This window comes from Hypanus sabinus, chromosome 9, assembly GCF_030144855.1.
Source record: "Hypanus sabinus isolate sHypSab1 chromosome 9, sHypSab1.hap1, whole genome shotgun sequence".
Taxonomy (NCBI): domain Eukaryota; kingdom Metazoa; phylum Chordata; class Chondrichthyes; order Myliobatiformes; family Dasyatidae; genus Hypanus; species Hypanus sabinus.
The window spans coordinates 39508325-39652503 of NC_082714.1; the positions used below are offsets into that span (position 1 = coordinate 39508325).

The window sequence follows — 144179 nt, forward strand, 5'->3', positions numbered from 1 at the left end:
AAGGACATGTTTGGCACAGCTTCATTTCTATGTTTCTAAATCCTTAAATCCGGTAAGTTCATTAAAGTACAAAGGTATAATTTGTTTTACATGTTAGTACCTGACATGTGAAGGAAAACCAGGATAACCCAAAATGGTCAGAAACTTGACAGCCCAAAGGGTCCTCCCCTCAGTTCATGACCTTCATCTTCATCCATGTCTTCATCTTGTGTACACAACAATGCTCTGCACTAAGGCTAACACTAGGTCGATGGTTTGTTAATAAACAGAAGGATTTTCACTCTTTATTCAGAATGTTCTTGCACATGTACTTCTAGCTGACTTAGTCCCAAGGTCTGGTCTTATGAAACTAGTGGACATATGTATTGTTTTTAGTCACTAACATTAATCACACTCGGTCTTACAGTTCTTTGACTTACCCCACCTCCTCCAGGTTTGGCTGCTTTGAACCTTTCCCCCCTTGTGACATTTTCCCAGCCTCCTGAATTTAATAAATCAGCAGCAAATGCCTTGGGCAGTTGTGTCACAGGAATAACAGTGTGATGTCAGGCTGCTGAATTCTAAAATGCTTTCAGTTTCTGACTTTTTTTCCTTGTCTGAATTTTTCTTCTCTTGTATTGTGTCCTCAGAGGGAGTTCTCTGTTCTTCTCGAGTTAGGACTCTGCAGCGAATTTGAATTCAAAATGCCAGGCAAAGGAGATTGTGGAGATGACGTTGATCCCATGCCTTTCCTGGCTCCTAGTGAAAAGGAGAAGCTGGAATTCATGAAGAAGCCCTATGACATCAAGAAGTCCTGCTGGGTGAAGGATGAAAAGGAAGGTTTTCTTGAAGGAGAGATCCAGTCTGAGAAAGATGACCAAGTAACTGTAAAAACCATCAAGAATACGGTAAGTGGAAATTATAATATTATTTGTACTTAAGGAGACAAACAACTATCTCTCATAATGTTTTACAACATTTATGCTTCTTTCACTTTGTTTTCTTCAACTGCAGTTGTAAATGGACGTAGTTCATAATATGCAAGTTTGATCATCAGTGGCAACTGTAAATGCCATGAATTATCTTTCTAAATAATTTAGCTTATTAGAGCCAATGTAGAAATCAGAGTAAATGTTTGGGAAAATTTCCATTCTAATTTAAACATGCTCCTTAATCTTCATTCAACTGGCCATATACAGGGATACAAATAATCCACAAAATTAATGGACGACTCAACCCTGAAGACTGATGAATGAAAGGCAACTGTGTGGGAGTATTTTAATGTATAAAGGTACTTTAAGCATGAAGAGAGCACTTGAGGGGCTGAAGTACCAATTACTAAAGAAAGTATTCTGGACAGATACGAGAAGTCATTCCTTTTTACGCTGTATTTAATGGGAGGAATGGTTTCTTGGAAGTGTGATGGAAGCAAAATCCCAGGAATTATCAGATGATAGATGGGTCCTTTGGTGGGAGAAGGTTTAAAGAAAACAAGGGTTCCCCTGGAAGGGCCAAACAAGTTATTTCTGATCTTATCTTTTGGGATCATTACAATGAGTATCAGGTGCCACGTGTATCTGCATACACTAGAACCATTTCAAAAAATGACTTGCAGCCAAAGAGAAGCCTGCTGATATCTTTCATTATTCCTGGAATTAGCTTAAATCAATCTATATCACTGTTTCTGCATAATCTTATCTAATCCATATCATGAAGCAAAGTGAGGTTAACATAACAACAGTCAGGAATAAATTGGGGACGATAAATAAAACTAAATTTAAGAACTTTTCTCAGTTATTTGAGCCTGGGATAATGTACATTATTAATGCCCTAAACCATGTTATAAATGATCTCAGCAATTCATGGCCAGCTTAGTTCTTTGGAATAGTTTGAACTAAAAGCTGTATAAACATATTTTATCCAGTAGACATTCTGTGTGGGTTAATTATTTGTGTGAGGAAGTTTGACTTTGTTACATCTTTGATTTGTGAATAAAATTAGGTGACATGTTTAATTCTAATCCTTTTCTGAAAGTTCAAGGTTTTAATTAAATTTATTTCTAAACTATATACTGCTCTGATATTCATGTTCTTACAGGCATCTACAGAGCAAAGAAATACAATAGAATCAGTGAAAAAACTACGCACAAAGACTGACAAGCCACAATATTAAACACCAATAGAATAGTCCGAAAGTTACTAGAAATTGACAAATGGGCATGCTTGGCTATGCCTGTGTCTCAGATTTTACCAACTTGAGCTGAGAAAAAAATACTGAGAACATAAGTTGCAGAGCCCTTGAAAGTGAGTCCATACGTTGTGTTCAGTGTTGAGCTGAGTGAAGTTATCCATGCTGATGGTTGAAGGATAATAACTGTTCCTGAACCTGGTGGTGTTGGGCCAGAAGGAAGGCCAGTGTTCAAAGTTAGTTTCAAACAATGAAAGTGGTTTTTTTTAATATACAGTGAATAAAACAGTGAATATACAGTGAATAATTGTGTACAGTTCTGGTCACCGAATTATAGGAAAGTTATCAATAAATTAGAGAGAGTGCAGAGACGATTTACTAGGATGTTCCCTGGGTTTCAGCACTTAAGTTACAGAGAAAGGTTGAACAAGTTAGGTCTCTATTCATTGGAGCCTAGAAGGTTGAGGGGGGATTTGATTGAGGTATTTAAAATTTTGAGAGGGATAGATAGAGTTGACGTGAATAGGCTGTTTCCATTGAGAGTAGGGGAGATTCAAATGAGAGGACATGATTTGAGAATTAGGGGGCAGAAGTTTAAGGGGAACACGAGGGGGTATTTCTTTTCTCAAGAGTGATAGCTGTGTGGAATGAGCTTCCTATAGAAGTAGTAGAGGCCAGTTCAGTTGTGTCATTTAAGGTAAAATTGGATAGGTATATGGACAGGAAAGGAGTGGAGGGTTATGGGCTGAGTGCGGGTAGGTGGGACTAGGTGAGATTAAGAGTTCGGCACGGACTAGGAGGGCCAAGATGGCCTGTTTCCTTGCTGTGATTGTTATATGGTTATATTGTTATATGGTTAAAACTGTGGCCAGGAATATAGTAAGATGTGTTGATCAATTAACATTTCAAAAATGTGCCTGGAAGCGAAATGCTCAAGCATCTTTCTGTGTTCAGGGAGTTCGCTTCTGATGCCGTCTGTAAGGAGTTTGTATGTCCTCCTTGTGAATATGTGCGTTTGCTCTGGGTATTCTGGTTTCCTATCACATTCCATAGACGTACAGCTTAGAAGGTTAATTAGGTCAGATAGGAGGGTTGCTGGATGGTGCACCTCGCTGGACTGGAAGGATCTGTTCCAAGCTTTATCTCTACATAAAAAACAAAATTAAATTAAATGATGTTAGTCTTGTGACCATCAAAATTTATATATTCACAATAATCCAAAAGAATGCAAGTTGCAGATACTGTAAAACAAAAACAAAAATTAAAGGAGACATTCAACGAGTCAGGTGGAGTCTGTGAAGAAGGAGATAATGTTTCAGGTTGATGGCTTTTCATTAAAAACAGCTCTGTGTTCATGAGCAGTTCACCTTTACTGTCATTACTCTCACAAAGTGAGGTACGATGGTTTAAGTAATTTTTGTTTGATTATACTCTTCTAAAGAAATATAATAAAGTAATAAGTTTAATGTGCATTAAAAAAATTTCATTTGCATTTCAGACTGTGACTCTAAAGAAAGAATTTGTTCAGCAAATGAATCCACCCAAGTTTTGTCAAGCTACAGACATGGCCAACCTGACCTTTTTAAATGAGGCCAGCGTTCTTGTGAATCTGCGTGATCGCTATGTCAACATGCGAATCTATGTAAGTCTCAGAGTAATCTTCATCGGTACCTCTTTAACTGTATATCTTCATGAGAGTGCTCTGTGAAGGGGCATTGATCTGAACATGCAGTAAGAGAAAAGATAGTTATGAATGAAAGAGGACAAAAAGGCAGATTGACAAACAAGCACATGGATAGATTAATGGATCTGGGCCCAAACAATAAATAGCTTAGATTTTGTTTTTGACAATGCTGGTCCCAATTTAGTTGTAATTTTGGTTGCAAATTGTAATCACATCACAGCTTATTATACATCTAAGAAGTTGAATAGATGGTTGGAACAATTAATATTTCTGCAACATTATGTTAATATGTCTACAGACAAATTGAGTCACCTGTGTATATACTATGAGCCAAGCACAGGAAGCTTTCCTGAACATCAGGAAGAACCTACCTATCATCACCACCAGTGATATGTCAAAGGCCCTTTCAATCACTTGCAGGTACATTAAAAACTGAATTGGAGGCCATGTCATTTTATCCAGCTGTGTTGAAGAAATGCACAGAAAATATTATGAATTTTTGGATACCCTAATTATTCTCTCAAAATATGGGAGCCTCAGGTTTGGTGCGAATGGCCCTCTGGCATGAGCAGTAGAAAGAGGAGAGAGCCTAAGGGGCACTTCTTCTCTTCAGCAGGTTGGAAGAGAAAAGACGTAAGGACTCTGGCTAGGAGGGACTAATCTCAAAGAATATTTCATGAGCAAGAAACACCCACCTGTTGCAGTAGCAATATTACAGTTTCAAAGGACATATTCTCAATCAATGGAGATATGTCACATGCTAAACTGACAGCACCAGAGTCTCTAGCAAGCCTGGACCATATACTACCTTGAGATTCACTTTTTTGCAGGTTACCTTACAGTTTACTTCCAATTTCCAACCCACCATTGCATTCAGTATTGTATAGACATTCTCTATCCAAGGAGAATGTAATTTATTTCCTTCTTAAACAAAGTGTCAAAGGCAGACAAATAGACTTGTCTATTTTCAGCTCTGTCCACATTGCCTTATAAGAACATAAGAACACTGATCTTAAATGATGTGAAGGATTAATCCTGATAGATTTGCTGCCTTGCATCTCCAACAACCTAATCTCTGATGCTGTTTGAGTGGAGTTTCCATATTCCTGTGACCAAGAGGGTTCCCCTCCTGCATTCCTGGATATGCTGCTTATCGGGTTAGTTGGTTACTGTACATCACTCCTTACACAGGTAGCTGATGGGAGAATCAATGGGGTGTTAATGGACATTTGTGACAGAACAGATTACAAGGAAGTTAGATGGAGAATAAGATTGGTCTGAGAGCTAGTATAGGCTTGATGGGCTTGATATCCTCCTAGATGATAATAAGTTATAAAAATTCCATTAGAGGTTGGAGGCAATGCCGAAGCCAAGATTGCTGAGGATTGAAGAAGGACAAAAGCAATCAAGCCTGAAAAGTAATGGCAGTTGGCTAGAATTTAAGAAATGATGCCTTTAAGCTTGTTGCAAATCTTTAGTTCCTAACCATGATACCAAACCTGTAAAAGAGTAGTGACATGAAAACTTATCATTTGTCTTTGCTCTGGAACGAGCAAAGATCTTAATTCCAGCTGAACGTTGAGTGAAAGGAAAAGAAGCAACAGAGTTGTCAGTCATATTTCAGAGGACAGTACTCAATTGGTGAATAAGAAGATTGTAGATTTAGTTCTCAATGCAGAGATACAGACTGAGTACAAATCTTTGGCTAGTTTGTGGAGTAGTATAGTGGGAGCAGATTGTTGTCGAAGATGATGGGTTTCTGATGTGATTACTTCAAAGAAAACCAAAAATGTTCCTAGTCACTATTATCCATCAGGTGCTACTTCTGGTGCCCAATTATGGACTGAAATATAGAAAATAAATTTCTAAGGTGAAGAGTTGAGCAGTTGAACACTCTCCTGAGCAGTGTCTAAGTCTTTCACAATTTCTCTCACTTTATCTCTCTTCCCTTTTCCCAGCATGTCTCTCCCTTTTACCTCATCTCACAAAGGTTTTGGGAACTCAACACTTGGTTAATTTCCACTAAATATTCTACCCTTGACAATGAAGAGTTTCTAGGTCATCAAAGGTTCTATACAAGTTGAAGTTTCTGTTCTGACAATATAGTAAGCACATGCCTTCAGGTCAGTTGTGCATCTTTACTAAACAGATTGTTAAACACCAATAAAAATAAAGATGCATAACTGTTTCATTAAATGGTGACATATTCTCATCTCGTTACAGGTTGTGTTTTATCTTTGCAGACATATTCTGGGTTGTTCTGTGTAACAGTGAACCCCTACAAGTGGCTGCCCATTTATGGTGCCAGAGTGGCTAATATGTACAAGGGCAAGAAGCGCAGTGAGATGCCTCCTCATCTTTTCTCAATCTCAGACAACGCCTATCATGACATGCTCATGGGTAAGAAACTGAGAGAGCAAACACAGCACCTTGAAGATTCTGTTTTAAATATTCATGCATTTTGCCTTAAACCTTGAATCATCTCGAGTGAATATTTTTGTGTGTGTCTAGTTTAATAAACCAAGTTTAATATTTTTTATGGAAAGGACTGGCAAACTTTTGACAGAAGCTGTATTTATAGCAGGAATTGGAGGAAGTACAGATCTTATGCAGGATGTACAGCAAACCATCCGTTTACTCAGCAAACGAACTCTGTTTAAATAACAGAGGACAGCAAACAGGCCTCCTAGTCCAGTTAGTAAAATCCTTTGCCCGATGAATGAAACAAACCTTCCTTTAAAACTATCAGAGCTTTTTTGATTAAAAACTGGTTCATTTCTAGCTAATTGTGCTAAGTTGAGAAGAATCAACTGCAAATGTTCTGGATCAAATCAGTCTAGCTACTTCCAACAATGTAATGTCCAGGTCTGGTTTACAGCCATATCATTTCACTTCTGGCTGGCAAAAGAGGTATCATATTTCATTCTGCATACAGGTTAGAATAAATAGGAAATACATTTAGTTCCAAATGGAAGCAGAGCATTCTGGGTAATATGTATTGCTGACTTCAGGCTGTGGTCTGGGAGCAGTTATACCAAACTATTGTCACAATTACTCTTTCTTAACTTGAACCTCTCTGCTGATGCTGCTCTGTATATCTCCTGAGCAGTGTCTAAGTCTTTCACAGTTTCTCTCACTTTATCTCTCTTCCCTTTTCCCAGCATGTCTCTCCCTTTTACCTCATCTCACAAAGGTTTTGGGAACCCAACACTTGGTTAATCTCCACTAAATATTCTACCCTCTCTGGTTGCAAAGAAGGGATAAGACCACTTTAAATATGCACAACTATATATATGTACCTATTCACATGCATATATCCATTCACAATTACACAGAGGTTTATTGAAAAATAAGTGGCATCATTTCAATAATTACTTCTGAAGGCATAAATAATAAAAACACTGCCAAATAATAAAAACTAGCCTACTATAACTTTTATTTTACATTTTGTCTCTTTAAGTACCGGTAAGTGTATGTAAGCTATTCTGTGGAGATTCACTTGTAAAACACTGAGTAAGGAAAGTACTAGATTTTTGCTATGCAGTCAGCAGTAATACAGACAATTTGGGAAAGTTGTCTTACTACTTGAGGCAAACAAACTTATAAACTGTGATAGAAATAGACAAAGAAATATCAACACCCTTGAACCTGTAGATACCAGTGAATTTTGACCTGTGGAAGAACCTGCAATCATTTTACAGCCTACACTTCATGAGTCATTTGAGAATGCTACTCAAGTAATGCCAATATAATAAACAGGCAAAGACGTCATTACTGATTTGATACTGTAATCTTTACTCTTTGTCAATTAACTAATATAATTGACTGAGACTGATACGGTGCCAGTTACTAACTGGTCTGCTTGCCTTTTATTATTGCAGAGCGTGAAAACCAGTCAATGCTCATCACGTAAGTACCTATTTACATAAATCTGTTCTTGGTTTTTAAAACAATATTGTCCCCTACAAATATAGCCCAACAAAGACCCTATAAAATGGTATGCAAAAATACAGGCAGGAATAAGATTGTATGAATCCATGAACAATCTAGGGAGATATTTTTTCATTGTTTATGCATATGGGAGACAATGGCAAGACCCTGTTTGTTGATTTGCCCTTGGAAGCAATGTAGTTCTTCTGGTAAAACAGGCCTGCAGTTCTAATGCATGCACAGAGATATGAAGTCAGCAGATCATAGTTCCTCAAAAATACTGAGAAGAAATCATGGTCACTTAGAGGAGTATGTTCTCTAAATATGGCTGTAATAAAGGGGCTTATCTAACCCTATTTGTTTTTAACTGATTTGCCCTTGGAAAGCAAATCAACATTTCATGGTGGCACAAACACAATAAAAAATATACATACTTTTAAAACCCTTTTTAGAAGCTGACGAACTCCTTGAATTAATTACATTCATCCTCTCAGTTATCCAGAAAGAAGGGATCACACACTCAAAGAAAAATAGTCTGAGAAGATCAACTTGGTTTGCATATCTTGAGCATAAACTTATTAATATCTAGACAATTGACTTGGCAGTTGAAAATCACAGAGAAAACTGCAAATTTTGGAAAGATGAAGTTGAAGCAGAAAATGCTGAAAGCAATCAGCAGGGAAAGCTGAGTTAGCAATTGACGATGAAACTCAAGTTACAAAATGGGTAACAGGTGCTGTTTGGTCAGATGCAAAGGCCTGTTGTTAAACTCACTAGAGATGTTATCCTCGGCAATTAATAATCCATAGTCAGATATCATGTCAGTTTGATCCTTTGACAATTGTGCTGAATGTCAGTGGGTTTGCTTCCTGGAGTAGCACTTCCACTGGTGTGTTCTTGTTAGCTATTGCTAAGGTAGTCTGACATGTCTATCTCAACGTTTCCTATTTTTCATGTCTCCTTTGTTCTTTCCATCTGTACTTTCTTCACAACAGTTACTTGCACAGTACTTAATGTGTACCTAGTATAAGCAGGCAGGGTTGTATTACTATTCCAGCACTGTATGTACATCTGGATGTGCGTATGTTTTGATTAAGAATATTGGGAAATGTAATGTGGTTGCCACGGTAGTGTAGTGATTAGCACAACGCTGTTACAGCTGGGGGCGCTTCAGAGTTCAGAGTTCAATTCCAGTGTGTCTGTCAGGAGTCTGTATGTCCTCCCTGTGGGCTGTGTGTTTTCCTCAGGTTCTCCAGTTTCCTCCTGCAGCCCAAAGACGTACCGCCTAGGTTAATTGGTCATTTGTAAATTGTCCCGTGATACATTTAGGGTGAATTCGGTTTCTCAGGAGTTGCTGGGGCGGTGTGGACCGAAGGGCCAGCAGGGCCCCCTTCATGATATATCATTAGGAAAATAAATAATGAGCCATTAGGAAAGATAGATATAGTTTTTTCAAATTATCATCAGACATTGGTATTACTGCAGCTGGCAGACTTGTCAGCTGGAGCCACAGTGCCACCAGTGGTAGTAAGACTGAACAGCAGGTAGTATGTTACTTGGAAAATGTGAAATGAATGGATGTTATTATTCTGCTGCATTGTTACCAAATGTTACAAAATCACAGCAGATTCATCTATTTCACAGAACATGCATCTTAGAATGTCTGCCATCAGTTACCTCAATAATCCATGGCCTTTGATAGCAACCAAACTAATTTCAAAATGTGGTATAGGTATGTATCAAATGTAGTGAAGATGTCGCCACATTTTGTCATTATCAATTGTTGCAGAATGCTATAGATGGAAATTGAAAGAGGAAATTCCTGTTGTTTTTGTGAGTTTAACATTAAACAGATCATAGAGCTTTACAAACTTCAATGTTGCAAGGGAACAATGTAAAAGTGAAAAGAGTATTTTCAATTTAAACTGAAAAATCAATAATCTAAAATGATTTTTTTTCATACTTAGCGGAGAATCTGGTGCTGGAAAGACTGAAAATACCAAGAAGGTTATTCAGTATTTTGCTAATATCGGGGGCAGTAAGTCGGCTGGTGGTGATACAAAGGTAAGTCTGGAACTTGAGCAAAGTGTGAAATGATACCCTTTGTTAGGAAAGGGACAATATTAACTAATCGTTTTGATATTAAAGGAGGTGCAGGAAAAGGGGCCACTGGTCTACAAATTCATAATCTTTGAATGGGCTGGGACAATGAGTTAGCTGTTCAGGATAATTCAGCATCATTAGAAATACAGATCACAAAACCAAGGAAGTTTTAGTAAATTGGCGCTGGAGTTGTTATATTCACTTCTGTATATACTTTCAGGACTTTTGGCAGGATGCAGAGGAGAGTAACATCAGGGATAAGGCAGACTGCAGAAGTTGGATCGTTCTCAGAGCTGTCGCAGATAAAAGGAGATTTGTTAAAATTATTCAAAATCAGCAAAGGGCTTTGATGACCAGATAAGAAGATGTACCTAATGGCGGTAGCAGAAGATATCAATTTAGGCAGAAACATAAAAGAATTAGAGGTGACATAAGGAAACAAACACTGCATTTCCAGAAAAAGTTGTTCGGATCTGAAATACAAAAGTTAAAATACTAGTTGCTGCGGGTTAAATAGTGACTCCCAGGGATGTGTGAAATGGGTAGGAGAGTGGACCAGTTGAACAGCTTGAAAGAGAGATGGGGAGCGGGGAATGAGATTTATCAGGGTCATAATATACTTTCATTATGTGCCAGACAGAAGCAGAAGAATACCCTTTCACTTTTAGAGTTGTATTTCTTGTAGGAAACAATGACTACTGCTCTAATATCCACAAGAAATTTATGATCTTCAGAATATAGTTCATCACAGTGTGATGTATCCATTTAGGACTCATATTTTATGTTATTGTTTCAATTTTGTATTCTCAATATATAGTTCTCCAGTAGATGGTCAGATGCGCCTGAGAATGCAATTGTATTAATCCTTATTATTTATTTACTCTTAACTTGATTAACCTCCCAGACGATGGAATAATGTTCAGATTCTCTTAAGCTGGACTAAAAAGGCTAATAAAATAATAGCATCTGTGTTCCTTAACCTTAGTTTTAATTTATTCAGATTTATTTATCATGTGTACCGAAACACACAGTAAAATGCGTTGTTTGCATGAACAAGGATGTGCTGGGGCAGCCCACAAATATGTCCACACATTCTGGTGTCAACATAGCATGTTAACAATGTTCAGCAAATAACATAAGCAACAGCAACAATAATAACAAGATAAAACAGGACATCATGATACAACAAAGCAAGCCCCTTCCCACTCCTCCTCCCACCAGAATACACTGTATGGAAATTTACTACAGTTACGTTTAATATTTTTTGAAAACCCAACTGAGATATTGACCAGGCTTTGTGAATCTTCTGATACTTATAACAACCAAACTAATTATGGACCTTTGCAGGTTTTATTGATGCTCATTCAGGGAAAGAAACAGCAAAAATTACTCAATATGAAGGTGAATGCATCATAAATCAAATCTAAATTTGGTAATAAATATATCACTTTTAATGATACAAAAGCAATAGTGTATTGTGTAGATTACCAACCCAGTGATTGCAGAAGTCTGGTTTAAAAAAAACTAGAGCATACAAGTTTAAAACCATCACAGTGATGAGACAACCTGATATCATTTTTAAAAATCTAAATTAAATTATGTCGACAGCATAAATGAATATAAATCTATCAGATTGCCATACGAAGAGGAAGTGTGTGAAAAGGCCTTGGCCGTAGCTGCTCCATGCAAACCTTTGCAAACCACACAATTCTATCAAACCACATTCAGGAAGGACCACCATGTCACACCTTGTAAAAGGATGAAAATCTTAGACCAAGCCAAAACTATAATTTTATATAACTGGTATCGTACAGAGAGGTTTTAAAATTCAAACATTGCAAAACAAATTTGGAACTATTAATCACTATTGCCAAAATGGTTTTAAACATATTTTTAATTCTGTTGCTCTTGGAGTGAGTTTGTTGTTAATGTTTCATTGAAAAATGCTTTATGCAGAAAAAATGTGTTGAACTATTACCAGACATTTCAGTTTGTTTTTCATATTTATTTTGAAAGGGCTCCCTGGAAGATCAAATCATCCAGGCCAACCCTGTACTGGAAGCATTTGGCAATGCCAAAACCACCAGGAACAACAACTCCTCGCGCTTTGTAAGTCTTTGCTTGTTCCTTCCTTTTGCTAATTTCCATTTGCATTGCTTCTCACCAATATCGCTGGTAAATTAGGCTAGATAAGCTGCCCCTTAAAGTAGTCTTTGAACTTTATAAAGCTCGTTGAAAGACCGAATGAGGTGAATCTGTCCTGTTGGCAAGAGAGTTGATGAGCAGGGGACACAGACTTGAGATTAAAGGCAGTAAAGTCAAAGGAGGGCTAAGAACCTGAACACAAACAAGAGAAAATCTGCAGATACTGGAAATCCAAGAAACACACACAAACTGCTGGAGGAGCTCAGCAGGCCATGCAGCATCTATGGAAAGAGTGCAGTTGACATTTCTGGCTGGAACCCTGAGTTCCTCTAGCATTTTGTATGTGTTGCTGAGAACCTGAAAACTGAATTTCACTGATTGAAAGGGTAAGTGGTGCTGATTCAATATTAACCATCAAAAGGTAATAGAGTAAAAACTTAAAGGGGGTAAATGCAGGTTTTGTGGAAAGAGTAGGAGATTGGGACACGAACTGCACACAGAAAGATGAGCTGCTTGGCTTCATCTCTTCAGAGAGAGTACAGAGAAGATTTACTAGAATGGTACCTGAGTTTCAGCACCTAAGTTACAGAGAAAGGTCGAACAAGTTAGGTCTTTATTCTTTGGAGCGTAGAAGGTTGAGGGGGACTTGATAGAGGTATTTAAAATTATGAGGGGGATAGATAGAATTGACGTGTATAGGCTTTTTCCATTGAGATTCAAACAAGAGGACACGAGTTGTGAGTTAGGGGGCAGAAGTTTAGGGGTAACAAGAGGGGGAATTTCTTTACTCAGAGAGTGGTAGCTGTGTGGAACGAGCTTCCAGTAGAAGTGGTAGAGTCAGGTTTGATATTTAAAGTAATTTGTCATTTAAAGTAAAATTGGATAGGTATATGGACAGGAAAGGAATGGAGGGTTATGGGCTGAGTGCAGGTCGGTGGGATGAGGTGAGAGTAAGTGTTTGGCACAGTCTAGAAGGGCCGAGATGGCCTGTTTCTGTGCTGTAATTGTTTTATGGTTCATCTGGGCTGGAGGAATTAGTGATTCCTGCTTTGCCTTTTTTAAAATGATGGGATGGATCACAGGTTACTCTCTGGTGCCAAATGGGAATCAGATATTGCAGGATAAAGTAGAAATATTCATCTACCTCTAAGCAAGGATCTTTGACTTAATCAAGAAACAGATGATGCTGTAGGTCAGACTGGAGCTGTGGAGATTGACAAATAAAATGCATGATCATCAAAACTAGGGAAAATTAGAGTTTTAAGTTCCAGAAATCTATAAGAGGGGATATGGTGTTACTTCTTGCATGTGTGCGCCGGGTGTTTGAGTATGTATGTGTGTACAGTATATGCACATGAACAGGCGGGCAAGCAAGCATGTGCTATGCACACATACATTAATGAATGAAGTTAACAGTAAGTTGAAATTAAATGCAATCTAATTTCATTTTTTCATTCTCTCAAGGGAAAATTCATTCGGATTCACTTTGGTCCATCTGGCAAACTTTCTGGTGCTGATATTGAGAGTTGTAAGCATCTGTATTTATTTTGTTGTTATTTATTTAATAAGTTTAAACTTTAGCTGGTGCTGATATATTCATGGGTTATCATATGAGGAATGTTTGATGGCTCTGGGTCTGTACTTGCTGGAATTCAGAAGGATGAGGGGGGATCTCATTGAAACCTTTCGAATGTTGACAGGCCTAGACAGGGTAGATGTGGTAAGGATGTTTCCTATGGTGGGAGAGTTGAGGGCACGGCCTCAGGATAGAAGGGCACCCTTTTAAATCAGAGATGCGGAGAAATTTCTTAGGCCAAAGGGTGGTGAATTTGTGGCCACATGCAGCAGTGGAGGCCAGGTTGTTGGGTGCATTTAAGGCAGAGGTTGATCGGTTCTTGATTGGACATGGCATCAAAGGTTACGGGGAGAAGGCTGGGAACTGGGGTTGAGGAGGAGATAAACAAAATGATCAGCTGTGATTGAATGGTGCAGCAGACTAGATGGGCCAAATTCTACTCCTATGTCTTATGGTCTTATGACTTATATCCACCAGATGACATATTCAGAAGTTTAATTCACATACGTGCAACATATTTGTTTATTCAGATTTGCTTGAAAAATCCCGTGTGATCTCGCAACAAGCAGCTGAGAGAGGCTATCACATCTTCTATCAGATCCTCTCTGGAAAGATGCCAGCCTTACTGGGTGAGCATTTGATGAATTGCCAGCATAATTTATTCCCAAGTCTCAACTCAGGACAGGAATAAGCCATTCAGTCAATTTAGACTCCCTGTGTAGCTGTCAAATCTGAAACATGGTGCTCAGACACTACTAAATTCCTTAGTGACCAGGCCTTCCAGGTTTATTGTCATTTCACATCTCTAATTTATTGTAAAATTTATTTATTAGTCAGGAGTCATAATTAAAGATGCAGGTTAGCTCTTGTTTGTCACTATATAACAGAGACCTTCTTTTATTTGTCTCCGTTCAAGTGGACTAAAGCTTCCTTGGTGTCAATTGGTATGCACTAAGTTAACTGAATATATTCACATTTCTTTGATTCAATTCATCAGATCCACATCTTCATTGAGTTCTTAAAGCAAAGAAATCCTCAGAATGGCTTACATCTATATAAAGATTCACAATAAAATATTGGAATAAAAATTGGATGGGCGAGGTGAAGTATTGGACTGTGGCAGTACAGCTGCTCCCATTTAACATTATCCCAAGAACAATGGACCCATCTACACCTGGTTACCAATCCTCCCCAGACTTGTCTCTTAGCCATGTAGCTCTTAACTGCTCTATAGCAGTATCACTGCAGCCTCTCTCCAAGGTCAAGTGGGTCATAAATGGCAATTAGGTATGAGGCAGCACAAACTGTGGCCTTGCACATAGAAAGCCCAGGTGGCTTTAGAATAGGCCCTTTTTCCCCACAATGTATGTACAAACTAATCCTCTGTGCCTGCGCACGGTCTAAATCCCTTCATTCACTGCCTGTTCATGTGCCTGTTTAAATGTGTCTTAAATGTCGACATTATATCTGCCTCCACCACTTCCCCTAGCAATGCATTTCAGGTACCTACCACACTCCGTGTAAATAAAAAAAAACTTGCCTTGCAAATTTCCTTAAAACTTTCCTCTTCTCAACTAGGTGCCCTCCGGTATTTGAATAAATATTTCTGATACCTGTTTCCAAATGTCTCTGGGGAAAAATATTTTAAAACCACCAGAAAGACATTTATTTAAAATGAATTAAGCCATATTCTTTTAAATAAAAGCCTTACTTCAGTCTACTGGTTGTTAGTGAGGATGTATGTGAAAATATTATTCATCTTAGAAGTTAATAATACAAAAGAGCTACCCTGCCCAATGCCTTTATGAACGTCTCTGTTAATTCTAAAATTGTCACATAGAGATGTATGGTGTCTGCTACTGGTGTACCTAGCAACAAGTGTATACTTTGCCTTTAAATTAGCAAGGAATGTAGATAAACATTGGATCGTTTTGAACAGTGAAATTCTGAAAATCTTCTTTTCAACACTAAATAATTTTGTAAGTTACCCTTCATACTTCATTCCTTCACTGCCATGTGAAGTCAAAGTGATTTCTCTCCTTTAGTTTAGTTACTTATAGGAATCATAAATTTAATATCTCTCTAAACCCATACTCTGTTAATTCTCTGAATCTGTTCTCTGTAATGTTATTCTCGTGAAATCATTTTCCAAATGTCTTTTCATGAGTTGAAATCCTTCATTGGTGTTAATGTACTGAGCTGTGCAGAAAGCACACTTGTACCTTGGCTCCTGCAAATACTTTACCTTATTTACCTTTGGAGGCACACTGGCAGAAACCCGGGAAAGAAATATGTCTGGGAATGAAAATATAATGATTATTTGAAAGTAATCCACACCTCGATAAGCATAATTTACATGATTCATATGGCATAAAAAAAATCTTGAAAAGCTCCTTGAGCAGAATAATGCACGCATTGAACTGCCCCCAGGTGAGTCCACAGATTTACTGTATATCCTGGATATGCTGACCGGCAGATCGGGGATGTCAGTCACTCTGCTGTGTAGGGCTCCATCTGGAGTCCAACTGCGGAATTCAGCCGTACTGTTTTGCCCACTATATCCCAATGTAACACTGAAGTCTCACTTATTTCAATGGAGATTCTCAGCCGGGAGAAAAATAGTAAGAACTTTATTTAATAATTTTAAATAACTTATTAAACTATCTGCAGTAATTTCAAAAAATTTCAGTATCTATGAAAATCAGCAACCTTTTTAAAAAAAAAAGTTGCGAAGCTTTCATAGTCTTAACGGGAGATAAAGCATGACACTCCACCTTTGACCCCGGACAAAGGCTGCTGCAATATTCTGGAGGTGGGTCTTCGCTTGACCACCACCGGAGGTACTTTCACTGCCAAGACTCTATTTCATCCTGTTGAATGATCTATTAGATATTAGAGGTCAATTGGATCAGCAGCTGGACCTGGTGGGTGTAAGACAGCTGGTGGTGAGTCCAGACAAGAAGCTGACTCCGTGTCAGTTCACCCCAAGCCTGTTGTTGGTATATTATACCAGTGCAAATACAATTGAAATCACATGGAATAAACTGTCTTCATCCAAAGCAGCACATCTCCATCATTGTGATCAGAGAGCTAAAGGTCAGATTTTAAAGATTAGATTCTGAACGATGAGATAATCATAAAAGACGTTTGAAATGAATGAGGTAACATACGTAGAGAAAGAGAAGGTGGAAAGATTTTATCTGTTTATTTTGTGTGCACGATCTGGAAAGTCTGTTAATTCTCTGTATCATGTAGCCCATTCGTTAGCATACTAATACATGGGATTGCCAGAGATGGTAAATGTATTTTATAATGCCTCCTACAACACAAAAATGCTAATGACCAGATTAAAACAAACTGAATTTGGATCCTTTTCTTTCTACAATTGCCTCATGACTTTTCCATCTGGAAAATTTTGTATGTACACATGAAGGATATAGTTAATGCTATATTAACTATATAGCAGTTGAATATATATTCAACTTTAAATGCACTGGCCTAGAAGCTCTATCATGTAGTGCAAATTTTGTGCACTACTTGATCGAATTTAATCAAAAACCAATTTGTGTGACAGTTTGGTGATTAAAAAAGCTGACATTACCATCAGATGCCTCTAAAACAATCTTACAAGGCAGGTCGATCAATATCAAATGCATTACACTTACTTTGAGAAGGTTTGACCTTTGGGCTGGGGAAGCCTAATCAGTACACAAATAGGATAACTGTACGTATACACAGTCATCACAAGCCACTCAGGATCATTGCCCTCATTGAACACCAAAAAATCCACAGACAATAGATTTCAGGCATACAGTGTAAAAATTCCAGTCAAAGATATATATGTAACAGAAATACTTAGTCCAAGTTTTTCTGGAGGACACGAGCAATGGCAAGGATGGTGTTTATTCATTTTCATAGATGCTGCCTGACTTGCTGAGTTCCTCCGGCATTTTAAGTGTGTTGCAAAGGATACTGAGCTTGAGACAATTAAGACAATAAGCTGTGCTCTCAAACATTGACACATACTGTAAGAGTCCAAAGTGAGTGATTTAGTTGGGATGGAAAGAGAAGCGTGAAGCTGAACCTTTTCTCAGATGGCACTTCCATCAAAAGGAACCAAGTGCTCAGTCTGACTTCATTTTCAGAAGCAAATCATATTTGTTCGCAAACAGTTTGATAAAGCTTATTCACTGCTCTCATCTGGAAGTGGATAGTTGCTTTTTAGAGTTAGTGGAGAGATTAGGGAGAGTGCAATAATGCAAAACTTATTTATTTATTGAGATACAGCACGGAGTATGCCCTCCCAGCCCTTTGAGCCACATCACCCAGCAGTTCCCTAATTTAACCCAAGCCTAATCACTGGCCAATTTACAATGATCAATTAACCTACCAACTGGTACACCTTTGGACTGTGGGAGGGAACCGGAGTACCCCGAGGAAACCCACGCAGTCATGGGAGAACATACAAACTCCTTCCAGGCAGCGGTGAGAATTGAACCCAGGTCGCCACTACTGTAAAGTTCTGTGCTAACCACTACTCTGCCATACCTCTCCAACTTGTAGATCTCTGAAATGGAATCGACCAAAGGAAACACTTCCCTCTCACCAGGTCCCAGATGGACCCAGGGCAAAAACTGGGCCAGATAAAGTTCATCTGCAGATGGTGACTACCTTTCCAATGCTTGTGATACAGATTTTTGAGAAACATCCACTGAGTGAAAGTCAATCCCTAACACAAAGAACCATTTGACACAACTGTCATTTCTGATGTGATTTGTTGCAGTTTACTTTAATATTTCCATTATCTCTGAGAGAAAAATATGTGTGATACTGAGTCAAGCCCTGCAATTTTCCTTTTTAAGTAAAATCCTATTCCCTTCGGAAAGTTGTGATTAATTCTGCTGCATTATAAGCAATAATTTACCAAATGAAATAATTTCTCTTTATCTCACTCTGAGATTTTCTTGTTGCCAGTCATCTTAAATCTGTGTCCTCTCAATTACCAGCCACTTTTATACAGTACTTTCCCAGTACAAGCAGTATTTTTGTCCTTTTTGACAACATTAAGAAAGTTTAGAGTTTTGCAACATCTCTACGAATTCTCTGTTTAGTGTTCTCTGCTATGAAGTAAGTGATGCAATAGTTCTACTTCCTCTATAAAAATAAAACTATACCAATACAGGAAAATTCTTTACATTCTTTCTGAAGTTTCAACATCCTTTAAAAAATTAGATGTGGTGCTCTGAATGAGGTCTGACCATTTGTTTGTAAAGTTTGGGCTTAATTCGTGGAGAAGGCTGGCATTGCTTTCTCCGCCTCAGTCCTGACTGTGACCACAGGAAGGCTGGCTGCCCTCACCATCCTTGTTTAGGTAATATACTGTGAGTGATACTTTTGCCTTTGAAGTGTAAACTTGCAGATTCAAGTCCCAAACCAAAGCCTTTAGCAAAATATATTAGCTTGGAACTCCGGTGCAGCAATAAGAAATTGTTTCTATGAGCATTAAGCTAAGAGCTGGACTGTCCTCGAAGGTTTATGAAAGGTCATATAACAGTTCTTTCAATTAGATCAGGTGAATTATCCTCATATCAGGCTAATATTTTCAATCAACGACCATTACTTAAATAGATGATCTGGTTATTATCACATTGCTGCTTTTGGGAAATTGCTACACATAAATTGCCTGTTATGTTACTGACATCATAAAACTGAATACATTGCAAAAGTAGTTCATTATCTTAAAAGATGAGAACTGCTTTAGGGTATTATAAGGCTGTGAAAGACACTGTGTTAATGCAGCTTTTTCCTCATTCGTTTAACATTATCATAGAGCAATCCTCATAGCAAAGAATTAGAAGCAATTTTAATAACAAAGAATGACTGAATCTATTGGCTGTTTTTCTAAACAGATTCACTGTTGTTGACTGCTGATCCTAACCAATATTTCTGGGTGTGTCAGGGGGTTGTAAGTGTGGATAACATGGATGATGGCGAAGAGCTGGGTCTCACTGATGTGAGTATTTTAAGGTTAAGCTGGTAATGTATTGTAATTATGTGAATTGACAACATATCTTCACGGAAAGAGTTGTTATTAGTTGAAAAATATGCTAAAAATCATGTAACATTCATCTAAGGGGTATAAACAATTTGAACTAATTTGGATTTCAAAAGCAACAAGAAATGCTTTCCCCCATTTCTACCCATGTTATCGGTACCAATGTGCACCATGACCTCAGGCTGCATTCCCCCCACCCCCACCCCGAGAATATTCTGCAGCCGCTCTGGGATATCCTTGACTCTAGCACCTGGGAGGCAATGCACCACCCTGCCATCTCTTTTGCTGCTACTGAATTTCCTGCCATCCCCCTAACTATTGAGTCTCATAGCACTATCACTCCACCTGACTTCACCCTTCCCTGCTGAGGTTCAAAGCTGGCGACAGTGCCAATGGCCTGGGCGCTGCTGCTGTGCCCTGATGAGGCATTCCTACCCCGCCCCCAGTGATCTCCAAAGCTATATAATTGTTGTCGAGGAGAATGGTCGCAGGGGAACCCTCCGCTAACTGCTTACTCCTCTTGGTGCTCACTCACCTGCTATCCAAAGCCTGCACTCTGCGTGTGACTACGTCAAGAAAAATCTCATGTGTGAGGTTTTCAGCCTCCCCAGTGGTCCTGACTATGTCCAGCTCCAGCTCCTTGACCATGTAAGTCAGGAGCTGAGGTCAGATGCATTCCTGTATATGTAGTATTCGGGGAGACCATTGGGTATCCTGCAATCCCACATTTTACAGGGGGAGCATCCAGCTTCCTCCAACTACCATCTTGCCTATAAATAAATAAATACATACCACATACACACACACACTTTATTACCAACTTTAGCATCATTTAACATTGAAAATAAATGAATTTCCAGAGGAATGCATTCATTTCAGGAAACTAAATTGGTACTTCCTCATGACAAATGGAAGAGTAAAAGAAAACATGGCCGAACTTTGAAAGAAGGTGAAAACAATCAGGCCATACACCATTTTATCACCCTCTCTACTTCTGTTGCTACTTTCAAGGAGCTATGGACTTGCACCACAGGATGCCTCTGTACATCAATGCTCTTAAGTCTGGTCATTTACTCTTGCATGTTACCTCCATAACTCCCATTAAGTCAATGTTTTTTTCCGTATGTAAATTAATCTGTGTCTAAGAATCTTCTCCTATAATTTCCCTACTGCTGATGTAAAGGTCACAAGAATAGATTATAACCATATAACAATCACAGCACGGAAACAGGCCATCTTGGCCCTCCTAGTCCGTGCCGAACTCTTAATCTCACCTAGTCCCACCTACTTGCACTCAGCCCATAACCCTCCACTCCTTTCCTGTCCATATACCTATCCAATTTTACCTTAAATGACACAACTGAACTGGCCTCTACTACTTCTACAGGAAGCTCATTCCACGCAGCTATCACTCTCTGAATAAAGAAATACCCCCTCGTGTTTCCCTTAAACATTTGCCCCCAACTCTCAAATCATGTCCTCTTGTTTGAATCTCCCCTACTCTCAATGGAAACAGCCTATTCACGTCAACTCTATCTATCCCTCTCAAAATTTTAAATACCTCGATCAAATCCCCCCTCAACCTTCTACGCTCCAATGAATAGAGACCTAACTTGTTCAACCTTTCTCTGTAACTTACGTGCTGAAACCCAGGTAACATCCTAGTAAATCGTCTCTGCACTCTCTCTAATTTATCGATATCTTTTCTATAATTCTGTGACCAGAACTGTACACAATATTCCAAATTTGGCCTTACCAATGCCTTGTACAATTTTAACATTACATCCCAACTTCTGTACTCAATGCTCTGATTTATAAAGGCCAGTGTTCCAAAAGCCTTCTTCACCACCCTATCTACATGAGACTCTACCTTCAGGGAACTATGCACTGTTATTCCTAGATCTCTCTGTTCCACTGCATTCCTCAATGCCCTACCATTTACCCTGTATGTTCAATTTGGATTATTCCTGCCAAAATGTAGAACATCACACTTCTCAGCATTAAACTCCATCTGCCAACGTTCAGCCCATTCTTCTAACCGGCATAAATCTCCCTGCAAGCTTTGAAAACCCACCTCATTATCCACAACACCTCCTACCTTAGTATCATCGGCATACTTACTAATCCAATTTACCACCCATCATCCAGATCATTTATGTATATTACAAACAACATTGGGCCCAAAACAGATCCCTGAGGCTCCCCGCTAGTCACCGGCCTCCATCCCGATAAACAATTATCCACCACTACTCTCTGGCATCTCCCATCTAGCCACTGTTGAATCCATTTTATTACTCCAGCATTAATGCCTAACGACTGAACCTTCTTAACTAACCTTCCATGTGGAACTTTGTCAAAGGCCTTGCTGAAGTCCATATAGACTACATCCACTGCCTTACCCTCATCAACATTCCTCATAACTTCTTCAAAAAAATTCAATAAGGTTTGTCAAACATGACCTTCCACGCACAAATCCATGCTGGCTACTCCTAATCAGATCCTGTCTATCCAGATAATTATAAATACTATCTCTAAGAATACTTTCCATTAATTTACCCACCACTGATGTCAAACTGACAGGTCTATAATTGCTAGGCTTACTTCTAGAACCCTTTTTAAACAATGGAACCACATGAGCAATACGCCAATCCTCCGGCACAATCCCCGCTTCTAATGACATCTGAAAGATCTCCATCAGAGCTCCTGCTATCTCTACACAAACTTCCCTCAAGGTCCTGGGGAATATCCTGTCAGGACCTGGAGATTTATCCACTTTTAAATTTCTTAAAAGTGCCAGTACTTCCACCTCTTTAATTGTCATAGGTTCCATAACTTCCTTACTTGTTTCCCACACTTTACACAATTCAATATCCTTCTCCTTAGTGAATACTGAAGAGAAGAAATCGTTCAAAATCTCTCCCATCTCCCTCGTCTCCACACATAGCTGACCACCCTGATTCTCTAAGGGACCAATTTTATCCCTCACTATCCTCTTGCTTTTAATATAACTGTAGAAACCTTTGGGATTTATTTTCACCTTATTTGTCAAACCAACCTCATATCTTCTTTTAGCTTTTCTGATCTCTTTCTTAAGATTCCTTTTACATTCTTTATATTATTCGAGCAATTCCTTTACTCCATGCTGCCTATATCTATTGTAGACATCCCTCTTTTTCTGAACCAAGTTTCTAATATCCCTTGAAAACCATGGTGCTTTCAAACCTTTAACCTTTCCTTTCAACCTAACAGGAACATAAAGATTCTGTACCCTCATAATTTCACCCTTAAATGACCTCCATTTCTCTATTACATCCTTCCCATAAAACAACTTGACCCAATCCACTCTCTCTAAATCCCTTCGCTTCTCTTCAAAGTTAGCCTTTCTCCAATCAAAAATCTCAACTCTAGGTCCAGTTTTGTCCTTCTCCATAATTATATTGAAGCTAATGCTATTGTGATCGCTGGACCCGAAGTGCTCCCCAACACATACATCTGTCAGCTGACCTATCACATTCCCTAACAGGAGATCCAACACTGCCCCATCTCTAGTCGGTACTTCTATGTATTGTTGCAAAAAACTACCCTGCACACATTTCACAAACTCTAAACCATCCTGCCCTTTTACAGAATGAGCTTCCCAATCTACGTGTGGAAAATTAAAATCTCCCACAATCACCACCTTGTGTTTACTACAAATATCTGCTATCTCCTTACACATTTGCTCTTCCAACTCATGCTCCCCATTAGGTGGCCTATAATACACTCCTATCAGTGTTACTACACCTTTCCCATTCCTCAATTCCACCCAAATAGCCTCCCTAGAGGAGCTCTCTAATCTATCCTCCCAAAGCACCGCCATAAGATTTTCTCGGACAACCAATGCAACACCTCCTCCTCTGGCCCCTCCTACTCTATCACACCTGAAGCAACTAAATCTAGGAATATTTAGTTGCCAATCACACCCTTCCTGCAACCATGTTTCACTAATAGCTACAACATCATAATTCCAGGTATCAATCCACGCTTTAAGCTCATCCACCTTTCTTACAATGCTCCTAGCATTAAAATAGATACATTTAAGCTACTCTCCACCTCCTCCTCTCTTTTCAACCCTAACAATGCATTCAAATTTATTATCTTTTTCTTTCTTCTCCCCTACATCTTCGGGCTGAGCGCATCCCTTCTCCATCACCTGCCTTTCCTCCCTCACACACTGTCTATTTACTTGCTCTACTGGTGAACTAACCTCCTCTCCCATAGTTTCCTCAAATTGATTCCCCCCCCCCATCTTACTAGTTTAAAGTCTGCCCTGTAGCCCTAGCAAACCTCCCCGCTAGGATATTGGTCCCCCCAGGATTCAAGTGTAACCCGTCCTTCTTGAACAGGTCACGCCTGCCCCAGAAGAGGTCCCAATGATCCAGAAACTTGAATCCCTGTCCCCTGCTCCAATCCCACAGCCACGCATTCATCCTCCACCTAATTCCATTCCTACTCTCACTGTTGCGTGGCACAGGCAGTAATCCCGAGATTACTACCTTTGCGGACCTTCTTCTTAACTGCCTTCCTAACTCCCTATACTCTTGTTTCAGGACCTCTTCCCCTTTCCTACCTATGTCATTGGTACCTACCCTGTTAAACAAAAAGACAACATTTGCTATTCCTCAGTTTTCTTGGGCCTTGCTTGTATCTAAATATGATACAAAGATCTTAATAAAGACCCTTGCAATCTCCTTCCTTGCTTCCCTCAGGATTGCCCTTGAATATCAACTTAACCCTCCATGATTTCACATCACCCAAGTCCTTCTCCTTGGTGAATGCCAATATGAAGTATTCTTTAAAGACCTCACCCAGGTGTTCTGATCCACACATAAATTCCCTCCTTTGTTTTTGAATGAAACTACTCTTTCCCCAACTCCCTTCTTGTTCATAATATTGTGTATAAAGTGCCTTGGGATTTTCCTTAATCCAACTTGGTAAGGAACTTTCATGGCTACTTTTCACTCTTTTCATTTCTTCTTTAAGTTCCTTCAAGCTTTTTATTCCTCAAGGACCTCCTTCTGATATGTTACACCCATCATTAATATCAGAAAAATGAACACTACTGAAGATCAATGTTTATGACTAAATTTTCCATCGTGCCAATGATGACAGAGGTAGATGCGAAATGACAATGGGGTCTCTTGCAATGCCCAATTGCAATTTTCCTTTAACCGGGAAACTCATTGGCTGGTCCTGGGTCGCAATGACTTGTTTCTGTTAATGCCAGCAAATAAGAGACTGCATGGTCTACCAAGTGATTTTTTTTTAATCCAGCACATGTGTCTTTATCAATCAGGGATAATATTTTTTAAACTGTTCGTTTTCTTTCTAATCACTTTTATCTTAAAGTGGGCACTCAATACTGGCTGTAAAAGCCATGTGGTATTCAGAAGCATTGTCTTTTTAGGGCTTCCAAAAATTTGCACCACCTTTTTGAGGTTCCTGCCCATTTACTAATTGTTCTGATTCAGTGGAGGAATTATCATTCCATAGTGAGTGTCTTCTTTTTAGTAGTAGGGAGTCCTGCAACAGAGAGGATGAGAGAGCAAACTGGGCCAGAGTGGTGTGCTGTAATTAAGAATCCTGTGCTCAAATCTAGTTTAATTTGCCATAACTTATTTTGGATAATCACTCTGAAATAGTCTAATACCCAATAGTATTGGAGACCAGAACTGCAGTTTTAAAGCTTTTTCCTTTTCAGACTAAAATTAAACTAGTAATAACAAAAGATATGATGTAAACTCCAGTGACTGTTCGATCACCAGGTTGCCTTTGATGTACTTGGCTTCAATGCTGAAGAGAAACTGAACATCTACAAGCTGACAGGGGCCATTATGCACTTTGGTAACATGAAGTTCAAGCAAAAACCAAGAGATGAACAAGCAGAAGTGGACACTCCAGAAGGTAACTGGCCTTTCAACTGCATTTATTGAGATAAGCATCAAGTAGAAAAAAATGAGGCAACTTATTGCAAAAAACTTAATAGAGATTACCAGAAGAATCCAAACAGCACACCTGTCTGCCACCTTTGACAGATGGTGATGCTGGGGGCAGACAGGGGCTGTCATAGGCTCCAGGCTCCAGAGCAGTGGTGGTTCTGGCTCCAAAATACTCCTCTATTACTTTACTCAGGGCCTGGCTGCCACTTGGAATCTTGGCCCTCAGTTCCAGGGAGATCGGGAAATTAGTTTTCTGAATCCTGAGAACACAAGTTCAAGGAAAAAAGTAACGCAGGCCCACTAAAGAAAATCTGCACCCTCCAGTCCACGGTGCATTGCCACTGAGCAGGAGTTGAAAATCTTGAGGGTATTAGGAGCAAGGAATGTGCAAAAAATAATGTCAATTTTCAAAAACACATCATCCTTTGCCATTGTGAGAATGAAGTTTTAGTCCTTGTTTCTATTTCTTGTTGAGCCTGTGATCATTGCAAATGTTATTACAGAATGGTTCAGAAAGCCACTTCATGTGTCATTCAAGCTGTATTGAGCTTTAATAACAAATAAATTTAAAAGTGGAAATATAAATTGTTGGTGTTTCACTGTACAAAGCTATATTGCTTGTGTCAGAGAAGCAGAAAATTCAGCACATCAGGCGACTTCACTCACTTCCGTCTCTCCTGTATCCAGTGGCAGACAAAGTTGCGCACTTGATGTCTCTCAATTCGGGTGAGCTACAGAAGGGCATCACCAGGCCAAGAGTGAAGGTTGGCAATGAGTTTGTGCAGAAAGGCCAGAACATGGACCAGGTAACCATTAGCACACATCTTCATTTTCATTTGGGTATTTGATTCCTTTCCTTTGAAACAATCTGCTCACCAAAAAAATACCCCTGACATTATTAACAGGAGCAACCCATCTAAATTTAGTTTATTTAATTGGCAGCTTTTCTTCTTCAAAGGTTTGAATTTCTGTTGGGTAGAATTTATGGACAATAATGGGTCCCCAGTCCCTCACTAAGAACCTTCTTTGACTGTCAGTGCAGAGAATGTACTTGACCATAGCAGATAAACCTGAGCTATCCTCACTCTTGGTCTCTTCAGAGATCATATCATAGTCATTGACAGTTGGAGCTATCACTGGTTTTCAGTCCTAAATCCAAAAGTAGTGAGTCCCATAGAATCATTTTTGTTGTAATCAGGTACCTCAGAACTATCTAGAAATTGACTCTGGGAGCTTTTGGTATACAGCATTCATTTGGTTAAAGACCTAAAGGTTTAAAAAATCTGAACCTAAAAATCTAAAGACCTCTCCAAATGGGGCACTGAAAAATCACACAGCCTTTACAAGAGTATTTCTGGTCATGCAAAAGAACTGAAATGCACTTTTCATGGGGATTCTGAATGCCATTGACCCAAAAGATGGAAGGCAAGGTGACTTGACTTTGATACACAGACCTGGAGATTTTGCTGCATTTTCAAACCCACAGACGCTCAGGTAAACTTTAGAACATTGTTACCATGCAATTGACATCAGTTAAAACTTAAAAATCCACTAGTTTATATAAACTCAACTGAATTTTCAACTCCTCCCCTATATCTCACCTGCTGGATACGGTTGGAGTTATGCATAGACCTGAGTAGTTGAAATGGGGAGGGTGGGTGAAGGGGATTAGTTCCTTTCCTTTCCTGGGCTGATCTGGCCAAGTGGAAGTATAAATGTAGATGGCCAAAAGTACCCACACTGTACTGTTATTACTACCTCTAAATTTGTAATTGAACTTGATTTAATGTTGCTGTGTCCTAGTCTGCCAACTAAGTTTAAGAACTTAATGGTGGTATATCATTCACCACTGACCATCATAACCCCTCCCACCCTAATCTTATTTTCCAACAAGACCTAGAAAAGTCCTAAAAAGGTAAATTTATACATTTTCTTGTGGAGTAGGCAGAGCTGAATTCTAAACCCTTGACTAAAATTTATTGTTAGACTTCCCTTTTCCTGAGACTACTCTGACAGGACTTCTGTGGTGGTGTTCTGCTGGTTTTCATTTTCAGGCATAAGTATAATATTTGGGTTGATATAAATCAGGTCATGGAACTAAATAGAAGACCGCCACTGACCAATCATGCTATACGTTAAAATTGAAGTTGGTCCTAAACAGCAAGAATAGACCTCCTTGAAGTAATGGCATAGTTTGTCTGAAGTCTATGAGAGAGTGCCTTTGATGAATGTGATTTTATTTGTGTTCTCTTTCAGTGCTACAATGCAGTTGGTGCATTAGCAAAGGCTGTTTATGACAAAATGTTCAAGTGGATGGTTGTGAGAATCAACAAGACCTTAGATACCAAGTTACAGCGTCAGTACTTCATAGGAGTGCTGGATATTGCTGGCTTTGAGATTTTTGAGGTAGAGTATTACAATGCAACCAACTTGCAATGCTGGTCACCAAGAAGGAAACAATATTCCATTGACATTGATGATCATTAAAGTAGGTTACTCAAGATCCAATGTTATAAATGAGGTGAATCTTTAACTTGATATAGGAGTATGTTGGGCAATTTGTTACAGCGTACAGTCTGTCTAGGGTCAAAGGACCCTTAGTGTCTTTACACACAACAGAATAAATGGGAGGCAGGACAATTGGCTTTTCAAAGCTGTTTCAGCATGCAGTAGAATCATGGCTGATTGTCTACCTCAACAACTTCTTTTCCCTCTATTCCCTTAATTTTAATTCTTTTGATATTTAGACATCAAGGGTTGTTGTGCTGAATATTTTTCACAATAGGGCATCCACTGTCCTCAGGAGATAGGGTATTCCAAAGTCTATCAGCCTTCTGAGTAAAGAAATGAACCACTGATATGCGACTGGTTCCTAGTTCTGGTCTTTCCTTTCAGAGAAAAGAGCACCCCAGAATCCACATGTAAAATTCCTTAAGAATTTAATGTACTTTGCTGTTTCATTAATATCATCTTTTTTTGTGGGGGGGGGGGAAGTATTTTGGATGCCAGTGATTTGTAACTGTGCATAGAATCTACCTGCAGCCTCATGGGTGAAAAAGTAAATTTGAAAATGACTCTCAGAGGATAGGAGAATGACAAGTACAAGATTAGCTGAATAGACTGGAAGAAACTGTCAATGGTTCCATTTAATATCAGAGGATGTATATCGTGTACATTCTGAAAATCTTACTCTCTGCTGACATCTGCAAACTTTAATTTCTAAATAAATATGTCCATGCTATTCCAGATGTAACAGAAGTTAGAATTGCTAATTAATCTTTTCAGATTGAAAGGAAGCCTTCTTATTTTCCACTGTTCTTATCCTTTCACAGTTCAACAGCTTTGAGCAACTCTGCATCAACTTCACCAATGAGAAACTGCAGCAGTTTTTCAATCACCACATGTTTGTCCTGGAACAGGAAGAATATAAGAAAGAAGGGATTGTTTGGGAGTTTATTGACTTTGGCATGGACCTCCAGGCTTGCATTGAGCTTCTGGAAAAGGTAATTGCATCAAACAAATCATAAAAATCATTACTGCATCAGAAAAATTATCATAAAGGAAAATAGCAAGGATGCTGTGAACAAAGAACATAAGTTTAAAGAGTAGAGAAATTCAATTTAACATTGAGGAATTCCACCTGGGAAACAAGTAATGCAGGGATCAGAATGCTGAACCCCAATACAGACAATGCCCTTATAATGGGATAGAGGGAGGAGCTGCGTTCCTACAGAATGATCCACGTCTTGGTTTTCTATAACACACTTTATATCATATAATTTCTGTAAGAAAAAAAGTTTATTTCCTATTTCAAACGTTTGCGTGGAGATTGGTGAAATAGTTTGGTGTGTTTCTATTACCAAAAGGGGATAACCTGTGGTTTGCTTGTATGCACCTGATTTTCATTTTACTCTTGTTTGAAAATTTTACAGGTAAAACCAGTTTATTGCTATTAAGTAAAACTTGGGGGGTTTGGATGTTCTGCCTGTGACTGTGCTTCCTGATTCCTTTCACATCCCAAAGACATGCAGGTGGAAGATTAATTGATCACTATAAATTGGTCCTCGTGCCTAGGTAATTGGTAAAATCTGGCAGGAGTTAGTAGGAATATGGAAGAATAAAATGTGTGGAGTGTAGGATTTGTGTTAATGGATGCTTTGTGGTTAGTACAGACTTGATAGGCTCAAGGGCCCCTTCCATGCTGGATGATTGTGACAAACCTCTTGAACTAACAATAAGTTTTGGTCCTGGAGAAGACCTTCCCACATCACTAATGCATTTTACACTTCCCAAATCTCAGGCTAGCCATCCTGTTAGCTATTTTGATAGGATTACTAAATGGGTATGAAACATGAGTTTTAATACACTTGCCAAACCCATTAATGACATGAATGAGAAAATACAAGTTTTTCCACTTTGATTAAATTCTTACCTTACTTTTGAATAATTATTTGATATACATTGTAGTTTATTATAGTGAAAATTCTTCTGTTTGTTTCCAGCCTATGGGCATCTTCTCCATCCTGGAAGAACAATGTGTGTTTCCTAAAGCCACAGATGCAACATTTAAGGCTGCCCTCTATGACAATCATTTGGGCAAGTCCAGTAATTTCTTGAAACCTAAAGGTGGTAAAGGCAAAGCAGAAGCCACCTTTGAGCTTGTCCACTATGCTGGCACAGTGAGTATTACAACATAACAGCCTCTGAAATTACACAGTTTTAAAAGTAAGACTTGATAGATGTTGTGAATGGATGGGAAGTGCATGAGGAGTGTGTACCTGTGCTTATATTAGTAACCTCAAGAATGTTGACAGCAAATCAACACGGAGGATAAATGTCGAAGAAAACAGAATGGAGTCTCGATTTTGTACACCGATTTGTCAGCAGCTTGTTTCATGCTGTTGTTGTCTCGGCACCTCTTCAAATCTACCTAAAATTGAACAAATGGCAATTCATGGCAGAGGCAAAAACAATTCTGGCACATACTTGGTTTAGATAAAGCCAGAAGTTTCAGTCAGCTTGTAAATTCTCATTAAAAGAGCTGGCTGCTCACAGGCTGACACAAGATAACTTTGATGACATCCCATGTGTGTTAACACATTAGTTCTGCAAATTCTCGATCAGAAGTCTGCATCACACCAGGATTGTTTCCTTGGGTCTCATAAAGAACCCTTGGATTTCCCCTTGTCCTGGATCTCTGCCAGAAACTTTATGGAATATTGAGGTCTACTCCACTTAGGGCCAACTGGAATGTTTTGATGGATTCATGTGGGCAAATAACAAAATTCTTATATTAGAAGCCCAGGGTTAAAATTTCCTGTGTAGTTGGATGGTTTGCCATCTGACATAGTCACTACCTATAGAACTCATCCCCCAACTAGTGTCTCGACTATACTTGTGTATATTTATACATTATACTCAAATAAGTCACGTATTCAAAACATGTTGTGAAATCCTCATATTGGCATATCTATCAGTATCATGTCTGAGAAATTCCTTTCTATTGGAGTAAAATAAGCACTCTGAATTGAAGCTATGTGTAATTGTAACTCTAACTTACCAAAACTCCAGCAGCATTCAAGTTTCTCATAACAATAATCTGATTCTGCCAAAGGGTCTTGGCCCAAAATGTCGACTGTTTACTCTTCTCCATAAATGCTGCCTGGCCTGCTGAGTTCCTCCAGCATTTTGTGCGTGTTGCTTTCGATTTCCAGCATCTGAAGACTTTCTCTTGTTAGTGATTGGACAATGCTCTTCCTCCTCTTTAGGTTGGTTACAACACTCAAGGTTGGCTGGAGAAGAATAAAGATCCCTTGAATGAAACTGTGGTTGGCCTTTTCCAGAAAGCAGGCCAGACCCTGTTGCCCATTCTATTTAAAGAAGAAGAAGCACCAGGTATGTTGGTGACCCAGAGAGTAACATTTATATATATTGAGAGTAGTTTAGAAGAAAGATAAATGCATTTATTTTTGCTTTTTTTTGTCCAACTAGATAAATAAGTGTGATTTTGATGAACTGTAGATTAAGAATCTGTAAGGTATGTTTTTTGTATACTGTGGCCACTGTTAGACCTTATTTCCATTGTCTGCTACAATATTTTAGGTAGGATGTTACAGCCTAGAAAGGCGAGAACTGTACTATTTTACCACGAGCTTAGGTAACCAAGAAACGAGCACATATGATATGGACAGGACTGAAGCACCCCAGGTTCCTGACATGTCATCCATGCATGAATGTGCAGGCTTCTGAACCTATGATTGGTTTAAAAGTGTGAGAAATGTTACTTGAGTGCAACTATTTTGTCTCATTTCAGCTGGTGGAAAGAAACAGAAGAAAGGCTCTTCTTTCCAGACTGTTTCTGCATTTTACAGGGTAAGATTTTGGCGCAGATTTCCCAGCAAGAACAAATGGTACATTCTCTAGTTTTGTAGTTGCTTGATTGGTTTGAGCTTATTCCATTTTGCTCTTTGCTCCGCACTTCCTAATATTCTTTTGTTCAATAAATTCCTTTCACATTTCTGGGCACGGTAAGGCAATCATGGCTTTAGGTCCGTTCTTTACCTGCATCATCCCATCATCTTTTTGTGCCTGGTGTTACTTCCCTTCAGCTTAGCCATTTTAAATGTGCCTTCTTTCGACACTACAGGAACAGCTGAACAAGCTGATGACCACACTGCGTAGCACAGCTCCCCATTTTGTGCGGTGTATTGTACCAAATGAATACAAACAGTCAGGTGAGTCGGGATCTATGTACAACCTTAATAATTAGTACAAAAATAAATGCTTTTCTGTTTTGACCAGCTATTAAACTTAAAAAAGGAATTGATATGGATTAGGATTAATTTATTAGACATAAACCATTGAAATTGGTCGTTGGCTCACTTATAACAGATCATGAATAAAAGTGCACTGAAGTAAAACAAACCATTTATCTGAAGTAGTCCTTATTGGAGTTAATGATTACAACAAAGCTGCCACATTTGTTTTCATCTGCTGCTCAGTAGAGCCTTCTTTACCCCCTCATTGGTTCATCTTGTGTCTCTTTTAATGCATCCTTACTCTTCAGCCTTTAATTGTCCCTTGTTTCTCATTCTCATAACAATCGAGGAAATTAAAAATACTTTCATTGCAATGAATAAATCAAGATTAGTCATTTAATTGATTTTTTTTTAAAAAGCTGCAGATACTGGATAATGTAAGCAAAAGAAGGAAATGCTAGAAAACTCATAAGGTCAAACAGCATGTGTTGGGAAGAGAAAAAGTCAATGTTTCGGGGCGGAAACTCATCTTCAGAACTGAAGACCAGACAAAAGAAGTCATTAATCTGCAGGGTGGGTGGGGGAGTGGGTTGTTTCTGACAGGTCAAAATTGACGTGATGCTGGGGATAATATGTAAACAGTGTTTGTCTTGTGTGCATAATGTGAATAGGAACAGTTAGAGATTGATAAAGACAAAATAAGTAAATGAACACATTGTGCAACTGCCACACTCTTTTGTCTATGTTCTCACTTTCTACGTAACAGCTTCCATTCACTCATGTCTCCTAACCTAATTTAGAAGATATACCCCGGTTAACCATTTTTTATCATCACTACCCACCCCCCAACCTCCTTTTCTCTTGTTTCTAGTTCTGACAAAGGGATTCCAACCTGAAACATTGATTCTCTTTCTCTTTCTGCAGATGCTGCCTGATCTACTTACCAATGGCAACATCTTTTGCTTTAGCGGTTTCATTATTACTGCTCACTTTAGAACTCCAGGGAATAAAAATGAATGGAAAATAATGACCAGATTGGGTTTTGAAAGCTGCAGTAGCTAATGAGGTCCAGACAACAATACTGAGATTTGGATCAACATCAATTGAAATCTGCTAATAAATGGTTTTGAATTCTCCTGCAGGTGTATGTGATGCAGGCCTGGTTCTTCACCAGCTGGCATGTAACGGTGTACTGGAGGGAATCCGTATCTGTAGGAAAGGTTTCCCCAACAGGCTGCAGTATGCTGAGTTTAAACAGAGGCAAGACTCACCTCTACCTGCTCTTAATACTTTGCACTGTCTGATTGAAGGCTCTTAATTGCATTAAAATAATCAAAACAGTCTATCAAAGACACTTGGAAAAAAGGAACATGAATCTCTGGAGAGATTTGAAAAAAAAGCTTCAGTGCATTCCAGGCGTGATGGGCAGTCAGGGTTTAGTGCAAATTAAGGTATGGACAGTGAGTGACGTCATATGCGGAGAATAAAAGTGGAATGCTGGCCAGAGAAGCAGCCGAGCTGCTGAGTATGGAAGTAACAGAGGCAAAGGTGAGGGTTTCAGCCGCAAATGGACTGATTAAGGTGACATTACAGAGATGGCATTTGCCAGTCTCAGAGAAGACATAAGGGAAGATACTCAACTCAAAATCAGTTGAGGCCGTCACATTGTCGGCAGTCTGGGGCAGCTCAGCCAACAATGAAATGAAGGACGGGTGGATAGTTAAGGAGAGGACTGAATGGTTTCTTAAATCTGTCTCACTGTTTCATTTAAATAAGAAAAAGCAGAATAACCAAGTTATAAAGCTTCAATCATTAAGCTGATGTATAATATGCACAAATTAACTTTATTTATTACTTTTGTTTAGATACCATATCTTAAACCCCAACGTCATCCCCAAGGGATTTGTTGATAATAAGAAAGCATCAGAATTGGTCCTTGGTTCAATTGGCCTAACCAATGATGAATACAAAATTGGCCACACAAAGGTAATATATCATTAAGCTGAATTAAAAATTCCCTTAATACTAAATTTATATAGATGTTGCTATAATTGTGAAGTTTCAACAGTTTGGTTCATTTAATAGGTATGACTGGTGGCTATTGCTACTTTGCATTTTTATGTAATATTCCACCAATAGTTTAACTATTTTTTTTCCTGAGGTCCATTGCCAAACTTGAGAGATCTATATTTACTTCATATCCTCAATTGTAATGTTGTTTAATTGCTTATTAGTTCAAATCTTCATTTTTGTATCTGGAAAATTGCATCTCTGTACTTTAAGGAATGCTTTTCATTCATAATTTACAGCTTGGCACACACAGGTTTCCCAGACGTTGGTTTAGGCAGAATGAAGGGTTTAATCAGGTTGATGTATCTGATTTCTTAGTAATGGTTGGACTGTCTCTTGCTATCCTTGAAACTAAGTACTTTTTTTCTATGTTGAAAAGAGAGTTGCTTCAGTTTACATCACTTTCATGTGCTTCATAGGTGTTTTTCCGTGCTGGTGTTCTGGCTAAGCTTGAGGATTTCCGTGATGAGCGACTGGCAAAGATTCTAACAATGATTCAGTCTCGTTCACGTGGCATGCTGATGCGAATCGAGTTCAAAAAGATGCTGGAAAGAAGGCAAGTCTTCACATTCAACAGTACGGTTCATTATGGACATCCTACAGTAATGAATTACGTATAGCTTTGAAGGAATGTATCTAATGATCGTGCATAGGAAAATAAGAATTGTGAATGAAATAAAACTAAGGTCCATCTGGTTAGTCTCCTACCAGTCACGTAACATAAGGACAATAAAATTGTTGATCAATCACAGCAATAACTTCTATCACTTACTCTAAAGTAACAATATAACAATAAAAAATATGAATTGCAGCTCCAAAATCAACTTACTTTTCTCAACTTTATTTACTGTTGCTTCTTTGTATGTATTTCAGACTTATTTTACTCCAATAGCATTCATAATATATGCATATTTATGCTGTATAATAATAATACATGGTTTAGTCTCAAAATTCTTGTCTAGTTTTCTGGGAGCTAATCACATGAAGACATAACTTTTGTCTGTCCTTTAAATGCATGCTTCACCCTTCCAAAACTAAGGATCAGGAATATTTGCATAATTTCTATGGGAACTTGACTGATTGACAGATAAGAAATCATATAATAATAATGTACATTAAAAAAAGGAATGAGATACTGATATTAATAAAGAACAGATCTGAGAAGCCATGCTTCTGTTATTCCCATATCCTTGCAAATTACTGAGAATATTTTATCTAAACTGTTTCCAGAATGGCTCTGATAGTTATTCAACGAAATATCCGCAAATTTCTACAATTACGCTTCTGGGGCTGGTGGAAGCTGTACACTAAGGTAATTATTAAATAGGCATGTTGTCTATGTCAATTTTCAAGAAAATTACAAGTATCGTATGATTGTGTTTTTGTTAGTTTCATCATTCTGTACGGCAAGTGAATTATGATGGCCAGGTGAACGCCCTCTGATTCCTCATGTTTAATTCCAGATCTAGCTAAGTTGATTTCATTTGGGGAGGACACAGAAACACGGCCAATGACTTAGCTGTTTTAGGTTAGGAAAGAGAAAATTGACCAGGTTACTCCTCCCAGGCATTCACCGATCATTGGTGGAATAGATCAGTGGCCATGCGTAAGAGTGGGATAAAATGATTTCTGATGCCTTCTGCAATGAATTATCTTGCCAATACTCCATGACAAGATTTACATTTTCATAATTATACAGTTAAAGTTCTCTGCTGGAGTTCTGATGAAAGGTCGTCAACTGGAAATGTTGAACAAGAGAAAATCTGCAGATGCTGGAAATCTGAGCAATGCCTGGCCTGTTCCTCCAGCATTTTGCGTCAACTGGAAACGTTAGCTCTGTTTCTTCTATCCATTAATGTTGTCTGACTTGCTGAATATCCATAGCAATTTCTGTTTTATTCCAATTTGTAGTCATCAGGTTCTTAGAAAAAAGTTTTTATAATTGCTGGTTATAATTTACCACCAATCATTACTTGTAGGTTAAGCCTCTGTTGAACGTGGCTCGCCAAGAGGATGAGATGAAACAGAAAGAGGAAGAGCTAAGAGCTGCAATGGAAAAGACCAATGATCTACTTAACCGTATTAAGGAACTCGAGGAGAAGACGGCAACTCTCTCACAGGAAAAGAATGACCTCTTATTGCAAGTCCAGGCTGTAAGTTATCAAAAATAAGTCAGAACATGATCCTATTGATATGGCAACCACAGAATTACACAGTGACTAATTAGTCTATTCTACCTTAGCATCTTGTAGTCATTTATGTCATGACAGTTTTATTTTGATTAAATGATTTAACTAAGTTGAGACACTTTTGGTAATGAGTCAACTTCAACACTAAGAGAAGTTTCAGCCGAGGTTTCTTGCTGTATTGCAGATGTTCTCAAATGACGTTTCCACTAAGCCCCATTTCAGAAATTCGTTTTTTTTCTTCTCTCAACTGTCCCCACCTCGGTATCTACTCATTTCTTATAAATTATATTTTCTATACAACTTCTTTTCTTTAATCTTCCTTGTCATTTAAGCATGCCTCCCCTACACATAATTGAAAGCCTAAATTCAGAAACTGGAGTGGAGCTTAAACTCACAACACACCAGATGTATAGGGTGAAGTGCCAGGGTTTCAGCCAAGGATTACTGAGACAGTCATCCACACCCACGTGCATTTATGTTTTATTTACATAGAAGGGGAAAATAATGGAATTGTGATCAAATAATACATATCCCTTTAATTTATAAAGTCCTAATTGTGGTCAGGTATTCCATTTCAGAGTTCCACTGGGATTAATAAATTCAAGTTGATGATATTTATAGCATTTGGTGTAAATGAATACAGACATTTACTATTTTTCAATGAACACTTTAGCATAGGCCCCTGTTATAAGTCTAGGTTTTTAATTTTTGTTATATGGTCAAGGAGATTTTTTAAATCCAGCAGCTATGATTTGCAATCCAATCCCTGACAAGTTGTGGAAGCTCCTTTAAAAAGGATGGCACAAGAACTGTTAATACAATGCTTTTCCTAGTGCTGAATTCATCTGTGATGTTATCACTTGGCTTCGTATGCTCATACTGTAATCTGCTGACAATCACTTCTCCTTTCTTCTTCCACAGGAGCAAGAAAATATATCTGATCTTGAGGAACGTCTCACTCTACTGATGAAGACAAAAATGGAGAATGAAAATCTGATCTCAGATATGAAGGAACGCCTAGAGGAGGAAGAGAACTCAAGTTCACACCTCTCTTCTCAGAAAAGGAAACTGGAGACCGAATTGTCTGATCTGAAACTGGATCTCGAGGGCCTGGAAACAACTCTTGTAAAAACTGAGAAAGAGAAGCAGGTAATGCAGATGTAATTTATGTATCAGGATCTTTCCCCTGTTACACATTGCCAGATGGCACAATGCAGTTGCATTTGTCACCTGATGCCATTTTAAATGCCCTTCTTCTTACAAGTCTGTCAGATGCCTTTTGTTTGCACCCAGACATCATGGTGTTCAGTGTGTCCCTGAAGTATGAAGCTTATGGAACATAGTGGCAGGCTCTTCTGTGTCAGTCAGCTCCTCCTCCCAGATACCCTGGATTGAGACAAGTGCAAATCCAATCAAGACCAGTAAAATGTAGAAGTCCAACAGAAGCAAATTCCCTGGCTTTCTCCAAGATTCCATTTTAGTTATATTCCCAAAACTGAGCAGTAACACAAAGGAGTTTGATATATAATTTTACAGGAGTTCCCTTTTATCCTGTCTAAGGGCAGACTTAAGACAGTTAAAAAAAAATATTTCTGTTTCATTAGTAATCACAGACTTACGCACACTAACTGAAAGCATCCTTAGTTATGACCATACTCCGGGCAAATGGGAATTTAGAAGTGTAGCACAGACACCTTGGCCTCTTTATTTCGTACCTCCAGTATCTAATAAAGTGGCCACTGAGTGTATGTTAGTAATCTTCTGTTGTTGCCCATTCGCTTCAAGGTTTGACATGCTGTGCTTTCAGAGATGTTTTTCTGCACACTGATGTAATGTGTGTTATTTGAGTTGCAACTGCTTTCTTGTCAGCTTGAACCAGTCTGGCCATACTCCTCTGGCCTTTCATATGAACAACACACATTTGCCAACAGAGCTGCCACTCGCTGGATGTTTTTGTTTTTCACACCATTCTCTGTAAACCTAGAGACTGTTATGCATGAAAATTCCAGGAGATCAGCAGTTCCTGAGATACTCAAACCATCTTACTACAACAGTCATTCCATGGTCAAAGTCACTTGGATCACATTTCTTCCCCATCCTGATGTTTGGTCGGAACAAGAACTGAACCTCTTGACCATGTCTGCATGCTTTTATGCATTGAGTTGTTGCCAGATGATTTGCTGATTAGAAAATAGTATTAATGAGGGAGATGTACAGGTGTACTTAATAAAGTGGCTGCTGAATGTATCTTGCATCTTAATAAATTCAAACTGTCCACCAGCCTTTCATGCCACACCAATAAAATTGCACAGCTTCAACCATCATTGCTTGCACAACGTGCACAAGTGGATCTGCTTATATTTAATACAACTCAGTTTAATCATGCCCTTTAATAATTATCTGTATGTTACGTCCACCAGGCTCTGGACAGCAAGGTCCGCTCCCTCACAAGTGACCTCAATCAGCGAGATGATGCAATTGCTAAACTTCAAAAGGACAAGCGAGCCTTGGATGAACTTCATCAGGTTGGTATGATCCTCAAAGCCACTAAACTGTCAATAATATTAGTGATGATCAGATTGTTTCCTGTCATTGTTGATCAAAATGCAGGGAGTTAACCCCAAAAAGTTTGTATTAAATTAATGGACATTGTTCTACAGTGATGACAGTATAGATGTGAGATGAAAGACGCAGTTGCCATTCCCTTCAATAAGCTGTTTCTGTAACATAATAATAATAAACTCAGTGATTCTACCAGTATCTAGATGACATTTTAAGAATGCTGGATAAGGAATTAGCTGTTAAACCTCTTCCATTATATTATTTAATTAGACTATGTCTCACCAAAGCCTCAATTTCATTGACTAGCCTTAGTTGTTCACCACCAGACACCTTTGTATAAATTTGTAAGTGCTTCTTTAAATCAATGAAATCTCGCAGACATATAACAATGTAATCATGTTCTATATTTTCAGAAAACACTAGATGATCTTCAATCTGAGGAAGATAAAGTCAATCATCTCACCAAAACCAACGGAAAGCTCAACTCCCAGATTCAAGAGGTGATCTGTTATGGAATATTCCAACAATATCTACCCAAGACATGAGGGTCTTATCTTTTCGCTTGTCCTGGTCAAATGACTGAATCCAGTGATCTGTACAGTTTATATGTGTTTTTAGATCAATATGAATGTGTATCAAATTATGGGCAGTAAGAAATATTAATGTTACATTTTGGGAATTATGCAATATTATCATCGTGATCAAGTAAATTTCTCAATTTTCAGCAAGGCAAATCATAAATATAATTCCATATTTTTGAGCTGGATTTCTAAAAGTCAATGATGCATGTCTTGGGGTTGATTATGTCTGGGCAGGGTGATTCAATTTCATGAAAGATATAATATTTGAGGATTGTGAAGACTTGATTAATGAACTGATAACTGTAAACAGGAGCCAAGTCTTCTTGGTACTCTGAGGGATGTCAACAACAGGCCAACAACTTTGACTCATTAATTGGAATCTGGGTATTCCACTGAGAGATGAAATTATTTCCAGTCAACACAAATAACAGTACAAGTCCAAATCCTGGAGAGATGTTGTCTTGACGAGCAGGAAAAAATGTGGAGCTTAGCAAGTGAAGCACATCCACTGATGCTGAATTTCTATGTGCCCAAGCTTGGGTACAAGCCAGTTGGCTAAAACCCTCCCAAAAGCTTGGATTTTGGATTCCCCATGATGCAATGATGATGTATCATTCTTTCTTAAACAATGGGTAAAGTGGGTTTCATTGCTGGCAAGCAATTGTGGTCTAATGCTTGGCACTTGTTAAAATATATAATAGCTGGAAGATAACTGGAGCCAAGAGAAGAAGATAAGGACTGAGGTAGAGAAAGCTCGAAGAAAGGCTGAGGGAGATTTGAAGATGACAATTGAGAACCTGAATGAAATGGAAAGAGTAAAGCTTGATCTGGAAGAGATTCTCAAAAAGTATGTGTCTTCTTTTACTCTATTTAAAGTAGCATAGAATGCAAGTTGTTAATGAGTTTAAGTATTCAATATACATAGCAAGTGCTAATAATTTTGAAATGACAAATTAGGAAAAAATACTCATCAGCCTCATTCTGAATGAAGAATGATAACTCAATTATTTACTGCTATGCAAGGAACACTTTTTACCAGGGAAATTACATTATATGAACATTTTACATACCTTATTCATCAATCCTTCCATAATATTTGCTCAATGTCATTTCAAGACCTTAGTTCTTATAAATAATCCACAGATTTTACCTCGGGCATGGTTCTTGAGATGTAATGCCCATTAATAATGCAAAACTCACAACAGAAAAATACCAAGATATCACCCAGAAGTGTACCAGCCTGTTGTGATGCCCTTTAAATTCATAATCTCTAACATTCCTTAGTGCTTTTAAATTTTACATTTTATTTGATATATTTGGTTTTTAGTGAAACTTTTTAACAAGATCTTTATTCCCTATTTTTCACTCTGCTGTGTTTAATGTGAGGCTACTGTGCAATAAAATAAACTTATGCACCACAGGATCAACTTTTGATGCAATCTCCAAGTGTCAAATGTGATCCAGTCACTAGCACTCTCATCTCTGGGTCAGTAGATTAAAAACTTCAAGTCTGACCACAGAAAATGAAGTTCAAAATTTTACTTTGTCACTTAGTGCATTAAAGAGGGAGTGCAGCATTGTCAGAGATACCTTTACTTCCAAATATATTAAATTAAGCTACTGCCTGTTCTTTCACATCAGCATAAAATTTTCCTGAGATAATCTTTTTACTTCGAATCATGGAAGATTACTTTATGCAAATTGGCTCTCACATTTCCTAGACTATAGTCATGATGACATTTTGTGAGCAGGTCTCTTTCAGGATATCTCTAGCTGCTGTAAAAACAGACCTGGCAGGCATTATACAATTGCAGATATTTCATTCTTGACTCAAGTAATTCAAATTGTTCCAAATATACAATTAGAAAACCATGGGACTCAATTATATTTCAGCTATTCCACTCAAGTTGTTTTCCACTTTATGTCAGGTTGATCATTTAACCATATAATGATGGATAACCTCATAAATATCTACTTTTGCTATACCTTACAGATACAATGGAATAAATATTTCACTTGGTATGAGTTGGTTTATGACTAGAATTACAAACCAGTATAGCAAAAACATCCTTGTCTAAAAAAAATAACCAAAAATACATTAAGATTGAAATGGTTATAAGTATTTATTAACCTACCTCGTGGGTTTCCTGCAGGTGCTCTGGTTTCCTCCCACGTTCCAAAGACGTATTGGTTAGTACGTTAATTGGTCATTGTAAATTGTCCTGCGATTAGTCTAGTGTTAAATAGCTGGGTTGCTGGGCTGGAAGGGCTTGGTCCATGCTATATCTCTAAATTAAAACATTTTTAAAATTATTGCAGTCTATAGGCAGAGTAGATTATCATTCCCAAATTAGTGCAATGTGACCTAAAAGCCCTGTCATTAAGTATAACAATCATGGAAAGCAAATCACTAATTCCACAGAATGCTGCTTGTTAACTTAATGGATCTGTGTGGACTCAAATGAGTCATTTGGTTTCCATTGAAGGGCCTCATTCAGTCTTTCACCTGAACTGCTGCCATTAAGTCATCACCAGTGATATCTGCTGCAAACTTAACCTCCTTTTGATTTTCAAAGGAAAGACCTCGAGATCAATTCATTGAACTCCAAGTGGGAAGATGAACAGTCTCTGAACACCACATTACACAGGAAGCTTAAAGAGCATCAGGTATGAAGAGGACTAAACCCAAAAATGCACTCAAAGCATGCTCTATTTATGGCAATAACCATCTGAAAGAAACTTCAGAACAAACTGAAACAGTGTAACACAAATAAATTGGCTAATGACACAAATTTGGAATGAGAGAAGGTTATGAGTAGAAGGTGAATATGCCAATACTGTATTCGGTAGGATGCTGACGATATACTTTCCCAATATCTCCCTGCATTGATTTAAAATTATTAAAATTATTCCATGCTTCGAATATTATGCTTAGAATGCTTAATGTGATTTAAAAAACTTAAAAGCATAGCAATCGTTTGAGACACACGGAAGTATAATCGAAATTGCAGGTATATTTTGAATTGTCTTTAACTTACAATTTCTGGAGAAGTAGTCAAAAATACCCCACAGCTCTATTCAGCCTTCCTGTTATTTACATCCTTAATATAAAACATGAATCTGAAGACTAAGATCTGACCATTGTAATAATTCTGAAGCTTATTTAATTAATCGGAATGACTTGTTTAGATATTTAAAAGTGAAAGTAAGAGATTAATTCAAGTGTTTATGTTTCCAGTCTCGAATTGAAGAATTGGAAGAGGAACTTGAGGGAGAGCGGGCCATGAGGGCCAAGGTAAAACAACGTCAATTGTTAATACATGCAAAACATCTCATAATGTAACTAACCAGCTGGTTAAATTTATGGTAAAATTTAATTAAGCATTAACATCCTTGTCAAGGTATATCTAAAAGTGTGTTTCCCCATTATTTATACGTATGAGATTCTTACTTGTTCAGCCAGATACTAGCCACAGCTAAAATCGTGAAGTACCAAGTGGAAACTTAAGTCATGGTGTTAAGGGGAAAAGAGCCATACCTTGGTGCGAAGGTCTAAACTGTGAAGTCAAGCCCTTTATTGGTGAGGAAAGAACTTGCACCATCTGAGTGATGCTGGAGAAAGAGACTCAAAGTAAACTCCGTATGAGATGGAGTTTGAGAAGGTGGAAAATGTGTGAGGATGCTATTAGAATCAGATTTGACATATCACATGAAAGTAGTTATTTTGCAGCAGCAGTGCAGTGTAACAACATAAACATCTATAAATTACAGAAGTAAATAAGTAAAGCAAAAATTAAGGAATAACAGAGTAGTGTTCATGGATTCATGCACCATTTAGAAATCTAATGGCAGAGGAGAAGAAGCTGTTTCTGAATTGTACAGTGTAGATCTTCAGGCTCCTGTACCTCCTTCCTGATGGTAGTAATGAGAACAGGGCATGTCCCAGATAGTGAGTGTCCTTAATGATGGAAGCTGTCTTCTTAATGACACCGCCTCTTGAAGATGTATCAATGGAGGGGAGGCTTGTGCCCATGATGGAGCTGGCTGAGTTTACAACCCTCTGCAACCTCTTGTGATCCTGTGCATTGGAGCCTCTGTACCAAGCTGTTCATTATTGGAGATGTAGTGCTACTGAGTGGCCTCAGCATCATCTTTCTGACCACTACTGTCTTCTCCATGAGGTTAGGAGACCCCCTTTCTTAGGTAGCAAAGATTATAGAGCATATATTTGCTCTGAGTATTGTTAGAGAGAGATTGCTAGTATTAACTGTTTGGGGTAGAGTAGATTGAATAAGATTTAAAGTTAATATTCTTGTAAATTTGTTATGATATTTGAAGATAATTTGACCTGTCATTTGATGCCATTGAATTTGATACTCTTGCAGTACTACATTTAGACCCTTGGACTTGGCTTATGGATTTGATCCCCATGGCTAACTGTTTCCACTATGATCACAGGCTGTTCTGATCCCATTTTGATGTAGGATATCCCTTTTTCCTTTCACTTCCTCCACAAAGCTCTACAGAGCAAGGTCCAAAGATCTTGGAACCTGGCATCCCATGTTGTGTTATTCTTCATAATTGTTCAGATTCACAAATAGAACAATTCCCAATAACAGTCCAGCCATTGTGCACCCGCCCTGTAAGAAAAGCAGGCAAACCATCTGATTCTCCTTCCCACCCTCCCCCCACCCTCTTTATCGGCCCCTGCCCCCTCCTTCTTCAGTCCTGACGAAGGGTCTCGGCCCGAAATGTTGACTGCTCGTTTCCACAGATGCTGCCCGACCTGCTGAGTTCCTCCAGCTTGTTTGTACATGTTGATTAAACCATCTGGTTAACTGTTTTTAGTATCAGTAGGATACTGAAGTTTATGGCCTGGACTCATCACTGATCTTGCCAACATTATGCATTTAGATTATCTGCATCCAGACAGGTGATGTTCCTTACGAGGCCAATCCTGGAGCTAATTGATGTCATCCTGCACAGAGCCAAGACTTCGTGAGATATCATTGCACACCTTAATCACTCTGATAATTGTGACTATGACTTCAAGACCCAAAGCTCCATAATTCCTTTCTCATACCTCTCCACTTCTGCACATCTGTAAATCACATCTTAAAATCTTCTTCGGTGTCCTTGGCAACAATTTGTGTCTGATAACACTTGGGACAATTTTACTGTTTTTGTTCTGAGTGATTATATTTGTTTCCCAATGAGTAAGGCTTATACCTGCAATCCATACAGGTTGAGAAGCAGCGAGCTGAATACTCCCGTGAATTGGAGGAACTCAGTGACAGACTGGAAGAAGCTGGTGGTGCCACAGTATCTCAGGTAATTTAAGGGGCTTGTGGATGAATTTAAATCTGAGCAGGTTACAAAGGTGCATGTTATCAACTCATCTGCATTTGTGCATATCTTTGATTGGAGCAGAGGAACAGGTGGTTGCACATCTGCTTCACCCCTTCCTCACCTTTACGTTGAAAATGAACTAAAACAAAGTCAGTACGCTAACATTTACTAACTACTTACTGTCAGTTTGTTTAACACCATGAAAATGGTGACCTTCATGAGTCAGTTCATCTCCTTGCTTCTGTGTTCAAATGGTTCATTTATTATCAAAGTATACAACTCTAAAATTCTTCATCTCCAGATGGCCATGAAAAGAAAGGCATCAGATTCATTAATCTCCAAACCCCATCTCCCCGCACAAAAAAATGAACAAAAACGGAGCAGAAACATCAACCCCTAAATACCTCCTCCTACACAAAACACCGAACAAAAAAGAAACAGGCATATCAACCCCCAACTACCTCCTCTCACACAACAATGAATAAAAAAGGAACAGGCACGTCAACCCCAACATGTGTTTGTATGTTGAAGAGCAGGTGTAGCCTAACTCATCTGCACAGAATTCCTCAGATAGATTAGTTTTTAAAAACATTTTAATGTTATTACTTTAAAGTGTTTTGAGGTAATTAGTTTACTTCTTTAACTCTGAAAATTATTTTAATAATTTTGAACTGATTTTGAATTCCTCTGGTCATTGAAATAATTTAAAAGCAGAAAAAAAGGCTAACAGATTGGCACATTCATGGAACTTAAGCACCCACCGCTTCATGCCTGGTGGCCAATTAAGACACCTCTGGACGCAGCAATGTGATCTGACATTCATTTGGCTTGTTGGGCCAAGGGGAGTGTGCGTGTGTGTGAATAAATGCAAAGTGCATGTGCAAGGAGCAGACTGTGTATTCTGAACACAATTCGCATTGTAATTGGAAATGTATCTGTAAGGGTAGTGGAAGCAATTAAGTGTTAACTTTCAGAAGGGAGTTCAGTATATACTTTAAATGGAAATATTATTGATTATGGTGAAAGAGCAACAGAGTGGAACAAATTGGATAGTTATTTTAAAGTTAAAGCACATGAAGAATGGGTCAAGTGGCCTCATTCTGTGCAGTATGATTGTATGTGAGTACATTTTCTTTCAATTAATATCTATATTAATTGACATTCACATATTATGCCTTATTACATAGACCTTTTAAAAATTAAATTTACCTGATACCTTAAAGCATTGGTAAGTACAAGCGTCAGGCAGATAAGGGAAAGTTAGCAAGTAGGATTTATTTCCTTGCATTGATATGTTATTGAGCTTGCTTTCTTCTGTCACTGAAGTGGGGGATACAAGTTTCTTTTATTCCTTTGGTGCCTATAGATTGAGATGAACAGGAAGCGTGAGACAGAACTTCTGAAGCTGCGACGAGAACTGGAAGAATCTGCTCTTCAGGCTGAAGCGACAGCTTCCGCACTTCGGAAAAAGCACACTGACTCCATTGCTGAGCTGACGGAGCACATTGAGAACTTGCAGAGGGTCAAGGGCAAACTTGAAAAGGACAAACAGGTCATGAAAGCTGAGATTGATGACCTCAACAGCAATACAGAGACCTTGCAGAAAGCCAAGGTAATAGACTAAATCTACATGAAAAAAATAATTTTAACCCCGACTGGCCTCATGAATGTGATAAATACAGTATGTGGGCAGTACAAGTAAATGACATGAGCTTCAGCATTGTCAATTATATAGCAAGGAGCAAAACCTAGCCAGTTCTGAAATGCCACTTGGCATCACTAAGTTATTAATCAAATTCCACGGAATTCCCAGCAATACTGAGTGGAATAATGTCTTACAGGTATAATGCAGCAGCACTTATTAAAGGTACAAAGACCTTTACAACCCACTTTGGTACACCTCCCTTAGGGGTTCCTATTACTGATGTTCGACATTTTCTGAATCATCTGTTCGGAATGTGCTGGTGTGGAGTTAGTAGTAATTTTAAGGGTGATTTATTGGGATTCAGAAAAAAAACCTGAAAATTTTAGGGAGAGTCTTCAGTTAATATGTAAGTTAACATAGTTGATAAAAACAGTACACTTGGCTGTGATATGGACAGGGCTGTAAATAAGGGCAAAACAATCATATTTTTCTATATTGTTCTGAATTAATTAGGACAGAATCCAAACAACATTAGTTAAATAGCCACGACAGAGCTTTAACACAAAGGAAAGTACATGCATTTATGTAACACTTTTCATAACCCTGAAAAATGTATTTTTAATTTATGTATATCTTGCAATGTAGGAATGTTGCAGTGTATCTTTAGGGAAAGATTTAAATTGCTTCTCAAACCAGAAGACATTACAGTATTACAAAGTATAGTAGTTAACAAGACTATTACATTAAATCTTCATCAGCAGACTATCTGTGTATGTGAGACAGTGGGGAAAAAAATCTAGTCTGAACAAATTTAAAGTGATTAATAATCATTCCATTCCTCTGTGTACAGCTGAACGCTGATATGCATGTTCGGAAGCTGGAAGACAGCATAACAGAGGCTAATGCCAAATATTCTGAAATGGAAAGAAACTTAACTGAAGCTAATACTGTGAAGACCAGGCTGCAAGGTATCAGATAACTTAATCTTGTCACTCCTCTCAAAGTCTGAAATCATTGCTGTCAAAGAAGTTTGCAAAACGTAAAATCATTTATTGTAATTAATATCCATGTTGCCCGTATTGGAGATGTTTCTACATGTTAACAACTGAAATTAGTATAATATGAGTATTTGCTGTAACGCTTTGATTTGAAATCAGTGACCTTAGAAAATATTCAGCCTGCTATATTCTCCAGTGTTCTCAATTTTATGTGTTTATGATCTATTTTCTGTAACCTGGTTTCCTGTTTCTTTTACCCCTCTGTTTTGTCATGGGCTGAATTCCAATTTGGTGATGGAGTGTACTTCTGCGACACTGTGTCCCTTTGTCTTATAATTCTAATGCAGCAAGTGTCTTCTTGTTGAGCTGGGCAGTCCCAACATTGCAAGGCTAACTGAATTCTGTTAACCTAAATTTCCCAGCGAAAGAACAATGTGTTAAATTGTTAAATTGCAGTTAACAAATGGATATCAGATTTGTCAAAACTTCCTTTTGTTCCTTACTAAGGGAAACTTTGTTATCTAGATGGTAGCAATTTTGCCTTTGAGGCAGAAGAGTGAGGGTTCAACTCTTATTATAAAAAGCAGGAGCATAGAGTTCAAGGCTGTACCCATTTCTGAGTGAGTATCGGAGTTGCTGTTTTTGCGGATGAAATACTAAAGTGAGGCTCCTTCTTCTCCCTTGTGTGTAAGAGATTATCTCCAAATATGCTGGTCAATGCTTATCCCTTGACTAGCCTTACAAAATTAATTTGATTGTTATCACCTTATGCAAATTATGGGAGCTTAGTAATCACAAATAGCTGCCATATACACTGGTTGCAAAAAAAAACCTCTCTTTGTCTGCACAAGTGCTTTATTGGTTGTAAAATAATTCAGGATGAAAGGTATGCTAAATATGGACCTTACTTCCTCACTGGTTGAAAAGGCTGTCAACCTTCATAAAATTGTACAGGAATTCTCCTTACAAATCATTGGCCTTTTCCATACAGATATTGCCAGTGATAATTTCTAGCATTATGTAAATACAGAAAGTTTAAGTTCACAATATGTACAGTCAAAGGAAAGGATTTCTCACTGTTATTCATTTTTTTTCTGGACAAGCTGAAAACAGTGAGCTGACTCGCGAATATGAGGAGGCGCAAAGCAGACTGAACCAGCTGATCAGGACCAAAACTACACTTTCTTCTCAAGTTGAAGAGCTCAAGAGACAACTGGAAGAAGAGTCAAGGGTAAGACTTTATTTATTTACTTCCACCAAAAACCTGAATTTGGTAAGAATGTGAAAATGATTGCAGATAATTAATACAAATTGCTGCATTTGTGCCTGGACAACATTTTCAGATAATATTTGCAAGATTTAGTTGCATCCTGAATTACTTCTACACATGCCTGCATGGATATAGTTTGTATTTTGTACACAAGTCACAAATGATGTTCATTTTAGGCAGAAACGGTTAAGCTTTCATCAGGTTAAAATGTTAAATCTTATTTCCTTTCCTCTCCACGTGATGTTGTGTGTCTCCAGCATTTTTAATTTTTACTTCACATTTACAGCATCGCAGTCCTTTTTTTCATTTTGACAAGATTTTCTTTACCTCTTTTGTTCTTTATTTCAGTTGATTTGTAAAAGATTTGTGCCTTCTCTGGTACATTTTCAAAATTTAGGGGCACTAAATGCTAACATTTCATCATCATTAAATTAGAATTTTATCCTCTAGTTCTGGCAGATATAAAAAGAACACTTTGAAGAAATTTAAACATCTAAATGTGCAAAAGTTATTATCTCTACATAAACATTAGAACTACACATTTAGCTAACGTCATTGTATTTATGTTGGATGAGCTATTGTATAGTAAACACCAGCATTGAACTTATTGCATTTTAGGCCAGAAGTGGTGCGATGGTGGGTCTAGCCAATGCTAAACATGACATGGACCTAACAAAGGAACAATTGGAAGAAGAACAGGAAAGCAAAGCTGAGTTGCAACGACTGGTTTCTAAACTGAACAGTGAAGTCACAACATGGAGGACCAAGTATGAGACTGATGCCATTCAGAAGACAGAGGAGCTGGAAGAGACAAAGTGAGTAATGATGCTCATGGTCATTTAAGAAGATAGTGCAATGATTGATAGAAGCCAATTATCCTCATCCAAGGACATTTTTATAGGGGTTTCCCAGAGCAGTGCTTTATAGCTGCTTCTTCACTGCCCTTCCTTGTATCACAAGGTCTGAAGTGGGAATGTTTGTTGATGAATACACAATAACCAATTCCACTTGCAACTTCTCAGCAAATTGAAAAAGTCCTTGGTTGTATGCAACAGACCCTGGGTTGTCATGCAGTGTAATATTCAAACCGAAAAAGACCAGATAGTGACCATCTCTGGCCCTTGATGTATAAAGCTTGGGATCACCACTGGAAAGAAAATTCACCTGAGCAGAGGCTTCAGAGGGGGTCAATGTGCCTGATTTGTTTCAATCATTTTTTAATGTGCAGGAGGAGGGATTTCGGGGTTGATATGCCTGACCCATTTTGCTCAGTTTCTGAGCTGGAGGAGGGATTTGGGGGTTGATATGCCTGACCCATTTTGCTCAGTTTCTGAGCTGGAGGAGGGATTTGGGGGTTGATATGCCTATTTTGTTTTTTTTTTATGAGAAAGTGGGATTTTGGGATTGATAATTATGCTCCCTTTTCTTTTTTGGTTTAACGGCTACCTGGATGATTGAAGAATTTCAGAGTTGTATATTTTTATAATAAATGAACTTTTGAATGTTTTTGGACCCAGAGGTTGGCTGTCAGTTGGCAAATGACACTCGCTGGCAGCCCAAAGCTTTTCCCGTCCACCACCAGGCACAATTCAGTAACGTGATGAAATATTCTTCATTTCCTCTGAGTACCAGTATTACTTATTAATGAATATTTGTAAATGTGATGAGGGTGCTCTGTATAAGGAATAAGCTGCCAGAGGAAGTGCAATGAGACAGGATTGAAAAGGTACATGGATAGGAAAGGTTTAGCTGGATATGGGCCAAACGCCAGAAAATAGGACAAGCTCAGAAGGACATTTGGTCAGCTTGGACCATTTGGGTTGGGTTGAAGGGCCTGTTTACTGTGACCCTTTGACTTTACTGGATGTGTGCAGAACAAAGCATTGTACTTGATAAACTATCCATTACTCTAAACTTTCTTTCCTTCCACCACTGGCGTTCAGTAGCCGCAGTGTGTTTGACCTATAAAGTACACTGTACCAGGCACCTACGCAAAGGCGGGCCCACAATCTCTAACTCCAAGAAGTACAAGGGCTTCAAGTGTATGGGAAAACCACTCCCTGCAGGTTCCCCCACCCCCCAAGGTTCATACCAACACCAAACTGGTTTTTAAGTGTTTATTTTAAGTGAAGATGTTGTTTAAAAACATCCTTGGAATCATGAATTAATTGCCAAAGTAAGTGGTCAAGTATTTGTGCATCCAGGGATGTTTCCATTGATTTGTTATAGTTGAGTTAGCATTGGGTGGTATAATGTCACAGACATCTGAATGGCCTAAATTCCTCGATCTCCGTACTGTCTTGCTCTTGAAAACTATGTTGCAATACTTTCATTTTAATAGGAGAAAACTGGCTGCTCGGTTACAGGAAGCTGAAGAAGCTGCTGAGTCTGCACAAGCCCGAGCAGCTAGCCTGGAAAAATCAAAGCAGAGGCTTACCGGAGAAGTGGAAGACTTAACCATCGAGCTGGAAAAGGTAATGAGAGAGAGGTTACTGCTCACCCGTAAAAATGTACAGGCAACAACGCAGTCATTTCCTTCTGTCTGACAGATTACGGATCGCTCTAGCATCACCAGAAATTAAATATTAAGTGCCACGACTGGTGTAAGTAATCTAGGGGGAATAAAAAGAAAAGGGTATACAAAATGTACATTTTTTAAATTTTTGATTTCAAAAATATTGGAGAACTCTTAAGGAGGCCGCCAAGATTGTGTGGTCTGTTTGGAGGTCATGGGATAAAACCCCCAGCCGTAATCATGAACGCATTAATCAGGTCACGTTCAATGACTCAAGTGCTTATCAACAACTTTAATGGTTTAGCGCACTCAAAATGCATCTCAAGAAGGTTTGAACCTGTTTAGATAACATAAAACTTTTTATGAGGATATTTCTATAGTGGTCTAATAAATGCCCCCCTTTCTCATTATTCTCAGGCAAATGCTGCTGCAGCTCTGCTGGACAAAAAACAACGATCCTTTGACAAAATGCTTTCAGAATGGCAGCAGAAATATGAAGAGGTACAGGTTGAACTTGACAACTCACAGAAGGAGTGCAGGACCTACGTAACAGAAGTCTTCAAACTGAAAACAAGTTATGAGGAGATTATTGAACAGCTTGAGATTGTGAAGAAAGATAATAAGAATCTGCAAGGTAATCATTCATTATGAACTATTTCATAACTGAGAAGAGCCAGTAAATATTTGTTCTGATGGAACAATTTAAATGTCACACATTCCCTGGGCACAATGTAAAAGCTTGTACATATGCATGCACACCCACATCACTGTACACACTCAAATAGCCAGGTAATGGTGGGTGATGAGGAGCTAGTGATGTTGGGAGGGTGTTGGGGATATTTGGAAACAAGAATGAAATGATAGCATCAGAGTCAGAATTATTATAGTATCACCAAGTACAGAGGTAATGGTTGCTCAAACCTTGCAAAGAGTTGAGAATCTTGAAGCAGACTGTGGAAAGAGCACAAGTTTATTTCCAGGCTAAACCACTGGAACAATCAAGTCTGGAGATAATGGGACATATTGTAGTTTTAGTATGGAGTTGAGAAGAGGCAGGAAAACAGCCAAATAGTACTACAAAGTAGGTATTATTGAAAATAAAGTGAAAATGCGGATGGAAGCTCATCTGTGTGTAAACAGTCTGCCTTAATTTGAAACAATTTCCTGGGATTGAAGTAGTGGCCAGGAAGGTTGAGTCATTGGAGAATCCAGTGTTCAAAGAGGTAAGTGCACGGAAAACAAAACCGCAGATCATGCATATCCAAACTAAAAGCAGAATGAACTGAGCTTCTCAGAGGGTAGGCAGCATCTTTACGGGTAGATTTAGAATAAACAAATCAAAGAGGTGATATAGAATGTAATAATGTTAAAAAAAAATCCTACTACTATCTTCCATTGATTGCATTGGAATTGAATCAAAAGGAGATCTACAAATTGGGTAGAAGATTTACTATTGAGCTTTGTACATGGTCGCCTGAAGTCAAAATCTACCTCACTTTATTTTACTGCACAGGATGAGGCCGTTTGGCTTACTGCATCAGTGCTTCGCCCTGTTCAATAAAACTTTAGAAAGTCAGGGATGTCTGCCTCGCCCTGTAGCTGATAAACATCTCTGAAGTCCTCATTTCACCTGTAGTCACCTCACTGAAAGTTTGATGCCGTGGTTATTGAACTCAGATTTCTCTGTGCAATTTTCTGTGATCCTTCAGATGAGGTTAAGGAACTGGTGGATCAGCTCACAGAGGGTGGAAAGAGTGTGCATGAGCTGCAGAAATTAAAGAAAAAGCTAGAAATCGAAAAAGATGAACTGCAGCTGGCTCTGGAAGAGGCTGAAAGTTCTCTGGAGGTAATGGAATTTGATTCAGTGAATGACTCTCAAAGTAATCTCTTAATTTACCAGAGAAACGTGAATAGCATTGCATGGAAGCAATATCTCTGTAATATAAGCTCGACAACAATACAAGACAAGGCAGACACATAATGAAGCTTTCGCCTCGTATTGACTCATTGTAAACCATGTGCATGTAAGATTGCAGTTCTTAAGTCCTGTGGCTTTGCTTTGCATTGACACTTTGGGTGGTATCGAATGATCAATGACTCCTATCTTGCAGTTATTATGTGGCAGAAATGCTAAGGATAGAAGTTAAGAAATTTAGTGCTACAAAGTTCATATTAGTGAACTCCAATGAACTCTAATTAACTCTTTATCATTCGAGCTTAATATTTTTATTTGCCTCTTTGAAACATGTTTTGCTAGGTCCTGCATACAATAAAATAATTTGTGGCTAATTTATATGTCATTGAATAAACCTATTTGGCTTGTCTTGTCTGTAGTCAGAGGAGGCCAAAGTGGTTCGGGTACAGCTGGAACTGGCACAAGTGAAGGCAGACATTGAGAGGAGAATCCATGAGAAAGAGGAGGAATTTGAAACCACCAGGTATTTAGGCTGATGAGATTACTTTAATTCTAACATTTCTGTTTTAACTGTGTCTGATGCAGTCGTTGAGTAAATCTGGATTCTTGTAACAATGAAGAACTATAGATCTTTTCAACAACTCAGATTAATGTTGTAGTCATGATTGACCCAATACCATCCATTTCATCCATGTCAGTTGCCCCCTCAAAGAAGATTGGGTGTAGTTACCAGTATTATATTTCACTACTGTGACTTGAGCTTTGGTTTCAAATGCTGCTTTTTCCAATGAACTTACAGAAAGAACCACCAGCGTGCCATTGAATCACTGCAAGCCAGCTTAGAGGTTGAATCTAAGGGCCGTGCTGAGGCACTGAGATTGAAGAAGAAGATGGAGGCTGATGTGAATGAGATGGAGATCCAGCTTGAACATGCAAACAAGAACAATGCAGAGCTGGTCAAGACCCTGAAGAAGCTTCAGCAACAGCTTAAGGTAACGATGAGCTAGTCTTTTGTTTCATTGAAATGTAGTGATATGTCTCACTGGAAATGCTAGTGATTAATACCAAAGAATTAATAAGCAAGTTTGAGATAACTACAATGAGGTAAACACAAACAATTAGGCTTTTCATTTTGGTAGAAATGATTAGAGATTAGATATATCCTTACAAAACAATTTGTAGTCGAGTCACCCTGATTTTAAAATGCCAAAACCATCTCAAGATAATTCATGGGCAGTTAAATTTGATCTGAGACATATGAAACTATATCAGTTGTTGCAAGAAGTGCCATAAGGGAGACAGAAAGATTTAGAAAGGGATGTCAGAGCTTAGACCCAAGGACACTTAAAACCTACAGTACCTGTTTGTGATTGAACAGTGAAAATTGGATATATGTATCTTGCCAGACTTGGGGAAGCACAAAGGTCCTTATCAGTTGTAGGGCTGGAGATGGTTAAATAAATAGGGAGATGCTGTTGCCAATCTTTGTTCTCACAGAACAGATCAACTTGCTTGTACCCCTCAGGAAACACAAGCTCAAATGGATGAAGATGCTCGCCGGCACGAAGAGCTGCGTGAACAGTACAATCTATCAGAACGGCGCATTAGTCTCCTGCAGACAGAGCTGGAGGAGCATCGCAACACACTGGAATCAAGCGAGCGATCTCGCAAGCAAACAGAACAAGAACTAGTAGAAGTAACTGAACGGTACAATGAACTCAACGTGCAGGTAACTACACCAATAAACTTAATGAAAGCAAATTCTAAAAAAAAAATTTAATGTTTTAGTAAGGAAATGCGGTCATGCACATGAAATCAAAATCATAGTCATTTTCAAAATGATGTCCAAACAACTTGAAAGAAGATCTGTTTTTTTAAATTCTAGAGTTCAATAGCAGCTTCACCATCTCGTTTCCTCTCTGCTTATGTGGGCCTTAACTGGAGTGAATTTTCAAGGTCACAGTATAGATCCCAAAGCATACTGACCTGCAGTGACAGCTTGTTTACAAGTACCGGTAGTCTTTCAGCTTTCAGGTTAACTACGGCAAATGCAATCATCATTCTTGCGTGGTATAGTTGCCATTCTGAGATTTTTATGATCCATTGGTACCAAAATGTTCAACGATCTTCTTATTAAGCATTCTCTTGAAATTCAGAATGACTTAGTTGCTGCCCAATTTTGTGGAAGGCTGAGTTCATGTTCAGGTTTAATTGTCATTCAACATGACATGAATACCCATGAGCAGTCAAATGAAACAGCGTCCCTCCGAGGCCAGGGTGCAAAACACGGTACCAATAGTCGTACACAGCACAAGGCATATATAACACAGTAAGGTGTGGCCAATGTGGGAACTGCAAACACTGTGTGCTTCCAGAGCACAGTCTGAGGATTCTTAGTATCATGACAAGCATCTTTCCAACACTTTGAATACTCATGGGTCAATGATTCCCAGGAGAATGCTGCATTTCCTCCATGCAGAGAGTAGAAAAGATTGAAGGATATACTCAGTTTCTTTGAAGAAATGCAGCATTCCCACAAAACTCCTGGGAATCACTGACCCATGAACAGTCAATGTGGAGTGCTCAAGTTTCAAGATTCTGATATCAGCTCTGCGAAGGAGTCCTCATGAAGGTTCTCAGCCAGGAACATTGACTGTTCATTCATTTCCACAGATGCTGCCTGACCTGATGAGTTCCTCCAGCATTGTGTGTGTGTTGCTCTGGATTTCCAGCATCTACAGAATCTCTTGTGTTTATGCAAACAACTTGGCCATTTTAGCTGACTGAATACAACAAAGGTTTCAATGTTGGAAATATTAGCCTGGGAGAGAAAATAACACTGATGTTCCTATCAATTTGAAGAATTTTATGGAGAAAGGAATAGTGGTATTTTTCCAGTACCTTCAAGTGCCTGGTGTACATTGATATCAGATTCATTTATGAGGGCAGAGATAACTTCTGTCCAGTAGACCATAAGTTTTGTGCAGATCTGTCACCTATTTCCTTAAACACCCTTTAGCTCAACTGCCCAAAGTCTCTGCTGGTGCGTTGAAGAGAGTGGTGAATTTAATCTTCAATGTCTGCCTTCATCTAGAGGTAACTCCCTAGACATGGAAAGGGGACCACGTGTTACATGGCCTTGTCATGAGCATTTATTGTTGGAGGGCAGTGTAGTGTACCTGGGGCAGGATTGTTGGAGGGCCTTTTTCGTCCAGATGTTGAGCAGGTGGCCAATCCTCAGATTCTTCGGTTGCAGCTGGCAGTAAATGAAATGCTCCCTTGTTCATAGCTTTTGTTGCCGTGCAGCTCATGTTATTGTTAATGTTATGTTAATGTTTAGATAATGTTGATATAATTTTGTTACTATAGTTGTGAAATAACCTGTAATTAATTATGTGCTAATGAATATAATCTATGAATTTTCTAAATAATGAACATACCACAACATTTAATTTGTAACATTTTAGAGTTTCAACATATTTCCATTGTCAATGTTTCAAATACAACACAAATTGTAACGATAAACACAGAATGGAAGCTGGTAGCTCATTGTTAATAAACCACCAGCCTGCTGAATGTTGAAATCATGTAGTCAATATTCATAGTATGCATTTTGCAAAAAAAATCACTTAAAGTGCTATGCAGTTCTCAGGCCACGTAAAAATTTCCTTCTCAGAACAATGGTCAGTCCACACAGCTGTAAACAAAATTTAGAGGGAACGTTGTTCAGGAATGTGGTTACCACAGGTTGCAGAGTTTTCCAAAAGATTAGCCCCACGCTTGGGGGAAATTGTTACACTTAAGATGCAAGGATGTGACAAGAATGATTAAAATAACTGCTGAAGCAATAACATAGCCTTATTTGACACCATTCTCCACTGAATGGTTCTGTTTAAAGCAGTTCCAATTATAGTTCTTAAGTCACTGAGAGGCCAACATGGAGGTGAATTTCAGTGGGTAGCCATTGAAGAGGATCTTCCACTCTCACTCCTGATCAGTAATCTGTGCAACTTAGTGAAATGCTGACCACAAGCAGGGTGTGCAATCTGTGAGTCAAACAGGCTGATGAATGTACATTTTTTATTAAAGCACTCAACTGGTCAAACTGAGCAGAATAAATAGCCTTAAAATGTTCTATATTTCCCTCCTTTAGAACAGCACCTTATTGGGGTATAAACGGAAACTGGAAGGGGATCTTCAGACACTCACCAATGAGCATGAAGAACTGATCCATGAGTTCCGTTCTGCTGATGAGAAAGCCAAAAAAGCCATGCTTGACGTAAGTTTGCAACCTTGAATCATTCCACAATTAAAATGCACCAATCACGCTCAAAAGCAGCTTGACCAGGGTTGATCATTTCAGTAGTGTAATTGCATCCATCAGGAAATTGATCCAAGCACTTGTAGGTTTGATTTATCTCAGTACAGTTACTGTTTTCTTGGGCTTATTCACACTACCAGTAGTACTGCAGGCCATGTGTTGCACGTTTCTCTCACTACCAGCAATATCTGGAGCTTTTGAGGGCAACTTACAATCTTAGTTGATAACTATTCAGAAAAACTAGGACTTCATCACACAGGAATCGGACTGGAGATAGCAATTTAAAGTTCTGCACTGTGACATCAATGTCAGTCTCCCAGATGCAAAATTCAATTGTCATCATTGTGGAAAGTGATTAAATGAATTCCTTTTACAATCTCAGTTCTTGTGCTGTGATCACCACCCTATCAGCACCCTCCTCCCGGTGGTTTGGAAGGTGGAATTCGACTGAGCTAGTCAGCTGTATGGCTGAATGTTCAGGAGAGCACCATGTGATATTGTAAGCCCTCCAATCATCGCCAGTATTTATCAATACACCTTAGAGAGCATCCTATCCAGATTTGTGTGGCATCTGCTCTGCCCATGATTGCAGGGAGTTAAGGATACAGCTCAGCACTTCACAGAAATCAGCTTTCTCTTCCTGGACTCTATGTCTAATTCTCGCTACCTTGATAAAGCAGCTAACATAACCAAAGAACACACCTGCTCTCTTCTCCCCCTCCCATCAGGAAGAAAATATAACTTATATGCTTGAAAACATGTACCAGAAGCTTCAAGGACAGCTGTTATAAGGGTGTTGAATGGTCCCTAGTATGATGAGAAAGGACTCTCGACCTCACAATCCACCTTGTTATGACCTACTGTCTGACTGCTCTGAACTTTGTAGAACTTTATTCTGCACTGTTAATGCTTTCTCTTGTACACCTCAATGCACTGTTATAATGAATTGATCTGCATGAACAGCATGCAAGACAAGTTTTCCAGCGTACTTCAGTACATGTGACAATAATAAGGTAATTTACCATTCACAGTTCCTCCCCTCACCTGCACAGTGGCCTTTCCTGCTGTCGTATTGTGGTTGCCCTGTGTCAAGTCCTTTAAGATTTCACTCACCCAATGATACTGCAGCTGTGAGCTCTACATACAGATCCCAAAAGGAACACACTTGTCCGTTTTAGCGTATGAATCTGCATACAAAGTGGCATTGCACATCTCTTCATATTTATATGTCCAAAGTTCTTGACACTTCTATGGAAACTAATTAGCATTATACACAGCACATATTTAGCGCACTATAAGAGTATGAAGTCCAATTTGTTGGCAATAGTTTGATTAGAATTATTGCCAAAAATCAGTCTGAATTTTTCAAATTTCTCAAAAAAAAAACCCAAGTGGTCACTCTTTTTTTTTGACCAGGCTTCCCGTATGGCTGAGGAGCTGAGGCAAGAACAGGAGCATTGCATGCACCTGGAGAAAATAAAGAAGAACTCTGAGATTACTATCAAGGATTTGCAGGGTAAACTGGAGGAGGCTGAACAAATGGCCCTTAAGGGTGGACGTCGCATTATCCAGAAACTGGAGGCAAAGGTGAGGAGAGAAGAGGACAGTGCACACAGATTTGTCTGAGGAAATGGCTCATATTCAGAGCCAATTATTTACTGCACCAAGAAGGCAAAGGGGAAAAACGTTTCTGTGATAAACATTACATTGCTTATAGATTCTTATTGGAATAGAAAAAGATTCTGTGGGTTAACGTTCCCAGAATTCTCAGAGCAAGTTAATTTTTATCTGCCATTTGGAAGGTATGATTGGCGTAACTCCTAGAAATGGCTAATGCTTGCCAGGTGCTTACTAACTGCTCAGTTTTGAAAGATGCAGCTTCTTTCTCTTATTTTTGATTAATTTCTCTCTTGAAAGACACGCATTTAGTGAGAATTTTTTTTGTCACAATTTAGATCAAGGAACTGGAATCTGAGCTGGACACGGAACAGAAACGCCACGTGGAAACAGTGAAAAATCTGCGTAAGAATGAACGTCGGCTGAAGGAGCTGATCTTTCAAACTGAAGAAGATCACAAGACTAACCAACGTATGCAGGAACTGGTTGAAAAACTACAGAACAAGCTGAAGAGCTATAAGAGGCAGATTGAGGAGTCTGTAAGTTATCTGTACAACATTGGATGTGGAAATGTGTTTTAACAAGCAAGCTCCATCAAATATTCCAAATTATTTCATCTTGAAAATCCTTCCTTAAGCCCCTCTTTCAACTTAATTCTTTAAAATCCATTCCTAAAATCTTTCCCTTTTTATAGACTTGATGTTGATCTCTCCTGATAGCTCCTCAAATAGCCAACATTTTCATTACATTTATGAAGCACTTTGGGATGGTGTTCTATATAAAGGCCATTACAAAAATGAGAAGTGTTAGGGTCTGAAAATATATATATATATATATTTCAAAATCAAGTTTATTATCACTGACAAATGTTTGTGAAATTTGTTGCTTTGTGGCAACAGTGCAATGTAATACATAAATTACTACAGGTTACAATAAGAAATAACAAATACCATGGAAAAAGATAGCAAAACAGTAAGGCAGTGTTCATGGTTTCATGAATCATTTCGATATCTGATAGCAGAGGGGAAGAAGCTGTTCCTAAAATGTTGAATGTGAGTCTCTGGGCTTTTGTACTTCCTCCCTGATAATAGTAATGAGAAGAGAGCTCCTCTTAGATGATGAGGATCTTTAATGATGAATGAGACCTTCTTGAGGCACCACCTTTTGAAGATGTTCTCAATGGTGGGAAGATTAGTGTCCACTTTGGAGCTCACTGAGTCCATAACACTGCAGCTCTTTTTCAATTCTGTGAATTTGCATGATGCAATGATTCAACCCACCAGGATGCTGTCCAGGTAAATTTGTAGAAATTTGATAGAGTCTTTGATGCCATACCAGACCACATCAAATTCCTAATGAAGTATAGCCTCTGGTGTACCTTCTTCCGATTGCACCAATATGTTGGGCCCAGAATCAGTTTTCTGAGATGTTAATGCCCAGGAACTTGAAGCTACTCACACTTTTTACTGCTGACCCCTCGATGAGGACAGGTGTTCTACTGTCTTCCCATTCCTGAAGTCCACAATCAATTCCTTGATTCTACTGACATTGAGTGCAAGGTATTTCTGATTACCTAATTTTAACCCATAACTGATAAATCTAATATTATTGATAAATCAACAGAGTCATCTCAATTTCATCTATCCAGTTAGTAAGTTGTCTGATATTTTAAAACAGGAACACTTCAAACATTGTGAAGTAAACTCTATTATGCAAGCAACACTATCAGATTTCAACAACCATTTCCCTTGATGATGTAATGATTGTGAACTTTGAAAATCCTCAAATAGTGATATGTTGTGAGGGTATCTAATATTACCCTTTATTGATTATCAAACCTGAATTTTTCTTGGCAAAAGTTCCTATCAGCATCTAGAGAGGGAGTTGATGTGCTTACATTTTATTTACTGTATTTGAATCTTTGACAGGGAAATGGTGGAGATAGAAGTGAGTCTGGAGGAGGGTGAGATATTAATATCAGAAATGCTAAATGGGAATATATAGGCAGGCAGATGTACTCAACTAACCCCAGTGGAACCAATCATCAGGTACCACCACCCCCAACACTGTTACACCTATTCAGAACAACAACCGGACTCATTTTACCTTCTGCCATTGTACTGGAATTTACTGTATCTCATAAAGAATATAATCAACCTTCTGTCATTCTGTTTAAGGCCATCTTGGGTGGGGTCTAATTTTCTGCTCCAGAAGGAACATTTAGGACGCAGCTTTTCTGCAGCTACTGGAAGGATGCATGAGTGAGTAGGCACACAGGCTTCTCTTCAGAGAAGTCTGTGGTGGAGTTGCGGCGAGGAAAAGGACCAAAGTATTCTGAGAATCTCAAGGGAGTTGATATGCTTACATTCATGGTGAGAGACCAGCAAAGTCCCCTGACCACTTCTTCCACCAGTAGAACTTCAAGGCCATTACATGACTTACAGCTGCAAGGTCTTAATTGTTATAATTAATTTCAGAAGCAGAGGTCAGCACACAAACACATTTTGCTATATTGTGCTGTATATATCAGAGAATTAATTTCTCATCCAAAACACTCTTAAAAACTAATCTTTCAACAGTGCCAACTGATTTTGAACGCAGTATTCTCCAACACCCACCTGAGAGCCAGTTACTTAACTTCCAGATCTGCGAGGAAAGAATCTTTTAAATATTTGCAGATTAGACTGATATTCACTGCTCTCTTTTGTTATTCTTCACAGGAGGAACAGGCTAACCAAAGCCTGGTAAAATACAGGAAGACTGTCCATGAGCTGGATGATGCCGAAGAGAGAGCAGGGATGGCAGAATGTGCTCTGAACAAACTCCGCACCAGGAACCGGGTTTCTGCAAGCAAAGGTTACAGCACCATTGAGGTCATCCAAGTGTCCTCCAAGTCCACTACTGAGGAGTAGGCAGAAGCTTCATCCATTTCGGCTGGTAACATGAATTTTTGTAATACAACAAAACCACATTTTAAAATGCATTTTAAAATGACTGTAGTTAACAATTTTTTTGTAATTGCTTCTGCATTCTTTCTTGGCTCAGATTGTATAATGGCGGATAGCTCTTTGCGATTTTGTTTCTCGGTCCAAGGTACTGAAGTTATATGTCTGTTCCCTCTTCTTATTTCTTTGCTAAATTGCTGGCTTCAGTGTCATCTCTGGTTAATTGGTTCAAGCGTCATCAGTTAGTTCAAGGGACTTGGCAACTTCATTCACACTGGTGCTCTCAGTGAAGGACTGAAAGAATTGATTATTGCTGGAGGCGTTTCATTTACATGTGAGCTAAACTGGTTTGCAGATTTGCCCCTTCAGGTGGACAAATATTTGGAAGATAAATAGAAAAGTTTGGTATATTGGCCAATGTTCCTAAAGCATTCTTTCTGATAAAAGCATCACACCATCTATCACACCTTTCTGTGAACAAGTTCGCAGACTTCAATAAAGTAAAACAAGTTATATTAATGGAAGCCCTCTTCTTACTTGCTGTTTGGTTCCACAAAGTGCCTTAGAAGCCTATAACAGATGAGGCAAGGCAGTCTAACTGTCCCCAATGACTTCTGCACACTTATCATGTTCAGGTCCTTGATGCTTTACTCAACAAATCATTCAAGATACCCAAGTGTCATTGCCTTTACCATTATTTAAAAGTGGCAGGACTGCATCATATTTAAGGTTCATCTGTTATCTGTGGTAAATACTGACCAGTGCCACCAGATCACAAAGCAGGGAAATATTTTTCTGACTTTGTTGAAGGGTGTTGAGACTAATGGCCAAGACGGAGAACAAGCTGAGCAGATCAATGCTATTCAAATTCAAAGGGCAAGGTGAGGGAGTGAGAATGAGGGTTGACTTTGTAATGGCAAAGGCAAAGGTGGTCAGACAAATTCTCTTAATAAATCTCACCATTCCTATAACCACCTAAGCAAGCAGCATTATTGAAGTTGAAGCTATGGATTAATATTTAGGTAGTCTGAGTTGGATTGTGCTATGACTATGAGAATGATTGGCTGTAGTTGGAATTGAGTTAGGAACGGGAATTGACTCTTTTGCCCTGGATCCTGTGGCACGGTTCAGTGACAATCGTAACTAATCTATCACCTAACTCCAAATGCTGTCTTTTCCCAAAGAAGCCAAGACTTTGCACTTGGGATTTATTATCTCACATTGATCCTGAGAGAATGGGTAGATAGGAGAGATCTATTCAACCATGGATTAAATCATGTTTCACAGATTCCTAACAGATCAGTAAGAACCTGAGGAATTGTACCCAACCACCTTCAGGCAAAATACAGGGGAAAGAATTTGAAGTTTGTCATTGGTGTTAAATAAGGCCTAGAAAATTTGAACTCATCTCAACACTTTGACTTAAATGAAACTAAGCATTGTGAGATAAGTGCAGTACAACGGATAGCAAATATTCTTGTTGGCTTTAGTCAAAGTGATCCAAGCACTGAAAAGTTATGTAAGGAGTTTTCAGTTCACTGAGCTCCTCTTCTTGGTGAAGCAATGTTACAAGTACCAAAACCTGAAGCTGGTGAGTTTAGCCCTTTGCTTCCCAAAGCTCTCAACAGAAGACACAGGAGACTGCAGATGCTGGGATATGGAGCAAACAACAAACCTTTGCGAGAACTCAGATGTAGCACCATCTACCTCTATAGATGTTGCCTGAGCTGCTAATTTCTTCCAGCAGTTTGTCACTAACACTGGGGTTTGCCACATGTCATGTTTGCCTTTGTTCAAGTCCAATTTATAAAGGTTAATTGTTTTGGTCAGGCAGCAATTACTTAAAATGTTGATAGAAATATACATTATAATGTCATGCATTGAATACAGGGCTATCAAACTTAAACTTGTTTCATTTATTTTCAGGGTTATGCATGCCTTCCATGACAGCTGTCAGCCATTCAGTTGAAGACTATATCTGCTGAAAACCTGTCAGGCTTTTCAAAGGATACTGGAAAATTTCCCATCAAAAATCAACAAAGATCACAAATTCATCTAATTGTTGAGCTGTTTAGAACAATTGCACAGAGTTCCATCCCTCCTGACATAGACAGATATCTCTAATAACAATGGTGACAGAAAGAACATTTGCACTCTCAAGTCAAGGATAGAGTTGTGCAATTCCATGTATAACCTCTCTGAATGTGTAAATACCCATTCACCCCAGTTACAGAAATAAATGTATAGTTCAGTAACCAGCTCTACTTGGCTGTTACTTATATTTCGTATTTGTTCAATGGGTATCATCAGTGGGAATTTGATTCCTAGAAATCATTAATAACTTTCAAATGTTGTTGCTGACAACATTGATGAATTGGCATGGTACAGAATCTAAATGTGTTGCTGCGTGGTACATGCAGATGCAATGAAACTGACTTATTCGCCACCTCATTCATCTGACGTGGTCCACATTTACAGGATACAGTAACAGGTTTTACTTACCTGTGGTAAACAGTCCAAGAATGTAAGTATTTCAATAGCACGCATGTGATTGTATATTCTAAGAGTGGAAAAGAAACCCAAGTACAGAAGGAAGGCATTCCTTATTCCATCTCTCATCAGCCAGAATTGTCTCTCCTGTTGGTCACCCAATAGGACTGTGAGAAAGTGTCAGGATATAATGAGTAAAAGTTTGAGCTGATGCATGATGTCCTCCTGTAAGAAATGGCCTGCTAGTTCCCACTATTTGGACTTGTGCGTGGAGAATAACTGCTTAAGGCAGATACCGGAGAACTGCTAGTGTTCATGACTCCGTACATTAGTATGAGTCAGTGCACTCAGAAGGCCAGAAGTAAAACAGTCACAACAGACAATACTGTACATCATTCTAAGTTCATGTTCAATGCTAACTAATTGAACTGTAATTTTAATAACACATCCCCATTGAATTAATGATGACAAATTATATTTTAGTACTCCAGTCAGGAAAGTCTTAGGAGAGCAAATATTTATTAATGTGTAGCTTGTAATTTATCAGTGTCTTATAGCAATGACATTTCTGATATATACATCTGGTATACATATGAATGAAAATATGAGCAGAGTATGAGGCATTATACTGTGCAGAAATCAATCTCTCTTTTATTCATGCATAAGACATGTAATTTTGCAGTATAAATCTCATCCCTAATAGAAACATTTCACACCAATGCAAATAAAGTAAAAAAAACATTAATTTGAGTGTCACTTAAGAACTCCAGAAAAAATATGTATGCAGAAGAAAATGGAGTATTGCACTGATCAAAGCTAACCCTTGAATATTACTCACCTGAGGAAACTTAAAGTATTTATTATCCAGAATTCTTTGGTAATCTCAAAATTGTGCACAACAAGTGTCTTGCAACAATTCTTCTGTCAAGGGCCATGTACTAATTTTATAGTAGAACATCTGTATGTAAATTTTCAGAGTTGTCTTCATTAATCCTGTTTCATGTCTGCCAATACCATGCTTGGCGCCTCAATACATCTCTTTCATCAGCTGAGAGTGAGTATTGAATTGACAGGAAGTGAAACTTCGTTGATCTGTTTCAAATTTCTATTGATGCCTGCAGCATACAACCTAAACTGGTTTACTTAGATTGTTCAAGCTTGATAGTGGCTTTCTTCAATCTTTTTCTTTAAATTTCCTTTCAGAAAGAATTAAGTTATCAATCTCAGAGATATTTTGTACACTTGCATCATGTTCCTATTTTATAGATGGATTAGATATCCCTGTCACCTCATACTTTTAACCAATTTCCCCTCAAATCCACTCAATCTGCCCTAACTAGTTTCTCTGGTTGACGGTCTCTTCACTCAATACTGAAATCTTCATTTGACTTTATACTTGTATGCTTTATCAAAACAATGCAATATTATAAAGGCTGCCCTGCTTCAAGGAGGAAAGAGTTTCAGATCCAAACTTTCCTTGTTGAAACATACTTGAAGGTCTGGTGCAATCTAGTGAAATGAGTTCATGCTCATTTTGAGTGCCCCTACATCCTTCACATAAATTACATTTTATAGAAGGTGTGTAGCTCCTGTTGCTTGCAAAGAAGTGTGCTAGTCAAGTCAAATCTATTGTCACGTGCACAAATATAGTGAGGTGCAGGTACAATGAAAATATGCTTGAAGCAGCATCACAGGCATGCAGCTACAGACAGCACAGAATATATATATATATATATATATATATAAATTATACTAGACAGGGAAGCGAGAGAGAGAACTAAAACCCCAAAAGCAAGACCTTGGCGCAGCAAGAAAGACACAATATGAAAGAAGTCCATGGTATTACAAGAGGTAGTCCTTGGTGTTACTTTGCTGAGGTTAGGTTAGGGTTGTCCAGGTCAGTTCAAGGACTAGATGGTTGTAGAAAAGTAACTATTCCTGAAGCTGGTGATATGGGACCTAAGGGTTCTGTACCTCCTACCTGATTGTAGTAGAGGGCAGAAGGCATGACCTGGATGGTGGGGATCAGTCCACTGGAGGCTGGAGCCAAATACCGTCTGTGCTGGGGTTGGAGGACTGAGTACGTGCATGGGAGAGGGAGAGGGAAGAGGTGGGTGGAAGGAATAGATTTGTTCAGTTGTTGTTGTTCTGTTTTGTTGTGTTCAGCGTCGTTCTGCCAAGCATTGTGGGCATGCTATGTTGGTGGCAGAATGTGTCGTGACACTTGTGGGGCTGCCGCAGGACACCCTCGGGTGTGTTGGTTGTTAACACAAATGACACACTTCGCTGTATGAATCTTGAATCTTTATGATTGATGCTGCCTCCCTGTGGCAGTGCCTCCTGTAAATGGTATGGAGGGTTGTGCCTGTGATGAACTGGGCAGTGTACACTTCTCTCTGAACCTTTTACATTCTTGTGCATTGGAATTGCCAAACCAGGCCTTGACTTAACCAGTCAGGATACTTTAAACAATTTATCTTTGCAAGTTTGTGAGGGTATTTGGTGACATGCTTCAGCAATGAACCACCAGCCCTCCAATGAAAACTTCACCTGGCCCTGAGCTCAAATAGTGCTTGGCCAGCATTGCTTTCTGGTCGCTACAAATCACTTAGCTCGGCCTTTTGAAGGGAGAATGATTAGGGTGATGAGAGTAGGTGGATGGTTTGGTCCGGGGGTAGCATTTGTTTCACTGTTGTGGAGAGCAACAGACACAAGTGTAATCACTGGTCAAATCAGGATTGGCTGATTGAGACCCAGACTTCAACAATCACAATGTTTGATGCCCGTCAGTCATATAAGATTTATTTGTGAAAGGGCAAACAATTTTGTGTCACACAGTTCAATATTCTTGGCATTAAAAATCTGTGCATAAAAATGAAAATGCCTGAAAACCATCAGAGATTTCATGTTCTGTTTTTGCTCTTATGTTAAGTCCTAAACTTCCTGATCTAAAAAATATACTTGCAAAAGAGGAGCATTTCAAGGATCAATGTGTGATATTGGGAATGGAAGTTTTGTTAAATGATTTAATAGGCTTAAGTCTCTGCTCTCTGGAGTTTGTTAAATGAAGGGTCACCAAGCCAATACAGACAAAATTCTTGTTTGACAGGATAGTGAAAGAAAGATGCTTCATTTGGCATAGAAATTGACAACTAAGGATTAGAGTTTCAAAATAATGTTAGTCCATTTATCATTGAAATAATGAATAATTTCCTTCATTTGAACTGCTATGTCTTTGGAAATTGCAATTCAGAGGTCTGTAGAGGCTCAGACTACCATTTGAAACAAAAGTCGATAGATAATTGGATTTTAGAGGAATTGTATGTTAAGTAGGTTAAGAAAGTTGTATTGAGGTCAAGCAGCCATGGTCTTGCTGATTGCCAGAGCTTCCTGAGGATCTGGCCTACTGCTCTTCCTACTTCTTGTACCCCAAAAGCACCAGTGTAAAAGTGTCATGTCTTTAATGTCACTTCCGCATTCCCAATCCCTGAAAACACCTATCTGTTAGGTTTCAACACCCTATTCAGATTCAGTGTTCAATGAACAAACAGAAAGCACCAGAGATACTCAGCAGGTCAGGCTTTATCTGTGGAAAGAGGACAAAGAACATGTAACAGCACAGCACAGGATCTGCCCATGATGTCCATGTCAACCATGATACCAAACCAAATTGCTCCCATCTACCTGCACATGGATCTCTCTCCTTCCATTCCCTCCCTACTCATGTGCCTCTTAAGGCATTTAGAAATAGAAATGAGGCAGAGGTCAACAGTAATGACCCGACCTGATTCCAAGCACAGCAAGATGATAGCGATTGTGACTAACTTTAGCTGGAAATGAGTTAGGTGCAAGTGTGATTGCAGGTTGTCACAGTGAGGACTGACTTGCTGACGTCACACTCTGGGGAAACTTGCATTTAACTATGTGTGCCTTTTAATTCTGTATTTATAGCCTATCTGGCAAAAAAAACTTTCCGTCCATTCTCCTCCGTGGCCTCGTGGCTGCCCGTGGTGCCAGTGAGGTCTTGTTCCATTTCCACCCGATCCTAGCAAGAAGAGTCTTAGGGACAGACAAATTCTAAGTAGTTATAAGTGTAGCTGGACGGGAAAGGAAGGTTCACACCCTTGTAAGAGCATTGTGAAAAGTACTAGGCTGCTGAGTGCTTTGGAGGAGCCTGGGAAAATGTATTTAAGTGTCTTTGATCTTTTAATTATTGTGGTTTCATGGGGGTAAAGGGTTAGCAAAGGCTGTTTTCTCTCTGTTAGTGAACAACAAATGTTGCTTTTCAGACTGGTGAAGAAATATCAACAGGAAAGGATAGAATGGAGTGTGGGACAATACAGGAAGGGTCAGATATGTTGGTAAAATTGAAGAGTGTGAGAGGAAAAGATCTTTTGATATAACGTTTTGAAAAAGGAGAATCTTTAGCAATGTCAGTAATGTGAGCAACTTACAAGTGGTGAATTAATGAGGTTTTTTTTGCTACTGTCTGCAGGTCATTAATGAGGAGGGGGATGGACAAAATACCAATTTTTTTTTAACTGAGAGGAAATTTGTCTCTATTGTAGGTTGAACTCCTTTGCTAATGTTGATGCGCTTTCTAACACTCAGATATATGAGGCAACATTAGCAGTGCCATGCGGCCTTAAAGCATAACTGTTCTGAGAGCACCGTGTCATTTGAGTGGAGTGACTATATGTGTATGAAACTGTTCCAACCCATGGGAGCAGCTAGACTAAATCAGGCAGAGACAGGAAACAAGAAAACAATATAAAGAAGCAGACAGGCACCAGAAAGGATTAACATTGTTAATTATGGTATTTGCTCAAATACTGACATGTCACAATTGCATGGTGGATTTGAGAGGGCTGCATTTTGTGGTGCTGAGTGGCTGCAGAAACATGAATGCAAATTAGCCTTAAAGCTCAGAGTGTGACATTTGAACTTCCTCGCGTTAATATGGCAGATACTGTAAGTGATTTTTAGGTAGCTGAGTAAAGACCAATGGTGTTTTATTAAGTAAAATGACCCCCACAATGACCCTGTGATTTCAGTCTCCGAGGCTGATGTGAGAGCATCCTTCAGGAGGTGAACCAATGGAAAGCATCCAGCTCAGAATGTGTAGCTGGCAAAGTACTAAAGACTGGTGCTGATCAACTGGCTGGAGTGTTCACTGAGATCTTTAACCTCTTGCTTCACCAGTCTGAGGTACCCACCTGCTTCAAGCAGGCTTCAATTATACTAGTGCCTAAGAAGAATGTGGTAACCTACCTACCTGTCCTCCTACATCCACGGTGATGAAGTGGTTTGAGAGGCTGGTGATGAAACATGTCACCTTCTGCCTGAGAAGTGACTTGGATCCACTCCAATTTGCCGATCAGTACAAGAACTCCAGAGCAGATGCCATTTCATTGGCTCTTCACTCAACCCTGGAACATCTGGACAGCAAGGATGCATACATCAGGATGCTCTTTATTGACTATGGCTCAGCATTCCATACCATCGTCGTATCAAAACTAATCACTCGCATCAGCACAGGCACACCACAGGGCTGTGTGCTTAGTCCCTGCTCTACTTGCTTTAAATCTAAAGACTATGTGGCTAAGCACACCTCCAAAGCTATATTTAAATTTGCTGAAGGCACCATTATTGTTGGCTGAATCAAAGGTGGTGACGAATCAGCATATTGGAGGGAGCTGGAAAATCTGGCTGGACGGTGCCACAACAACAACCTTGTACTCAATAACAGCAAGACCAAGAAGCTGATTATTGAGCTCAGGGGGAGAAAATTAGAGATCCATGAGCCAGTCCTCATTGGGGATCGGAGGTTGTGAGTGTCAGTAACTTTAAATTCTGAGGAGTTATCACTTTAGAGAACCTGTCCTGGTCAAGAATATGCCAATACGAAGAAATCATGGCTGTGCCTCTACTTTAATAGTTTGCAAAGATTCAGCATGGCATGTAAAACTTTGGCAGATGTCTGTAGATGTATGATGGAGAATATATAGATTAGCTGCCTCACGGCCTGCAATGGGAAAAAAAATCAATGTCCTTAATTGGAAAATCCTGCAAAAAGTGGTGGATACAGCCCAGTCCATCACAGGTAAAGCCCTCCCCACCATTGAGCACATCGACACAGAAGGTTGCCACAGAAAAGTGGCATCGATCATCAGGGACCCCTACCACCCTTGCTTCATCAGAAAGAAGGTACATGAGCCTCAGGGCTTGTGCCACCAGGTTCAGGAACAGTTACTAACTTCAACCATCAGGCTCTTGATCCAGAGAGGATAACTTCACTCAATTTCTCCTGCCCTATCACTGAACTGTTCCTGGAACCTATAGAAAACAAGAGAATATCCAAACAACACATGCAAAATGCTGGAGAAACTTAGTAGGCCAGCCAGCATCTATGGAAAAGATTTGTTTATTATTATTATTTCATTTTTTCTATTGTATTTGATTAGTTTTTTTGCTTTTGTGCAGTAGTTGTCTGCCTTGTTGGGTGCAGTCTTCCATTGATTTTATAATGGTTTTTGGATTTACTAAGTATGCTGCAAGAGAATGAATCTCAAGGTTGTTATGGTGACATACATATGTATATACTTCGATAATAAATTTATTTTGAACTTTGAAATTTGAACTCAAACTGGAAAGTCACCTTAAAAATTGAAGACATCAACATGTTAAAATAGAAGGTAAAGATCAGTGATTTACTCAATACACTCAATTATTCAGAAAAACCCTAATAACTCATTGACTTAACTCACACTTAATCAGATGTCATACATCTTGGATCTTTTCCTCATCAAGAAAAGAGTAGATCCATTGTAATACAAGGCAGCTTCTAATGCTTCATAACACAATAATTTGAAAAAGCAAATTATAACCTACCTTCTAAGTATTTTAAGGAAGTCTAAATTGGAAAACCCATGTTAGGCTACATTAGAGTCATGGGAATTTCACATGGAATAATTGGCACATTGCAATTCAGTGGGATAATTCACCTGACACTTAATCAATTTTTCTTCCAAATGTTATTCCATTGGTTGCTGTGTTTATCAAGGAAAGATTACAAATACAAAGGTCTGCAATTTATCACTATTATTAATGTTTTGCACACCTGTGAGGTAAGACAACAAATGCTTCTGTTTTTCAATTTCACCCAAAGACTGTGTTCGTTAACTTTAAGAACAACTTATTTTTCTAAGGGGTGGCCTCCTCTAAGATTGAGGTAATTTACATTTCAAGATTTGAATGCGTTTCCAGAATATTGCATGAAATTTTCTGACAAAATATATCTGAGGTTAATATAACAATTCAACAGTCTTTAATACAAAACACTGTTAAAGCAAAGGCATGGGAATTAAACTGACAACTGATTAAGAAGACACACACGGTATATTTAGAATCAAAATGACACAGCACCAGCCATGTAGCCAATCATATGACTCCTTGTAAGTGGTGTGCAATTTGTTCGTCTATCTTGTTTTCTCCACAGGCTCAACGATTTAGCAGTTGTTATACACTAATTTGTCCCCCTTTTGACAATCATTTTTGAACCTTTCCTGTTGGCCTTTCAGGTCAAAACAATTCACTGAGTGAAAATAATTTTCCTCACTACAGCGAGGTTTCTTTGCCTTATATCTCAGTCCTTGAGATATTGATACACTTACCAATGGGAAGAGTTAATCCTAAATAATTACATCAAAATTGTTCAGAATTTTAGAACTTTTTTATTACCTCCATTCCTCATGGACACAGAATATTTCCTGCTGACCCATTGCTGATCAAAGAGGAACTGCAGTATTTTCCTATTCTGCTGTTTAGCAGGAACAGTAAGCCTACCTAATAACAGTAGCTGACACAATAATGTAACGAAAGTTAAAACACACATTGCTTGAAGGGATTAACATATGTAACATACAACATTGTTCCTTTTAAAATAAGTTACAAACCTTCACAAATAATAAATATGAGTACAAATGTAACCCCCTGGGTCACCTCAGGCTCACTCAGCTCGTTCTCGTCTAGGGGGAGCAGCCTTCAGCCCCGCCAAACTGGGTAATCAGCTGGTGTGGATGCTGTGTGACGTCCCCGCCTCGTCCAAAAACAGACTACACCATAAGCGATTAAATGAGTACAATTTATAAAGGTTACTATAACCAAGTGATTAATAATGATACAGTATATATGAAGAGAAAAAATAAAGAACAGGCGCCAAACTAATCAAAGTCCAAACCACTTCGTGCACAACTGTTGGAGCTCAATTACTGAAGTCTTCTGGCCACCATTCGATCCCCTCCGAACTCCTCGACTCACAGCTCAGGACCCTCCGAGTGGTCAACCAAGCATATCTAGCTTCATCCCCCCTCCTCGGAGTACCTCCTGGCCTCGGACCCCCGTTTGGGGTCCGATCCTCGCCCAGCTTACAGCATTGCGTCCTCTCCCTCAACCCCTCGCGCCGATCTCCCCAAAAGCTTACAGACTCAGAAGAAAGACCATTAATCCCCATTTGGTTTACAAAGGAATACAATTCTCCCAGCACTCTCTCGCAACAAAGAAACATTCCTGCTAGTTAACAAAACAAAGCCCTTTTGATTACATACACAGTAACAAAGAAAAAGAAGAAACCCCCTTTACACAAGTGTAATTGTTCTACAGGTTAACTATTTACAAAATAGTTTGTAAATAGTTAACCTGTAGAATAGTTATTTGAGCACAAACACATTGTGCAGTCAGTAATGACAAATAGAGCAAAAATGATTAGAAAGACAAGCTTTGTTTTCCTTCAGATCAGAGGCTAAGGGTCATCTGACAGGGTATATGAGAAGCATAGATATGTGGGCAGAGAAAAAACTTCTCCCCTTAATGGCAAAGCCTAAAATCTGGGGCACATGTTTATGGCAAGAAGTAAGAGATTTTGAGCGGATCTGAGAAAAATGGTTAACATCCACACAATCCCTGAGACGGTGTGGGCAGGTACTCTTAGATCATTAGAAAACATTTGGATGAGCTCGAATCACCAAAGCATTGACGACTGGGTTCTGATTAGTGGGGTTAGTATAGATGGGTATTTCATGGTCTGTAGACTGATAGACCCATTTTCATGCTGCGTGACTCTCTGCCTTCTCCAAAGGAACAAAGAAAAACAGACGAGAAAATGTTGGAAAACCAAGCAACACACACAAAATGCTGGAGGAACTCAGCAGGCCAGGCAGTACTATGGGGAAAAAAAATACAGTTGACGTTTCAGGCCAAGACTCTTCGGCAGGACTGAAAGAAAGTACAGCACAGAAACAGGCCCTACACCTCACAATGTTTGTGCCAAATTAAACTAAATCGCTTCTGCCTGTACATGAGCCATATCCCTCCATTCCCTGCATAGTTTTGTGTCTACCCCAAACCCTCTCAAATACCACTACTCCCACCGGCAACCCTAGCAGTCTGCTTTGGGCACTGAGCATGTAAGAAACTTGCTCTACACCTCCTTCAGACTTTCTCCATCTCATCTCTAATGCATAGTGACTACAGACAACAGACATCTCATGACACATGCTGAAAAATACAATGATTGTGCATGCATAACTGAATATAATGCAGTATATATTTTCAGAACATCTATTGTAGCACCCAAACTTATCAAAGACTCCTATCTCATTAACTACCAGAGAATTTTGCAGTTACATATTGCATTCAAAATATTTCCAAGTTTCACAAGTCCAAAAATCACATTTTATAACTCAAATTTTTCCTTTTGTTTACCATCATCTTTTCTTCATGTATGCTCAGGTTCACCTTTGCAATTACTTGTGTTACAACCCTATGGATGCAGGATCTTCGCTTTTTTTTCTCAGACACTTAGAAGTTATGAAGTCATTGGCTCCTGGCATTCCCTCTTAAGATGGTTTCTGGTGCATGAAATATCACCATCATAGTTTTAGCAATCTTACTGCCCATTGGCAACAGCATACCAAGTCAATATCACTGGATCTAAACCTGAGTAATACTATTCATGGGATCTTCTGGCTCCATAAATTGCCTTCAGATATCAACACGATCCTCCCTCAGAGAAGTTAGCTCAGTGTGAGATTGGTTCTGGAAGACTGGAAAATTGCAAATGTAATTCCACTCTTCAAAAAAAGGAGAGAAGCAGAAGAAAGGAAACTATAGAGCAATTACTCTGACCTCAGTGGCTGGGAAAATGTAGGAGTTGATTTTTGGGGTACCTGGAGGCAGGTGATAAAATAGGCTGCAGTCAGCATGGTTTCCCAAGGGAAATTCTTACCTGATAAGTCTGTTGGAATTCTTTGAAGAAATAACAAGCAGGACAGAGAAACAGGAATTGGTTGATGTTGTGTACTTGCATTTTCAGAAGGCCTTTAACAAGCTATGAGCCCATGGTATTACATGAAAGGTACTAGCATGGATAAAGCAGTGGCTGATTGATGAGAGGCAAAGAGTGGACATAAAGGGATCCTTTTCTGGTTGGCTGCTGGTGACTAGTGGTGTTCCACAGTGGTCTGCGTTGGGACTGATTCTTTTTACATTCTATGTCAAGGATTTGGATAATTGAATTGATGGCTTTGTTGCAAAGTTTGCAGATGAGATGAAGGTAGGTGGAGAGATGGGTAGTTTTAAGGAAATTGAGAGACTACATGAGAATTAGACAGATTAGGAGAATGGGCATAGAAATGGCAGATGGAATACAGTCTCTGGAAATGTATGGTCATGCACTCTGGGAGAATAAATAAAAGGTTTGACTAATTTGCATATGGAGAGAAAATACAAAAAACTGAAATGCAAAGGGACTTGGGACTTCTGATGCAGGATTCCCAAAGGTTAATTTGCAAGTTGACTCTGTGGTGAGGTGATGCGATGCGATGTTAGCATTCAGTTCAAGAGGACTAAAGTATAAAAGCAAGGGCGTAATGTTGAGATTTTACAAAGCACTGGTGAGGCCTGACTTGGAGTATTGTGAGCAGTTTTGGGCCCCTTATTTTAGAAAGGATATGCTGAAACTGAGAGGGTTCAAAGGAGGTTCATGAAAATTATTCCAGGATTAAACAGCTTGTCATATGAAGAGCATTTGATGGCTCTGAGCCTGCATTCATTGGGATTCAGAAGAGGGATGACCTAATTGAAACCTATCAAATGGTGAAAGGCCTTGATGGAGTGGATGTAGAGAGGATGTTTCCTGTGGTGGGAGTCTCTAAGATCAGGGGACACAGCCTCAGAATACAGGGGTGTCCTTTTAGAACAGAAATGTGGAGGAATTTCTTTAGCCAGAGTTTAGTGAATCTGTGGAATTCATTGCCATGGGCAGCTGAGGAGGCCAAATCTTTATGTATATTTAGGCAGAGATTGATTTGGTTGGCCAGGGCATGAAGGATGGGAGTGGGAGAGAGCAGGTGTTTGGGGCTGAGAGAAAAGTGGATCGGTCATGATGAAACAGCGAGGGAGACTCCATGGACTGAATGGCCTCATTCTGCTCCTGTATCTTATGGTCTTTCCTCCTGATGTTTCTTTTTTTCTTTCTGATGCCAAATAATTGGAAAAAGGCAACAATTATCCCAGTGCCTAAGAAGTATAACATGAACTACCTTAATGACTATCGCCCGTAGCACTCACATCTACAGTGATGAAATGCTTGAGAGGCTGGTCATGACTAGACTGAACTCCTGCCTCAGCAAGGACCTGGACCCATTGGAATTTGCCTATCGCCACAGTAGGTCAACGGCAGATGCAATCTCAATGGCTCTCCACATGACTCTAGACCACCTGAACAACACAAACACCTACATCAGGATGCTGTTCATCGACCATAGCTCAGTATTTAACACCATCATTTCCATAATCCTAATTGAGAAGTTACAGAACCTGGGACCCTGTACCTCCCTCTGCAATTGGATCCTTGACTACCTAAATGGAAGATCTAAATCTGTGCTGATTAGTGATAATATCTCCTCCTCGCTGGCAATCAAACACATACCTCAAGGGTACGTGCTTAGCTACTGCTCTACTCTCTCTATACCCATAACTGTGGCTAAGAATATCTCCAAATACCATCTATAAATTTGCTGGTGATACAACCATTGTTGGTAGAATCTCAGATGGAGATGAGAGGGTGTACAGGAGTGAGATATGCCAACTAGTGGAGTGGTGTCACAGCAACAACCTTGCATTCAACGTCAGTAAGATGAAAGGGCTGATTGTGGACTTTAGGAAGAGTAGATGAAGGGATACATACTAATCCTCAAAGAGGGATCAGAAGTGGAGAGAGTGAGCAGTTTCAATTCCTGGGTGTCAAGATCTTTGAGGACCTAACCTGGTCCCAACATATCAGTGCAGTTATAAAGAAGACAAGACTCTACAAGGTCTATACTTCATTGGGAGTTTGAAGAGATTGGTTTAACAACAAATACACTCAAAAACTTCTATAGATGTAACCTGAGAGCATTCTGACAGGCTGCATTACTGTCTAGTGGGGGGGGGGGGGGAAGGGGGGTTGTTGCTACTGCACAGGACCGAAAGAAGCTGCAGAGGGTTGGAAATTTAGTTGACTCCATCTTGGGTACTAAGTACCCAGGACATCTTTAGGGAGCAGTGTCTCAGAAAGGAAGCGTCATTATTAAGGACCTCCAGTGCCCAAGGCATGCCGTTTTCTCATTGTTACCATCGGGTAGGAGGTACAGAAGCCTGAAGGCACACACTCAGTGATCCAGGAACAGCTTCTTCCCCTCTGCCACCTGATTCCTAAATGGACATTGAATCCTTGGACACTACCTCACTTTAAAAATATATATTATTTCTGCTTTTTGCATGATTTTTAGTCTATTCAATATACATGTACTGTAATTTATTTATTATTATTATTTTTTTTTCTTCTTCTATCTTATGTATTGCATTGAACTGCTGCTGGTAAGTTAACAAATTTCACGACATGTGCCGGTGATAATAAAGCTGATTCTGAAACAACAGGGGCAGCAGTCAGCCATTGAGCTCACATTGAAAAAGATTTTTACTTTTCACTGAAATGCATTATCTTCTGTTATACTTATTTAGTAAGCAGCCTTAAGGAAAGAGAAAGAGAACTGAAACAATTTACAGTACTTTGAACATAATGCGCCAGTCCGACCCTTTCACCGTGGAACTACAAACCCCAGAATCTTTCAGCGCCTTGCGTCTGATGTCAGCCCAGAGAGCGCGGTTACGTCTGTGCGTCAGTTCCTGTTTAAAGGATCGTGCCTGAACAGATCGGGGCCCAGAGCTGTCGAACGAGATGGAACGCGGAGCTTGGTGGCGGCGGGCGAATAGGGAGATAATACGGTAGAGATTCTACAACAGTGTCTTTGTAATTGCACCTATCTGCGACGTGCGGCGAAAAGTGAAAAGGCGAAGGAACGGCCGTGGCTGCTGCCTCCGGATACGGCCTCTCTTCAACACCCTCAGAGTTGGTGAGAGAAACTCCTTCCCTTATTGAGGGGGGGCGGGGAACTGTCAGCCTGGGAGTGCGAGCTGGAAGAGTTGGCAGCGAGGCGGGTCGCCAGCCAAGTTCTCTTTAACTTACAGGGTTCTCGGACCACGCACATGACAGACCAGATGTATCCCCTCACTCCACTACTGTCCCCGCTACCCCTCTAATCAGACTTCCCTTGTACGTGTCCTACTTGTACCTCCGGTCGATCTAATCATCCCTCCCCTGCTCATTTCGCCAACCCTCTAATCAGCCCTCGCCCTGCACATATCCCACTCGTACCCCCGCTCTTCGAATCAACACCCTTGCACGTATATTACCTTCATCCTTACCCCTCTAATCAGTCATCCTCTGCCCTGAAATTACCCCTCTCTTCCACACATCACACCTGACCACTCAAAAAACCTGTATCAGTAAAAATGCTAACACGAAGAAATCTGCAAATGCTGGAAATTCAAGCGACACACACAAAATGCTGGTGGAACACAGCAGGCCAGGCAGCATCTATAGGGGAGAAGCACTGTCGACGTTTCGGGCCGAGGCCCTTCGTCAGGACTAACTGAAAGGAAAGATAGTAAGAGATTTGAAAGTAGGAGGGGGGAGGGGAAAATGCGAAATGATAGGAGAAGACTGGAGGGGGTGGGGTGAAGCTGAGAGCCAGAAAGGTGATTGGCAAAAGGGATACAGAGCTGGAGAAGGGAAAGGATCAGTAAAAATGCTGATTGTCTGGTAGCAAGGTTGGTAAGGAGCCAGGTTCCTTGAATCATATGACCCAGAAGTTCAGCCTCTCACACTATGCCAACTCCCAAACCTCTCACCACAAACATGCCCTTAATCTGTGACTTAATTTGCTACTGCCTCCTTGTCCTGAATTCTCTTTATTGTTATTTCTTTTTTTCTAATTCATCTTGGCTTCCTGGCTTCTGCTTCCCATCATCTTGACTACCCACCTATTCTACCCCCCCCCCCACCCATCCACTGTCTTCACGCTCAAATCATTGATTGGAGAGGGGGATATTTGTAAGTAAGAATTATTGTGAATGAATTCTAATTTGGAGAAGCTGCTGATAGTACAGTATCAGGTGTCTAAAACAATGGCCACCCAATCTACATTGGCTGCCATTTCAGTCTGTCTCAAGGCTGCTGGTTGTCCTCTAAGATGTTGGTAGGCTTTTGCCTGAAGGATGTAAATAGGAGGGGTAGGCTAGCCAGCTTCCTATTCATTCTGTGGTTAAATAGAATCACAGCTGGTCTTTTACTGGGCTCCTTTTTCTTGCATCAACTCCACTTCTCTAAATTCCCTTAATATCTAAGAAGCTGTTGGAACTTTCCTTTGGATATCTTTAACTGAGGCTGGACCCCTTGGGTAAAGAATTCAGAATTCCTTTGTTTTATCTCATCTGTCCTGAATAGCCATTGGCTTATTTAGAGATTGACCCCCCTCATTCTCAACACTCCACTGAAGGGAAATACTATTCCTGTATCTACCCTGTTAAGTTAAGCAAAACTTCTGTTAGCTCACTTCTCATTCTCTCAAATTTAAGTGAGTTGAAACTCGCTGTCCTTAACTTCATATGCAACAATCCTAACATGAATAAATCAACTTGCTCTCCTCTTGCTGCTTCCCAGAGCTCCCCTGGCCCTCTCTTGCAGCCACCTATGGGGTTCATTGTCTGTGCACCCAATCCCAAACTTCGCTCTTTCTGTAGCGAACAGTGAAATAAGCTGGTAACCTAGATTGGTTCAGTGAACAACAGTTCAATATAGTCCAGACATTCTATATTTTAAAAAACAGAAGGATTTTTCCCTAGAGCCTGATTGTTTCTCTATATTGATACTGTTGTGCTCTGTTTGATACCCTTAAGCTCCAGTTGTGCACTTGTCCAAGCAGAACAACTGTAGACTGGAATTGTTATATATGACAATGATATATTTAGTTCATAGCCTTTTATTTTAACCATCTGCAGTTCAATCATAAAGTCATAGCACTTGTTTTTCAGTCAGGCCAGAAAATTCGCAATATAGCACAGAACTGTCAATTTCTCTGAAGGTTTGTTCTTATGATTCTTGCAACTATACAAATGGATAGGCATACACCATTTGGTGATGCGCTTCATAATGGATAAGTTTCAAACTAAAAATCACACTGGGCCATCATTGTCAATTACCATCAAAATGTAGAAATCTGGAAGTATGAGGTTCCAGAAACACTCCCAACAATGGGCAGAGAAGTTTGCCCTCCATTTATTACCAGATGAGTAAATCAATGCATTCAAAAGATTATAGGAGCGGTGCCTGATCTCTTCTGAGTTGGCTGATTAGTAATGGATAACAGCTGCCAGCTCTCTCAATACAGCCTTCTAGTTCCACCTACCAGACTTTTCAGTGCAGTGTTGCAATTTTTTTTCCTCCACCATGTGCTTACCCAGTTTGCTTCCTCACAAGGGGACTTTATTGCCACTGTTTTCATTATTCTCGCCTGTGACATTTAGCCCTTAACCCTTCCAGCAAAGGGATAGCTTTCAGTGATCCATTCTGTCACCTCAGCCTTCGAGTCTAAGAAAACAGTCCTAGCTTCTCAAAGCTTTGTAAAATAGTCCTTCATTCCAATAAGTATTTTCTTGACCGTCGCTCGAGTTTGAATGCTTCCTGCAATTGGGTGACTAGAATTGTGTATGATATTCTAGTTGAAGCCAGGCCTGTGTTTTTTTTAATACAAATACAGTATTATCTCTGTTCTTGATACGGAGTCTAAGGAAATGCCATAATTTAATATCCTGCAATGAAGCAACAGCCTTTTACCATAACCATATTCTTGTCATCTGTGTTTCTTTATGCTCTGTGTTGATAAGCTTTTAATATGGCCCCTTATCAAAAGTTGCCTTTAAGTCCAAGCACACACAATCAATATGTTGCTCTCATTCATTCTGTCTGTTTACTCATCAAAAATTGTCAAATTGGTTAATTGCGATTTGAGCTTGCCATATCACGCTGCTTAGCCTTCATTGAGTTATCTGCAAGAAAAATAAATACCGGTCTTGGCCTAGATTGATATTTCTCAAAGTTTCTGCCATTGAGGTTAAACTGGTTGGCCTGTAGCTGCTGAATTTACCCATATGTTCTTACCCAACAAAGGGATTAACATTCCTCAGACACCACACACCTCAAGCAGCACAAGGTTGTAGGTGAAAGCTGGAAGGGGGAGGGAGGGGTGAAAATGGGGGAAGCTGATGGGTGAAAGAAATGGAGCTGGAGAAGAGGAAATTTGGTAGGAGAGCATAGATGACCAGGGAAGAGGGAAGTGATGGGCAGGTAAGGAGATGAGGTGAGAGGGGGAAATGGGAATGGTGAAGGGGGGGTGGTTATCAGAAGTTGGAGAGGTCGATGTTCATGCCATCAGCTGGGAGGCTACCCAGGCGTAATGTAAGGTGGTGCTCCTCCAACCTGTGTGTAGCCCATTGTGGCAGTAGAGGAGGCCATAGACTGGCATGTTGGAACGGGAATGGGAAGCTATTATGCTAGGTTACATTGAAATGCAGGCAACCTCTGCATTACAGGGTCCAAATCCTTGTATATGCATTGGCTCTTCAGGTAGATGCTGTCCAGATCCTTTTTGAATGTTGTGTAAGTGGCTGCCTCCACCAACCAACCAACCTCTCCATGGAAAACATGTCTACCTTTTTTAAAAAACAATTATTCATTACTTGGATGGCTAACAAAATTTAATTCTATTTTCACTGACTCCAGGAAAATGTTTATGTTGAACTTAAGCCTACTTTAAATGCTCTAATGTTTCTTCGTCAAACAACACCATAAAAAAGGATCATAGTTCCCTTGTTTCGATACTGAATAAGATTTATTTATTATTTCTTCTATACTTTATATTGAATTGAACTGCTGCTGCCAAGTTAGCAAATTTCACATCACATGATGGTGCTAATAAACGCAATTCTGAGTTCTGATTCTGACTTTGCCTCTTAAGTCCACTTTGAAATAATAGCCCAACACATCCCAAAGAATACAGAGACACAAAGAGATTAGCAAACACTTTATGGCAGGAGATACCTGTAATGAAAGAAATAGGCACTTGAAGATCAGTGGGGACAACTTTCAAAAAGCAGCGAGTTGTTCAGCAAAAAGCAGTAGGTGACTTACCCAAATTACCACAAAATCTAAACAACGGAATTATGATCCTTTTTTATGGTGTTGCTTGATGAAGAAACATTAGAGCACTCATTCTCTCATTGTTAAATGGGTGATTCTTTTTATCTTGAGCATACCTCCTTTTCAATTCTCTTGTGAGAGGAAACGATATCTATGTTATAGTTTACCCTGTTTACCTCAGACTTTAGATACAACACTGAGCCATGTCACCTGAAGAAATTCTCTGATGCCTCAGCAATAGTTTGGGTAGATTGAGCTCGTCAGCCTGGGAAGGCAGTCCGTCTGAGAGAAGGAAAACTCTGATTTCAAAACTCTGCTGCCTTGTGACCATGGGAAAGGCTTCGGGAGGAAACCCTGAGGACAAATCCGGAGTTGGAGCCCCTAAGGCAGTCCAATGTTGCCTTCAACCTCACTCTGACAACTCCAACGATGACACTGGTGCCAAGCTGTATCGGCCCTTGCCCTTCCCTTGGACAACATCAGTGGCGTGGAGAGGGGAGACTTGCTGTGTGGGCAACTGCCAGTCTCCCAGACAACCTTGCCCAGGCCTGTGCCCTAGAGAGGGCGCAGATCCATGGTCTCGTGAGACAAACGGATGCCATATACAGATATATATATACCTGGACTTTGTCAAATAATGCAAGCTGAATCATTTGTAGCTCAACATTAGTGAGACAAAGGAGATGGTGATGGACTGATGGACTTCAGGAAGACTGGGCCTGTACTGCTCCCTGTTACTATTGTTATGGAAGACATGGATGTGGTGAGGACCTAAAAGTACCTGGGGTTACACTTGGATGACAGACTTGAGTGGAACACCAACACACAGGCTGTGTACAAGAAAGACTAGAGTCACCTCTACTTCCTGAGGAGACTGGAGTATCTTGTGTGTGGTGGTGTGCTAGGGCAATGGTATCAACGTGGATGATGACAACAGGCTCAATAAACTGATTAGAAAATCTGGCTCTGTTATAGGAATTAAGCTGGACACTGGAGGCTATGGTAGAGCAAAGGCCCCTCTGGAAAATCCTGGTAATTCTGGACAATGTTTCTCACCCTCTGCATGCCACCTTAACTGCAAGAGAGGAGCATATTTGGTAACAGACAAAGACAAGTGTGCTGCTCCAAAGTGCACTATATGAGGTCATTCTTACCCTTGGCCATTAGGCTCTATAATAGTGGTCACCAACCCGTCGATTGTGATCGACTGGTCGACCTTTGAGACTTTCCCAGTAGATCCTGAAGAAAGAAAAATAAATACACAAATACTGCTGAGAGATTGTTTCTGGGTTGTGTCGTGGTTTCTTGAAATAACCAGGAGACGCAGAAGGTTCTTCAAGAAGTTTAAGCCTTTATTTGCAAACAAAAGCTAAGACAATTAATGAGCGTGTCACTAATTGTCCGCCGAGCCCTGGTTCACAGTATTCTTTATAGTAATTTCTTATCTTAGTTTCATTGGCATATACTTGTTCTAATGCCTTGACTGGTTCTCACACCATCGCACGATCCTGTCTAGTCTACTCCCTGGAACACGTGTCCCCCTTCCCGGCTTTGACTGGTTTTCAAACCATCACACCACTCCACGATCCAGTCTACCACCGTTATCTCTACATTGCTTACTTTCACTGTTAGCTACATTCTCAAGGCACTGATGTGTTCAATAGTACAGAGACAATACAGAGACTACATTCTGGCTAATAAGTTGGGTACATAATAAATAGCAAACACAAGGCTGTCACATAGTTCTGGCCACACAGCAAATGTTGCAACTTTATTCTGCAATAGTTGCAGGGTTTTAGTTCCGTTCTTTCTGCCCAGTGCGCATGCGTGTAGCTCCCTTGCACTACACAGTGTAATTGAGCAGTCCCCAACCACCGGGCCCAGAGGAAACAATGAGTCAGCTGTACCTTTCCTCGTTCCCTGTCACTCCCACTGTTGAACTTGAACCCACACGAGGTCGTCAGTCACCTAAACGCAGTGATACCCTTGCGGCATGGATCATTGGTTGGTCTCGGGTGGCCAGCAGGAAGTGCCATTGCTACTGGCCTAGAGTGCAGACAGATGGGCACCACCTCTAAACCTGTTTACCACACCGAATGTTCATGGGGAACCCAGTGCTAAAATATTCACAGAGGACCTAATTCGTGCTCAGCGTTTCGTAAGTATCAGAGCAGCTGCTGTGCTGCGATCTACTGAAACAAACTTTTGTCGGCCGATAAATCCTACAAGGGCGAGTGGGTGCGCCCTGTCACATTCCTCGCTCGGTCGGTCGCTCTCTCCGGACTGTGACCGCTGCGGCCCTGGTACAGGGACCACCAGCCCTGACCTTGTCCTCTTACCCCACCCACAGCCAGCTGCACCTGGTCAAGTCGTCTGTCAGCGGGTGGGCGGGAGGCTGTCTAAGGAGGCAATGAAGCCCTCAATACTGCTTTGGCACCTTGAGTCCAAGCATCCTCCACTTAAAAGATGAATGCGTTGAGATTGTTCAGCGGAAAAAATGTGAACAAGCGGGACAGAAGCTAAGTGCCGAGAGCCGCGAAAACTAAATTGCGGAATAGACTGGACGTAAGGAACCTGCTTCGAGTATTGCTGTATTTAACTCTCTCTCTCTCTCTCTCTCTCTCTCTCCCCCCCCCCCCCCCCCCCACCCCCCAAATCGGCCGGTCCAAAAGAATATTGTCAATGTTAAACCAGTCCATGGTGTAAAAAAAGGGTGGATACCCCCTAGTGTTTATACATTTCTACTTCCGGGTTGCAGGGTTTTACTTCTGATCTTTTCTGCCCTGGTGCACATGTGTGAAACTAATCGATCTGGGGAGGTAGGGGATCTTGGGCTTAAAAAGGTTGGTGACCACTACTCTATAATCAGTTAACCTATAGGCTGGGAAGTGATGACCACCCCCCCCCCCCCCCCCCAGTTAGACTGTGGTAACTTACTTTTCTTATTCTTTCTACTTCTCTTCTAATATTTATATATGTGCACTTGTGACGCAAGTGCTACTGTGACTGTAATTTCCTTTGGGATCAATAAAGTATCTATTTTAAGAGAGTATGGGTTCACTCTCTTCAGTGCTTTCTCTTAATACAAAGCACTGATCCCAGGTATCAGGCTGGAAGATAGTGTAAAGATACTGTTAGCTAAGGTACCTTGAAACCCTCAAGAAGTTTTTGTCCTAATGTTTTACTTAAAGACTCATTAGAATATCAAAACCAGGAACTAATGAGTTTTGTTATACAACTTTGCCTTACAATTTAACTTTAGTAGTTGGAAATGTGGTGAGTAATTGAAGAATGTTTGAGAGGTTGATGAGACATATTATTGTCCTTCTCATCCACATCTCCAGTGACCCAAGAACTGAACCTAAAATATAAACATAATGCTAGAAATGCTCAACAGGTTGGGCCATATCAGTGGGTAGAGAAATGGGGATTATGTTTCAGATTAAAGACCTTGCTGATCTCAACATTAACGAAGAAACCTGCACTGGAGAATCACACCCAAGAGGAACGGACCTTCAGATTACAACCTGATTGCACTGAAGTACAGTAATCAATATACGAGGCATCAGTTATGGATGATTTTGGAAATTCCAGTCTTCATAAGATAATGAAGCTAAAGAGGTGTCCATGTTTCCTATGTTGGAAGCTGTCCTTAATGAGTCTGAAGATTTTCCTCTCGTTTCCAATTATATGGTTATTTGGCTTGGTAATGTATAGATTGCTATCACTTGAATTCTCTAGTCATTCTTGTTTATTTAGAGGAGGATGTTGGTTGAGAGAGAATAAGAAGTGACACTGGAGGTGAAGCATTTGTGAACACTTATTTTGCAGGTGAGTTTTAAAGACTGAATTTTCTAGTCTTCAGTGGTTATGTTGAGGCATGTGTCTTCATGATTGCTTAGCCGTTGGTAATTCAGTTCAGTGCAGTTGTACAGTACATACCGATGTATGAGCCATCAGTTAATTGGGCAGCTGCTTATTTGGGACACTCTTTTAAAAACTAAATCAGGAAAATAGCTGGGATTCTTTGTTTATTTGGGATACTGCCACTTAATTGTGTTAGACTGTTGCTGGACAGTTTCTAACTAACATTAGTCGTGTGCACTTGTGTGGCAATTGGACACAACACTGCTTTGAGCGAACAGTGTTTTACTGGTGTCAGTTGCATGTGTTTGTGTTCAATAACCAGTGACTTTTGTCACCGATAGGTGGCAAGAAATAAGCAGGAAGGCAATTCCGAACTGTGTGCTCACAGCGGTTTCAAGCACGCGGATGCCAGAAACGAATGGGAGTGAAAATGAAATCACTTCACTACTTCAGGTTAGGAGCTACGAAGAATTTGAAGGCATTGACAGTCATCATGGAAATGAGGATGCAATTGTCAAAGTATTATATTAGGGCAGTATATTATCTGCTCTAAGTATTTATGCTGATTTTTGTTCATTTGCTATCGGAAGAACACGGCAGCATACACTGAATGTATTCTCTATTGATGACGAGCAAGAACTCACACACAGCTTTATAGTATTCATAATATTCTAACTTGTTCTGTGTATTTCATTTAAAGAAGTAATTGTTACTCAGTTAAACAGTAGTTTGTCATTCTTGTGCATTTACTCTATGGTGGTGTAGTGGTAAGCATCACACTATTGCAGCTGGGTAGTGAAGTTCGGAGTTCAATTCTGATGTTTTCTATAAGCAAGTTTGTACATTCCTTGCCATGTTCATGTGGGATTCTTCTGGGTGCTCTGGTTTCCTCCCACATTCCAAAGACCTTCTGCTTAGTAGGCTATCTGGGTATTGTAAATTGTCCTTTGGTTAGGTTAGTGTTAAAATTGATAAGTTGTTGGGTGGCATGGGTTGGTGGGCTGGAAGGGTCTGTTCTCCACTGTATCTCTAAATGAAAAAAATAAAATTAACTATTTCCATGAAATTTTGGCTAATTGAGGCAACCTCTTAATTTGTTCCAAAATGTACTAGATTTGAATGTGTCCCAATTAACTGGAGTCCACTGTATTAATTTCTAACACAGACTGTTAATTGTTGGTTGGATTTCAATCCCCATTCTCCTCGTCATAATGAGAATATTGTGCTCCATTTGAGAAAACTTTATGAAGAACTTAGGATCAAAACTGCAATCTTTTAAATTGATATGGCCCAGAATAGGCCCAGTTTTGTATTTACTGACTATTAGCATTCAGTAAATTAAATTATTAGCAAATTATTAGATCAAGTGATTATTAGAAATAAATTTTAATTTGCATTGACCGTACCCACACATTTCCCTAGTCTAGTCTCTGTGAATGATGGTCAGGTGCAAGACTTGTGGCTTTTCTTGCCCCACTCCCCTGCATGGTTATGCTGAAGTGAGCAAGGACAAGATTGCTCCAGGATCAAGGAGCCAGATTTTGACCAAAGACTTTGTGGTTTGCTTTATTCAAAGCAGTGTGCAATGCATTTAGTCTCAAAAGGCTCATAGAAATCCAGAGAAACAGACAGATTCCAGGTACAGGTGGCCCTGTTTTTTTTTGAACGTTTGCTTTACGACAGCTCGCTGTTACGAAAGACCTACATTGGTACCTGTTTTCGCTAACCAAACAAGATTTTCACTTTTATGAAATAAAGGTCCCTGCTTTATACGTATGTTTATCCCGAGAATGACTGCCATGACTGTGAAGCCTTGTGCGGGCAGTTGTGTGTGCATACATGTATGTGCTGATTTTTTTTTCTCTCCAAATCGATTTTGGCTCGCTGTCTTCCTGATCTGACAAATGAAACTACACTGTACATACAATATTTCTACTTTATATAGGCTGTATATTTATCATATAATTCCTGCTTTTACTGTATGGTCGTGTTATTTTGGGTTTTATGTGTTATTTGGTAGGTTACTTTTTGGGTCTGGGAACGCTCAAAAATTTTTCCCATATAAATTAATGGTAATTGCTTCTTCGGTTTACGACATTTCAGCTTACAGTTTCATAGGAGCACTGTACCTTTGGATAGCGGGGGAAACCTGTAATGAATGGTCTTCATTTTTTTTTTGGATGTTCATGAGTTGATCTTGTACTTGAATCAGCGTGCAACCAAAAGAGCAGAGTGTAAGAAGCCTTTGTAGCTTGATTAAAGTTGCTAATTTTTAGTATCATGGTTTTCATTTGTGTTTCAATCTGAGATATCATTCTGCTTTAGCAATGGTCTATTTTTCAATCAAATAGATATTGAATGTCAGTATGTTCTCTTTAAACCAATTTTAATTAGGATGGATGATGTTGCTGATGAGCTCAGCAAATACTGGGAGAAAGACCATCTTTAAACTGGTCCATAACTGTTCTTTGATATCACTTGTACAGATGCAGAGAACTTGTCGATGATTCTTTCAGTCACTGACTTGAAGGGACTTGATGTTAAATGTCATTTTGCAATGATCTGATTGTGTATGTGGCCTTCCATTGATTTTGTTTTTATTAATGAAGACCTCTGACTCCATTAATTGCAAAACCCTCCAAAATACACTGACCAGATTTGCTGTTTTCCAATAATATCTTCACAATAATCTAATGCCACTTTTCTTTGTAATGGCATGAAAAGGGGCATGTCATCTGCAGAAGTCCAGTAAGATTGTTACTCTCCTAATCAAATTCTTCATATTTTTGACAATAACAATATATAAAAGGCATCTTGAAAGTATTTAAATAATCAGTCATAGCAGGACATAGAAATAATTCAAGCAAGCGGGGTTGGTATAGCTATATGACTCTAACTCATTAAAGTCAGCTTCCAATATAGGAAGTATGGGTGCCTTTTTAGCTTCATTGTCTTCATGAAGACTGAAATTTCCAAACACACCCATAACTGATGCTTGGCATGTTGATGACTGTGCTCCAGTGTGATCAGGTTGTAATTTGAAGGTCAGTTCCTTTTGAATGTGAATCTTTAGTGCAAATTTCTTGGTTAATGTTGAGAAGACTGAGATGTTCTATTAGCCTGATCCACCATAAAGTAGCACTGATGCACAATCAAGCTATCTGGTAGCCACATTTCCCAAGATGTTAATGTTGACTGAAAGATTTTCAAGACGAAATGTATTCTTGTTGATTGGGACCAAAGGATTCCAAAGCGCAGGTCTACAATGAAGACTTTGTTCATAATGCTCTGCGGATGTGAAAATTGTTTGATTTATTTACATCCACCATAGGGGTTTAGAAAGGCAAGATCTATGGTAACAGCTCCTTTCCACAACCCCCCATCCCTACAATCAGCAGAAAGATCTCTGCATCATTTGAGATAATTGCAGCATTAATGTCAACATCCCTGTTGAAGCTATTGTCATTAATGTTGAGGCATTGGTTCTTGATCATCAAGTCCTTTGAACTAGATATAATTTGTGAGTACCAGATTCATCTTCCCCAAATGCACTGTATATACCTAGCTTGCTCAAAATTTGAGTTATTGAGAAGAAATGCTGCAATGATATGCTGAAAGTGAATTCTAAAAATGACATCATTTAGCACCTGGGTGCCAAATTTCCTTGGCTCTGGCCTGCTCTTTTTTTTTAAAAAAAATACTTTGCTGATGAAACTCTCAGCAGCAGTTGACTTCTGAGGAAATAGCTGTACCCTCTAGAAATAAATTTGTAGCTCAGAATTGAATTCTTATTTGTATGTAAATACTTGGCGCTTGTCCTCAAATTCAGAGACTGCCAGCATTTGAGGCTTCCAAATTTGCAACTTTGTAGACCATCCTTTAAAAGGTTTGATATCAGCACTTAAAAAAAATAATAATAATTAAATCTAAGTTCAGCTTTAGAAACTTGAGAATGAAGTCGGTCATGGCACTCAAGCATAGTATGCAGCCAAGCTTGTGTTAAAGGTTTTGTGTTGTAATCATGGTATTCGTTTCTGATGTAGAATGACCAACCACTGTGATTAAGTGCCATATGCCTGAAGCACTATTTTCACAGATGGTGCATATTTCTAGCACCTTCTATTTAGTTCAAATTCATAGTTGAGATGCCACATCAGACTTAACAGCAACTTCTGAAAAAGACACTCCACTTCAAATGCAGTGTGAAGTTTTATATAAAAATGAACTGCTGGAAGAATGTGATTGGTTTAACAGCATCTGTAATGGAAATGGGCTTTGATATTTTGGGTTGAACCTTCATCTGTACTGAGAATAGAGGGGAGATGATCAGTATGTAGAGGTGTAGAGGGGGGGAAGAGATGAGACGAGAGCTGGACAAGATATGTGGACCCAGATAAGGAGGGGAGGGTTTGATTGGTAGAAGGATGGAAGGAATTAGTGACAGAGGCTGGAAGATGACAGGTGAAGGCAACAAAGGGTTGCAGATGGTATCTGATGGCAAGGAAAATGGCATATAGAAATAAAGGGAGGTAGAGTGGCAGTAGGGGGAGGGTTACTGAATAATGTGGGTGGCATTAAACTAGATGATGGATAGGCAGCTTGAAAAGAAGGTTGTATGTGAGAAAGAGAAGGACAGCTGGGGATCTGGTAATTTGGGAATGGGTCATTCTGTGTTCATACCATTGAGTTGCAGGCTACTTCAGCAGTATGAGGTGCTGTTTCTCTTGTCTGCATTTGATCTCATCCTGGAAAATGCCAAAGCTGAGATGGGGAGGAGAACCAAAATGACATGCAACTAGGGGTGGGGGTTCAAGACAATGTTGGTAGACAGTGCAGGTAGTTGACAAAGTGATTGTAAATATGCTCCCCAATTCGGGCATCATTTACTACTACTCCCTGGTTAGATATCCCTGCTCGATGATGGCACCAGGCTAAACCTGAAACAGATGCTGAAGGGATGCACACCAAATACTGCATTCTCTTGCCAATTATGACATATTAATTGGACAAAGTTCCCAGTCTCCTCCTTTGCTGACTTTCACATAATGACTAACAGCTACTTTTAAACTGAAGCCCTAGAACAGGGTTTCTCAAGCGGGTTCCATGGAACCCTGGACTTCTATCAGAGATTGCTAGGGGTTCTGTGAGAGACCATGATTTTAAAAATAACATTTTTTAAACTTTGTGCAACACAAGATGCTAGCCAGACTCGCCCAACTTGGGCTGTGACATCAGCCTCTCCCTCTCGCATTGCCTCTCCCAACTTCCCCTTACTGACAATGGCAGCAAACTAAGTCTACCAATGTAGTAGAATTTTGGAGAGAAATGTTCATTTGAAAGATAGTCCAGTGTGGCAGTTTTTGAAGAGGAAGATTTTAGGCCAATGGACAAATCTGATTAAGTTAATGATGAAGAATTACAATTTTCTGAGTCATTTCACTGCACTAGTGCAACAACGGACACAAAAAGTCTGACTTTTTACAAAACTAAGTTTATTTATAAAAAAAATACAAAGTACAAATATTAAGTGTTTACAAGACAGCGAATAAATTCAATTTAAAATGATACTGTCTATAAAATGGTCAATTCCCTGGGGGCTCACCCCTCTTGGAAATCCCCCACTGGACCCATTGTGACCTCGCTCTCCCTCTCCAAGGACAGCTGGGCATGGACATATCCTTGGAAGAGGGGCAAGCTGCCTAAACCCATGAATGGCCATCTTGGCCAGGCCCAGGAGAAAGTCCACCAGTAGATCCTGCTTGCAACTTGGGTGCCCAGATATAAGGAGCACAGGGCGAAAGTGCAACCAGAACCACACCAACTGCCTCTTCAGAAACTACGGCTGCAACCTCTCACACTCCATATTAGTGTAGTTCACTGACCCCTCCTGGCCACAGAATGGACAGGTGGACAGGATGTCAGTGAACCTGCTTACATACCTGTTGCATGGTACTACCCTATATAACTTCTTCCACTGCAGGTCCCCAATATACAGGAGAAGGATCTCTGCAGAAATAGATTGGTGCTGGGGCCTCCTCCACTGCCATATGTTAAAACAGACTACCAAAAGGCAAGTTTGGTTAACTGGCAAAGCCAAGGAAGGGAAAGATGTGCAAGAGCAGCCCACACAAATGCTTTGGAGCATCACGGAAGGGCATGGTGGGTATCCCCATGAGCTACCTCATGTTATATGGAACCCTCTCCTATGTGGTATCCAGAAGCTTGGGTCTGACAAGCACATCTGGCCAATCAGGTGGTGCAACTGGAACCCCTCCACTTTCCTGAACCCCCTTGACACCCACTGTGATAGGATGGGAACCAGTCCCCCTCACAGCTCGAGCACTGTCCCTCACCAGTACAGGAGCACCCTGATTGGATGAGACTAGACCCCATACCCTTATCAGCTCTTGGTAAAAGCAAGGCACTTCCCCTAAGTTGTGTAGCTGATATTGTCTGCTGGAAGCTGCGTACCCTCCTGCTGGCAGTGTCCTGGTGGAGAAAGTGTGTCACCTGTGCTTGCCATCTCAGAGGGTCGTGGCTATACAGTTATCTGTGCATGGTCCTGAGGCAGCTGGGTGCACACACACTCCAATGACTGACCCCCCCCCCCCCCCCACCTCCATGGTCAGAAGACTCAGGACTGCAGCGGTGACCCAAACCTCCTGTTGCCTCAGAAGAAGTCCACCAGCCTCTTCTGGGTCCTGGAGACAAAAGCAGAAGGTGGGACTAAAGTAATCAGCCGGTACTATATCTTTACAATAAAAGGTCTTATCAGTGGGTTTTATATGGACTGGTGATCCATTTTTTTCTATTCCATTGTGCCTAGTCTGTGGGGAAACAACTTTGCAAATGTTGCAGTGGCTCCAGCAAAATTGAAAAGACAAGTTAACTACTAATCAGTCATATGACATGTAAAAGGACTGATTGTTTTAAACAACTGTATTGGAATCTCAGAACAGATTAAAACTTTTGAAAATAGAAGCCCCGGACAGGAAAAAAGGTTCAGGAGGCCAGTTATTTAGTAGTTTTAAGACCAGGTCACTTAAATGTTTTGTATAAAAAGAAAACTGAAAACCTGGATAAAGAACAGACCGATCCTTCTGCTACATACAGAAATCTGGTGGCTTAGCAGAAGAAGAGTTCTCAACGGGGTGTTTGAGCTGAAAGGTGAATTGCAGGAGTACTTTCAAGAAAATGGTATGCCAGATTTTGTTAAGTGCTTTGAAGATGAAGAATGAGAAACTAGCCTACTTAACAGACATTTTTCATCATATGAACCAGTTGAACAAGTCTCTGCAATGCCCTGGAGAAAGTGTTTTGACTTCAAGTGACAAGATTCTTGGATTTAAAAGGGAACTGAATTTTTGGAAAAGACATGCAGCAAAAGAAAATCTTGAAAGGTTTCCACTGCTGCTTAGGCTTGAGAATGAAGAAGGATATTAGAAAGTCCTGAGTCATATTGAAAACCACTTGGGAGAACTGCAGAACAAAATTGAACAGTATTTTTCTTCCCTTTCAACACAAGTGTATGACTGAAGGACCCTTTCTGTGAATCTTCTGCTCAGCCTGAGAACTTGACTTTGAGAGAAGAGGAAGAACTTTGAGAGCTTCACTCTGTTTATACACTCAAAATGAGATTTACTGACCTGCCCCTGGAAAAAGTTTTAGATTTCTGTGAAATAAGAGCATCCTGCTATTCTTTGGAAAGCAATGAACATTTTAATGCAGTTTTCAACTTAGATGTGTGAGAAAGCCTTTTCTCTTTAACAAACATTTAAGAGCAAGGATGGAAATCATCTCATTTCATTTGAAGTTGAAATCCATGTGTACTTGTCTCAAGTTTGACCTAGAATTGAGGAATTTATTATGTTTACTTTGAATTTTTAACATTTATGAAAAGGAAATTTCAAGAAAGGTAAGCTGAACTTTATTTTTTCCCCAAGAAAGGTTAGCTAAAATTAATTCTCTACTCAAGAGCATTGGCAATTATTTTTGGATTATTATATCTACAACTTACTGAACATGTTAATGTACCGTGAGCTCTAGAAATAATAGTTATGCAGGATTTCTGAGACCTGAAAATTATTTCGAGGGTTCTTCCAGGGCAATAAGGTTGAGAAAGGCTACCTAAGAAAGTCCTTCCTGATGCAACTTTTCCCTATCTATGCTCCATATCAAAGTTGCTTTTGAAAGAGGTCAAGGGAGGCTTTCTTTTTCACTTCCTAGCTAGAGTTCCATTGAACAGAATTAGCAACTAGATTGGCTCTTGACTCTATGTCAAAACTCAAAGTTTAAGCCCAATCCAATACACATGGACATGGTCATGCTCTGATGGGCTCAACTTGGGTAACCAGACTCTAATTTTCAATTTTCTTTATAGAAATGCATTTCTATTTTATTTTCTTTAGCCTTTGGGTGCAAGCTTATCAAAAAAAATTCACCATTCAAGGTGCAAGGTAATCAAAGATGTTTTGGGTCAGTGACTGCTTTGCCAAATGGAGTGGTTGAATCACAGAGCATTGCAAGTTCAGAAGAAAATGAAACTACCAACATGCATTAAAGGAAAATGAGAAGAATTAACTATTGTATGTTTTTTGAGTTTAAATTTTAAATATGCCTACTGATTATGCATTCTGATATTCAGATGTATAGTGCAAAAAATGTTCCTGTTTATAATCCATTAGTGAAGAACTTTAGAAATTGAGGAGGAATGACTTTTTTCCTCCTTGCAATCAAGGCACCATTTCATAAGATGGCTGTTATTCTTGTAACTAAGGGCTTCTTTCCTTCACTAACAGTTTGTTCATTGACTCCCTTCATATTTATTGAGCACTTTCTTGGAAAAAAAACTCTGACCGAGTCCCTACAATCTTCTTAGAGAATCTTAGAATTCCAAACATTCGTTATCCTATGGTTTATGAAGTTTCTTGTCATTTTGTCCCCATCTGACTGACCCTTTGCTTTGAGACTGCTAACCCTGGGTTCCAGACATCACATCCAAGATAAATAACATCCTTGCATTTACCCTTTTAACCTTTTCTCAACTGTTCTGGCCATGTAGCTGAGTCATTCTGTAGATATGTTAACTGCAGGTTTTGAACATAATAAGTGAGAAAAGTAAATGCACTGTAAATGTGTAAAACAAAAAGTAGATTTGATCCAAGCAACACACACGAAATGCTGGAGGAACTCTGGTCAGGCAGCATCAGTGGGGGTGTGGGGGGCAGGGGCGGGGGAAGTAGTTGACGTTTCGCCTTTGGACTGAACAAAAAAGCTGAGGTGTAGATTTAAAAGATGGGGGAGGGGAGAGAGCAATACAAGGTAATCGGTGAAACCAGGATGGGGAGGGATGAAGTAAAGAGCTGGGAAGTTGATTGGTGAGAAATATACAGCGCTGGAGAAGGGGGAGTCCGACAGGAGAGAACTGAAGGCTATGGAAGAAAGAAGGGGGTGGGGGGGGAGAAGAGCAGCAGAGGGAGGTGGTGGGCAGGCAAGGAAATAAGCCGAGAGAGGGAAAAGGAATGGGGACTGGTGAAGTTCAAGGTATTAATGTTTATGCCATCAGGTTTGGAGGCTAACCAGACAGAATATAAGGTGTTCCTCCAACCTGAGTGTGGCCTCATTGTGACAGAAGAGGAGGCCCTGGATTGACACAAGGGAATGGGAAGTAGAATTAAAATGGATGGCCACAGGGAGATCCCATTTCTTCAGATGGACGGAGCATAAGTGCTCGGCAAAGTGGTCTCTCAATCTACATTGGGACTCACTGACATACAGGAGGCCACACCGAGAGCACCGGGCATGGTATATGACCCCAAGAGACCCTCAAGTGAAGTGTTGCCTCACCTGGAAGGACTCTGAGTCCCTGAATGGTAGTGAGGGGGGTGGTGTAGGGGCAGGTGTAGCTCTTTTTCTATTTGCAAGGATAAGTGCCCAGAGGGATATCAGTGGGGAGGGATGAATTGACAGGGGAGTCAAGTAGGGAGTGATCCCTCTAGAAAGTGAGGAGATGTCCTTGTTGATGGGATCCCATTGGGAATGGCAGAAGTTCTGGAGAATTGTGCGCTGGATGTGGAAACTGGTGGCGTGGTAGGTTAGGACAAGAGGAACCCAAAGCTCTTAGTTTGTTTTGTTGGCTTACTTGTATTATTAAAATGTGTTGTAGTTGATTGATTTAGTCAAAAAGTTGTAAAGCACAAGAACAGGGCCTTTAGCCTAATTTGTCAGGGTCAACCACGGTGCTAATCTGCACTAATCCTGTTTGGCTACATAAAGCCTGCATCCCTCTACTCCTTTCCCTAACCAAGTACCTGTTCAAATGCCTATAATTGTATCTGCCTATTCTACCACCATCTCTGGCAGCTCATTTCAAATCACCACCACACTCAATGTGCCCCTCAGATCTCCTTTGAAATCTTTTCCTTCTGAGCTTAAGCCGATGCCCTCAAATTGTAGATTACCCTGACCTGGGGAAATATCTATCTTATCAATGTCCTTCATAATTTTATATTTTTTTTCCAGGTCACTTCAGATTCCTACATTCCAATGGGCATGTAGGAATGTAGAAACCCAGCCTTTTCAATTTCTCCTTGTAACAACAGCTTCCTTTCCAGGTATATTGTGGCAAATCTGTACTGTATTCTTCCTGTTGCTACCGCATTCATTCTCTAGTTTCGTGACCAGAATTGTATACAATACTCATGTGGTGTAACCAGTGTTTCATTGCATGCTATTTGTTACTTCTGCATTCTTATGTGTGAGAAAAATCAGGTTTGCTCTTTTATGGTTTCATGGCACTGGATAAATTCCTTCTGAGGCTGTCCTATGTCTTCAGAGAGCAGAATCAAATGTACTTTCTGATGAAGACACCGGAAAACCCATCTTGCAATTGAAATATTAATTCAGTTTTGCTTTCCCAAAACTGCTATCTGAATTCAGTGTTTGCAGTATTTTCTGTTTTTAGTTCTTCCCTTGCCTGCAGCTTTTTGATTTTCATGCATTGTGCAATGTTGCTCAATCAGCCTATGTTTCTACTTGGACTTTGAATAATGAAATATCTTTATTTTATCAGTACAAAGAATTGTAAGTTGCATTAGATTAAACCATTATCTTCTGTACAGACTTACTGTAGTTAAAATTAATTTAAGCTTTGCAACAAATTAAGATGAAAGACAACAGCAAGATTACATTCTGTAACTGTAAATGCACTTGTCTGCCAAATTATCAAATGGATTTGGCTATGATTATGATGAAATAACTTTATAGCTGCAGAAACCAGATGAAAATGAGCGAATTCCCTAGCGTTTAGGTTCTTAAATTCTGAGGAATATGGTTCAACTACACCTTGGTCTGCTTCTTAACTTTTCAGTGTACGAATTGAGCCAAGTAGCTTATACATGGCTACATCTATGTGGGGGAAGAATTTTTTTTTTAAACCAAATGGAATTTTTATCTTGAAATGATGTACAGTCTTTGGCAATGGATTTGAATGCCACACTTCATGTTATATCATTAAGTGGGCTGTGCTGCATATGGTGTATTTTAGAATTTTTCTTTTCAAGTAGGATAATTGGCAATCTTGTGCTTTGAATTTGACAGAGCAGGGATAAATGACTTGATGTTTGAATGCAGAAGTTTTCTCCCCCCCCCCCCCCCCATGAATAAACACACTTGTGTCAAATTTTATGTTGCCTATTTGAATATGTTGTAAAGTGGTTATTTTCACTATTAAATTATCACTTTGAGGTAAAAGTTTGCAATGTGATTTTTTTTTAAAAGATGTTGGAAATGTAGCTCAGTGCTACATTGAGTATACCTTGCACAAATCTTGCATTGGGATACAAAATCTATTTGTTCTTTAGTAAAATGAAAAAACATTTACATCACTGTTTTGGAGATGGACTAGGATGCAACAGCTTGATGCCCCCTTCACTTGCCATGTTCCAAACATGCATCAAATAGAGGCCTCATAATTAGGTGTCTGGAGAATGTAATTAATAGATTGTAATTGAGAGCCCATTTTGGAGTCTCCTTGTGTATGATTCAACAATAGTTTTATAGATCAACGTTGTGACTTTGGACAGCTGAAAGAACGTTTATGGAAAGTCACAATGTGAGCTGAAGTATGAATAGTATAGCTGCCATCATAACTGGGGCTTTTTGTCAAATAGTGCAATATAGAAAGTAACTTTATTTCCTAGTCTGCTTTCAGAGAATTCAATCTTGCCAAGTTTTGCTGAAGGTGGAGCTCTTCTTCCATATCTTGATACTACGGAGCTCAGGTGTTGGCTTTGGCATTTAACCAGGTGTTATTGCTTCCACAATACATTACATGGAAAAGACTTGTTTTCTGTGGACACCTTTACATATGACCTATGCTACAACCAGTACCAGGACCAAACTGCGTATTTACATCTTTATAGGGTGGCCTGCAGACAAGAGTATTAAAATTGTGTACCTAATGCAAGGCATTCAGAAGGGGAGAAACACAGTCGTGGACTCTATGTGTGCTACAAATTTCAGTGATGGTGTATGCAGATTGAGAGACCCTGCGGAGGAACTGTAACATATTTAATTGCCAGGACAAATCTGAGGTCTCGTTGATTTGTCATATCTTGCCAGTCAATTTTAAATTAGTTGCAAGTAGAAGTTTTTAAGAAGTATTTCTTATTCCTTTGTGATTAGTAAATGGATAATTTAATAGTGGGCTGGTCTTGTACATATTTCAGAGCTAAGAGCCAGAGCCCAGATTAGAATGTCAACTAGTTTGAGAATCAACATATGACAAAGAAAAACAGATTGAGGGGCTTCTCTTTTCTCCCCCTCTCTCCCCCGGTGATGTTATCGAACAGCGGTTTGTATCTATAAACTGGCTGTAAGAAAGCAAAACTTGCAGTAAATTTCACAGCATAACCAACAAAATTTGGCTCAAGGTCACTTTGGGGGAACAGTAGGACAAGTAACCGGATGCTTGAGGTAGATTAAGATTTCCTTGGAGAAGGAAGGGAATTTTAAATAGGATGGAGAAAATGAGGTGGGAAGTAGCAGTATATCAGAGACATGTCTACCAAGAAAGGGTAATAAATATTTGAGATGATTGAGGCCAGAATTAGTAGACCATGGTTATTTTGAATGGTAAGATTTGAGCAAAGTAGAGATGGGGAGGAGAGAGGAGATGGGAGAGTTTCTAATCAGATATAAAATTTGAGTTTTTAAATTAGGAGTGAATGTAGATCATTAAGCTTAAGGTGTCGGATGGGATTTGTCAAACATGACAGACAAATTGAAGAGGTTGGGCTGAATAGTCAAGGTTAGAGGTGGTAAAGATGTAGGGCAAGGTTTTGAGTGTGATAAGCTCAGTTTGTAGTACAGCAGGTAGTGCAAATTCTATTGCTTTAAAGAGCCAAGGTACGAGGGGGGAGAATCAAATCTAGTTTGGCAGTACTCTGACTGGGAATGACGGTGTATTTCCAATGTCATTAGGTATAAATTTGAATCTTAAATAGTTTGCCCCTTATTCTTTAGCACTGACCATGGTCCTTGACCAAGGAAGACATTTCCCTACATTCATCACCCTGCTGAGCCTAAGGAGAATGTTGTAAGTTTCAATGATACATACTTTCCAACCTCTAAACCCTAGAGAATACAAACCTAACCTAGTCACTTTCTCACAAACATGAGGAAATCGGCAGATGCTAGAAATTCAAGCAATGCAACAAAATGCTGGTGGAACGCAGCAGGCCAGGCAGCATCTATAGGAAGAAGTACAGTCGATGTTTTGGGCCGCGACTCTTTGTCAGGACTAACTGAAAGAAGAGATAGTAAGAGATTTGAAAGTGGGAAGGGGAGACCCAAAATGATAGGAGAAGACATGAGGGGGAGGGATGAAGCTAAGAGCTGGGAAGTTGATTGGCAAAAGGGATACAAGGCTGGAGAAGGGGAAATATCATAGGACGGAAGGCCTTGGAAGAAAGAAAGGGGGAGGGGAGTACCAGAGGAAGATGGAGAGCAGGCAAGGAGTTATCGTGAGAGGGAAAGAGGAGGGAAAAAAATAGGGATGGGATAAGAAGGGGAGGAGGGGCATTAATGGAAGTTGGAGAAATCAATGTTCATGTCATCAGGTTGGAGGCTACCCAGCCGGTATATAAGGTGTTGTCGTTCCAACCTCGAGTGTGGCTTCATCTTGATAGTAGAGGAGGCCATGGGTTGACATATCGGAATGGGATGTGGAATTAAAATGTGTAGCCACTGGGAGATCCTGCTTCCTCTGGCAGATAGAGCGTAGGTGTTCAGCAAAATGGTCTCCCAGTCTGCTTTGGGTCTCACCAATATATAATAGGCCGCACCGGGAGCACCGGATATCACATGAGCAGACTCACAGGTGAAGTGTCACCTCGCCTGGAAGGACAGTCTGGAGCCCTGAATGGTGGTGAGGGAGGAAGTGTAAGGGCAGGTGTAGCACTTGTTCAGCTTACAAGGATAAGTGCCAGGAGGGAGGTCGGTGGGAAGGGATTGGGGGGTGGGGGGGAAGAATGGACAAGGGAGTCGCATAGGGAGCGGTCCCTGGGGAAAACAGAAAGTCACTTCCTCCTCATTTGGCAAACACCATCCTCAAACTTTGCTCCACTTAATGCTAGCACAATCAAAGCTGAGGAGGTACTCTTAGATGTGGCCTCAAAGTGGCCCAATAGGATTGAAGCAGTCATTTTTGCTCCATGACTTAAACCCCAGATAATAAAACAGTGTACCATTTGCCTTTCTAATATTTGCTATACCAGCATATGCACTTTCAGGACCTTTTGCACAAGGACATCTAGATACAAGGGCTGGATGTTATCTTTACACTTTTTAGTGATGCTCAATACATGAAAAATTTTGGCAGACAGCAAGGTTTGATTGTGTTCTGTGCAGTTCAGTAAGTTATGGCAGCAAATGGATGCACTAAGGAACTTGGTATAACCATTTGATCCTGTGTTTGTTGGACTTGAGGCAACAGTGTAGTAGGCCAGGATCATTCAAAGATATCCAGAGTAGTGTTTTTCTGAGCAAGAAGTTTGAGCATAGTGTGTTAGGGCATTAGGAATTGTACCTAATGATGTTGGACATGTACTGTCATTCCAAATCAGTCAAGTGTTACTCGATTTGATTCTGTCCCTTTGTGCTTTAAACAACAGACAACAGTGAGAGAGTGCTGGATGGCTTGTCATTTAAGGAAGGATCACTTTGCACAACTGGTTCCCTGCTTTTGAGTATTGTTGGTACATATCATAATCCTTGTGATGGGGGAAAGGTTTTGAGATTAGTCATTACAAGATATTTATCTTATGATCTTTTATTGTATTTACAGTATCTATGTGCCTAGTTCAATTGATCTTTAGTACTATTAGTTGGGAATTTGGTACTGTTTGTGCCAGTGTATGTCAGGAGTGGGTTGTCATTACCTTGCACTTTAGTGATATGATTATTAATTGCCAGTTCAAAATAAATTTATTATCAACGTACATGTATGTCACCATATACAACCCTACAATTCATTTTCTTACGGGTATATGCAATAAATCTAATGACCATAAGAGAATCAGTGAAGAATTGCACCCACAAGGCAGACAAACTGAGCAAATAGGAAAAAAAAAAGTAGTAATAATAACTCAGCAATAAATATTGAGAACGTGAGATGACGGAACATTTCAATGATTGGGTGATCCTCTGGATCAGTAGCCTGATTGTTGAAGGGTAATAGTGGCTTCTGAACTTGGTGATGTGATTCCTGAGGCTGTTGTTTCTTCCTGTTTGCTGCTTTCCATTTGTTAGCATGTATCTGAATCTTTCTGCATGTAAAAGTGAAGTGCTCTTTCTGAGGAATTGTAAATGGATCTGAACATCACTCCCATGATACTTTGATTTAAGACGGGTCATCAGCGAAGCAGGTGATGATGGTTGGACCTAGGACATGGTCCTGATGAACTCCCAATGTGATGTCATAGGGATTTGATTATCATTCAAGTACAGCAACCATATTTCTTTGTGAAGTATGATTCTAATGACTGGAGATTCCCCTTGTGACCATTGTCTTATTGATGCAGCAGACAACTGGAAGGTGTATTGATGTTGAGGGTAAGCTGCTGACATCTTGCCTCTGGAACTGAGCTCATTCATCTGTGCTCGGACCAAATGTTAGTGAGGACCAGCGTCAAGTAGGTCTGGTGGACCCCAAACTGAACGTTAGGGAGCTGGTTATTAATGGGAAGATTGGAGTTTGTCTTCAGAAGCATAGCAGTTGTCACTGCAATATGAATGACTTAGATTGCTTCTGTAATTGTTTGCTGTAGTTAGTAATAATTAATTTATCTTGTGTGGGTTGCTCTTAACCTGTGCAGACTCAGTCTGTCTTCAAGATTTTGCTCTCTAGATCAGTGACAGACTGCTAAGACACTTGAATTACAAAAATGGAAATTCCAAATACTTTGTCTTCTGATTGCCATTATATCAACATGGAGTACTATTAATTCCATAAGACATCAGTGCAGAATTGGGCCATTTGGCCCATCAAGTCTGTTCTGCCATTCAGTCATGGCTGATCCCTTGCATGTTTGTTGCTGTCTGTGTAACACTCCATCACTACTTTTGGTGTCTACTCTGCTGACAGGAAAGGATGTACACAGGTTTTCATAATGGAGTCTATAAGGTATTTTTGAGCATGATTATATCAGGCTGTTGCTTAACTCGTCTTTGAGATCATCGCAAGTTAGTCACCAAATCCAAGAAGCTCCATATTTCTGTAACTTTTTTTTTAACCCTCTATCTGTATTTCCATAATGGTTATAATGAAACTAGTTCATTTTAGATATTACTACTACAGGTCTAGAATCATATATGAACCACATAGTGCACAATATAGTCATATTGAAAAACTTTCAAGTTCTTTCATATGAATTGTAATAAATGATGGGGCATAATAAAAACATTAGACTGTTATTACATGGCATAATGTTTTTTTTTCTTTTGATTAATATTGCTTTATTTGCAGGTATGTGAAATATTTGAAGTACAATATTTTGGTTCAGTGTGTGGTGGCAATGGCTGAGCAAATAGTGAAGGAAGAAATAATCAAAGTTTCCATGTTCCAGGGAGATTCCCACAGTGGTAAGTCTTCCATGAAGATAAGTCATCATTGTATGCCTTCTGTTTATGAAAAATTACAAAGATGAAATGCTATTATGGAGTTCCCTTTGCATAATTTTCCACAAGATCAAATGTTTGCATCCAGGGACATTTCTTTTGTTTCCATTTATTTGTTTTGAAGGAGTGTCAGAGAAATCTATTCCAATACTCATTTTGACTGATCTATTTCTAAACTACATTTATCTTCAATTCTCCAGAATAAGCCAAGGAAAACAATTATTTAATTTGAAGCTTTCAAATGACCTTCAACTTTGGCTTTTTGGATAAGGAGTTTCATTCATTTACTGTCTTTCATAGTATAAGTTCATTCCAATTATATTTACAAAATGTATTCATGAATGTCAGTAAGAGGTAACAAGGGCATTCCAGTTATAATTGTTATTTAATAGACTCTATCCTTACAATTATTCTGTCATTTGCTTCATGGCTAATGGATGATTTAGAGTCTATCTGAAATGCTTTTAACCCTGTATTACCTAGTCCGGTTAGTATGCTTTTTTTTTTCAAAAGTGACAAATGGACTCTTTACAAGTCTCATTGTAGTGATAGTTCCTGGAATACTGACATCCGATGTTAGTATTAGATCAGGTATCAAAATGAAGAGAAGAGGTGTTTAAAATTTGCCTTTTAAAGTCCAACCTCAGACTTAAGAAATCTGGAAAAGCTCTGTATGTGTGCCTTCATTTTTCTGCAGACCTCATGTTGAGATTGCCAGTTATTGCATTTTATTTCTTTGGGCTTTGACCCAGTGAGAATGGGGTTAATAAATCAAAACTTATGGTTAGATAGCCCCTTGCTGATACAGGGTTGTGGGGGAGAAATAAACTTAGCATTCCATTGTGAGACTGATGAAATGACTCCTTGTCATGGTTTTATTTAAAAAAAAAACTCTGCTTTTGAGCCAAAGTGCACTCAATCCATAATTTTTAATGCTGTGTCTACTGTGATGCTCCTACTTGTCCTGTTCAGCTTTGTGGAACAATTTCTCAGAAGCACTTAAAACATGATTGGAACAAGAAGTGGCATTCTCAGTCTCTGGCCCTTTTCAGTAGAAAGAAAGCAGAGTGTTATCCACATGTAGTATTTGGATGGAGAAACATCAGTTGGGTAAAAATGGAATCGGAGCATGATGCCAGGGTAAGGCATAAATGAGGTAGATATATTTACTTGGGACAGGTGACTTTTCCACAACTAAACAAGAGCAGAGGCCAACTGACCAGGTATAAGATAAATAGAACCTTTTATGTGACTTCATGATTCTCAGAGCTGTGTTCTGCTGACTTCATCCATTTGTCAACTATTTTCTAGTCTTCAGCTTTAACCAAGTGAAAGTGTTATTTATAAGATGGGACATTGTGGGTTGAAATGAACATTATACAGGAACCAATACATCTACTTTCTATTTTGTTCTGACATTGAGAAGCAGATGAACATCACAGATATCCTATAACTGGCAGCAAGTCAACATAAGATTCATAACAGCATGTTCTGTTTTAGTTTTTCATCGTTCTTTCCATGGAAGTAAATATAAAATTAGTCTGCTGATGAATTCAATAAAATTGATTACTTTTGTGGGATAGGTTACACATTTAAGCCACTGAATGGGAGATATTTTTCTATGCTTGGAAGGGGAATCCACTAACTATGATGTACAACTTCAGAGATATTTGCATTAATAGGCAAAATTGGCTCATTATCTTCAGCTTTACTCCAGGCCTGGGCTATGGTAACTGATTAGCCCTTGACATTACCTTTGTATGCATCTCCCTCCATCTATACCTTCTGACTCACTGATAATATCTACTTTTATTTTAATTTTCAGCATTTGGAGTGCATTACTTTTGTTCCTTTTTTTAACAATCTGGTCTAAGGCCTGTTTTAAATGCTATGTGTTGACAATACTGAAGGAGAGCTTCAAATGTATGTTAAAAATAGTAGGTTTTTGAATTTATCTTTGCTTTTCAATTTCTGTTACAGTCTGGAGAGCTCCTCGCAATACACCAGTCATCACCATCTCTGATGATTCTGATTCAGATGATGAGCCATCACTTGTGCCCAGTAAAGATCGATTGACAGAAAATCAAGATGTTGTGCTAATTGAGGTATTGTGCTTTTTACTTTCTACAATTAGGAAAGGGATTTGGACATGATGTGCATTATTATAAACTATGCAATAATTCTTCAATAATTTGTAAGAAGATGACCATTTGGGAGTTGGCATTATCAATGAGAAGGGGCAGTTAATCCCACTAAGGAAAAATGTAGAGAAAAGAGTTACTTAGAATGTTTAGTTCTAAATAGTACTGCTTTAAAAGATAGACTGTGTTTTTGTGTGTATGTGTTATAGTTGCAAGCATATTCGTGTTGGATAGTTGTGACTTAGAAGTAAAGAGATGCAGGTTATCCCGAGATTACAGTGGTCGTGGGTCCTTTCCTATGAATTGTTCATAACTTGACTATTTTGCATGTTGGAAATGTAGCTGCAAACTGAATTTCAAAGTAGTAAAAGATGTCTGTGGCAGCTGGCAAATCCATCTTCCTGATCTCGTATGTTGGTTTCTTTGACTGGCCGTAAGTGAGGCACTTGTAAGCTGGGGAAGACCCATGCTTGTCTACTTACAAAGAACTTGTGTATGGTTTAACTTAATTCTCTCAGTTTCAAAGTGGAGAAGATATGCATGTCAACTTATGTCACCAATAATCTTGTTGGCCTTTCTTCCACACCCATTCTATTGCTGCCCACGGTTGCCTTGTTCTTACCTGCCACTTCTTTCTGTATTTCCTTCTATTTGGTCATCTCTTCTGATGCAAGCCATATGGAATATCTTCCAAAACTAGCGTACACAAGACCGTAAGATACAGAAGCAGAATTAGGCCATTTGGCCCATCCAGTATACTAAGGACATTTTTTGCAAACTTTGTTCACTGCTTAAATGTCTTGTTGTTAGGTTACACACCTGTGAAGTACCTTGAGATATAAAGCTATGTTGCAATGCTGAAAATTGAGGAAATAGTATTTAAGCAAAGATGACTGAGAAGTGAAAGTAAAATTGAAAATGGAGTTGTACATTCATATTTTTAAGGTAATACCAAATTAGGAAGTGTGGTGTTGATGAAAGTAGAAATTATCAAAGCATTTAAAGTAACTTACCCAAAAGTCTGGCAGCTAGAAATTGAGACAAATTGGCAAATTTTAGAATGGTTGCAGAGTTAAAAATGTGTATTCTCAAAGTGGTTAGGGTGTCTATATAGTCAGATTACTGAAAGATAGTGCCAGTATAAAAACCAATGGGTTCAGGGTGATGGTGAAGCTGTCCTTCCACTTCAAAGGAGCCTTTGCCAGAGCACATCTAGACACTGCTTTGAATTCTTAAGAGCAGTATTCTATTTTCATCTTGTAAAATGTGGATTGCTGCTTCATCAGTGATGTTGAGATTTAAAAAAATTGAATCAGAGTTCTGGTAGGCTTAAATGGAGTATGAAAACTGAGTGGTAATCTAGCCAAGATATTTATAGTAGTAAATGCGGAGATATTAACAGTGGTAAATAGATTTAATGTGGTTGATGAATCTGTTTGTTGCCTGAATCTGGAACAAGAGCATTATTTCATATTAAGAGCTGATCCATTCACATTGAAATTGGATAATGTTCATTCATGGCCTAGAGAAATTAGGAACGTACCCAAAGGAGTGGCTGCGAGAAAGATTGAATCTTTTAGTTTTGAGATTACTGGATTTTGTTTGTGAAAGATTGTTGAGAAAAATAAATTAAAGAGATTCAGGTGTTGCAGTTATGAACAAAGGCCATTTTTTCATGTTGCCTTTCTTTACAGATTCTCCTGATAGTTACCTGATAATTTCCAACACCTGCTTTTTTGTTTTGCACATTACAGGATATTGCATCAAGGTAAAACTGGAAGATGTTCTGTGTAATTTTGGTTGCAAGGAAGGAAAGATTTCGGCCTTTAATTTCTGTGGCGTGTCTCCCACTCTACTACTCCAATTGTAGTGGAAATTTCCATTTTAAGCAACTGAGGAGTATCCCAAAAGAAAACTTTGCCTTTTTAGTTTTTTGTGCAAAGTTTGGCTGTTGTCATTCTTGAATTACTCCTACTCATCTGTCAAATCTCTTTCAGACACCAGTGAGACAAATCCGACCACCTATCATCATCCAGCCTGCATCTGAATGGCAGAAAGTTCAACAGAGAGATCAACCTATGAAAAACCAGGGAGCTAATGGAAACTTGCATGAGGAAGAGAACTGCATCATCGTGACACCGCATAAACAAATGGTTGAGCCAGATATTGGGGCTCGAGCAGAACCAGATGCAACTCGTCCTCAGCCAGCCAAAGATGTGGAGGCTGCCTTAGCTGCAGAGCATCACCTTGGGCAGAAAAATAAGGAACAAAATGGGGTAGATCCTGGAGCAGTTGCTGGTCCCAGTGAGCTTCCAATTGGGGAAACAAATGAATTGGAACTACTGGACATGCGACTTCACTCAGCAGCAAAGACAGTGGAAGTAGAGCAGGAGGAAGCACAAGTGAATTTGGTGGCAGACCAAGATCCTGTGTTACCTCAGCCAGATGTTGTGCAGGAAGCTGTCAGAGAAGAGGTTCAGCCAATTGCTAATGATCCAATTGTGCAAGAACAGCAGAGGGAAGATGAACTGGATAATATAATACTGGATTTGGAAAACCTTGAGGATGCTGCTGGAGAAGGCAATGAACTCTTAAGGTCACTAGTGAAAGAAACAGTAAGTTCTTGTGAACTTTTAATGAGTCTTTTCTAGCTTATTTAGCTTAAGAGAATGTTGAACATTTAAATTCTTTCACAAGTTGCAGTTGGTTTACTTTGGAACAATCACACCTCTATGCAATGATTTTTCAGCTTTCTACTAGGCACTATCTGTATTTCAGGACACAGCAAATCAAACTTGAAATGTGACTGCAAAACCTAATACTTCTAAAATGTGATAAAGTGCTGTCAAGAAGAGATCTTCATAAGGGTGTTTCTGCTGAATTTTCTTAAAGGTAGATTTTACCCTTTCCTCAGTCATAGTGAGATCAACACATTTCCAGGTCCCTGGGCCCACTGAGTCTACGCTGATCAAAAAACACCTATTTTTTAAAATAAATTTTAATTCTACTCTAACCCATTTGATTTTACTGTTCAAGCCCACCAGAAGAAGTTTACAATTGCCGATTAACCTACTCACCTGCATGTTGGAATATTGGAGGAAGCCAGAGTACATAGTCAAAATTCATAGGGAAAACATGAAAACTCCATAAGTGCCGTGGACAAGGTCACTGGAACTGAGGCAGCAGCTCTGCAAGCTGCACCACTACTTCCCTCAATAGAATAACGCAGTATACGCTCGGTGGCCACTTTATTATGTACACCTCGTTAATGCAGATATCCAAGTAGTCAATCATGTGGCAGAAACAATGCACAAAAGCATGCAGACATGGTAAGAGGTTTGGTTATTGTTCAGGCTGTATGTTACAATGGTGAAGAAATGTGATCTATGTGACTTGAACCATTGAATGATAGTGCCAGACGGGTTGATTTGAGTACCTCAGAAACTACTCATCCACTGGGATTTTCATACTCGAGTCTCTAGAGGAGGGGTTCCCAATCTGGGGTCCATGGCACTAAAATAAAGTTTGGGAACCCTGCTCTAGAGATTACAGGGAATGGTTGCTTAACATCAAAAATATCAAGTGAGAGTTGATCCTGTGGGCAGAAACACCTTGTTGATGAGTGAGGTCAGAGGAGAATGGGCAAATTGGTTCAAGGTGACAGTAACTCAAATAATCATACATTACAATGGTGGTGTGCAGAGAACATCTGAGTACAATACTTTGAAACTTGAAGTTTGTGTGCTCCAGCAGTAGAAGACCATACCTGGTTCCACTCCTGTACTTAATAAAGTGACCACTGAGTGTAGACACCATTCAATCCATCATGCTGAACAAAACTTTAAAAGAGCTTCAGCATTGTTAAATCAGTTACTTAAAAATGTTTCACATTACTTCCTACCCCTTGGTGCCTCTTGCTCAGTTTAATTTTAATTTTAAAGGATACTTTTTGAAGAGTTTAAAAAGTAGAACTTGGCTTAAATGTTGGGTGTGCTTTGAGGATAGGTCATGAATGTCATTCAGTTTGTTCACTGAAGATATGAAGTGTGTAGGTTATGTCACCTTTTACTGTACTTGCAGATAGCTGACCTATCAGCCCCAGCTATGCCCATCACTAAACCTACCTAAGTGGACCCTGGGATTCCTCATTCTGATTTTTTTTACTTAATTAGAGAAACTGGAATTGCAGAGAAACAAATTTTTTGTGTCTATCTGCTCAAAAGAATGTAGAGAAAACCATCTGAAAGTGAGTTAAGACTACAGGTCAAATCTGAATGAGCAACTGAAATAATTTCAGTTAAAGAAAGAATGGAGAATTGAATCAAAAAGCAATAAAGCTCCAAGACACGTGATCGGTGGCTTAATGTTTAAAGAAATGGTATCTGGATGCGTTAGTTGATACTGACCAAAATTCCATCGATTCCAGACCCCGCAAATGTAACCCACTCTTTTAAGAAGGCGGGAGATTGAAAATAGAGAGGAGCAAGAGTGGGAACCATTGAATAGAATAAGTCTTGTTGCATGTGAGTTTCACTTGAGTCAATAAAAATAACAAGGCTCAAGTGAAGCATAGTGTCAGTGGACAGGGTCAGACTGAGGATTGTGCTCAAGTGGCTTTGGTGAGAAGTGGTGGAGTCTATGGTGAGTTTCTGGCAAGTTTTTCTTCCTTATTTTTTCACTGGTAGATCAGCAAGAATGGAGCCTGGGGCAATGGTGTGCTCCTCTTGCATGATGTTTGAAGTTGGGGAGACCTCTCGGGTCAGGCACATCTCAGACTGGGTCCACAGCAATCTTAAGGGGCGAGGGTCAGTGGCTAAAAGTTGTGCATGTATTGGTACCTGTGTCAGCTACTTAAACCAACACTGCTGTTAGAGACCAAACATGGGGAGTTAATCCTGTAAGACGTGCCTTTAGATCCAATAATAATGATGATGTTCAAAGTTGAAGAAATATTTTGATCCTATATTAAGCAACTATCAGAACAAACAATTTTGAAGCTATAAGACTAATGAAACTAAAACTAATGGTATTAAATGTTACTGAACAAAATTTAAGTGAAGTTAAGCAATTTTAAAATATAGTGATCAACAAAAAGATATCACACCCAGTTATCTCGAACTCCAACTGACCAAAGATGAAGCATGAATACGTAACTTTTTGCTTTACTGCACCCTACCCAGGTGACTAACTACAATAGTCAACATAATAAATGAGCAACATAAGATATAATGCAGATACAAGAGATATATGGCTTCTATAGTAGCTAGGAAAAGGGATCAAGGGTAGTAATCTCGGTATTGCTGGCTGTGTCACTCACCAGTAGGGTAAGAATATGATATGCAGATAAATGTGTGGCTGAAGAGTTGGTGCAGCAGGGAGTGTTAAATGGGATCTCTTTCAAGGAAGGTATGACCTGTACAAAAGTAAACGTGAATTCAAGGAGCCAATGTTTCAACTTGTTCTATATGGAACCAATTTGCAGGCAGGTTTGGTAGAGCTATTGTAGGTTTAGACTAGGTAGGTTGGCGAGAACCAGAGTGATGGGTTATATGATGGAACAGTTCGTGCAAAGGTAGATGAAATGTGTGGAAAGACTGAGGAATGATATGTAGTGGATAATGCAGTCAGTTTGATGAGTTGAAATGTGTTGACTTTAAAACGTGATGTAACAGGAGCAAGGGTCATGGAGCATGATCAGTACCTGGAGCTAAGACAATCTGGTAACCCCTCAGGTTCTGTCATGGTTTCTTGTGCCCCACAAACAACCAGGAGAGGCAGAAGATTCTTGAAGAAGTATTAAACTTTAATTTGCAAATCAAAGCTGAGACAGTCATTGAGCTAGTTGCTGATTGCTCACCGATCCTTGTACATAGCATTTTTTATATAGCAATCTCCTGGTTTAGTGGTATTAGTATATCCAATCGGTCTACAGTTGTGTATCACAAGTACACCCACCACTATTGTTTCTCCCAGTGACTTAATCATGCTCTAATCTACATCTTTTAGCTACCTCTCATTAACACCCCATTACCTTCTACATTCTTAAGATTTCATTCTCCTACTAAATTGGATACAAGCAGCATAGCAAAAGTTCAAAGCTGACTACATGGTTTTGGTTACACAACAAACAATGCAACTTTTATACTCCAATATATCCCCCCCTTTGACTCAAAGGGTCTCACAGAGAGAAAGAAGACTAAGAGTCTGCACACAAAAGCCCCAATAAACTCAAGCACTTATTCCCAAATCTCGGGTTGAACTACAATTTTCTGCGCCAAGACCTCAAAGTATTCTCTCCCTGTTACCCTGGGCTGCTGAGCTAAAAACCTGACCCTTTGTACCTGAGAAAGGGGGAAAAACACAGAACCCCTTACAATCTACTCCCACACTGTTGTTTTGCTCTTGTTCATCCTGCAGGTGTTGTAGGCTGTAACGATATATTTTCGGTGTTTCTTTCTCCACTAAGCTTGCTTCAGTAATTGCCACGAGCATCGGAAATTGTTTGGTTGCAGCACGCACTATAAGAGACTTGAGACAAAGAAGAAAACAGCACAGCACAAGCACACAGCTCAACAATACAATACTGACAATTATTGCCATTTTAATTAGCCATGCTCCCCATCCTCCAAGTCTACTTTCTAACCAGTCAAATAACTGATGTCCGAACACTGCATTCTCTGCGCATACCTCGCACTGTGACAAGACAAAGTCCACTGAAGTCTGTAAATAAGGTGACCAAAAACTATCCTTCTTTATTTTCTTTATCACTCCCCCCCCCCCCCCCCCCCCGCACAATAGTCAATCCCATGCGCTTCTGAGATCAGAATAGTCAGTAGAGGGCTGGGCGCTACCAACAAACCGTCTTCCATGCTCCACAAGCCTTCCAGGTTCTGCTTGGCCCCCCTTCGTCTCCACATTGTCTGTTCTGCCAAAGTTGCCTTACCTTGTATTTCAATTAGGTCCTCTACCACAGGTTCTGGAGCTAGGCTTACCTGGGGGGCAATGACAGCTGATGTACATCCAGACGCTTTTCTGGCTGCCTCGTCTGCAGCTTGATTTCCCTTTATTACATCATTTCCCTTTTTATGTGCCTGGCATTTTACTATAGCCAATGCTTTGGGTTTCATTATGGCTTTTATTAAGTCTAGAATTCACTGACAAAGTTGTATGGGATCTCCACTACTTTGTTTAAAACCTCTCTGTTTCCACACTGCCCCGAACAAATGGCATACTCCATGAGCATATGCCAAATCAGTATAGATGTCTACTTTCTCACCTTCCATCGTTTCACACGCAGCTGTCAGGGCTTTGATTTCCGCTGGTTGGGGACAGGACTCCATCCTAATAATCTTATAGCTCGACTGATCCTGCTGCACTACTGAGAACCCTGCATGATTTCCATCATGATCCCTATAACAAGAGCCATCTACGAACAGAACCTTTTTATCTGCATCCTCTAGTGGTTCTGACCGTAAATCTGCTCTTAATTTGGCAAATGCCATCATCTTCCCTACACAATCATGGGGTTCCCCTTCATAGCCCAAAGGGACAAAATCGGCTGTATTACTGGTAGTGCATCTCTGTATAGTTATGTCTGGAAATGTCAATAGCATCTGATACGCTGCTATCCTGGCTGGTGTCAGCACAAATTTCCCTCTTTCCAGCAATTCTGCTACTTTGTGGTGTGTAGAGTCACAGGATACAGATGATGCCTTTTCATATGCATAGTACAGCGTTGCCAATCCCTGATAACAGGGTGGATACCCCTGAGCCACCTCATCTAGTCTCGTACTGTAGTATGCTATCGACTGCTTTGCTTTTTCTGTGTTTGTCTCGTGTTAAAACCGCTGTGACATAACCCTCCTGTCGGTTGGATACATACAAATGAAAAACCTCGTATTGTCTTTTTTTTCCTCCTCATTATCCCAAACTTGTACTTCTCCCTGCATGTTTACTGTTCCCGTCAGCAGGGGGCACTGCTTAGGGGTTCCTTCCTCATTATAGGGAGGGGGCTTTACTGTTTCTTTCACATCTGGGTACGGAGCTGAAGCCAGCTTCTCACTGTACCTTCCTCTCTCTCTCTCTAACAGGCTGTTTCTCCAGCACCTTAGTGTCTTCCTCACTTGTAATCAATATTCTACCTGTCCTCCTCAGCCTTTCTCCCTCCGTTCTGAAGAGTTTTAGCACTTTCATTTCTCGTTCTCTTTTTTGCCCTCTTACATTTATCTTTAGGTTTGTAATTTTTAATTAGCGCCTCTCGCACAAGCTTACATCAAACGTTCCTTCTCTTGGCCATTTTGTGACCAGGTTTTTGGTACTCTTTTCCCATTTTCCTGAAGTTTTTGTGATCTCATATTTATTTACTGGGATTTTTTTGCTCAGAATCTCTACTGCCTTTCCTTTACCTGTCATGTTCTCTCTTTTTAAGGTATTTCAGAGATTCACAGTTTGTTTACTGGATAATATTATATACTTTAATTCTATGCCTAGTCTATCATCTATCTACCAGCGCTTTAAACTATATATTGGACTGTCCTTGTTTCCTATTATGTTCTTCCCGTACAGACCTCTATTCAGAGCGGTATCCACAGAACTTTCTCTTTGCACCTCGTCTATTCAGACCCTTGTCTTTTAAGGCAGTAGCCACTGAGGATTTCTCTATTTTCCTTTCCCTGCCCGTTCAGACCTTTGTTTCATAGGAAGCGGTATCCACAGGGATTTTCTCTATTTTCCCTTTCCCTGCCCGTTCAGACCTTCGTTTCATACGAAGCGATATCCACAGGGACTTACCAACACCACATGGAATTTTTCTTCACTTCTTAGCTTATTTGTACTTATCCTCCCTGCAGAGTTCTTGATCATTCCTCTGAGCCTCCTGTTAGCCCCAATTCTGCCAGATTCTTTGGACTGGAGAGACCCTTCGGCAGTGGTTCCACACTTCTGAGACTCCAAGACCTCCCCAAAACCAACAGAATTCTTAGTCCAAATTGTCGCAAAAAGCGCTTGCTTTTTGTTTGGGTGCACCCTTAATTCTGTTAGCCTTGTGGGGGTCCCTAGAGGACTGGGAAGTGTCCCCAATCTGCTGTTTCCTTTCCGCGGGTCTCTTTCCGGTCCTGCCGCGGTCGCCAATTTTGTCGTGGTTTCTCATGCCCTACAAATAACCAGGAGACGCAGAAGATTCTTGAAGAAGTGTTAAACTTTAATTTGCAAATCAAAGCTGAGACAGTCATTGAGCTAGTCGCTGATTGCCCCCACCCTAGCATTTTTTATAGCAATTTCCTGGTTTAGTTGCATTAGCATACAGTTGCGCAAGTACACCCGCCACTATTGTTTCTACCCAGTGACTTAATCATGTTCTAATCTGCATCTTTTAGCTACCTCTCATTAACACCCCATTACCTTCTACATTCTTAAGATTTCATTCTCCTACTAAATTGGATACATGCATAGCAAATAGCAAGTTCAAAGCTGACTACATAGTTTTGGTTACACAGCAAACAATGCAGCTTTTATACTCCAATAGTTCCTACTAAATCTCTCCCTTCAACATAAACCTATGTCCTCTAGTTTTTGATTCTTCAACCTTGGGAAAAGGACTGTCTGCACCTTCCATATTTATACCCCTAATGACATTATATATACACTTCTATAAAATGTACCCTCATTTTCTCTTTACAAATGTCAAACTGTAAGTAGCCTATTCAAAAACTTTAGCACCAGGAATCGAGTAAAGTCATCATTTCTCTTTTTAGTCACTAAGTAATGAAAGTTGTATTTGTTTTCAGGCAGATGAGTTCTTCATGTTAATTATCTTTATTTTGGCATTTTAAGTCCAATTTTAATTAAACTTGATTTTTTCTTGCAGGTGAATTTGTTTCCTGAAATAGAAGAACAATTTGTTGAAGAGCTGATTACTACACATGAGATCTGGGATTTAAATGTGTAAGTATGTTATCACTGTGTCATGAAGATAAACAAGCCATAATATTTGGCTTTATGATTCATTGACAGTGAGCATATGTAGTACTGAAAGCTTAACCAGTCTGTCCTGTTTCTATTCTCACCCCTGAAACTTAAATGACTTGAACAGTATCAATGTGTTACAAAGAACATACAGAATAACAAACTATAAACTAGAAATTGTTACAGAAGAGTAGCAACAGCAACAATGTTGCTTATTTAAAATTCTGCTGTGAGAATGAAGGGGAAATTCCACTGTTTAACTTCAGATGCTTGGCATGAGACTTGTCTCACTCAATTCTTTTTCAAAATATATTTCTGTTGAAATCCTTTTTGAGAAACTTAAATTAATATTAGGTGTGGATGGATTACTACCACTTCAGTGATTCACCTTCATTGGTTTTATTAGAGACTTCTGGTTTTACATTTGAGATTCCCTGAAATGTAATTTATTCATAACCGTTTAGAGAAAGTGAGCTAAAGCTGAAGTGAAGATGTGAAAACACCTTAGTCAAACAGCAGATGACTCCTAACCAGTGTTTTGGTTAGTGACAGGTATGATATCTCAGGGGATCGACTTTTAGCAAAGGTATAATTGGCCATCACTGAATTTTCTTGTGATTTCATGAGATGCAGAATCGTCTTTTCCTCCTTGTACATTGAGTAACAAGGATCTGTAACAGAATAGAATTGAGGCTCCTGTTCTTCTAAAATGTATGCAATTTTATATACATAAAACTGTACCAACATTTCATTCTTATTTTCAGCTTGTGTAACCATCTCTTAGAAAATCCTGATTATCCGAAGAAAAGTTTAATTTTCACACACAACAGCAGTTTGCTTGAAAGTAATGAAGAGGTAACTTGGTTTTCTATTGGCAACTGATAAATATTATTTCTGTTAATAATATTTGGTTTTGAGTTAATATAAGAAAAAGGCCTGCGTTGACATAGCCACTTTGCTGACCCAAGGAAATCCCAAAACAACCACTTAAATACTTGTTAATGTTTGGTTTTTGCATTGTATAGATTTTGAGTCTATTTGTACCTCCATAAACAGTATAATGTGATAAGTCAAGTGAAGTTTATTGTCGTTTAAATACAGATCTTTATCGTATATCGAAATGAGACAATGTTTCTTTGAACCAGGGTATAAAACATAACACATGATAACTTTATGGATAAAATCTTCAGATGAATTGCACATAAGTAAGAAACTAAAGTGCATTAATATTAAATATTGTAAGGTACCGAACAGATTAACCAGTGAGATATTGAGTACGATGCAGCTGGGAGCCTGGCCTGTTGAGTTCCTCCAGTATTTTGTGTGTGTGTGTGGCCTGTGGAAAGAAAGTGTTTCACATCCTGACAGTTCTTGTTTTTGTGCATCGTAGTCTCCTGCCTGCTGTTAGAAAGTCGAGGGGATGCTGGATGGATGGGTGGGGTCCTTGATAATACTAAGTGCCCTGCATGTGCAGCGTTCCTAATAAGTGTCCCTGCTGGATCATCCCTATGACCCCCTCTGCTTTTCTTGCAGTCCTTTGTAGGGACTTCTGGTCTGATATTTGATTGCTCCCATACCAGATGGAGATGCAACTTGTTGGGATGCTCTGAAAGGTGCTCCTGTAAAACATCATTAAAATGGGGATGGGAGCCTTGCTTACCTCAGTCTTAGGAAGTAGAGGCACTGCTGTGCTGCATTGTTCAGGGAGGTGTTATTAAGGGGCCAGGTGAGTTCATCTGTGATGGGAATTCCCAGAAACCTGGTGCACTTGATTCTCTCTGTGGCAGAGTCGTGTATTTGCAGAGGGGGGTGTTTCTCTACACCTTCCTGAAGTCCACAATGATTTCCTTTATCTTCCTGTTCAGGCTTGGGTTGTTCTTCTCACACCAATCCCCCAGCCACTCTACTTCCTCTCTATACTCAGTCTCATCATTGTTCTTGATGAGGCCAGCTACTGTTGTGTCAGCTGCAAATTTGATGACATGGTTTGAGTTGGATCCTGCGACACAGTCATATATCAGCTGTGTGAACAGCAGTGGGCTGAGCACACAGCCTTGGGGAGCGCCGGTGCCCACTGTTAAGAAGTCTAGTATCCAGTTGTAGAGGGAGGTGTTCAGACCCAGCAAGGACAGTTTCCCCACCTGTTTATGGGGTATGATGGTGTTGAACGCCAAACTGAAGTCTATAAACAGTAGTCTGGCAAATGAGATTCAAAAGAATCCAAGATGGCTGCACAACGCTGCTTGCAGCGGCCACTCCGGAGCTGATTATCTGTTATTTGTGAAGTGGGGTGCCGTGCGCCATCATAATCGTTTGAAAACGGACGTGGGAGTACGGAGGAACATCGGGAAATCTCCAGGAAGACCTTTGTTGCTGCTGTGAGGTCCGGGACTCTGCTGGGAAGAACAGGCCCCCAGTCCTTGGTGTCGCGTTGCCGATGGCCATTGGCGGGCTGTCTTAATATGCTCGGCAGAGGATGGTGCTTGGAGAAGCTGTGCCGGAGCGGATGGTTGTCAGCTCAGAGGTTCAACAGACTCTGAGTCCGCTGCGGTCAGGTCGCTTTCACTGAGTGCTGCGTCTGCGAGGCTGAGTTAGGCAGCGCCATGGAAGTCCATAGCGGGGGTATTCCCTTCTGCTGCCAGCGTGGGATGACGAGTCTGTTCGGACCCTGGGGACTTGTGGAAACTGTGTGGTGATTTCTTTTGAACTTAGTCCTTTAACATCTTTGGACTATTTTTACTGTGCCCATGGTCGGTTTTTTTTTATCAATTATGCTATTGTTTGCACTGTTGTAACTACGTGTTGTAACTATGTGGTTTTGTGCAGGTCTTGTAGCTTTAGTTTTTGGTCTTGTTTTTGTCTGGTAGATTTGGAGCTCCTTTCTGGGGAACACACTAAGACAGTAGTACGATATTAATATGCAGCAGCCTCTCCGGACTCTGGATTGGGGATTGCCAAACGTTATGTGGATTTTCTGGTGTAGTCTGTTTTGTCGTATGCTTTTGTGATATCATTCTGGAGGAACGTTGTCTCATTTTTTAACTGCATTGTATTTGTGGTTTCTAACTGAATAAACAGAATATGAATCTGATTTTCCAGATGAGACAGGACAGAGTGGAGGGTAGTGGCTATTGCTTAATCAGTGAATTGATTTGAGTGATAAACTAACTGGAAAGGGTCCAGTGTAACTGGAAGAAAGGCATCATGGTGGTTGATGTTAATTCCACTGGGCAATAGTCATTAGGCAGGATACTGTCACCATGTCGCCCAGGAATGATGGTCGCTTCCTTGAAAACCTAGTGACAATGGATTGCTGCAGAGAGTTGTTAGCACTCTCGTCAACTGTGCAGTTTTTTCAGAATCTGACCTGGTATGTTATTTGAGTCCCACAGCTTTGTGTGGGTTGACTCTGGCCAGGGTCTTTCTCACTTCTGCTTCAACCAGACAGTGTCTGCTTCCCTGGGGGAAGGGGTGCCTTCTTTGCCAGCATTTTGTTATGCATGCACAGAAGGCATTCAGCCCCTCAGGGAGTGAAGCATCCTAGTCACTAATCTGCAGACGCCAAATCCTCTGAATTCCCTGCCAAACGCTCCTCATGTCTCTGGTATCACAAAAGTGACTACAAATGATCTGAAAATGCTCTGATTTCGCCTTCCTGATGGAGCAGGGAAGCACGGTTCTTGCTTCCCTGAGAGTCGTGGCATCTTCCGATCTAAAAGCAGCATGATCACTCAGCCTGGTACAGAGCTCTGCAGTAAGCATTGCCTCTGATTTGTCCTCACCCAGATATGTTTCGTGATGTAACATCCTCAATGCAGTTCTGTATGTAACAGGTCACATAATCAACATATTCCTTGTGTTTGCCATAGGTAGCAGACTCTCTGAACATCCTCCAGCTAATATTATCAAAGTAGTCCTGCAGTACAAAGACTGCACCCTCAGGCCAGGTTTTCACCACCTTTAGAACTAGTTTGACCTGTTTGATCACGGTTTGTATGCTGGATTTGGCATTACAAATAAGTGATCTGAGTATCCAATGTGGGTTTGAGGAACAGCTTTGTAGGCACCTGGTATGTTATTGTAAACCAGGTCTAGTGCACTTTCACCTCTGGTAGCAAAATCAGCATGCTGGTGAAATTTAGGCAGGACTGTCTTTCGGCTCGCATGGTTAAAATCACCTGCAATAAAAAAAACCATTTGGGTGTTTTGTTTGGAAGTTGCTGGTGCTGCAGAGCTCATGCGGAGCCTCGCCAGCATGGTGGGGGGGGGGGGGGGCGGGGGCAGGAATGTATATAGCTACCAGTGCAATTGTAGTGAACTCCCTCAGTATATATAAGACAGTTTGCACTTTACAAAAGTAAACCCAATCAATGGTGAACAATGGGATGCCATTGTTAAAGTGTCCATATGCCAGTTCTTATTTGTGTAATAACCCAGATAGTCTGTGTGCTGTCTTTACGACAGTTATTTAGTTTATAATATTTTCGCTTAGTAATTCATTCAATAGTATTTTCTAGTTAGAATTAGAAGTGTTTAAAGTATATTCATTGCATGTAAAATATATCGGCATGCGATGACGTCACATCCGGTTTCGCCGCGTCTTGTGGGAAAATACCGGTTTGAAATTAGCGCGAGGGTGGGGGCTTACCACGAGGCTCACCTGAGCAGAAGTTGTTTTGCAGGCATGAGAAATCACAGTGAGAGCAACGCTGTAAGTTAATAGATAATCGATATATTGAACTAAGATGTTAATGCCGATCCTGTTAGAAGTAACGACGGTAGATAATGTTTATGCTTTCGTTAGTTAAAGAGTCGCGGATAGTTTGCATGGAAGTGTATTTAAAGTAGTCAATGGTGCAGGTAAACTCTCCCTGTATACTGCACCTTAGTGTAATGTAGTTATAGTCACCTTTGCAAGTATTTACACTTGAAATGTGATATTAAGGAAGGAACAAATACTGTATCAATCTTGTATTGTTTTATCAACAGTTTTCACCATATGTTAATGTGAAGAGTGAACAGTAAATGGTTAATCTTACTGCGATCTGGTTCTTATTAACTGGTTTATCTCGACGTTAAATTCGGCGTTCGTTACACGCGAAGGAGAACGTTACAGTCTGTTTTGTTGTATTGCTTGAGATAATTATTGGTATTCCTACTCTTAGTCAAAGTATGCGTATTATGTAAGTACTTGGGAGGGCAAGCAAAATCTTGGTTTAATATCTCATGCAAAATATAGCACCCCTAATCCAAGTGTCAGCCTAAATTTTAGTGCTCACAAATCAAAACTGGGATTTGGGTTTATCACCTTATGATTTGGAGATAAATGTACTTATTCATGCATATGCATTCTTGTAACACAGACATTCACAAACATTCTCCCTGATGCATACTCAATGACAATAGCGAAAAAAAAACTTGGCTCATGCCTACAAAAATCATTAATGTGTTATTTGTGGCTGTTTTCCCAAGGTAACTGATAAATATATAATAAATGGTTTACATTTTTTGTTAAACAGAAACCCAAGATCGATTTCTTTGATTTCTCAAAGCTTGCACCTGTAAACCAGCAATGTTTTCTTCAGGCTTCTGACCTCCTCATGGCAGATTTCAAAATGCTCAACAGTCAAGATATCAAATGGGCTTTACATGAGCTCAAGGGACACTATGCAATCACCCGCAAGGTTTGTGTCTTGAGTGAGTTCTCACTCTGTTTTTTGGTTTGGTTTCTTATTGAGCATTTCTAAAATTTGCTCCATGGTGTTATATTGTTGGCTAATTATACAATTCTTACACTCAAGGTATAAGTCAAGCAGATGAAACTTAGTGATTGAGGATTGTAGAATGTCTGTTAATGTGAACGAGAGGGGCAAGATCAGAAATGCTGGTTTCTGATAACAGAGACTGGAAATTGAAATTTGCAATTTATCTATCAGTTCAGTGATCAAAATAAACAGTAAGACTTTAGTTTTGTTTCATTTTTGATTTGTACCAAGTCTTATGTAAATTGTTATGCATGTTTATTTCTTCTGTGGGCACTAAAAGTGCTGTTTGAAAATAGAGCTGATTACTTTGTTAGTCTTGTGGGTACTTCACTGATAGTACATAGGTTGAATAAAAACAAAGTTTACTTTTGTCACATTACTAGAAAACATAGGACATTTGTTTGACAATAAGATTTCTATTGTTTTAGTATCTACAATTAGAAGATGCTGGAAGATTCCAGCAACATTTGTGGAGTTAGCAGATCTCATCTGCAGTATTGAAATAGGGCAATAATCAGACTGGTTAGGGGGAGGGAAATAAAAGCCTTGTTTATTGTTTTCAATTGTAATCTCTGCCTAATGAATGATCTGCATGGTTGTCAGATGAAGATAGAACGAGCTGAAGTAATTGGCAATGTCTGACACCCATCCTCAGCTCTGCAGTCCTTCCAAGTCTTGCTGTTCTACCTCCTGTGCATTGATGACAAAAATCCAACAATAAACCTTGTGCAAATGTTTTTGGTTGCTAAAATCCTAAACCTTTTATTTCAAGCTCAAGTCTTGTTGAGATACTCCTTGAAATGTATCTCTGTGAGCAAGCTTTCTAACACCTCTCCCAGTAACAGTAAACATTTTGTAGGATTATTCCCATAAAGTTTGTTGGTTATTTTCATAAATTGAATGTGTGAACATTTATATATTTAAAGGAAGATTATAAATAAAACAGAAGAACAAAAAGGAGAAATTGGGTTTTGTGACGGTGAATCTCTGGAGCATTTTATTTTGAACTAGACATTGCCTGAATGTTTGAGTCACGTAGAAATGTATATTGCCCTAATTGTGAGAATAAGAATGGCTGAGTGCAAGTAATGCTGGAGTCAAAATTATCTCTTATTTGCTGGCTTCCAAAAATAGTTAAATTATTTGGTTTTAACCTGAGCTCTATGTAGCAGGGCAGGAAATTAACATGCTCTTTTTTTTAAGTTGCTACTCTCCACAAAGCAGTATTGGTACCAAATGTTGTAGTTGTGACTTTATGAATTTGCTTTTCTTTTTGACCCACTACTAGCGGTGGCAAACCTGTGGCACATGCAAAGATTTTGTTGGTGCTGCTCCATGATTCTTTAAACCCCCTTCACACATAATAAAAAGATACAACATGATTATGTTCACTGCCAAATAAAGCAACAAATTAATTTTTACAACCTCAGAGCAGTGAGATGTTTTACAGTAAGTGTCTCACACTGACTTGGTGCCAGATAGAGTTGCAGGAAATCATGATGCTAGATATGTTTTGAAATCCTCACAGGCCTGGTGTACATTTTGGTATTTGGATAGTAAATGGTTACAATAGCAGAACTATTTAGAAACACTGTCATTTTTAAATGTCTTTATTTAAAGATGAGTGGTTTTGAATATTTACTGTTTTACTTTTATTAGTAGTAAAACAATGAATACATGTAAATAAGTAACAGGACTTGTCTTTTTTCCTTAACATCCTTAACAATTCCTTCATTCCTTAACAATTATTGTTGATAAATCATTAATCAGTGAGTATCTCTGCTCAAAATTATCATGATTGTTTTAGAAGATTATCACCAACTTGGGCACATGCTCTCAGAAAGGTTTGTCTCCCCTGGAGTAAGTGATACAGTTCTGGTGCTTTAGCATTTTCTTCTTTATGCTGTTTATTCTATAGGCCTTATCAGATGCTATTAAGAAATGGCAGGAAAACTCACCACAATCTAGTCAGAAAAAGACAAGGCGAAAAGAAATGAACTCGTCTAATTCAATCAGTTTCAAATTTGAACAAGGTGAGAATCAAAAGCTGCCACAATGTGGAGTGCCCAGTTTGTAAGTACTGTCATCTAAAAATGGATAATTGTCTCTTGAAAGGATGGTGAGTAAAGCAAATGGAATAACTCGATTCTATTTACACTCTTATTTCAATAATTTAAACATGTCTCATTTAATTAACACAGATGAGATTAATACTCTCAAGATATTACAAACAACATTGTTGAAAGTCTTTTATATTTAGGCATAATTATTAACATCCTGGTCGTTTCTATAAAATTGCAAAAGTTAGCATGTTTTTAATAAAGTTTTATTGGTCATACTGAAGAATTGCCTGAGTAGCTTCAAATTAAATTCACATTTGTTCTTTGGAGTTTTCAAAACTCTAGCACTAAAAAGCCATGATGACAATTTTGTTATAGCATGGCAAGAATTGTCTGGTAGCGAGGGAGATGTGTCCTTTGATTATGCTGAATGATTCTTGTGCAGCTGTATATTCCATTCATTAGAAATTTTAAAATCTTCCAAGAACACTACTATATCAGAAGCCAGATAGTCTAAGATCAAACAAAGTTTTATCATTCCACTGTCAAAATGCCACTACAGGTTTTAGGTATCTTAAGATATTTTAACTATTGATTCACTCAGTTTCATTCAAATGTTAAAATTTGTCTCTTTGCATGAAGATAAGAATCTGAAAGCCAAGACCATGTGACATTCGTGTTATGGGTTGATTTCCTAGAATACTGTCCATATTGTAATTTACCACAACATGAAAGTGCAACATCTGTGCATCTTGCCATGAAATGAGTCGAAAACAAATGTTGGACTTGTGTTTTTCCCTCAAATCCCATCAAAGCAAATTTTATTCCATATCTATAGCTTTTGTGCAGTGATTTGGTGTATTTCTGTAAACCCAACAGTTGTAATGTGGGAATTGCCTTAAGAAGTTACCACGTGTGAACCATCATGCCCTTGAACTTGAGGCTATCTTCATTCACTCCCAACAATGAATTGTTCCCACAACCTATGAACTAACTTTCAAGGACTTCATCTCATGTTCTCATTATTTCTTTCTATATTTACACAGTTGTCTTTTGCAGATTGGTTGTTTGTCTTGGGTGCAGTTTTTCCATTGATTTTTTTCTTATCTATTGTAAATCAACTGCAAATAAAAGAATCTTGGGGTAGTACATGGTAAAGTATGTGTACAGTACTGTGCAAAAGCCTGGGCACATGCAAAAAAAATTCTGCAAAATGAAGATGCTTTTAAAAATAAAGAAACTTCTAAATATCAAAAAAATTACTAAAGAGCAGTAAACAGTAAAAAAAAATCTAAATCAAATCAATATTTGGTCTGTCCACTTTGCCTTTAAAACTGCATCAATTCTCTTAGGTACACGGTTGTGCATTTTCTAAGAAAATCAGCTGGTAGGTTGTTCCAAGCCATCTTGGAGAACTTGCCACAGTTGTTCTGCAGACTTTGGCAGTCCCACTTAATTCTGTCTCTCCAGGTAATCCCAGACTGCCTCAATGATGTTGAGATTCGGTCTCTGTGGAGGTCATACCATCTGTGCAGAATCTCAAACGTGAGAAAATCCGCAGATGCTGGAAATACAAGCAACACACAAAACACTGGAAGAACTCAGTGGGCCAGGCAGTATCTCTGAAAGTAAACTCACAGTGCACTGGAGATGCTGTCGTCAAATCAAGACGAAAGGTTTCGTTGACTGCTTCTTTCAGCGGATGCTGCCCGACCTGCTGAGTTCATCCAGCTTTTTGCAAAGTAAATGGTAAATGTTTTGGGCCGAGACCTTTCTGGGGGAGTGGGGAGTCAGAGTATGGAGTGGGGGGAGGAGGGAGGACTCCTTGTTCTTCTTTTCCCTGAAGATAGTTCTTTATTACCTTGACTGTGTGTTTGGATTCATTGACCAGTTGCAGAATGAAGTTTGAACTAATCAGATGCCTCCCTGATGGCATTGTGTGATGGGTGAGAACCTGCTCGTACAGTTGGCCCTCCTTATCCGCGGGGGATTGGTTCCAGGACCATCCCGTGGATACCAAAATTTGTGGATGCTTGTCAATTATCAGTGCAATGGTCTTTAGGACCCAGCGGAACCTCGGACTTTATTTAACATGTCTGTGTGCAGTGGGCACTAGGACCTGGCGGTGGACTTTGAATACGCAGTGTTTCTGTTCACAAAAATAATCACGATCGTGATTGAAAATAAGGTGGAAGTAATAAAGTGATTGGAAAGAGGTGAAACGTCACCAGTCATTGGAAAAGCATTAGGCTACAGTCGGTCAACAGTCGGAACAATTTTAATGAAGCATGTGAAAGACCCTGCCCAGATGAAAGCTGCAATTATTACTAAGCAACGCAGTGGTTAAATTATTGAAATACGTATGTTTCTTAAGTGTTTTATATGCAGAGAAAGGTAAAATATGTACTATATACTAAGAAAAACGTTTGACTAACTGATGTTAGATAATACCGGATGTACCTGTTCTGACTTCAAATCCGACTTAAAGATGGATTTAGGAATGGAACTCATTCACAACCTGGGGACTGTCTGTACATTTAAGTCATTTCTAGATTACTTATAATACCTAATACAATGTAATTGCTATGTAAATAGTTGTTTTACTGTATTGTTTAGGGAATAATGACAGAAAAGTCTGTACATGCTCAAACAACGAATGCTGGAGAGAGAACTTCCGGGTTTTCCTGATCCACGTTGTTTGAATCCACGCATGTGGAATCTGCGGATAAGGAGGGCCGACTGTATGTGGCATTGAAGATTCCATCATTTCTGACCAGATCACCAACTCCATTTAAAGAAATGCAACCCTAACTGCAGAGAACCCCTGCCGTGCTTCACAGAGCTGCAGACACTCATCCACTTAGAGCTCTCCAACTTCTCTAGGGACAAATTGCCTTCTGTTTGAGCCAAAAATTTCAAATTTTATTTCATCAGTCTAGAGCACTTGCTGCTATTATTCAGCAACCCAGTCCTTGTGTTTTTGTGTGTAGGTGAATCTTTTGGCTTTGTTTCCACTTCAGAGGAATGACTTTTTGGCAGCAATTCTTCCGTGAAGACCTCTTGTGACAAGACTTCTCTGGACTGTAGAGGGGTGTTCTTGGGCTCCAGTGGTTTCTGTGAGTTCAGAGCTGATAGCAATGCTGGACTATTGGATTTAGAAAGGATATCAGTTCAATATTATCTTGCACCTGCTGCACCCAATTTCTTTGGTTAAACCCTGCATTTCTGAACCTCAACCTTGCTGGTTTCTTTTTGCTTCTTTGGAAGAGCTCGGGCAGCACATCTTGAAACTCGTGTCTGCCACAAAATTCCTGCCTGGGAAGGACTTTGTTGATGCAGGATGACCACCTTGTGTCTTTTTGCTCTGCTCACTCTTACCATGATATAAGAATTGATGATTTGAAGGCTAAAACTGTCACATCTGCCACACCCTCACTCTTTGGTTTGGTTATCCTTCTCCATCTGTTACTATTTCACTTAATCAGTGTAGTTCATTCAACTCCTTATTCTATTGACATAAGCATTCTGTTTGTTTGTTTAATCATGGCTGGGCAATATACCTATAAAATAATCAAGTTTTTATTTGAAAAGTAGTCTCTTACTTAGTATGTTGCTTTCTTTAATGTAATCTGTAACATTAAATTATTTGGAAAATGAATGCTTGGATATGTAAAACTTAACTACTGACACTAACACAGAAGACAAAAAATAAACATTTACAACAAAACCTGAAAATAAAATCTAGGGGCCAAAGATTCTTGTTCAGTAACTGTACCTTGATAATAAACTGAACTGACCTCACTGTACAATGCATTTTCTTAGGTGCCTTTAAAATAGAGAGACAGATGCGCTTTCTGGAAAACAAAAGACGACATTGGCGATCATATGAGCAGGATGGCCTTCATCCACTAGTGCGACAAGAGCTGGAGTTCTTCCATCAGAAGATGAAAGAGATGGAAGAGGTAAGTGAAATGTTCACCAGGAGAAATGCTTGGACTGTAAATGTCAGGTTAATGTTCTGAAAAATTGTTTACCAGTTCAGTAGAGGACTTTTGTAAACTATGTTTAGTTACTAGGTATTTCTCATCATTGCATTCTTTGTATAAATATGGTGATGGCTTCATTTTGGACAAAGAATGGTTTTACATGTTTCAGCAATACACACAAAATGCTGGAGGAATTCACCAGGCCAGGCAGCATCTAGGACAAGAGTACAGTCGACCTTTTGGGCCAAAACCTTTTGTTTCAGCCCAAAACGTTGACTGTACTCTTTTCCTAGATGTTGCCTGGCCTGCTGAGTTCTTCCAGCATTTTGTGTGTGTTGCTCCGATTTCTAGCATCTGCAGATTTTCTCGGTTGTGATTGCTTGAGTTATTTTTTAAAATTTATTTCCCATTTGTAAATTAATTTGATCACCACAGTTTTCCTTGGGTACAAATGTCTGATTTAAATGTTGTAATCTTGTACAAATTTGAGTCAGTTATATATTTGTGTGCTTTCCCTGTCACCTCCAGTTTAAGTATGGTGGTATGCTTTCAAAACCAGAGTAGTTTAAAATTGACAGCAAAGAGGTGTATTTGTTGGTGAAACATAAAATGAAAATGAGCATTGGCTCTGAGAATTGGTAACGTCTGTTGCTCATCATTCTGCCCATCCATTTCATACTTGTTCTCATATTTTGTTCATATTATGGCAAGATTTTAAATGTGTCTTATTAACAATTATAATTCATGTAAGAGTAGGGAATTGAGGAATATGTTAAGAATTTTTTTCAGACCAAATGTATCCAAAATAAATATATGGTTACCAGTTATATTTGGGGAAATGAATTTATTCTTAGTATTCATAATTTTATTTGCAAATCACAATGGGTAATTTAGGATTGAAGCTCAAGTGCATCCTGATAGTTGAGATTATTTGTGTGACACTGCAGGTGAGAGTATTGGAATGTGAAGTATTTTGTACTTAATTGTCAGGTCCTTATTTATAACTTTCTGTTTCAGTATGCAGATTTTCAATTTGCTATGCAAATGAATGAAGAACAATATCAGAAGGCAAGTATAAATTCTACATTTCAGGGCAGTTTATAATCACGAACTTTCAAGTTGTACCAAACTTCATGAATCATTTATAAGCAGCTCTGCTTTCATGCTGAGAACCACCTGAATGTTCAATTTACTGATACATCTCCTCAGCAACCGGGGAATTTTAAATAGTTTTGAGTTGTTCTGCCCTTTGGATTGTCCTTTGAAAGTGGGTATGTGAAGATCACACATTAGATTATGACTTGAAATGTTGTAATGAAATGCTAAACTTTAGAATGAAAGGAAAACAAAAATACTGCAATTTTAAAGAAGATATTTGGAAATAATGAGCCTGATATGTGTCTATTAGAATTTGTTGTCAGAAAAGGAAGGATTGATGAACCTCTCGCAGGATTGATGAAAACTGATGTGAGCACAGCAAGAGCATACTCTTTCATGTTGATACTTAAAACAAGGCTCGGCTAATTTCCTCACTGAGTTCTAAAAATGGGTTTTGAACAAGGTCTTGTGCTGTCCTTACTCAAGATAGGTGGATAGTGCTATATCCAGCACTTAAGTTTGTCTTTTAACTTGGAGTTTTCATTGTAAGTGGCATTTTTAGAACAATGGAAAAGTTTCAACTAAGTACTAGCCAGATGACAAAACTTTTGGTGAAATTTTATGGGTCTTCCAAAATATCTTAAATTCTATCTTTTGAAAGTTCTTTGAAATTGTTATTGTGAAGCCATGAGATAGAGAAGTTTTGAGTTTGTTGAATTGGATTAATTATTTTAAGACTGGCATTTTGATATAACTGTATTTTAGGTGTGACCTAAAGCAAACAAGTAACTTGAGTGGTCAGTAGAAATTCTCTGAAGTACCGTAGATTCCGGACTACAGAGCGCACCTGATTAAAAGCTGCACGCTCTAATTTTAGAAAGAACATCAATTTTGTACTTGTATAGGCCGCACCGAATTTTAAGCCGCAGGTGTCCCACGTTGTAATATGAGATATTTACACAGAAAGATATTACACGTGAGAACTTTTCAACTTTTAATTAAATCCGTATGGTAACATAAACAAATACATATTGCAAATGCTTTTTTTCGGACAGTGCCTGTAACACAGCTACTTTTAAGTATACATACGTATCGGTAACACACAAATTACATTGCGTATACTTTTTTACTGAACAGTGCACGAACAACATTCCAATATCTCCTAACGACTGGTAAAAAAATATATATATACTGCAGCCTACCAGGAAAAGTTATTGATGGCCGCCTTCATCTTCCTCGTGCGCACTAAAACCATCAAAGTCCTTCAGTGTCTGAATTGAACAACCTCAGGATCTCGTCACTCACTTCAGTCTCTTCGTTGTCGCTCTCACTTGAGCGCACGCGGTCCTCTTCATCACGCAGCAGTCCAGCCTTTCGAAACCCGTTGGTGATGGTGGATGTTGTTACACGGCTCCACGCATTTAGGATCCACTGGCAGACTTGAGTTAAAGATGCTCTTCGCATGCGTCCTGTTTTGGTAAAGGATTTCTCGCCGCTCGTTATCCAAGTCTCCCACTCAACGCGCAGCGCCACTTTAAATGCCCGGTTCACGCTGATGTCCAGTGGCTGCAAATACTTCGTGGTGCCCCCAGGAATCACAACTGGAATTGAGTTTGTACTCTTGATGGCAGCTTTCACTGAACTTTCATTGTCAGCCGCTTAAAAATCACCATCGGTGGAAGCTTTAGTCCGGATGCTGTGCAGCTCAGAACACAAGTAAAATGTGTTTTCTCATGGCCACTTGTTTTCAGTGTGATGGACGAGTCACCTTTTTTATTAACAGTCCGAGTGAGAGGCAGGTCAAACGTCAAAGGTACTTCATCCATATTTATGATATCATCTGGCCCGATGGAATTCTCCGCTATCTTTGTTTGAGTGAATGTGCGGAAGTTAGCAAGTTGTTCCTCGTGGTTGGGAGGGAGCTGCTGACACAGAGTCGTGCGTACCCTGACGGACAGGCCTTTTCGTCTCATAAATCTAAAACACCATGATGGCTCACCTCTAAAATCTTCGATTTTCATTTTGGTGGCGATTGCTTTAGCCTTCAGTCTGATCTGCACGGTGGAAACACTGCGGCCGCCTGCTCTCTGTGTGTTAACCCAGTCTTCAAGAAAGTTTTCAAATTTGGGCCATCTGCTATGATTACCTCTTTTTGTCGTCTTTTTGCATTGACTCAGTTCTTCACGCTGGCGTCTCCACCGTCTCACCATCGATTCATTTATGCCAAGATTATGTGCAGCAGCTCGATTTCCTTCTTCAACCGCCAGATTGATCGCCTTTAACTTAAAAGCTGCATCATATGCTTTTCTTCGAGTGTTTTCCATGTTGATGAGGGTGAGTACAAATGACTGATTTACAATAATTTAATTGTGAAAGTGCGCTTGATTTATCGTACAATTTCATTGGACCTCTGTGAACTACTCATCAATTTTATTGGTCTACTGTTACGAGGCAAAATGTTTTTGGCGGCATGAAAAAAAAAACATGCATTAGCCGCACCGTAGTATAGGCCGCAGTGTTCAAAGCGTGGGAAAAAAGTAGCGGCTTATAGTCCGGAATTTATGGTATTCTAAATTGGGGGGAGGGGAAGTCAGTGTTTCTCACATTAGTTTTCCTTAAAATCATAATCAGACAATTTTTTGAAATTCTTATATTATTCACAGGCTCTTTGTAAAATTTCCCATATTGTTCCATTATTGAATAAATTTTAAATTTTATCCCTAAGAATTTCTTCATTATTAATAGAAGCAGTAATAAATTGACTGTCCTGCTTGCAGGATGGACAGCTGATTGAATGTGGCTGCTGTTACGGGGAATTTGCCTTTGAGGAGTTGACGCAATGCAGTGATGGTCATCTCTTTTGTAAAGAATGCCTCGTGAGATATGCACAGGAAGCTGTGTTTGGAGCTGGCAAGGTATGAATTGATCTTTGAGATGCTTTAAAAAATAATAATAATAATAATAATAATAAATTGGCAACTCCAGAGCCATGGATGTAATTTATAGAGGAACAGGTGTGGTGCGGGCCATTCACTCTTTCAAGCTGCCTCCACCATCATTAAGATCATTGCTAATCTTCATTGTTGGTGCATTTTCCAATGTTATTCCAGTAATCATTGATGTCACAAAAATTATTAATCAATATTATGAATGAACCTAATGACTGAGGTTTCACAAGCTCTGGAGTGGCGAATTCCAAAGGTTCACTACTCCGGGGGGGAGGGATTCTACTTATTTTGGTGGGGGGTGTTCTGAGTATACACACAATTCACCATTTCAGGAACCAGTCTAGTGAATCTTGGCTGCACTCCCTCAAAAGCTAGTAATCCTTTCATTAATAAGAATACCAAACCTGCATACAGTACCTAGTTACACAAGGTATTACCAAGGCCAAACAATTGCAGTGAATTTTTTTCCTCGACTGTGGTCCTTGTAATAAATGTTAAAGTTCTATTTCCTCTATTAATCAGTTAATGCAATTGCATATTGGTCTCAGTGACATTTGTTTAGGTGCACCTGGATCCCTTTAAATAGTAACATAATCCAATCCCTCACATAATGCCACATTTTTCCACATTAAGTTCCATCTACTATGTTCTGAATCACTTGGTTTTCATGAGCAAAAATGACTGTTGTCCTCTTCAGCACTCTGAATCTGATGTATCTCAAAACTGTTTACTCTGTGTTTTGTGCAAACAAAGAATTTCATAGCACCCTGTTATAAATGTCAACAAACTTGGAAATATGATATTGGTCAAGTACCCTAAACACAATCAAAGGGTTTCATAATATGACATAGGCACTTTTGGATTGAGAAGGAGACTATTTAAGGAAGAAAAGAACTCGTGCTTTCCTGCGTACACAATGACTAAACTCTTCTTGGGCTTCCAGCTGGATACAGGTATCGATTTTAACCATTTTGATGTCTAACTCTGTCATCTTCATCAGTTATGACGTCTAGGCATGTCTAGTCTGGTGGTATTTCTGTCGTCCTGTCGTCCGTCCTTCCTGATTGGTTAGTTCTCATCCAATCATGTTTCTGCTGTCCCACCTTGTTTACAACCAAATTCCAGTCCTTACTTAGAGCTTTGTTGACATTCTTTTCCTTTAGCTTTATTTCAGTGACTTCTGCCTCCAGGTGGTCCCAAAAGCCATTGGCACGGCACAGTAGTTTTATGCCAGCAAAGTCAATCCTATGGCCATTGTAAATGCAGTGTTCTGCTATGGCTGATTTTTCTCCATGTAATTGAACTGGATACACCTCCTGTGCTCCTTGATGGGGGTTTCCACTGTGCATTCCATCTGGCTGATAAATGTTGCACCGCATTCACAAGGAATTCTGTAAATGCCCACCAACCTGAGTCCCAGGTCATCTTTGATCTGCACAAGCTGTGATTTGAGCTTTGTGATTTGAGGTTTGTGGATAGCATTAATGTGGTATTTCTTCAGAATTACTGGTGATCCAGAAACTGGAAGTATAGGGAATACAGATGGTAGCAATGGGGGTGGGGGGTTCCTCATTGTTAGATTTCCTGATTTTTTTAAAAACCCCATTGGCTCTTAAATCAAAGCTTGCACGGGTCAAAGATGACCTGGGACTCAGGATGGCTGATGTTTACAGGATTCCCCGTGAATGTGGAGCAGTGTATATTGGCCAGAGGGGATACACAGTGGAAACCATCATTAAGGAACACTGGAAGTGAATCTGTTTGGGTAACCCAGCCCTGGAGAAATTGATGGTAGCAGAACATTGCATTCACGTTGACCATTGTATTGACTTTGGCACAAAGTCTGCCACAAAGTGTGCCGTGCTGATGGCTTTTGGGACCACCTGTTGGAGGAAGCCACTGAAATAAAACTAGAGGAAAAGAATTTTAACAGATGAAGGTCTCGCTCTAAGTTAAGATCTGGAATTCTGTTGTAAACAAGGTGGGACAGCAGAAACTTGATTGGATGAGAACTAATCGATTAGAAGGACGGACGGCAGAGTATAAATTCCACCAGACTAGACTTGCCCAGGCATCATCCCTGATGAAGATGGCAGAGTTTGTCGTCGAAATGTTGGTTAAAATCAATATCTGTACTTGGCTGGAAGCCCGAGAAGAGCTTTTCATTAAAGGAAGAAATTGGAATTGATAGCAATAAGCTTTATTTAAAAAAAATAACAAGCTGCATTTTTTTGGTAGCTGAATTGTTTTCTTTAAAGTTCAAGTGACTTTCCATGAGGTATAAGCTTTGAATTAAGAATAAAATATTTGAATATACTTCAAGTGATTATTATGTTTAACTATTTAAATTTTTTTTAAAAATCATCTGTTGAAAGTTCTCTGATTTTATGTGGTAACTAAATGCAAACTTTTGTAAACAAAAAAAATTTGAATGTGCAGTAGCCAAAGATGGCTGACCATTGTGTCAATCTTTCCTTTGTTTAAAGTCCCAGCTGAGCTGTATGGATAGCTGCTGTACCTGCACATTCCTCAACGGTGAGCTGGAGAAAGTATTGCCAGAGAACATACTATGCAAATACTATGAGCGTCAAGCAGAGGAGGCGGTTGCTACTGCCTGTGCTGATGAACTTGTACGGTTGGTGTCTGTTTACAGATTATCTCCACTTTAACCAAATTGAGTTTGTATCAGTATTGAAACACCTGTAATATAAAGTTGTATTTTGCAGCATGTGACTAATTCCTCATTATACTATACTCAAATTGTTAGTTAAAATGTTTCCTTATCATAATGTTGATTTAATCTTTTGTTTTTTTTACAAAGCAATCTTTTTCATGATTTGGTGTCTGGTCATTGTGGTTTTGTAGGAAATATGGCAATCAATTTGTGCACAGTGTGCCCTTGGGTTATTTTAACATGTTTGAATATTCATTATTAATCAGACCATCAAGGAAGGAATACAGATCTTTGCAATACTGCCATTGGATCTTGTGTTAGAATAAATGGGGACACGGTTTAACGTTGCATCAGAAAGATGCAACCCTTCCTGTGTGATAGATTCTTGTGACTCCAAAACTTTTTAATGGAGGCAAGAATGCTGTGAGTTGAGTCAATGCATAGTCTACAAGATGTATTTGTGTTGATGAAAATCATTGTCTCTATATGAGAAGTAAAGGCTCGCTCAGTTGGTGTGTAGTTTGATTTGCTCAGCACTTTCATGAAGGCATTTGTCTCTAGAGTCAGCTTTATCCCAAATTTAAATTGCTATTTATTATATGCATTTTTTAAAGGTTTATCCTAAACGATCTAGTGCAAGCATCTAGAACTGCCTAACTTCATGCACATCTTTGAATAGTTTTTGGTAAAGCTCCTTGTACCCTAATATTTTATGTAGCTCAAAATCTACCTTAATCCTGAAGTTAGATTCTAAACTTTGGAACACTTTCTTTGCTAGGAATTCCAAGGGGGGTGGGAGAGGGAAAAGAAACCACTTATCGGGTTGAAAAATAAATTGTGCAAATTGTAAGCTCAGTGGCCCTTTTGTTAGGTACCTCCTGTACCTAATGATGGCTACTAAGTGTATATTCATGGTTTTCTGCTGTTGTAGCCCATCCACTTCAAGGTTTGATGTGCTGTATCAGTGATGCTCTTCTGCACACCACTGTTGTAACACATGGTTATGAGTTACTGTTGCCTTCTTGTCGGTTTGAACCAGTCAATAGACAATAGACAGTAGGTGCAGGTGTAGGCCATTCGGCCCTTCTAGCCAGCACCACCATTCACTGTGATCATGGCTGATCATACACAATCACAAAATCATACACAATATCAGTACCCCGTTCCTGCCCTCTCCCCATATCCCTTGACCCCGCTATCTATAAGAGTTCTATCTAACTCTCTCTTGAATGCATCCAGAGATTTGGCCTCCACTGCCTTCTGGGGCAGAGCATTCCATATATCCACCACTCTCTGGGTGAAAAAGTTTTTCCGCATCTGTTTTAAATGGCCTACCCCTTATTCTTAAACTGTGGCCTCTAGTTCTGGACTCGCCCATCAGCAGGAACATGCTTCCTGCCTCCAGCATGTCCAATCCCTTAATAATCTTACATGTTTCAATCAGATCCCCTCTCATTCTTCTAAATTCCAGTGCATACCAGCCTAGTCGCTCCAGTCTTTCAACATAATACAGTCCCGTCATTCCGGGAATTAACCTTGTGAACCTACGCGTGTCTCTCGTTTTCTCGTGCCCCACAAACGACCAGGAGACACAGAAGATTCTTCAAGAAGTGTTAAACTTTAATTTGCAAATCAAAGCTCAGACAGTCATTGAGCTAGTTGCTGATTGCCCACCGATCCTTGTACATAGCATATAAAAAATCTCCTGGTTTAGTTCATTAGCATATCCAATCTGTCTACAGTTGCGTTTCACAAGTACATCCGCCACTATTGTTTCTACCCATTGACTTAATCATGTTCTAATCTAAATCTCTTAGCTACCTCTCATTAACGCCCAATTATCATCTACATTCTTAAGATTTCATTCTCCTACTAAATTGGATACATGCATAAATTGGATACAAGCTCAAAGCTGACTAAGTAGTTTTGGTTACACAGCAAACAATGCAACTTTTATACTCCAATACCTGCACTTCCTCAATAGCAAGAACGTCCTTCCTCAAATTTGGAGACCAAAACTGCACACAATACTCCAGGTGTGGTCTCACCAGGGCCCTGTACAGCTGCAGAAGGACCTCTTTACTCCTATACTCAATTCCTCTTTGTTATAAAGGCCAGCATGCCATAGCTTTCTTCACTGCCTGCTATACCTGCATGCTTGCATCTGCCATGCATTTGCCCACTCACCCAACCTGTCCAAGTCACCCTGCATTCTCATAGCATCCTCCTGACATTTCACATTGCCACCCAGCTTTGTGTCATCAGCAAATCTGCTAATGTTACTTTTAATCCCTTCATCTAGATCATTAATGTATATTGTAACCATCTGCGGTACTGCACTGGTCACAGCCTGCCATTCCGAAAGGGACCCGTTAATCGCTACTCTTTGTTTCCTGTCAGCCAGCCAATTTTCAATCCATGTTGGTACTCTGCCCCCAATACCATGTGCCCTAATTTTGCCCACTAATCTCCTATGTGGGACTTTATCAAAAGCTTTCTGGAAGTCCAGGTACACTACATCTACTGGCTCTCCCTTGTCCATTTTCATAGTCTGGCCTTTCTCCTCTGACCTTTCATTAACAGGGTGTTTCGCCGACAGAGCTGCCATTAACTGGATTTTTTGTTCTTTGTTTTTTTTTACACATTCTCTGCAAACTCTAGAGATTGTTCATCTCCTGGGATCTTCATGCAGTTTCTGACGTCTCAAACCACCCATTTGGCACCAGCAATCATTCTACAATCCAAGTCACTTGTATCACATTTCTTCCCCATTCTGATGTTTGGTCTGAACAACAACTGAACCTCTTGGTTATGGTTCATTCCATATGATTTGCTGATTAGATAATGAGCCAGTAATGAGGTGTACTGAACAGAGTGGCCTCAATGTGTGTATGTGTATATAGATATATGTGCCTCACTTTTTTGATGAATGTTTGTTCCATAGAAATAGATTTTTAAAAATTCCCTGGAGAGAGACTGGCATACAAATTGGTCTGCGATGTTGGTGCACTGAAGCCTTGCTGTACATGAAATTACCACTTTGTGACCTTACACCAAAAGCCATATTTCGTGCTCATTTGTTGCCTGTTGATTGTTTCTAAAGGAAAATACAATCGTTCTGAGAATGAGACTGGGTTTGGAGAAGGCTAGTGTACAGAAGGCCAGTGATTGGCAAGTGGATGGGGTAGGATCAGTGGATAGAGATTTGATGCTTAGGGAATAGGACATGGAAGCATGTGCCCGGAGGTTGGTGTGGGAGAAGTGTGATATCCAAGTCTTCAGGTTTAAAGTCCTTGGGGTGTGTTTCAAAATCAGTGCCTGTTGTGGGTGGATGGTAGGAGGGCAGTGTCCAAACACCTTTAGCTCCCAAACCAGTCAGGTTCCTTACATAACACCCAGTCCAGAATTGTTTTTTCCCTATTGGGCTCAATCACAAGTTGCTCTAAAAAGCCATCTCGAAAGCATTCTACAAGTTCCTTCTCTTGGGATCCACCAGCAAGCTGATTTTCTAAATCTACTGACCAAAGCTATTTGTTATGCTGTTCTTTGACCAGGAATTGATGAAACCTGTTGTTCTATCCAGTGTTTATGATAACATATACTATAGAATTGACTTAGATTGTAAATCTCATGGGTGACACTCAATTAAAAGATGATAACAACTTTATCTTGTTGTATAAAAAAAGTTTTTTTTTGTTCGTCCCTTATTTCCCAGATCACTGACTTGCATTGAAGTTCAGATCTGAGGTCAATTGATCTTCTGATTTTTGGATTTGGTGTCATAAATGAACCTGAAGGGTGATCATCTGTAGGTCTATCACAACCAGCACAGCCATATTTAAGATGCAGCTAGGTAAATACAGTTCTACCTTGTAAGCCAACAGTCTTTGCTGCAGCAAAGGGTTTTATTTGTATGTTACTAACAATAGTTTCATATGCTACAGTGAAAGGTTTACTACACCCTCACTGGGAAGAGATAGATGAATTTCTGACTTTTTTTTTTAACATCCTGGACAACTAGTATCCCCTGAGAAGATTTTAGGGTTAACTGAATCCTTACATTATAGCGGTTTTGATTTTCAGAAACCTAATCTTTTTTTGAAACTTCAAGACATGTATATTTAAAAGAAGGGGAAGTTAAGCTAATGGGCTCAGAGGTAGAGTAAGACTTCAGTGGAGCTTAAATTTGAGCTAAATGGCTTTCTACGTGTCCTGTAAGATCTCACTTGTTTTCCACATCAGTGCACAATATTTAGCAGAAATTTCTTAGAGTAGTTCAGCAATGGGAAATTGAACTGGTGTGCTTTTTTCTCATTTATTGAGACTTGCTGTAGCTATTTTTTGCTTTTTAATTTATGTAATAAAATTTATTGGGATACAGAGTCGACTAGACCTTTCTGGCACTTGAGCTGTGCAGCCCAGCAATCCCCTGATTTAATCCTGGCCTAACAGGACAATTTACCATGACCAATTAGCCTACAAGCCGGTATGTCTTTGGACTACAGGAAGAAAAGAGAACACGAGGAGGAAACCCATATGGCCACAGGGAAAATGTCTAAACTCTCCTTTCAGACAGCAATTGGAAATGAACCTCAAATGTGCTAAGCAGTACGCTACTATGCTGTAATCCATGACACCCACGATCACTGATCAGCACAGGTTAAGAATGGATTCAAGACTCTATGCATTTCCCCCTCCCCCTCCTACTTTCAAATTTTTTAGTATCTTTCCCTTCAGTTAGTCGTGATGAAGGATCTCGGCCCAAAACATCAACAGTGCTTCTCCCTATAGATGCTGCCTGGCCTGCTGTGTTCCACCAGCATTTTGTGTGTGTTGTTTCAATTTCCAGCATCTGCAGATTTCCTAGTGTATACTGTAATTAGAATCATTTTTACAAAACAGTTTGGTAAATTTTTCAAATGTATTTTTGTATATTATTTTAACTTTATTACTTTCTGTATGTGACATGTTCCAGATGTCCATTCTGCAACTTCCCTGCACTACTGGACAAAGAAATAAATATGTTCAGCTGTCCCAACCCTCGCTGTAGAAAGGTAAGAACTAATACTCATTTAAAGAAAAGTGTTGGTCAGCTCAAATCAATTCAGGCTTGAATGATTTTAATTTAGTATTTCATTCATAACTATGGAGAAACAAAGTGTGTTTTTGAGCTTGTATGGCATCATACAGTTCCATGTGTTGATAGTCATCATTGAGGTAGGGCTAGGTAAAATTGAGGAATGGTGACTAGGAGATAGCTGCTTCTACACTTTTTTTTCCCCCTTCAGGTTTTCTTTTAATATTACAATATGCAATTTGGGTAAAAGGGCAATTAGAGTATTTTCCTCATCTTATTCATTGGTGTAATGGAAAGATATATAAATTGTATCGCCACCAGAAGTCATTCATGTGTTGAATGTATTTTCTAAAATTAATCAACTTTTTAATGAAAAATGCATTCTCATGAAAAATCCTTAGAAATATTGACCCTTGCAGTTATAAATTCAGTGTCTCAGCAATGTATCCTATGCAAAGCTTGAAAACACAAATCAGCTGAATGAAGTATTTAAAGAAAATAGAATGGTACAGCACAGTACCTACGATGTTATGTTGGCCTGCACGGTTTTTAATTTTCAGTAAATTGTTGACAGGGTTTGGAATTATTCTTTTGCTTTCACATGATGCACAATGTTTTGTAAGTTTTACTTCAATACATTTTAAATTTAGAAAATGTGAAAATTTTTGAGGGATGAATACTTTTTACAAGGCACTATGTCACAGTCCAGTAAGTTTAGTTTGCCCAATTTAGAACTTGTACTCGTGGACTTTATCCATTTTTATATTGATTCTAAACTTGACTGAATCATTCTTGCAACTTCCTCATTCTAGCCCACTCCCTTTCTTTCAACTTCCTAGCAACCTTCATTTTATTTTCTAGAATTAACTTTGGTACCAACTGTAGCTGCATAATAATTGAAATGTTTTCTTCAAGGTAGTTCAGGAATTCGGCATTCTTGCCTTACTAATAACGGGTTGGTTGGTCTTGCCATTTTTAAACTCAGCAGAAATTGATCAACAAATTTCTTATCTGCCTTCCTGTTATTTCAGAAATCAGTGTACACTCCCAGCTATTTGATCTCCTTTTGTTCCTCTGTTAATCCTGGAATGATTATGTACTTAAAAGATGAATGAATGTAATTGCTCCTTAGAATTGGAATTGTTTTTTTAGCCAATATTGCTGCATCCTCCCCTACTTTTCATCTCATGTGAAAACATTGCAACCAGGATTGTTGAACTGTCATTCCTATCGGTCATGAAACATCTTTAAGAAATCACAATTCTCCCACATGTCGGTCTCTGTCAAGCCTTTATTTTATGAACTTCTTGTATTGAAGTGTATAATACTAATCACTGAAACTTGTTCCCTTTCCTAGTCTTCAATTCCTGTTCTTCAAAGTCACTTATCTACCTCCGTGACTGATTTATTAAACCTATACATTGCAAATTTGAGACTGCAGTGAGACTCCCAAACCTTTGCCATCTATTGCTGAAATTGTCTCAACTCACTTGAACTCAAATGAAAGCCTATTAGACCGTAAGACATGGGAGCAGAATTAGGCCATTTAGCCCATCGAATCAGCTGCACCATTCAATCATGGCTGATTCTTTTTTTTCTCTCCCTCAGCCCCACTCCCCACCTTTCAGTAACCTTTGATGCTGTTTCCCTTCAAGAACCTAATGAGCTCTGTCTTGAATACACCTAATGACCTAGTCTCCACAGCTGCCTGCGGCAACAAATTCTGCAAATTCACCACCCCAGCTAAAGAAATTTCTCTGCATCTGTTTTAAATGGATGTCCCTCTATCCTGGGGCTGTGCACTCTTGTCCTGGACTCTTACACCATGGGAAACATCCTTTCCATATCCTATTCTTTTACTCGTATATTTTATGCACAAGCACAAGGAATTATGCAGTGTGAATTTAATGTGGTGCAAAGTTGAAAGTGAAGTGATAAGATTGCATGCTTTTCCTTTTTGTATTATCAATAAGTATTTCATGCCCTAACATAGGGTAAATATTTAGCATGTATAGTGAAGTATTGAAATGCCATTACAATCCACCCCAGCAGTTAAAATGCATGAAAATGCCATCTAAAATTCAGTGGAAGCAATATGTCTTAATGGGCCATGACACAATGGAGTATTGTAAAAGATGTGGGAGGTTCAAAAAAATAGTCACTTTACAGTGGAATGCAAAAGTTTGGGCACCCCGGTCAAAATTTCTGTTACTGTGAATAGTTAAGTGAGTAGAAGATGAACTGATATCCAAAAGTCATAAGGTTAAAGATGAATCATTCTTTTCACCATTTTAAGCCAGATTAGTGTATTATTTTTGTTTTGTACAATTTTAGAGTGGGGGAGAAAAAGGACCACCATGCAGAAGTTTGGCACCCCAAGAGATTTGAGCACTCAGATGACTTTTACCAAGGTCTCAGACCTTAATTAGCCTGTTGAGGCTATGGCTTGTTAACAGTCATCATTAGGAAAGGCCAGGTGGTGCAAATTTCAAAGCTTTATAAATACCCTGACGCCTCAAACCTTGTCCCAACAATCAGCAGCCATGGGCTCCTCTTAGCAGCTGCCTAGCACTCTGAAAACTAAAATAAATTAAAATAAATCTCCTCCACAAAGCAGGAGAAGGCTATAAGAAGATAGCAAAGTGTTTTCATGTGGCCATTTCCTCAGTTTGTAATGTAATTAAGAAATGGCAGTTAACAGGAATGGTGGCGGTCAAGTTGAGGTCTGGAAGACCAAGTAAACTTTGAGAGAACTGCTCATAGGATTGCTAGAAAGGCAAATCAAAACCCTCGTTTGACTATAAGAGACCTTCAGGAAGATTTAGCAGTCTCTGGAGTGGTGGTGAAGTGTTCTACTGTGCAGCAACACCTGCACAAATATGACCCTCGTGGAAGAGTCATCAGAAGAAAACCTTTCCTGCATCCTCACCACAAAAGTCAGCATCAGAAGTTTGCAAAGTAACATCTAAACAAGCCTGATGCATTTTGGAAACAAGTCCTGTGGACTGATGAAGTTAAAATAGAACTTTTTGGCCACAGTGAGCAAAGGTATGTTTGGAGAAAAAAGGGTGCAGAATTTCATGAAAAGAACACTTCTTCAACTGTTAAGCATGGGGGTGCATCGATCATGCTTTGGACTTGAGTTGCAGCCAGTGGCATAGGGAACATTTCACTGGTAGAGGAAAGAATGAATTCAATTAAGTACCAGCAAATTCTGGAAGCAAACATCACACCATCTGTGTAAAGAAAAAAAAAGCTGAAGTTGAAAAGAGGACGGCTTCTACAACAGGATAATGATCCTAAACACACCTCAAAATCCACAATGGACTACCTCAAGAGGCGCAAGCTGAAGATTTTGGCATGGCCCTCACAGTTCCCTGACCTAAACATCATTGAAAGTCTGTGGATAGACCTCAGAAGAGCAGTGCATGCAAGACGGCCCAAGAATATCCCAGAACAAGAAGCCTTTTACAAGGAAGAATGGGCGAAAATCCCCCAAACAAGAACTGAGGGATTCTTAACAGCATTTACAAGCTGTGATACTTGCCAACAGGGGTGTTACTAAGTACTGACCATGCAGGGTGCCCAAACTTTTGCTTTGGGCCCTTTTCCTTTTTTGTTATTTTGAAACTGTAAAAGATGCAAATAAAATAAGTAATCTTGCTTAGAATATTAAAGAAATGTCTCATCTTGAACTTTATGCCTTTTGGAAATCAGGTCATCTTTTACTCACTTAGGTATTCACAGTAACAGAAATTCTGCCCAAATTTTTGCATGCTACTGTATGTGGAAAATGGCTTACAACTTGTGGTTGAAAATACTTTTTCAGAACCCGATATGGGTGACCTTCATTGAGTCAGTTCCCCACGACATAAAAATTATCTCAAATGTTTTTGGAAATGCAGAGTATTAATCTAATTCATTTTCAGTATTAAATATCAAGTTCTGAAATGTCCACCAGATGGTGCAATAAGACAGTGTATTGATAGATGCAACAAATCACATGTCAGCTTTGGAAAAACCTATCTGGTTGTGATGCTATGAAGGTTGATGATGATTCATGATATTTTGCTTGAATGTGCTGTATCATTTTGTAGTCCATCCACTTGTACATTGCAAATTATCAAGGAGGCATTTTTAACATAGCATTTTTGACAATTTATATGAATAATTATGTTGAAGGGACATAGTTAATTTGCCATTTGAGAACTTACTTTTGAATTTCATTTACTTGACACCTGATGAGTGCTTCAGTATATTAAATGAAAGTGTGGTGAAGTACCAACTCGTGTATAGAATTTTCACATGAATTTGCTGTTTAATCAGTCCACAGGAAAATATTTATGGTGCAAATTGGCTTAAGTGCCCTCCTTTTCAGTCAGAGAATTATGCATTTTAATGGAGTTGTTAGAAAGGAAGGTGAGATGCCGAGTGAATTGCTCTTCAGATTATTCAGAAGAAGTTGGTTATTACTGTCGTGTGATCTTCCTCGGACTTCGAGAGACTACTACTAGATCCATATTACTTGAGCTTGCCAAAGTCCTCAAGTCTTTTATTTTTCTAATATCTCGTCTTCCACTCTAAAGAGAAAGGCTGCTTCATTTTTCTTTAATTTCATAAACACTTGTTGAGAGCCATGCATGTTTTGATATTTTATTGCGATCCATATTCATAAAATTGAAGTTGGATTAAAACTATTTAAAGGACTTGTACTCAGTCAACACAACACAATGTTATCAGAAAAGTAATCACAAGAAATCAGTTCTTGGCTGACAGCCGTATACCTTATTTATAAAGAATACACATGGAAACCATGGGAAATTATGGCTAAAATCAATGTGCTAAATGCAAACTGTATCTTAGCACTTAAGGAATGAGATTACCCAAGAAGAACTGAGTTGCAGGCCTTTGTATGTATTTCC

At 39.4% G+C, this 144179-nt stretch overlaps 2 protein-coding genes across 9 annotated transcripts in view; both read left to right on the top strand.

Moving 5' to 3' along the window:
• Positions 1-683: 683 nt before the first annotated feature.
• On the top strand, positions 684-64588 carry LOC132399284 (myosin-16-like). Its single transcript, XM_059979514.1, has 44 exons — positions 684-887; positions 3665-3808; positions 6094-6250; positions 7732-7759; positions 9748-9844; positions 11900-11992; positions 13493-13556; positions 14135-14233; positions 19514-19617; positions 25464-25602; positions 26325-26443; positions 27894-28043; positions 28970-29140; positions 30140-30316; positions 31406-31532; positions 31951-32009; positions 32284-32371; positions 33538-33655; positions 34261-34381; positions 34885-35021; positions 35696-35777; positions 36445-36618; positions 37576-37803; positions 39075-39179; positions 39630-39716; positions 40499-40644; positions 42374-42464; positions 43036-43092; positions 45042-45128; positions 46513-46758; positions 47642-47759; positions 48893-49020; positions 49678-49874; positions 51401-51533; positions 51992-52208; positions 53284-53420; positions 53909-54012; positions 54289-54481; positions 55015-55218; positions 57643-57768; positions 59227-59397; positions 59766-59966; positions 62148-62364; positions 64299-64588. The coding sequence occupies exons 1-43, from the start codon at positions 684-686 to the stop codon at positions 62337-62339; spliced, it is 5820 nt and encodes a 1939-aa protein (XP_059835497.1). The 3' UTR covers positions 62340-62364; positions 64299-64588.
• Positions 64589-78094: 13506 nt separating this feature from the next.
• The window catches only part of rnf216 (ring finger protein 216), a 214653-nt gene continuing 148568 nt past the window's right edge, over positions 78095-144179 (top strand). For all 8 annotated transcript variants that reach the window (XR_009513929.1, XR_009513930.1, XR_009513931.1 and 5 more), the window contains exons 1-13: positions 78095-78316; positions 103394-103509; positions 105526-105650; positions 107684-108301; positions 115552-115628; positions 116414-116504; positions 121169-121333; positions 123333-123447; positions 127297-127436; positions 128478-128528; positions 131336-131473; positions 133993-134141; positions 139156-139234. Coding sequence is in view for 3 of the 8 variants with exons in the window: in XM_059979517.1 (XP_059835500.1) it covers positions 103443-103509; positions 105526-105650; positions 107684-108301; positions 115552-115628; positions 116414-116504; positions 121169-121333; positions 123333-123447; positions 127297-127436; positions 128478-128528; positions 131336-131473; positions 133993-134141; positions 139156-139234 (1815 nt within the window). In the remaining 5 variants the exon portion in view is untranslated. The remainder of the gene's footprint in view (positions 78317-103393; positions 103510-105525; positions 105651-107683; positions 108302-115551; positions 115629-116413; positions 116505-121168; positions 121334-123332; positions 123448-127296; positions 127437-128477; positions 128529-131335; positions 131474-133992; positions 134142-139155; positions 139235-144179) is intronic.

Bases quoted from the DNA above. Each gene is read 5' to 3' on its own strand.
- LOC132399284 (XM_059979514.1), top strand. From the start codon at position 684: ATGCCAGGCAAAGGAGATTGTGGAGATGACGTTGATCCCATGCCTTTC. The intron at 47,760-48,892 runs GTATCAGATAAC...TTTCTGGACAAG, and splicing joins TGTGAAGACCAGGCTGCAAG to CTGAAAACAGTGAGCTGACT. The intron at 59,967-62,147 runs GTAAGTTATCTG...TATTCTTCACAG, and splicing joins AGAGGCAGATTGAGGAGTCT to GAGGAACAGGCTAACCAAAG.